This window comes from Oratosquilla oratoria, chromosome 21, assembly GCF_046742065.1.
Source record: "Oratosquilla oratoria isolate Oo_2021 chromosome 21, ASM4674206v1, whole genome shotgun sequence".
Lineage (NCBI taxonomy): Eukaryota > Metazoa > Arthropoda > Malacostraca > Stomatopoda > Squillidae > Oratosquilla > Oratosquilla oratoria.
In genome coordinates this window covers 18,497,541-18,617,540 of record NC_134797.1, presented here as the reverse complement: position 1 = coordinate 18,617,540, position 120,000 = coordinate 18,497,541, and the positions used below count along the sequence as shown (strand labels likewise).

The window sequence follows — 120,000 nt, the reverse complement described above, 5'->3', positions numbered from 1 at the left end:
AATTGGACGAGGCAACTGTATGTGCAAAAACCATGCGAGAATTTAAGAACAAACTAGATGCTGAAAGATACAAAGACGGGTCACTACGAGCATAGCTCCCTTCCCGTATAGTACAACTAGGTAAACACACACACACACACACACACACACACAGGTGTGGAATGTTATATGAACTTTGCGGATAATGCGAAACTACTAAAGAGAGTACGTATAGAGGAAGACTGCAAATCTTTTCAAGAAGACCTAGACAAAGAAATGGAGTTAGAAGTGCATAATGGAATTTGGAAAAAGCAAAAAATAGAATATAATGTCAATATAAAATTGGTACAAAGGAAGTAAAAAAGTAAACTCGGAAAGGGACCTAGGAGTAACCATCTCAAATGACATGACACCAGACAAACACGTCAACAAATTAATAAGATCAACGAAAGTAGCCTTTGAGTACATGAATGAAGAAATGGTAAAGAAAATACTAGTTACACTGATAAGTAAAAAATTAGAATACATTGCGACACTATGGACACCTAGTTAAAGAAAAAAAAAATATAGAAAGAATTCAAAGAGCAACGGCAAAGATAGCGCCAACACTCTCCAATTTGACATACGAACAAAGATTAGATAAACTGAATCTACCAACCCTGGAACTAAGAAGAGAAAGAAGTGATTTGCTAACCATCAACAGAATTATGAAAGGGATGGTAGTTCTTGATAGAGATGACTTACTACAGTGGGACAGATAGGGTTGCCAACCGTCCTTTATTTCAAAGGACAGTCCTTTATTCAGCTCGATTTGTCCTTGTCCTTTATTAAGATTAGAAATGACGCTATTTGTCCTTAATTTTGAAATCGTTTTGAATGGTAGTTCAATTTCCTACTCTCAAGATGTGATGATTGCAAAAGCATTTACTTCTTGTAAGAGTGCAGACTCTGTCAACTCTGCATTCTGCACAATACCAGATGCACAGAGCGGCAGACCGCAGACCAGTGTAAAATCAGCCTCATTTTATGTATAACTCAATTTTCCATTGAAAAAGACACTCATTTTGGGAAAACCAGAAAATCGTAAACTATGTTACTAAATATGAGAACCATCACCAAGAAAAAAGAAAAACAATAGAGGAAGAAAGGAGGTGCCGTTGGATGTTTGGAAATGCAATACTACCGCCTATCAACTGAACTCACGAGGAGCCAAAATAAACATGGCGTAATGATGAGACCCTTTACAAAAATCGAGCCATAATTTGTTATAGATAACAGAAGAACAGTGAAATCTATGTGAGACAACTTGTAATAGTAGTGCCAATATTTCGTGTTATTAACAAATATTTGGAAAACAGAATAATTTCCATGAAATTCAACATTCGGCAAATTATCAAATCTAAGCTTCGTAGACCATTCATTTTCCAAAGTTTCACAAATTTGTACAAGTAGTAGAACATTTCCAGCTAGAAGGAAAGTTTAAATTAAAGATGGATGAACTTTTGGATGAAGCAGTATTAATTCAAAGAAACTTCGACACTCAAAAGCTCTGAACTCTTCATAAGCTCAAAAACAACAACCAGAAAGTGGTATTTTATTTTGAAATCTATTGACTTCAAATGTTTCAATGTTTTCAAAATAGTTTCTTTTGTACAATCAATTCCTGGAACATCATCTTATTGTGAGAGAGTTTTTAGTTTAATGTAATCTAAATGGCGACATGAAAGGAACTGATGCTCTGTTGAATTAATAAAAAATGCAATTCTCATACATTTTTACATAAACGATAGTTATTTGGAATTCGCTAAAAACAGCAAAGATGATAAAATTTTTCTGAAGGCAGCAAAAAGCCAGGGCAAATATTGTTTTAAAGAGAGTCACGGGTCTCGTTCCGATTTTATTCCTGTCTTCTCATTCTTGTTTTTGTATTTTCATTTAGGTAATAGAAATGTAATTTTCAACTGCATTTAATATTGACATCTATTATGATCTATAACCACTTAGATAAATATCAATAAAGTTTTATGTCCTTTATTGTAGCTTAACAGAGCTGGCAGCCCGAGGGGCAGAAGAAAAAGAAGAGGACACGAGAAGAAACTTAAGAAGGACAGTTACAGAAGAGATCTGAAAAAGAATAGCTTCCCACACAGAGTGATAGATATCTAGAACAAACTGAATGAGGAAACAGTGAGTGCTAAAACTATACATAACTTTAAGAATAAACTGGATGCAGAAAGATACATGAGCGGGTCACTACGAGCATAGCTCTCTTCCCGTAAAATGAAACTAGGTAAATACACACACACACGACTCGGTGGCGCGGTTGGTAGAGTCCTCGACTGCCCAGGGCTGAAATAATTTCAGTATCGCTGCGCTTCGAGTCGTTACTCCAACTCTCGTCATACGAGCTCTGAGCTCTCTTCCGGAAGGGAAAGAGCTGTCGATCACGAGTCCAACACGTGATTCAAAAGACCAAGGTGAACACCCCCCATATATATATATATATATATATATATATATATATATGTGTGTGTGTGTGTGTGTGTGTGTGTGTGTGTGTGTGTATGAGAGAGAGAGAAAAATAGGTGTGGAAGGGCAAACGAAGATGTGCTGGGAATAGAGTTTATTGCCCTAACGTTTCGACCAACTTGGTCTTCTTTAGAGGACATGTATTACAATTAGACCACAAGTCTTATACTCGCTGCGAGAGGGAACCCGGCCAGCTGTGAACGGATGTGTCAGGTCTTCTCTTTGGCTAATGATTTAATTATTAAGACACTTGCTGTTTTTGAAAGCCATTTAAATCCGTCTCTGTTGTTGTTGTTTTCCCTGGTGGCGATATGTGCAGCTTCCACAGTTTTTCTCATTTTCTTTTCAAGTCCCTCGTGTAGAATTTCCACGCGGCTCCAGTCAGGTAGGTTTCCGCATTTGTCTAGATAACGGTGGTAATTAACACATGGTATATTATACACTTTGCTTTCTTTGTTGATGACCTGACCTGACCTGATCTCACCTTTATGACCGACCAAGTCTCCAATCTTCTGTCCTGATGCGACGGGAATGTTCATTCCTGTAAAGGTAAAAATTTGTTTATGCTGTTGGCTGTTTTCGAATTCGGAAATACTAGACTTTTTGTTGCATCTTTGTTCGTATTTCCGTTCCTGTCATTTGTTCGTCTCATTATTTCTTTCGCTTTGCGTTTTAACTTTAGTAGTAAGCCTCTTGTGGAACTCAGTTTCATGAAGAAATCGATAATGTATTTATTCTCGTCTTGTAAATGTTCCTGTCTGCAAATTCTTAATGTCCTCAAGAAGAATCCTATTACTACACCTGATTTTGTCCTATCATTGTATGCAGAGATAGTGTATGTAATCATCCTTGCTCGTAGGTTTTCTGTATACAGTAAACTTTGGACTTTCGTCATTTCTCCATATCATCGTATTTAGAAATGGTAATTTTCTTCCTTCTTTTTTTTTCTACCGTTAATTGTATACTTTCATGCACGTTGTTTAGTCTTCGTAGTATGTTATCTATATTCGTCCCTCTTGGGCAAATGGAAATCACATCGTCAACGTAACGGCACCAGGTAGCGTTTCTTCCCATTATTTTGATATATTCATCCCTTTCTAATAATTCCATAAATAAAGAAGCCATTACTGCAGTGAGTGGGGAGCTCATTGCTAGTCCCTGATGTTGTCGATATCCTTTCCCATTGGATGTAAATGTATCAAGACTAACACACAATGAAATGAGCTTAATGTAATCAGACTTGGACACTGGTAGTTCGTTCTCACTAATCATGTCCACTGCCTCTTTTACTGCTTTTATAGCTCCTTCTTTTGGTACGCTGGTGAATAAGGCCTTGACATCAAAGCTTGCTATTTCTTTAGCTTTGAAATCAACGTTATTTAATCTATTTATTAAGTCTGTGGAGTTTTTCAGATGAGCTTAACTGATTCTATACGTACATACATACATACATATATATACATACACACACACACACACACACACACACACACACACACACACACACACACACACACACATATATATATATATATATATATATATATATATATATATATATATGTATATATATATATATATATATATATATATATATATATATGATAATGGCGGAGAAGACAGTGAGTTGTAGTGGGAAGCGCTGAGAAAATGACCGTGATTATGGAGGAAAATGGAGAAGAAATAAGGAATGATGAAGTGAAGGCAGCTGTTAAGATGATGAGAGCAGGTAAGGCACCTGGGTTGGATGGACGTGTGAAAAAAGGAAGTACGGTGATGGTGGACTGGCTGGTGAGGTTATTTAATGTTTGTTTAAGAGGGGTTAGAGTGCCGGAGGACTGGAGAAGTGCCTGTATAGTTCCACTTTACAAGGGAAAAGGGGACAAGTGTGAGTGTAGTAGTTTCAGAGGGATCAGCTTATTAAGTGTAGTTGGGAAGGGTTATGGGAAGGTCTTGGCTGAACGGATTAGGAGAGGAACAGAGGGAGTAATTGGTGAGGAACTGTGTGGGTTTAGGACAGGTAGGGGGTCATTACTTTGGTTTTACTCGTATTCATTTCTAAACCTACTTTGAGACTTTCTTTGTTCACATCACTCAGCATATCTTGCAAGTCTTTTGATCTTTCTAAAATGAGAATAATATCCACAATTCTTACGGGGTTTGAATATTCGCCATTAATCTTCAAACCTTTCTCTTCCCAACCCAACCTTCTGTAAATCTCTTCCAAGCAAGCTGTAAATAATTTGGGTGAAATTGTATCGCCTTGCCGTACTCCTTTCTCGAACTTGACCTTTTCTGTATCTTTATATAGTCGAATTATAGTGGTACCATTCGCATAAATCTTTTCTAAAACCCTTACGATCTGTTCATTTGTACTTTGCTTGTTATTTGTTACTTGTTCTACCGAGTCAAAGGCCTTCTCGTAATTTACAAAAGCTAAACATAGAGATATATTTCATTCTGTCTTATTCTCGATTATTTGGTTCATCGCCTGCAAGTGATCTAGAGTCGAAAATCCGCTTCTAAAACCTGCCTGTTCTCTCGGTTGGTTTCCATCTACAACTCGACTTAGTTTACTTGTAAGGATCTTTGAGAATATCTTATATACATTTAATGACAAGTTAATTGGTCGGTAGTTACTAAGGTCCTTCTGCTCCCCTTTTTTATGAAGCAAAATCACTATGGCATTGCACCACGATTCAGGAACGCTTTCTTGACGTAACCACTGGGTGTACAACTGAGCTTACTTGATATGAACTTCTTTCCCTGCATCTTTTAAGAGAGCTATCGATATACCACCTTCCCCAGGTGTTTTTCCTTGTTTCATATTTTTAGAGCAAATTCTACTTCTTCCTTTGTAATCTCTGGTACACTACTAACGTCTACAGATGAATTTACTGATCCATCTATGGTCTTCGACGGGTAAAGCTCTTAGTAAAATTCTACTACCCTTTTTGCCATTCTGTCTCAACATTTAATGATTTCTCCATTTCTATCTTTCAAACATATTATTTGCTGTCTTCCTAAAGCATGTCTGCGCTCGGTCCCTTTCATAATTTTACCTTTCCGAATAGTTTTCTCTATTTCATTCATGTTTCTCTTTCTTTTCTCTGATCTCTCCCTTTTGTTGATAAGCTTGTTTAGTCTTTCTATTTCGACTCTCCTGCTTTTAATCTGTATGGTCTTCTTCTTTTAATTAGGTCATTTGTAGCTTTGGAGTATTTGTTTTCTATAATACTTTCTGTACTTCCTACTTTCTCTGCCTACTCACTGATGATATTCACCAAATTCAAATTCATATCTTCGACGATGTCCTCGTTAGTTCTTAGGGCTTCGAATCTATTTTTAATTTCTAACTGAAATTTCTTATCAAAACTTAACCTTTGCAAGATTTATTTTCTTTCTTAAAACTAGTTTATTTCTCTTGGCTCTGAAATTTAATTTAGCTGTGCAATCTATGGTCACTACCTATATTGACTTTATGACCGTAACATCGTTAACGCTCTTACATCTCCTAATATGAAGTTTACTTTGTTCTTTGTTGTTCCATTTGGACTTCTCCAGGTCTATTTACGACCTACACGCTTTTGGATTTTTTTCCCCATTATCCTCATGTTGTAGTTCTCTGCAAAATTGACTAACATCTCGTATTTGTCATTTCTTTTACCTACTCCAAACTCCCCAACACACGACTCATCTCCCATCTTCTTCCCCACTTTAGCATTAAAGTCGCCATTTACCAACGTGTACTTAATTTTTTCTTGGCCCATTACCTGACTTAAATCGTCATAGAAGGACTCAATTTCATCATCTGAACTCTGTGAAGTTGGTACATAAAGCTGAACAATTTTTAGAGTGTACCTTTTACACAGCCTAATCACAATCCAAACTACCCCTTCTGATAAACTACTGAATTTGACTACGTTACCAGCAACCTCTCGGTTGATCAAGAATCCTACTCCACTAGATCTTTCTTTTCCCTTGCCTCTGTAGTAGAACAGGTGGTGACCATCTTGTAATTGTATCAGCTTTTCCTCCTCTCTTCGGACTTCGCTCAGTCCTACGATGTCTCACTTGATGTTGTCTAGTTCTTCCATTAAACTCTCCAGCCTGTGGTCTTCTGAGAGAGTTCTTACGTTGTAATTATAGATCTTCATTTTCTTCATGCTGTTTAATGTTCTTACATTCGGTGGCACACTGCCCGTAAGTACACGAGGCAATGCGGTTGGACCTTTAGGAGACGATGATCTAACAGGAACGCCTGGTTTCGTTTTGGTTGTACTATTCATGGTTGCTATGAAGGGATTTTGGAAGTAATCTCACCTCCCTGCCAACTGGCTTCTTGTGAGATATTTCTCTTGTGTCACCTTATTCACTGTATTCGGTGAAGCCCTATATATCTATAGGGTGCCCAATGGTCCACGCCGTCATTATTACGGTACCCTATATATCTATAAGGAATTACCCTATTCGCCATCAGGGACGTGCCAGTTAGCAGTGGGTCCTGCGACTGTGTGTGAGAGCTGCTCTTTGTCTGATCTTTCTTACAAAACCTGTTCGATATGGGTGACCCTGCAGAGATTTCCTCTCTATCGACATAGCTTTTGTAATCATTAAGAGTCCCAAGCCTATCCACCACGTCAAGGTGCCAACTCTCGGATAGGTCAAATCAGATAGTTCAGTTGAATTGGTTCTCCGCGCCAGGAGGAGCCATCCGTCCTGGCCTGGGTAGAGGACCACAGAGACGTGTTCCCGGCCGCAAATGAGGAGGGGCCGGGATCAGTGCGACCACAACACTGGACATCACTCAGCGTCTAGGCCAGCGTTGTTTCTCAACCAGGGTTTCCCCGGAACCCCAAGGTTCCGCAAAAGTTCCCTAAGGGATCCACGAGAACAAGTGAGATAAGCTAATCCACTTTTTATCTTTTATTGATTTTCATATACGTAATATAATTAAACACGCACGACATATTCTTGGTTATTATAATAATGTAATATAGACACCATCATATCTAACCTATTATTACGATGAAAATAAAATGATAAAGATATGGTATATATATATATATATATATATATATATATATATATATATATACATATATATATATATATATATATATATATATATATATATATATATATATATATATATTTTTTTTTTGCGCAGGGGTTCCTTGAGACATGCACTTTATTTTAATGGTTACGCAAGGGTAAAAAGGTTGAGAAACGCTGCCCTAGGCTAAGATTTCTGTCTCCATGCCCTACTAGGATACCCCGCACGACAAACACGTGGGTTAGTCAATCCTAATGAGGTCAATTAACGAGAGGGTCATGGATGTGAAGAAATACAGTATTATCCAAGTTCTGAGGTTGACGGCTACTCAAATTTGCACCTTGCCTTGTCTTTCTTTAACGTTATTTAATGCAGGTGGTGTCTTTACATTCTCTCTTTACAGTGATCCCAAAGATAACAAGTTTCCGTTGGTCTGGTCGTCCACATTCTATTGTGTTGTCACCCACGCTAGCCCTCCTAGGGGCTATCACACTGGGCTGTTTTTCCTACAACCCCCGATTAATCGACGGTGCCACCCACATCCATACCTTTTGCCACCGTGAAATCACTATCGCAGCCCGGAGGGATTCTCCCTGTCTTCTCTTTTGTGCATCAGGAGACGAAGGGTGGGGGGGTGGGGGGCGCCGATTAAATGAAGCAGCTATACTGTGGATGTACTGTGTCTTGCTGCATTGCTTCTAACCCAAGGCGGCGGGTGGGATACAGGGATGACCCGTCATCCACGAGGAGCTAAGATGAGAGAGAGGAAAGGGTGGTGGATAGGAGTGAAATGGATGGGAGCAGGCTAGATAGAATGTCATTTGATATGTTCAAGGATAATTGTTTTCTTCTAGCATATCAGATTCCTTCACAAAAGCTGCTGTGGGTTGCAAATCTACTCCAGTAGTCGGAGGAAAAATAGCCCAGTGTGATAACGCCACTAGGCTTCTTTCATCTCCAACCCCTCCCTCATTGTAGTTTTGTATGAATTTATTGATTCGGTTTTACGTCACGAACTCCCTTGCGTCTAGAGGACAGTACCTAACCAAAGGATGTTTGTTTTGCATCAATTGATCGGGACCTGTGTGTTATGAAGATTCGAATCCATACAGCTTTTCAATTAATTTTGTTTGTTTATTTATTTTTTATCTATCTATATCTCTATATGTCCATTTACCTATTTATTCATATATTTATCTATTAATCTATATTAATATATGAATTTATTAACCTATTTATTCACATATTTAACTATTTATCCATTTATTCTTTTATTTATATATCTATGTTTTATTTGTTCATTTAATTATGCCTCGCAGTAGAGTTGTTTTCCATCTCGCTGCGCAGTTGGACCTTACGTAATTTTGTCACTTTGCTACTTGTCTCAGCCTTCCCTTCAGAAATGGAGTTTGCTTGTCCAGTCTTGCACTTCTTTGGAACCAACTTTTGAAACAAATGCCACTCGATTCGTTCAAAAATTGTTCGACGCTTTGCTCACAATAGAATTTTTGTATTTCACCATTGTACATTTAGACCAATAAATTAGGCTAATATCGTCTTTCCTTCACACCCGTGTCTATGTGATGTATACATCTCTTGTTTTTTTTTCCCGGGAACTATACAGTGGATGTTGATCATATTGGGCAAGGCTGACGGTGTATGCGTTTTTCGGTGAGTGGTGGCGACGTCTCTTATCTGCTCCACATATGTTGACGTAATGACGCAGAAGAGGGCCAAGAAAATACAGCTGTTACGAAACGAATTGCATTATTATCCAACGCAAAATAATAATAATGATAATAATAATATTGATAATAATGATGATAATAATAATAATAATAATAATAATAATAATAATAATAATAATAATAATAAAAAATAATGATAATAATAATAATGATAATAATAACAATAATAATAACAATAATAATAATAATAATAATAATAATTATTATTATCATTATTATTGTTATTATTATTATTACTATTATTATTATTACCCCGTCTGGGGTATTGGTCACCGTCTGGGGTATTGGCCCCCGTCTGGGGTATTGGCTGCTTGTTATTGTGGCAAAGTAGCATGCAGTCGATACTTTAGGGTCTATATGGGGCGCCCCTACGGACCAGAGCCACACATCATTTTGTCTATGATAGAAGAAATTCTGTTCATAGAGAAATGATGACACTTTTATGCTACGACTGTCCCTCCGTTATGCTGTCCCCCAACCCCTTGTTGCTGTCCTGTACCATTTCTCTGAGTATTCTCTTTCTGTGATGGGGGAATTCCCTGTGGTGGGGGAAAAGAATACTGCCACCAAGTATTCCCACTTGGATCGTAAGAGGCGAGAAGAAAGGGACGGGGAGAGGGACTAGGCATCCTTCTCCCTGTAGCCCCAAGGGGCAGATTCCTAAAACGAAAAGGAAAGGCATAAGGGGTGCTGGAGGGCCTCGGGCCAGCACCCTAAGGTTTGGGTCTTTTAATGTGCGTGGATGTGGTACAGATGAGAGTAAAAGGGAAGAAATAGGTAGTATGTTTGTGAGAAGAAAGATGGATGTGTTGGCTTTGAGTGAAACTAAGTTGAAAGGGAAGGGTGAGTGTAAGTTTGGGAGTGTAAGTGGGAGGTTATCAGGAGTGAAGAGAGGGCGAGGGAGGGAAGGGGTGGCTATTCTAGTAAGTGAGGAGATAGGTAAACGTGTAGTGGAGTGGAAGGAGGTTTCCTCAAGGATAATGTGGATGAAGGTGAAACTGGGAAAGGAGATGGGGGTCTTTGTAAGTGCATATGGGCCTGGCAGTGAGAAGAGCATGGAAGAAAGGGAGGCCTTTTGGATAGATTTAAATGAGTGCATAGAGGGTTTAGGAAGAAATGTCAATGTAATAGTACTGGGAGACCTTAATGCTAGGGTGGGAAATGGTCCAATCGATGGAGTGGTTGGGAAGTGTGGAGTTCCAGGAAAGAATCGTAGTGGAGAGTTGATGGTGGAAATGTGTCTAGAAAGAGAGTTGATGATAGCAAATACAGTGTTTCGGAAGAAAGTCAAGCATAAGTACACATGGGAGAGGGTGGTGGAGGGAAGGGTGGTAGATAGAGCGCTAATGGATTATGTAGTGGTAAATAGGATTATGATAGGAAGAGTTAAGGATGTACATGTGCTAAGGGGAGAGGGTGGGGGAATATCAGATCATTTTTTGGTGGAAGGTAAGCTGAGAGTGGAGGATAGATGGAGAAGGAGGAAAGGGACAAAAGGTAGGGAGGTTCTTAGAGTGAACTCCTTGAATGAAAAGGAAAAGGAGAAGGAGTACGAAAAGAAGCTGAAGGAGGAGTGGGAAGGAGTAAAGGATAGAGCAGAGATGGGGGTGGAGGAGGAATGGGGATGGTTCAAGGAGGGAGTCTTAAAGTGTGCAAGGATGGTGTGTGGAACAAGAAGGACAGGGGGAAATAGAAGAAAGGGTAGTGAATGGTGGGATGAGGAAACAAAGAAGGTTGTAGAAGAGAAGAAGCGAGCTTTCACAGATTGGTTACAAAAGAGGACAGGGGAGTCATATGAGACGTACAAAGAAAAGAAAAGAGAAGTAAAGCAAAAGGTAAAGGAGGCAAAGAGGAGAGCAGATGTGAAATGGGGTAGGAGTATGACAGAAAATTTTGAAAGTAATAAAAAGATGTTTTGGAAAGAAATTAAGAGAGGAAGAGGAGGCGAATCAAATAGGGAAGAAAAGGTAAAAGGTACAGATGGAGAGATGATAATGGAAGAGATGGCAGTGAGGGGAAGATGGGCAGAATATTTTAGGGAGTTGCTGAATGTGAAGGAAGATAGGGAAGGAAAGATAGCTGCAGTGGGAAATGCGAAGAAAATGAGTGATGAGTGAGGAGAATGGAGGAGAAATAAGGAAGGATGAGGTGAAGGCAGTTGTAAAGATGATGAAAGCAGGTAAGGCACCTGGTCTGGATGGATGTCATGCAGAATGTCTGAAAAAGGGAGGTTCAGTGATGGTGGACTGGTTGGTGAGGTTATTTAATGTTTGCTGGAGAGAGGGTAAAGTACCGGAGGACTGGAGTAGTGCCTGTATAGTTCCTCTTTACAAGGGAAAAGGGGACAAGTGTGAATGTAGTAATTTCAGAGGGATTAGCCTGTTGAGTGTAGTAGGGAAGGCTTATGGGAGGATCTTAATTGAGAGGATTAGGAGAGGAACAGAAGGAGTAATTGGTGAGGAACAGTGTGGATTTAGGACGGGTAGAGGTTGTGTAGATCAGATCTTTGTGGTAAGACAGATATGTGAGAAAGCTATAGGAAAGGGGAAGGATGTTTTTGGGCTTTTATGGATCTGGAAAAGGCTTATGATAGGGTAGACAGAAAGGCACTGTGGGAGGTTATGCAGATTTATGGGATAGGAGGAAAGCTTTTGGGAGCTGTCAAGAGTTTTTATGAGAGTAGTAGAGCATGTGTTAGGATTAGAAATGGAGAGAGTGAGTGGTTTGAAGTAAAGGTGGGACTTCGTCAAGGATGAGTTATGTCGCCCTGGCTGTTCAACTTATACATGGATGGAGTGGTGCGAGAGGTGAATGCTAGGGTAGTGAGTCAGGGATTGGAGATGGTTAAAGAAAATGGAGAAAAGTGGGAGGTGAGTCAGCTGTTGTTTGCGGACGACACTGCGCTTGTGGCAGGGTCAGAGGAGGGATTGAGGAAGCTGGTGGCAGAGTTTGGGAGAGTATGTGATAGAAGAAAGCTGAAGATAAATGTGGGTAAATGTAAGGTGATGAGATGTACAAGGGGTGAAAGTGGCAGTTGACTGGAAGTGAACATTAAGGGAGAGCGACTGGAGGAAGTGGATAGTTTTAGATACTTGGGTGCAAGTGTAGCAGGAAAAGGTGGAGTGAAGGTGGAGGTAGAATGTAGATTGAGAGAAGCGAGTAAATGCCTTGGTGGTTTAAAGAGTGTAATGAGGAATAGACATTTGGGAATGGATGCGAAGAGGAGACTGTATGAAGGAGTGATTGTGCCAACAGCACTGTATGGGGCAGAAACGTGGAACATAAGAGAAGAAGAGAGAAGGAGTTTGAATGTGTTTGAGATGAGGTGTCTGAGAAGTATGGTGGGGGTTACTAGGCTAGATAGAGTGAGAAATGAGGAGGTGAGGAGGAGAACAGGGGTAAAAAAGGATTTGGGAGATAGGGTTGATGAAAGAATATTAGGATGGTTTGGACACATGGAAAGAATGAGTGAAAAAAGAGTAGTAAAAGAGGTATGGAAGGCAGATGTGGAGGGAGTGAACATGAGGGGACGTCCTAGGATGAGGTGGATGGATGGGGTGAAGGGGGCTTTGGGGAAGAGGGGAATGTCTGTTGAGGAAGGAAGGGAGAGGACGGAAGACAGAGGTGAGTGGAGAATGGTTGTATATGGATAATGTTGTGACTGCATGAGGAGGAATGGGCGGGGGGGTGGAGGGTGGGGTAGTATGTGTGAGTAAATTTTGACGCAGCCCGAAGGGATTTCTCCCCGTCCTCGCCTTATATGCAAAGGGGGACGGAGAGGGGGGGTCGCCGATTAAATGAAGCGGCCTTGCTGTGGATGTACTGTGTCTTGCGACACTGCTTCTGACCCAGGGCGGTGGGCAGGGTGCAGGGATGACCCGTCATCCAGGAGGTGCTCAGATGAGAGGAAGGGTGGGAGGGGTGTGGAGGGTATTTAGGGATGAAATGGGTGGGAGTGTTTTTATGCCTTTCCCTTTTTGGCTACCTCCCTTGTAAGGGGGAAAAAACCTTGGTATATGTATGTATGTATTATTATTATTATTATTGTTGTTGTTGTTGTTGTTGTTGTTATTATTATTATTATTATTATTATTATTATTATTATTATTATTATCATTATTATGATAAGTACGTTCAATATCGAATGGAGATATTGGGGTCATATAATCAAGAAGAAGAAAAATTTAAAGTAGAATTTGAGGTTACGAAAGTTACATGGAAATATTGGAAATGAACGGATGGCGAGGAGCTTAGACACACCATAAGAAATAATTTCACAGTGGAAGGGATAAATATAATTTCGAAACTTAGGAAATTAATGAAAATCCTTTAGTCTCATTAGTACAAACGACAATATTACACTCGAAACGTAAGTAATGTTCAAATGAATAACTATAACGGCTTTACAGAATATTTACGCGATAAGGTCTGCTGTAATTCGACTACATAAAGATGCAGAACAAATCAAGAGCAAAACAGCAGTAAAGCATGGCGATAAAAATTCACACAGATTGCCTCGTTTTGAATATGCGTGTGGCTTTCGCCTCGATCATTATCTAAACTATAAAACTATACCAGTTCACGCATCTATTTAGAAAACTGTTTCTTGACATTCTTAAGACTTTTTTTTTCCATGATCTCGTGAACCTCTTGTCAATTTGATTCCTTCTGTCATTTTGATCTATTCATTTTCATGACCTGAACCCTACCATCAAAGCACTACTTTCTTCACTTTCATTAACGATGGTTGTGTTGTTAATTTTTCTTCATGCGAGGTCCATTGTCCGAGCAGGTGTTCTTGGGCGTTGTCTAGAAAACCTAGTCCTCTGGTCACTGGGGACAATAAAATGTCCCTTGGGAGAATCTGAGACAATGGAGAATATCCCTCTCAAGAGTAAGCTAGAAGATGTTGGAATACTGCTCACTCCATATGCGTGAGTGCGCGCGTGTGCTCGTAGGTTTCCTCAGATAAATCAGATTGAATTACTTCAGCAGCTAATATGTTTTTCTTATCTAGTCTGGATGTTAAAATGCTTATTTTGCCCCTGTCGTCTGTGATGTTTCTTTGTGTTATCTATGTTTCAACCTTAGAGAGGAAAATGCGTACAGTAATGTTCCTGCCGTTAAAGAGAGGCAATGCTCTCTCATCCTTGACTACGGTGATAAGGTTTTGTGTTGTCATGGTGTTTTGAGTAGGAGGTGAATGTTCTGAAGAGTTACTAATAGAAGGAGGGGACATATTTGTTGTATTGGAATTGAGGGTAGAGCGGTTTCGTGTACAGGGTCGGTATGTCGAGCCAGAGAGGGGTTTGGACACGTTCATGCATTAATTGATAAGAAAAAGGGGGCAGTGACTGTCTTGCTCCTAGGTGATAATGAGAATGGAAAAATATCTACTTAACCAAGATGATGTCATAGTATGCAGGGATGGTGATGCAGTGGGGCGAATCGGTGGTAAGATGCACTGCTGGAAACAGGGGAGGAATTAGTACAGTGTATTGGCTGGTGAGTTAAAAATATAGGTAACAAAAATGTGCATATACAAAATGAGAAAATAAGAGAAAGGAAGATGGATATCTTGCGAAGCTAGATGCTGGGAGTGGGGGAGCGTTGGGGCGTTGGCTCATAGAGATGATCGTTGGAGCGTTGTAGTGTTGGCTCGTAGAAATGATCGTTGGAGCGTTGTAGTGTTGGCTCGTAGCGATGATCGTTGGAATGTTGGCTCGTAGATGATCGTTGGAATGTTGGCTCGTAGATGATCGTTGGAGCGTTGTAGTGTTGGTTCGTAGAGATGATCGTTGGAGCGTTGTCTCGTAGAAGATGATCGTTGGACCCAAGATCTAAGAATATAAGGTCTAACCACTTCCGACCGAATTTCGAGGGAGTTGGCGCAGCGGGCCCGTGAACGTCACCTGGCTGTCAGTTGAAGCTGGTCCGTCGTTGGAAAATGACGTTGCCTTCGCTCGTATCGCTCCACGCAATTAGTTATATTCTGACAAATATTATATAAAATATATATATAAATATATATAAAATATTATAGTTCCTGTCTATATATATGAATATATAATATATATGATATATGATATATATGATATATAATATATATGATATATAATATATATATATGATATATAAAATATTATAGTTCCTGTCTTCCTTGGCGTTTCACAGTTTTCTTCAGTGTATCACAAAGAGAAAATGGACTCAGCCAAATGACGTCAGAAGCTGCGCAGAAGATTTCAAACGGTCTGACCTGTATATTTAGACCTTGGTTGGACCGTTGTGCAACTCGGTATTGGCGTGGAGGCGGCGGGCGTCGTGGATGCTGGAGGATGCAGCGAAGAGAGGTTGCCTCGCAGTAGATGCTGGACGATGCAGCGAAGAGGGTTTGCCTCGTAGTAGATGATGGAAGATGCAGCGAAGCAATGCAGTGTGTTTCGTAGTAGGATGCCGAGTGAAGAGGGATTTGGTCGTAGTGCTTGTGCGGTGGAGTGAAATATCTCTGATGTATGTTCTCAACACGTGGCATTCCTAATTCGTAGCCGCTGTCGTAGAGTTGTTGCGTCGGAGGAATTAGTGTTGACGTGGCGTATCATCCCTCACTGCCGACTAGAATGTAGATTTGTAGTTGCGTATCCGGGTTAGACAAACGAGGAGAGTTGTCTTTACTTTAATCTTCCAGCCTTCTCTGGTTTACAAGTGCATGCAACCTCCGAGGAAGACTCTTGGAGTTGCCAGATTCTATATTTTATAGATATATACAAGGGTTGCCATATTCACAATTAGGTATATAGAAAAAAAAAAGTGTGGCATCGGTTGGGCGACGATGACCGGAGACGCGTCTATTGTAGTCGGAAAGCGCGAGGTCCATTGTCCGAGCAAGTGTTCTTGGGCGTTCTTTGGAAAGCTTAGTCCTCTGGTCACTGGGGACAATAAAATGTCCCTTGGGAGAATCCGAGACAATGGAGAATATCCCTCAAGAGTAGACTTGAAGACTTTGGAGTACTTCTCACTCCATATGCGTGCGTACGCGCGTGTGCACGATGGACATTGAAGGGGTAGACAACAGTATAATGTAGATTGAGAGAAGTGAGTAAATGCCTTGGGGGATTAAAAAGGGTAAAGAGTAATAAACATTTGGGTTGAATGCAAGAGGAGATTATATGAAGAAGTGATTGTGCCGACAGCACTGTATAGGGGCAGAAACATGGCACATAAAAGAGGAAGAGTTTAAATGTGTTTGGGATGAAATGCATGAGAAGTATGGTAGGGGTTACTAGGCTGGATGGAGTGAGGAATGAGGAGGTGAGGAGAAGAACGGGGGTGGAAAGGGAATTGGGAGATAGGGTTGATGAAAGAGTATTGGGGTGGTTTGAACATATGGAAAAAAACGAGTGAAGAAAGATTAGTAAAATAGGTGCGGAAGGCAGATGTGGATGGAGTGAATATGAGAAGGCGACCAAGGATATGGATGGATGGAGTAAAAGGGGCACTGGGAAAGAAGGGGATATCTGTTGAGGAAGGAAGGAAGAAGACAGAAAATAGGGGTGAGTGGAGAATGGTTGTATATGGATGATGCTGTGATGCATGGAATGGAGTTGGTGGGGGGGATGGGGGTGAGGGAGTATATGTGAATATTTTGACGCAGCCCGAAGGGATTTCTCCTCGTCCTTTTTTTTCTGCATGAGGGGACAGAGAGGGAACTTCACCGCTTAAATGAAGTGGCCTTGTTGTGGATGTGCTATGTCTTGCTACATTGCTTCTGACCCAGGGCAGTGGGCGAGATGCAGGGATGACCTGTCATCCAGGAGGAGCCAAGAAACAGGGAGAGGAAGGGGTGGTGAACGGGGGTGGAGTAGGTAGGGATGGAATGGATGGGAGTGGATTTACGCCTTTGAATTTGGCTACCTCCCTGTAAGTGGGGAAAAAGCCGTTGGTATACGTATTTATATATTTATATCCGTAATACCTGGTTATTGAAAGCTTCATTTTATCGGCCAATGGCAAGAGTCTCCATTCATAATATGGAAGTCAAGATTAGGTGAAAAAGAAATGAAGATTTGGCAAATATTTCAACACACTGAGAAGATTCATGTTTGCATCAAAGGAAATCGTCCTGAATTAATCTAATCCAAAATGGCTTGACATAGAAACACGGGTGAATCATTGTGAAAAAGAAGCAGGCTTGCAGGAATTCCAAGCGTGTTCAAGTCCCATTTTGATCAGTCACACGATAACTCATATAGGATAAATTCACAATTAGAATTTAATTGTATATATATATATATATATATATATATATATATATATATATATATAAATATATCATATGTGTGTGTGTGTTTGTGTATATGTATATATATATATATATATATATATATATATATGTGTGTGTGTGTGTGTGTGTGTGTGTGTACAACACTGAATGGGTCCCAGTGATTAGAGATAATTTTAACAGCCACAATGCACTTTAATTCTAAGCCATCAAAGGGCAGTATGCTGAAATTGAAATGTGGCACTGCCCAGGACTCGAACCCGGCATCCTCATGACAAGTGCGACAGTGACTTACCAACTAGGCTATCAAGAGATATATAAGTTCGGTGCATTTTTTCTTATATATTTGTATGTTCGAGTTACATACACATATATGAAATTTTGCGTTCAACCCATCTCCACTATGATAGTACAATTGGAAGTATACGAACGCGGGAAAGTATTTGTACAACACTGAATGCGTCCCAGTGATTAGAGATACATTTTAACAACCACAATGCACTTTGATTCTAAGCCATCAAATGCCAGTATGCTGAAATTGAAATGTGGTACTGCCCAGGACTCGAACCCGGCATCCTCATGACAAGTGCGACAGTGACTTACCAACTAGGCTATCGAGATATATAAGTTCAGTGCATTTTTCTTATATATTTGTATGCTCGAGTTACATACACATATATGAAAATTTGTGTTCAACCCATCTCCACTATGATAGTACAATTGGAAGTATACGAACGCGGGAAAGTATTTGTACAACACTGAATGCGTCCCAGTGATTAGAGATACATTTTAACAACCACAATGCACTTTAATTCTAAGCCATCAAAGGATAGTATGCTGAAATTGAAATGTGGTACTGCCCAGGACTCGAACCGGCATCCTCATGACAAGTGCGACAGTGACTTACCAACTAGGCTATCAAGAGATATATAAGTTCAGTGCATTTTTTCTTATATATTTGTATGCTCGAGTTACATACACATATATGAAAATTTGTGTTCAACCCATCTCCACTGTGATAGTACAATTGGAAGCATACGAACGCGGGAAAGTATTTGTACAACACTGAATGGGTCCCAGTGATTAGAGATACATTTTAACAACCACAATGCACTTTGATTCTAAGCCATCAAATGCCAGTATGCTGAAATTGAAATGTGGTACTGCCCAGGACTCGAACCCGGCATACTCATGACAAGTGCGACAGTGACTTACCAACTAGGCTATCAAGAGATATATAAGTTCAGCGCATTTTTCTTATATATTTGTATGCTCGAGTTACATAGACATATATGAAATTTTGCGTTCAACCCATCCTCACTATGATAGTACATTTTTATCAACCACAATACACTTTAACTCTAAGCCATCAACATCGGAAAAACCGTGGAGGCACATGCAGAAATTGAAACGTGGTCACGTGCTTGCCGCCGTTGGTTCGAGTCCTCGGGCATACCACGTTTCAATTTCTGCATGTGCCTCCACGGTTCTTCCGATGTTGATGGCTTAGAATTAAAGTGCATTTTGTTTGATAAAAATGTATCTCTAGTCACTGGGACCCATTCAGTGTTGTACATATGTATGTATATATATATATATATATATATATATATATATATATATATATATATGTATATATATATGTATATATTTACAATAAAACCAGGTGACGACAACAACCAGAATAGAAAAAGAAAAGTATGCCTTAACAGCGCCGATGGGGTGAAATCAGGGAAGCGGGTGAAAGCATGAGAAAGAGAGAGAGAGAGAGAGAGAGAGAGAGAGAGAGAGAGAGAGAGAGAGAGAGAGAGAGAGAGAGAGAGAGAGAGAGAGAGAGTGAGAGTGAGAGAGAGAGATTCTCGAAATTGATTGCCAAGTTCAGCAAAGTCATTGCCACGAAGAGGCCGAGGAAATCCATTCGTGTTGACAGGAATAGGTAAAAGACTGAGTAGTAGAATTTGAATGAATATCCGACGGGACAGAGCGAGAAAAGTATTTTGCCAGCAATAACCAGCGCTTCTGTCTTTGGGGACAATATCGCACTGAAGAGATGTAGTCGCAGAAGTATTAAATTCGATTTAAGGAGGGCAACAGGTATGAGGAATTGTATACGTTTTTTCTGTTGTTGTCCAGTTTTAATCTACTCATAAATCTTTACAGGCTTGCCCTCTGGATGTAAGACTATTGGTTAACCTCTTCGCTACAGAAGTAGTTTTCTTCGCATTGAAGTCAGTCAAGCTCCCCTTGTCCTACTTCACGCCAAGAAAAAGTACACTTTGAAATATTGCATGATATATATATATATATATATATATATATATATATAAAATATGAGGTTTTACAACATATATTAATCTTTCATATTCATTGTCATCTTATTATCCTCAGTGATTGTTGCATATGTGATATAAATCTACTGCCGACCAGTGACAAATTTCAATTTCTTACTTGTCTAACTTTTAAAAGATGTAACTGTTTAAAAGGAACTAATTTACAAAACAAATTGCCAGGAAAGAATAACGGCAGCGTTGTTGAACTTTGGAATTGTCAAGAAGTTTACATCTATAGACGCGTTTATCGTTGGGTCGACCAACCGTTCTGAGGTGAGGAAGATAAACGACTTACTCGCCTCTGTTCCTCGGCTCGTGGGTGACCTTGTGATTATTTGGGCCTCCTGCAAGACTAACGATGGTTGTCTTATATCCCGTTTCGACCTAGCCTGTCTGCGTTGATTATCAGTTCCTTCATTTACGGCACTTGACTCCACCCCTCATACGACTCAGTCACTGGCAAAGAGATCGCTCTTATTTTTACTCAAGCATGGATGCTTTCAGCAAATTACGTTGAGGCCCTGCTACCCTTTTCATACACTTTTTATTTCAGGTACACATGCAACCATTCTCTCATGTGTTTTCTTTTCCACTAAACCAATAGTTCATAATATGTTTGCCCTGTTACATTTACATATTATTCAGGAGAGACAAAAAACATGGAAGACATAATATGGTATGGGGAAAGAAGAAATTATGTTGTAAAATTTCAGTTTCTTAATTTAGTCCCTGAATGTTGAATACAAAAGAGAGGAAAATGATGTATTTGTACGTGTTACTAATGACTGTTCCTCTCCTTTTATAGTTCTCTCTATTACAACATGGAAATGTAATGATGACAAACGGGGATTATTATATGTTCTTAGTTTCTGTGTGTGGTTATAGATTATTTATTAGTTTAGAGCCAACATTTGAAATATTTAAATCAAATTTGTTTCCTCGTGTTTTTTATAGGGGCTTACTAAGGTGAAGTAATGCACTTGTACTCTTTGAGTCAATTATTTTACGAAAATATTAATCAGTTATAATGATGTACACTGACATTGTCTGTGAATTTAAAATATACTGTAATCAATTTTGTTCCAATCTCTACTCCTCCAAGCTACGTCTGAATTCTGGTTTCCATATATTCTTGTAGTCTTCTGTCACCTATCTTATGCGTCTTAAAGTGCAACATTGATTTTAGCAATCCGTACGTTTTGTAACATATTGTTATTATAATGTACTTTTTATCTAAGGAATAATGTTGAGCACTTTTTCCAACATTTAAGTCAACGTGAGCAAATCCCAGCCAGTCCTCACCCATCACTCACCTCTATCAGGGATGACACTAGTGTTATATCTCTGCGAAGTTTGATTTGGAATAAAAAGATACTAACATATTAAATCAATATCTCACTTATCTAGCTGCAGTAGCTAGGCCCATTGTGCACATGTTATTTAACTTATTTTAGGGTCTTTGCGTCAACAAAACATGAATATGAACAATGTAGGATTTATTCATAAAATCGAAATGGTAATAATAGATGAAATGGCACCATCAGACTGGTAGGCTACCCAAGAGTCCATGCTGACGTTTAGGATACCCGCCAAGGCTGTCATTATAATAATATACCTGTCAAGTCTTACGTTTTTTTTTTCGTAAGTGTTATGGCAGGAGTTGAAAATCTTGCGCTTTTTCTCCGCATGCCATGTGTTTTAAATAATTTGAAACAAATTCACCTACAGCTCTGCCTCACTGATGGTCTTTGTTGTACTGTTGTTGTACACAATGTAAACACATGACACAGTATGAGCACCACATAATGAAAAACAGAACTGTTTACCAGAACCTTTGTAAACAGTACTGTTTTCCATTATGTGGTGTTCATACTGTGTCATGTGTTTACATTGTGTTTTCATTCTCCATCTGTCTTGAAACAAACAAATATTGAATGACAAAAAATATGTTTTTCTTATGGTTTAGTTACCGTTTTATACACAAACTTGTGGTCTCTAACGCAAAACCAGGCAAGACACCACAGTAGCTTGACAGGTATGTAATAATTTCATATCATTAGTAAACACATATTTCAACCCTCTGCTTCTATCAAATCAGCCTTCCTTTCCTGTATCATTCTAATTTCATTTCGTTCCCAACTCTTAATATCATTCTCGGAAGATGATTCATATTTTAGCTATAGTGTGCCCGAAATCCAGCCTCTACAGCGTGGGCTTTTATTTTTCGTGATTTGCGGGGCTGGTACCCGCGCCCAGATCATCTTGCAGGTAGTGCAGAACAGTTCAGACATGTGCGTCAGTGTTTACGGTAGTGCTGGGCAAATACCGCTAATTTCAATACCGGAATTACCGGTAAACAACAATGCTGTTACCGGAATTACCGGTAATTTACCGGTAAAAGATTCGTGAGGTAGTAGTGACGTCCCAAGTTCGAGTCGCCTGTATGACTTAAATCTAAACAAATTTCATCCTACTATGGTGTGTAGTCACAAGTTTTGTAACGTCGTCACTATAGAAATCCTGCGCTCCGAGTCGTTACTCCAACTCTCGTGGGCGGGGAGTAGGGAGGGGTGCGTGTAAGGTCACAGCATTACCTCCTCTCCCTCAGTGCATAGGCCTACGCACCAATCCCCCCCTCCCCCTCTCACACTCCACTTCCGTCTCTATGTAAGTGCAATTTCATACAAAGAATATATTTTTCACATAGAAACACAATTTCATAAAAGAAAAATAATTACATGCATCATTTTTACACATTACACATAAAAATTCATTTCCAAAATCACCCATTTTTCATTTAGTCAGGACAGTTTTTTGTACAATTGAGGTTTTAAAGGTTTTGTGCGAGATGAATTGACATATGTAGGTCATTTTCATAATGTTTTTTTTTTACCAAGTTCCTCTTATATTAGGCTCAGGAACACAATCTCAACCCTTTGAATTTCTGTCAAAGTTTTTTTCAATTGTTCATAGTTGTCATTTCTTATATTGGAATTACGTTAATTTTGTATTAGCAGGACTCTACGATCCCTATATTTATATTATAGTACCTTTAAATGGACAAAAAACACACGCATATATTTTATTTTAATTTTTTATTCTGTGTATCCATTTGGATACATGCCCACCGGAATCGCCAGCGCGCGCCACCTCCACCAATCTAGGGTAAGGCTCGCAAATATTAGTTACTGACTACGCGAATAATAATTACATGCGTATCACTAACAAAATATGATTTTTGAATAACACGTTACCTTGCGTCGTCGTAGAGGCCACTTCAATGGGCAGTGTTAATCCACCAGAATCTTTGATCGTCTCTGCCCGCTTTTTCTTCTCTCTGCTTTCCGTGAGTCTGTTGTGGAACTTGTGGTATACTGTATTCCCTGCCCCAACCCATAGCTTAACCTTGTCAGTCATCACTCGTGCGAGTCTGATAAGTGTATTTGTGAACTTGTTTGTGATTAACTCCAATACAAGTACAGTACAAATAGATTGTAACATGCAGATGGTCTTTCATGAGCAACTGCGTACATTTATGTAAATATGCATATATTAATAAACATTAAATATAAAGTTAAATATGAAGATCTGGTAAGTGTGGAAACAGTGTCTCTCCAATCTCCCCGTTCTGTGAGCTTTCATGTCCGTTCTACAAACTTTACAACGTGCCTTATTTCCATCCTCTTTCACTTCCGCTAACCATTTTTTAAACAGGCAGACTGAAAAGTTTTCGAGTAGTTTGACCACCTCTTCATTTCTAGATCACATAGGCTGACTAATCGAATAACATTTTGCACTGAACCTCTGCGGGCCGAGATGCGAACAAAACGAACTAGCACGTTGAATACGTTCCTGTTAATTTTCATATTCGAATACGTACATTTCGTACTGTGCATCTGTGGGCCGAGAAGGGAGCAGGACGATCTAGCACGTTGAATACGTACCTGTTATTTTCATCCTACGTAGGGCCGTCAGTACTGTCACTCAGTACCACCAAGCCGATACGTGCTTACCGCTCTCTGAGTATTATGGGATAGCTTATCGGTTAACGGAGCCTAAACGGTAGCAGATTTTTTGCTGGTAAGCTACCGTCAAGGTTGTTACCGATAAAACCCATGACTACCGGCAGCTGCCCACCACTACCGTCACTCAGTGCCACCAAGCCGAGATGTGCTTACCGCTCCCCGACTGTTTGGTATAGCTTATCGGTTAACGGAACCTTAACGGTAGCAGAATTATTGCCGGTAAGCTACCGTCAAGGCTGTTACCGATAAAACCGGTAACTCTACCGGTATTTGCCCAGCACTAGTTTACGGTATGCCACTGAAGATGCCACGTCTACCCGTACCGTGGTCAGGATTCGCACAATCGCCCGAAATACCCACACGATTATTAGGTGCACGTTACTGACACACCACTACTAATTACTTATTCACTATTTCGTTCCCACCCTCTATCGAGTTCCTTGGATTCCTTTTCTAACTTCCCGATCTATCAAAATCCATCCCCATATTTCGGGATTCCACAATCCAGAATCACAATTCACACCTTCATCACCTTCTTCATCTCACGCGTCTATCAGAGCAGTACGTAAGTATCATGGGCAACTTGTATGAATTCATTTATCTATTCTTTTATTTATTCTTTTGTTTATTTATTTATCTATTTATTTGTTTGTTATCATTAATATTTCAGACGCGTTGGCGAAACTTTCTACTTGCTCCTATGTTTACTCTACATCCCAACATCTTGAGATCATTATTTCTCGTCCGGCTTATAAAGTTTGAAAATATTATTAGGCATGATGTTGTCAATGCCTTTTAAAATCATAAAGTCCCTTGGGTGACTCTTTCTCTCTCTCTCTCTCTTTTATTTGATCAATTTGGTTGATTTTTGCTACTCGCTGATGTCCTTTCCAATATATTAATGTCTGATAAGACTTAGTGACCAAATATAAACATATAGTGTGGGCGGAACATGTGATTGGTCGCCAACAGCTATTTCTTCATCCAAGTAATTAAACAAATTAGTACATCTGAACAGAAGACTTGGTATTTTTAAATGCATTTTCTCGTCTAGTTCCTTTCCGTGTCCTCTTGTTGTTCTGTTCAATACCATGAATTATTCCTTGTCAGTAATGTCCTGAAGAGAGTAATCGCGGTTCTTCTTTCCCCCAGTGTTGGCAGTTCCAGTTAATATTTTCTTCCCTAATATAATCTGCCAGCTTGGTTGGGAATATTTTATCTGCTGCTCCTTTATTACTCTCTGATTTGTTTGTATCTGTTTATGTATACGGACCACGTCACCTTGTGTGTGTGTTTACCTAGTTGTATTTTACGGGAAGGGGAGCAATGCTCGTGGTATCGCGTCTTCATATCTCGATAAAAAATAAGTACTCACCTATTGGAAGTACTGATAAAATTAATTGTAATAAAATGTGACTTACATGAGTGCGTGTATTCACTTGGTCTTTTGGATCACTTGTTCGACTCGTGATCGACAGCTATTTCCCTCCTGGAAGAGAGCTCAGAGCTCGTAGGTCCGATCTATGGGTAATGCTATGACCTTTCACACACACACACACCCAACTCCCCGCCCACGAGAGTCAGAGTAACGACCCGAAGCGCAGCTGTACCGAAATTAATTTCGGCCCTGGGCAGGATTCGAACCAAGCACTACGCGCACCACCATGCTAGTAGTACATCGTTCTACCAACTACCCAAGAGGTTGCCTCAGGGGTTCGTTCCCCCGTGGAAAGGTTGTAAGGGTATCTAAAAGCATTACTTCCTTTCCCTCCACCTCTCAACCCTTCCCTCTTTCCCTCCAACTTGCCTTCCTCTTCCAGGATCTTTACCTTTACTCTCACCTTCGCCCTCACCCTCACTCTCAACCTCATCCTCAACCTCAACCTCACTCTCACCATTACCATCACCCTCAACCTCATCCTCAACCTCAACATCAACACCAACCTCAACCTCACCCTCACTATTGCCATCACCCTCAACTTCACCCTCAACCTCAACCTTACTCTCACTCTCACTCTCGCCGTTACCATCACCCTCAACTTCATCCTCAACCTCAACCTCACCCTCACTATTACCATCACCCTCAACTTCATCCTCAACCTCAACCTTACTCTCACTCTCACTCTCACCATTACCATTACCCTCAACCTCAGCCTCAACATCAAACTCAACCTCACCCTTACTATTACTATCACCCTCAACCTCATCCTCAACCTCAACCTCAACTTCACCCTCACTATTACCATCACCTTCACTCTCACCCTCAACCTCATCCTCAGTCTCAACCTCAACCTCAACCTCACCCTCACTCTCACTCTCACTCTTACTCTCACTCTCTCACTTTCACTCTCACCCTCACCATTACTATTATCTTCAACCTCATCCTCAACCTCAACCTCAACCTCAACCTCACCCTCACCCTCACCCACACCTGTGTGTATTTACCTAGTTGTATTTACCTAGTTGTATATTACGGGAAGGGGAGCTATGCTCGTGGGGTCCCGTCTTCATTTCTCATTTTATCTAAACTATTTTTAAATTCATGTATTGTTTTTGCACACACCACTTTCTCATCTAACTTGTTCCAACTGTCTATTACTCTGTGAGGAAAGCTGTTCTTTTTCAAATCTCTTCTATAGCTGTCTTTTTTTATTTTCTTTCCGTGTCCTCTTGTATTTCTGTCATCCCATTTTATCAGATTCTCTCTATCAGTAATTTCTATGCCTTTCATGATTCTGTAAATAGCTATCAAATCTCCTCTCTCTCTTCTTTGCTCTAGTGTCTGTAGTTTAAGTTTTTGTAGTCTCTCTTCATATGATAGTTTTGAGAGTGTTGGTGCCAATTTTGTAATTGCTCTTTGTATTCTTTCAAGTTTTTTTATACATTTTTTTGTACTTGGTGACCATATCGTTGCTGCATATTCCAATCTTGGTCTTATCAGGGTGATTAGGATTTTCCTCACCATTTCTTCATCCAGGTATGTAAATGCCACTTTGATTGTTCTTATTAAATTATAAGTTTCTCCAAAAATCTTATTTATATGTTTCTCAGGTGACATATTATTCATAACAATGACTCCCAGGTCCTTCTCATTTTCTACTTTTTTTATTCCTTCTTCTCCCAAATTATATGATCCTGTTATTCTGTTTTTGCTTTTTCCAAATTCCATTATACTACACTTTTTTGTATTGAACTCCATCTCCCACTTCCTACTCCATTCCCATACTTTATTTAGATCTCTCTGTAGTGATTCACAATCTTCTTCAGTTTTCACTCTTTTCAGTAGTTTTGCATCATCTGCAAAGAAGCTCATATAGCTTTCAATTCCTTCATCCATATCATTAATATATATAGCAAACATTATTGGGGCCAGAACTGTTCCCTGCGGGACACCGCTTATTACTTCATTCCATTTTGAGTGCTGATCTCTTATCACTACTCTCATTTTTCTTTCTTGCAAAAAGTCTTCCATCCAATTTAGCAATTTACCTTGTATTCCTCCTTCATATTCTAATTTCTTAAGCAACTTCTTATGTGGTACTTTGTCAAAAGCTTTTTTTAGGTCTAGAAATGCACAATCAGCCCATCCATCTCTTTCTTGTATTATATCTATTAGCCTTGAATAGAAACATATTAAATTGGTGACGCATGATCGTCCTTGTCTGAATCCAAATTGCCTTGGATTTAGTACGTTGTTTTTTTTCCAAGTATTTTACCCATCTACTTTTGATAATTCTTTCACAAATTTTTGCTATTGTACTTGTTAGAGAGACTGGTCTATAGTTGGTAGGTTCTTCTTTATTTCCTCCTTTATATATAGGTACTATATTTGCTTTTTTCCAATCTTCTGGAACTTTTCCTTCTTTTAAGGAACTGCTTATTATGCTATGTATTTTGTCTGCCAGTTCATTCCTGCATTCTTTCAGAATCCAGTTTGCTATTTCATCTGGCCCATGCGATTTTCTGACATCAAAATTACCCAAGTGTGTCAATATTTCATTCTTTGTTACTTCTATTTCTTCCATAGGGGGGACTTTTTCTTTCCACTCAATCTCTTCAGGTTGTATATTTTCCCTTGTAAACACCGATTTAAAATGTTTGTTCATAATTTCTGCCATTTCCATTTCCTCAGTGTATTCAACTCCTCCTTGTCTTAATTTCTCCAAGTCTTGTTTGTTTTTCAGTTTATTGTTTACAAATCTGTAGAATAGTTTTGGTTGATCTTTACACTTTTCTATAACATCTTTTTCATATTTTCTTTTTTCCTCTCTGCACTTTTGTACATATTCATTTCTATAACCAGTATATATTTTCCATTTTTCAGGTCTTCTGTCTTTTTTCCATCTGGTCCAGGCTTTGTCTCTTTTGTCTTTTAACTCCCTACAACTTTTGTTGTACCAGCATTTTACATATTCTTTTTCTTGTTTTTGTCTTGGGACATACTTTTCCACTCCTTTTTTGTAAATTTTTGTCAAAATATTCCATTTCTCTTCCACTGATGTTTCTTCTTTGTATATTTCTTCCCAGTTTTCTTGTTGGAAGAATTCTCTTATTTTATCAAAGTTTGTTTTTTCATACATCATTCTTCCTTTTCTATATTGTTCATTTCTTTTCATATATTTTTCTTCATTAAGTTCCAGTTCAATCAATATGTGGTCACTTTTACCTATTGGTGTTTTATATTCAATCTTGTCCACTATTCTAGGTTCAGATGTAATTATTAAGTCTAGCCTCGATGGTTCTTCTTCATTTCTATACCTAGTGTTCTCTTGTATCCATTGTGTCATTGAATGGTCAGTAATCATCTCAAGTAGAGCATTTCCCCATGAGTCATCACCACTCTTTACTGTCATTTCTTCCCAGCAGATTTCTTTGCAATTAAAGTCGCCCATCATAACTATTCTTCCTCCGTCTTCCATTATTTTAGTTAATGCTATCTTTGTGTCCTCTAACATACTTTTATGTTCACTCTCCTCCCATGAGGCTGTTTTCGGAGGCACATAATTGATCACAAATTTTCTGCTCTTCTTATCTCTGTCTTCCACTTCTATCATAATCATCTCTACTGTATTCTTTCCATATATGACACCCTTCACGTTTATATCCTTCTTAGTCAGGAACATAACTCCACCCCCTTGTTTTTTCTCTCTGTTTCTAATCCAATAATTGTATGCATCATGTCCTACACTGTTGGGTGGTAGTGGGCCTTTTAATTTTGTTTCTACAATTCCCATTATGTCCGGTTCTTTTTCTTTCAAATAATCATTCAGTTCATTCAATCCTGTTATCAATCCATCTATATTTGTGTAAGACGCTCTTAGTTTTCTGCCACTTCCATGGTGTTCTCTGTTTCCCTTATGTTTTTCTTTAGTATGTCGAACTGCTTTATTTTCATGTTCACTACTCTCCAATAGAATCTCTCTTTCTCTGACTCCGTTCTTTCCTCGTTTTTTGCCTTAGCTTCAATTCTTTTCTGCTTTTCTGCCTCTCTTTCCTCCTTATTCATTTCTCTTTTTATCCATACCTTTTTATATTGATCATTTGTTGCTAGTTTCCCTGTTTTGGATAGAATTTTCTCTGCCGTTGTTTGTGACCTGAATTTAATCTTAATTGGTCTGGTCTTATCTGTACTATATTTTCCGAGTCTGAATTTTTCCTCAATTTCCTTTATAATTTCTGGTTCATCTTCCTGGACTAATTTTAATAAACTGCTTACTCTTTCATTTTCCTCCTTGATTCTTGCGGTTCTATCTGGGTTATGTTTCTCTTCCATTCCTAATATAATTATACATTTCTTTTTGTCAGCTAATTCTCTTACTATATTCTCCTTCTGTCTCATCACTTTAATAACTGAGTCTTCATTATGTTCTTTCAATTGCTGTTTGACTATGTCAGTGAATGAAACCTTATTCCCTTCTTGGGTTGTTCTCCAATTTTTAGCTTCTTTAGCTATTTTCTCTCTGTTTTCATTACTATTCTTCTTCAATTTCTCATTCTCCTCCTTTACATTTCCTAACTGTCTTTTTATGTCCTCTATTTCTTCAGTTAAGTTTCTGTTAGCCTTCTCTAGTTGTTCCAACCTTTCAATTCTCTGGAAAATGGAGTCAACATTACCTAACTTACGTTCCAAGTCCTCGATCACCTTATCAACTCTCTCCTCTAGTCTTATCAGTCGGGGGGGAGGGGTTGTGTCCCCCCCACCCTCTTTAAATCCCTGGAACATATTCTCGTCACTTTCTACTGTATTGCTCCTCTCTATACTTCTAATCTTTACATTTTTATTAGACATTTCATCCTCACTCAGCCTTTTGTTTACCTTTCGCTTGTCTGGCTGGGCCAAGTCTACTCCCTCCTCATTTCCTTCCATTTCCCTCAGTAATCCCTCCCCTTTTCCTCTTTCCCTACTTTCCCACTACTCCACGAGCAATTTCCCCCCCACCCTGTAAAAACACTAGGCACTTCTCTTTGCGTTGGGATCCACAGACTTCAGTTTTCTTCAGAACGTCATCCAAGCCGTCCATTCGCTGAAGTGTGTGTGTGCGTGTGTGTGCGTGTGTTTGGCCCAAATATAATATACAATGACAACGCTAAAGCTACTGCTATTGTTTTGCCGGAGTAGCTGGAGGTCCTCAATGGAGCCCTGGAGCCGTTGCGCAAAGAGGCGAGACCACATAATGGGGACTCCAGTATCTTGGACCAATTATGGTCCAGGCGTTGAGTGGCATACTGATTGGTAGTTTTATGTCTGCTTGTGCGTGTGTCAAAGGCAATAAGGTTGTGGAAAGATTCACGTACTTGTGTAGTGAAATACATAACTGTGGTGGGTTATATCAGGAAATTATATGATATATTGGCATTACCCATGGTGTTATGGTAGAGGTGTCAACTATCTTAGTGGTGCACACCTACGCGATATAACATTAGAAAATTAAATATTAATTGTGTAGATTATAATACATGAACGTAGTATGCGATTTTCTTGGCGGAAATAAATAACAAAAAACCCTGCTACAAGCAAATCTACTAACGAACTAAGCCGCTAGGATACAGTCCAGACGCCATACTGTCGTCTGTCCAGTCCAGCCACTGTCAATTAGACGATGGCTTTCACGTTGTGGACCGGGTGTTCTTCGCGTTGTAGACCGGGTGTTCTCCAATTCCAGGTGACGTTAATAAGCGCTGTTACAAAGACAATCAGGCTCTCTTTGACTTTATGAGAGAACACGGGGGTCTGCTGTCGTCTGTTAATTGCCCGAGGTACAATAATAATCAAACCGTCAGCATTCGTGACGACGAGCTGGATGATCTTTAGAATTTGAGGTACCGAATTACTAGATATAGGTTAGGTTAGGTGGGTAGGTTAGGTTAGGTTAGAATAGACGATTTTATCATCCTTTTATTTCTTCGACCTCGGCATCTATCAAAACAAACATGGCGTATCATTCAACTGCCGCGACTTCGTTCGTTAGTAGATTTTAACAACTATTTTGTTATTGATATCCGCCATGAAAATAGCATATTACGTTGATGTATTATAATTAACGAAATTAATAGTTTATTTTCTGTTGCTATATCGCGTAGGTGTGCACAACTAAAATTATTTTTTTTTATATTAATTATTATTGTTGGTGTTATTATTATTATCATTATTATTATTTCATTTTATGTATTTTAATTTATTTATCTTTAACTTTTATGGCCCTCGAGACCATAATGAAGTGCATATTTGGCCCTCGGAAAGATTTGAGTTTGACACCCCTGTTATAGACTCTCAACCAGAACATGCGGCGTTGTCGATTTTTATATTGGATGACTAAGGTCCAAATTTTCAAGTCGTTTGTGGGACATAAAGGGTGAATTCTGACTGCAACTAGACGTCTTTGGTACCGAGTGTCTTTGGTGAGCTTTAGGGATGTCGTTGGAGGGACACTATTGAGCCAACGACTGCTCCGTGACACTCAGTCAAGGCCTGTTACCAACATAATTCATGAAGGTCAAACACAGGAAAATGGGGTTCTTTGATTTTGATCTTCACACGGGTCAACCTCTGGAGGAAGAAACGACAATTAAGTTCGACAAACTGATCCCTCTGAAACTACTTCATTCATTTGTATAGCGGAACTATATAAATAAACACTATTCCAGTCGTAAGCCAAATAACCTGACGAGCCAATCCACCACCTAGGTTCCTTCCCCTTGATCAGACACTCAGCATGACTTCCATCCAACCTTGGTGCCTTTGAAGTGGATGGGAAGAGAGAGAGAGAGAGAAAAAACAAACAGGAGTTTTAATCCGATTTTTATTCTTAACTAGTTTCGCTACAAGCTTTTTCTTTTTGAAAAAGCTTGTAGCGAAACTAATCAAGAATAAAAATCTGATTAAAATTTGTCATTCCGCTTCGCTTCCATTTAAATTTGTCAGAATGTCTATGTATAATTTTTTATGTCTGAACTTCTTCAGGCGTAGAAAAATTTATCTTACCGAATGTTATATGAGACATATATTTGATGTATCTCGAAATGTTCACCCCCAGAGAAACGATAAAATATTTTCGTCTACCCGTTTCCCGCCAGTGTAGCTTTCAAGTTATAAGAGTAGGCGTGTTGTTCATCTAGGTGTGTCTCGTAAGTTGTACCATTTTGATTGTACATAATGAGAAGTCAGAGAAAGAAGGCAACAGAAAACGAGGAGGAGGAAGAGCCATCACAGTGCAAACAGAGCGTAATATGTATGAGAGGTGAGTTGTGATTTTGGATAGTTACTCGCACTACCAAAGATTTCTGATGGGTATCCCACTATCCATGATTGCCTCCTATTTGACAGGAATATTTGTTACTTTTTTAAGTCAACGTAAATTTGCATACGGACATATTCATTCCCGTCAGGGTATAGGAGTGGACACTGCCATTGTTGGTACGCGTATATACTTGCTAAAGCATAAATTAAAGCTAAGGTTAAAGGTAGGGCAGACCCAAAACTTATCAAAACAAAACAATTTTACAGATAGTGATAGTCTGACAGTGTTAGTACAACACCATGACTACAATATTGTTACATTGAACATAGGCATACATCAGAAAGCTAGATTATAGTAGATAGTTGCTTGACACTAGTGAGAACAAAATCTTAATAAAAGAATCAGTTACTTGACATTCACAAATCTAAAAAGCACCATTGTTTAATTGAATGGCACATATTGCTGAACAAAAAACTCACCACACAAGGTTTCAAATAATCTCAGAGTCTCAGACAGTCTTCTGAAAGTCAGGAAGAGGCTGTACAGCCTATGACAACAGCTCTCCATCAATCATCCAAGCTGGACTGGTGCTATCCATGAGCAGTGGACATTATTTGGGCTTAACATAAGAATGAAGGAGACTGCAAGAGACCATAAGGCCTACACTAGGCAGCTACATATCCATCACCACCTGTCATCCCCATCCATAAAGTTGTCTGACTGTTTCTTAAAACAACTGATAGTTTCAGTGCTTACTACATGGTTACTAAGTCTGTGAACTGGATCTTGATTCTTCCAATGTTTGTTGAAATTTGACTCAAGTTTCTGAATTGTGTCTGAGCTTATAACCCATTCAGGCATATCTTGAAGGAAATACATATTCTCAGTCATGATCTGGAGTTGAAAATCTTGAGGCATGTTATATTCTGCCTATCCATAAAATTCTGTGTATTTGAGCATGCTTTCTTGTGGCTTGTCATTATTTCTGCTTTTTTCACTAAGCTGGGGAAAGGGGGATGTAGGTTTGTAACTGTTACTAAGTAATTTTGTGCTGTTCTGGTTTGATATTCACCATAGTATATACTTTATTGCACCATTTAAATGTAAAAATGCAAAAGCACACAAGAAATCCATGGCCATGCTCATAGACATAGTATGTCACTCAGTGTCCAACTACCCAAGTACTTCACAACATAAAGAAAAATATTTATGAAGACCATACTCTCAAGACCAAGTAATTTGTACTAAATCAAGTACTAAAGATATAATCCCAAAAGAAGAAAATATCTTAAGGCACAAGAATAATTGCTAGCTTGCTGAAATTCAGGTCACCAAACACTAAAATAATACCAATACAAAATAAGTCTGAAAATAGACATCATATGCCCTAAATGAATTAATGGCTAATACACATCGTACAGACAACAATACAAAGTTTTGGTAAATTAAGGTGTTGCTCCAAATGTAATTTATTGTATAGCATTCCCAATGCCTCTGTAGAAAACACAGCTACAGCATGTGTTTTGCCCAATAGTTTAGGTGTTGATTCTCCAGTATCTTGTTAGTCTCTGGGGGCTTCAGTTGCTCTTATGTCAACTACTTGCTCATCTGTTCCCCTGTTGGGAAGATTCTAAGGTTCCAGTGTGCCATTTATTTAGTAGTTGATGATGCTCTATCAGTGTGATGAGAAAAGGTGGCATCTCAGGTCATTGTGCCCTTAGCAATAATTTGTTGTTGAGTGTTTAATTATACCCTTTTTGGAAGATTTTCTCTGTCTTTAACCACTTCAGTATGAGTCAAATTCTCATGCACAGCATCAGCTGCCACATGTATGATTCATCACACTACTCTCATTATAAAATGTAGTCACTGCTGTATTACTCATTCTCTTTTACTCTGAGTAATAATAAACACACAAAATGTGATCAAACCAGTTCACAGAATCTGAGGTAACTTGTGTACATCTAATATAAAAATTTTTAATGGTTGCTTACGCCGTTCGGTGGTAATTCGGTCACACACAGGTGGTGGTTGGGAAGGATGGCCGGGGATTCGTCAAAGTTAAAGATGCAACGGTATCGTCACTTCTGGAGTTGGGTGACGAAGGAAAAGAAGTTCAGTAAAGGAGAGTTAATGAAGAATAGGAAATTGAACCAAGCGCTAAAAAGTGAACATGAGAAGGTGTTTCCTCACCTTTACGAACAGACCAAGGGGTTACAAGTAAGGGAGTCGATAAAGATGTTTCAGCGAAAGCTACTAACGTTTAACAAGATGCTAAAGGAGAAGAAAAACTGCGTCTATATCGACGATTTGTTGGATTCCTTGGAAGTTTACGTTGGAGAAATTCCTGAAGAACCCCCAGGCGAAGCCTGGCCGGCGAAGCCGGTGGGCTTTCTACAAAAAAAATATAATCAAGACGCAGACGATGGCATCCTCGAGTACCTACTCACACCATTAACATGTCCATCTGCTCCCTTGAGAGTATCTACTCTTGGAAACCAGAGTATTCCCCATGGAGCAGCACTTGAGGATGATGGGTGCAGTTCTACACAAAAGCCTTCAAACCTTCTCACCCCTCACAATGCATCAGACAACATAGCAATGTAAAAACAACCCTAGCAACATTCTACTCAAACGCACAAAATAGCCAACCCCCAATATCTCAACATGCCTATACTAAAACATACAACACTCAGTTCACAAAAGAAGCACTCCACAGAAGAATCCTGCAGGAGAGGCATAAAGTAATAGATTGGTATAGCATCTTGCTGAAGGGATTAAAACAAATGTTCACTGTCAGAAAACACTGAATTTTCCAGTGTACATCCAGTCACTGAATGATTTATAGGCCAAACTGGGGATGCGGGTTTACTTCAGGAGAACTGGGATGACTAATTGCTTGATTGACACAATATAGCTTCAAGAATGTATCTTCAGTAAGGTCTGTGGTTCCAGCTGGTAATTGTAACCAAATTTTTAGGTGCTGTGGAGTTCCTTTCACAGCGACAACAAAATTATGAAGGACAAGTTAAATTTTGTTTTTATTTTGTGTTTATTTTTATTCCATTTTTATTTTATATGTACAATGTTGTAAATTTCTTCATGGGGACTACAAAGGATATAGTTTAATGTAGTAGAATATTATTTTATTAGAGTTTAATTTTTCAAAATGTGCTGTAGGGATATTGAGTGAAGAGGTTGTGATTGAACAATAATTTTTTTATATACAGATGACTTACTTCAAGGAAGTGGGGCGCAAGTTATCAAGTTGAGACACCCCCGTACACAGATGGGTGCATCCTATCTCATTGATAGTGACAGCACTAAGCTCTTGGAGTTGATTAGTTTCCAGGAAACAAATAGGTAATGTATTTTATGCCATATAAATTTGTATTTCTATTTGTATAAAAAATAGTGTTAGAAATAATGTGTTTGATGACAGTAGACTTTACAGTTGTAATGTGTAAATGCAGGTTTGTGGGTAATTTAGTAGAGGGTACAGAGTAGTTAGCCTTGATCCACCAGTGACTCCTACTAGAGGATGTCATTATGGGGATAGGAAGCCATCTTTGGTTTGTAGTTAGTCCCTGCCTATGTTGACATTGAGCTATGGCACTCTCAAACTTGTCAAAGGTTGTTGGCTGCACTGGATCTGGTGGTAACATGTTCCACTCTTCAATCATAGAGGTACGAGTCAGTGCCCTTCTTTATTGTTTCAGTCTTCTCGTCAGGATTCTCGTCATGACCCTTGGGGCAGAGCAGAGCCCAAACCCTAGTCTGGTTAAGCAATAAGTTCTACCTTTGTATTTCACTAGTTGGTATTTCCATAGTTCCTTTGTCACATGAATTTGTAAGTGAGCCGCCTGCAGGTCTCAAATCGTGGATGCCCCCCTCATTTGGTGCCATCTGCATAGGGTCTCACTCAGGGCTGTGGAGTCAGAACACAAAACTTCCGACTCCAACTCCTCTATTTTTGGCACCACCGACTCCGACTCTGACTCCTCTATTTTTGGCACCTCTGACTCCGACTCCGACTCCTCTTCATGTAATTAACTGATTATGGCCTACATATTTTATAAAGCCTATACAACACACATATGCTCCAATCTTGAGTAGACATATCATTATAACTGGTTTATATAAAAGAATAAAGATATATGTTATAGTGTAGCTTTCCTATGTTTGACCTCTTCATTAATACTTTATTACTGAAGTAGAGATTTTTTGAAAGGATATTGAAGAAAATTCAGTAAAATAAAGATTCTATAATATACCTCTTGATTTAACTACATACTGGTACTGCTATGCGATTATTGCGATGGAGATTACTCTGGTTCTGGAACCGATCTTATCGATATGAGTACAATACAAGATACAGCTGAACATGTTTGAAACGAAACTTTTTTTCAACTTTAAATATCCTTATTTCAATAATTCAATGTTAAAAAGTATAGAGGGGACAAAGAAGGGGAAAGGAGAGAAGAGATAGTATTATTGCGTTAGTCTACAGTTGAAATCATAATTATCCTACTGTTTGGCAACACAGCAGTGGGAGAAACCACCAAACTGATGGAGTGATGGAAACGACGCATATGGAACTTGACAGGAATATTACAGCTCCCGTGACTGTGTGTCAACAGAAGGTGTAAAATGGAGGTATTTATCTAATTTATTCAAGCAATACTTTGGATGTTTATCACTCTATATATAAATTTGAAAGTCAGCATTGTACAAGGACGTTTTGGGGGTTTAGTGGAATGACCATGAAGATAAGATGATGAGATTTATTACATTTTATAAAATGATTTTTTTTTACATAATCTACTTACAAGGAGTGTGCACTGCATAACTCTATAGACTAAACGAAGGCATTATAAAGTGTAAATTTAACTGGAGTCGGAGTCGGTATATTTTTACCAACTTCGACTCCAGTGACACCGTAATTGCTTCCAATTCGGACTCCAACTCCAGTGACCGTAATTGCTTCCGACTCCGACTCCGACTCTGACTCCATAGCCCTGGTCTCACTACATATGTCTACAAAATCATTGGCAGTATGACCCCTCACAAACTGGTTCATTTCTCGGAAATCCAACACTGGTTGTACTTTGTTCTTGGTTGGCTGTACCACTGCCATCTTGGACAAGATTCCACCCTCCACTGGTTCCTCCCAAGGACTCAAAATTCTCTCATCAATCCACTGCTCCATTTCAAGTTCAAAGTTGTGCCTCACCCCCTCTCCGAGAGTCTGTTTGTAGCAATCAACTTTGTTCTTCAAAAGAGGTGAGCCTTCTTTCGGGTACCACTCTTCTTCCCACTTCTGACCATCAAATTCCACCAGGAAGTCTTTGTCCTCAATTGTGCAAGATGCCACCCTCTTGACAGGGTCGAGGTTTGTGGTGGCAGTGCCCTCCATGGCCCTCATTGCCATTCCTACATCCACTTCCGGCCTCAGTCGGGTCTTCGTCCTCCTTTCTGAGTCATGTATCACTCCTATCCTCACTTGTCTGACGATAAATGTGACTTCTCTGAGCTGGGCAATTGTATCCATTTCCAGCACCACGTCAATTCCCTCTAGAACCGATCTAATGATGAGCACTCTTAGTCGTATCAGAATGCCCTTGACCAAAACCCTCCCATAAGCCTTCCCAACTACACTCAACAAACTGATCCCTTTGAAACTAATAGTTACACTTGTCCCCTTTTTACTTGTAAAGCAGAACTATACATGCACTCCTCCAGTCCTGTGGCACTCTACCCTCTTTTAGACAAACATTAAACAATCTCACCAGCCAGAACACTGTCACTGTACCTCCCTTTTTTAGACACTCCACATGACACCCATCTAACCCAGGTGCCTTACTGACTGTCATCATTTTGATAATTGCTTTCACCTCATCTTTTCTTATTTTTCCTCCACTTTCCTCATTCATCACTGTCATTTTCTTAGTGCTTCCCAGTGCAAGTACCTTGCCCTCCATTCCTTCCTTCACATTTGACAACTCCCTAAAATACTCTACTCATCTTCCTCTCACAGCATCTCTTCCATTATCATCTCTCCATCAGCACTTTTTACCTTTTTTCTACCTGATTTGCCTCCCTTAATTTCCTTCCAAAACATCTTTTTATTACTTTCGAAATTTGTCATACTCTTACCCCATTTCACATCAGCTCTCCTCTTTGCCTCCTTTATCTTATACTTTAATTTTCTTTGTACCTCTCCTGTGATTCTCTTGTCCTATTTTGCAACCAATCTGTAAATGGTTGTTTCTTCACTTCTTCAATCTTTGCCTCATCATCCCACCACTCACAACCCTTCCTTCTATTTCCTCCCATCCTCCTTGTTCCACACACCATCTTTGCTCACCTTGTGACCCCCTCCTTGAAACAATCCCCATTCCTCCACTTCTAGTTCACTTATAGCCTTCACTCTTCTCTCAGCTTCTTGTACTCCTTTTCTTTCTCATTTAAGCAGTTTACTCTAAGCACCTGTCTGCTTTCTTTCCTTTTCCTCTTTCTCCATCTATCCTCCACTCTCAGTTTACCTCCCACCAAAAATAATCTGATATTCCCCCACATGTACATCCTTAACTCTTCCTTCTCTTCTCATGGTTACCACTCTATTGTCCATTAAAGCCCTGTCTACCACCCTTCCATCCATCACCCTCTCCCATGTATACTATTGCTTGACTTTCTTCATAAACTGTATTTGCTATTATCAGCTGTCTTTTTATACACATCACCATCAACTCTCCACAATTATTTTTTCCTGGAACTCCATACTTCCCAACCACCCTGTCTATTGGTTCATCTACCAGCATTGAGATCTCCCAATACCACCACATTGACATTTCTCCCTAAAACCTTTATGCACTAGTTTAAATTGATCCAATCTTCTCACTACCAAGCCCATATGCATTGACATTGACCCACATCTCTCTTCCCAGTTTCACCTTCATCCACATTAACCTTGAAGAAACCTCCTTCCTCTCTTCCACTTACTAGTATAGCCACCCTTCCTTGCTCTTGTCCTCTTCATTCCTAACACCCTCCCAACTACACTCCCAAACTCAAATTTTCCCCTCCCTTTCAACTTAGTTTCACTCACTGCCAACAAATAATTTTTTTTCTTCTTCTTCTTTTAAGGAATGTCCCCTTTGGGGTTACAGGAGTAGGATGTCTAGTCCTATTCCCATGTTATTTTGGTCATCTTTGTGACTCAAGTGGGAACACGTATTATTTTTCCCGTACCACAGGGTTCAGTGAAAAAGGAAATGTATATTCAGAGAAGTTGTACAGTATAGTATTTAGAGTGGGGAACAGCATATTGGAGGGACAGTTGCAGTATAATATAGTGCATAATTTCTCTCTAAATAGAGATTTCCTCTATCACAGACAAGATGATGTGTGGTTTTGGACTGTAGGGGCACCCCATGTAAACCTTAAATTATCAGTTGCATGCTACTGAGCAATTTTAACCTCAAATTAACATTCAGCCAATACCCCAGATAGGTGTGTGTGTGTGTGTTTATATACATACACTGTAAAGAAATCCTTACTTTAGCATACTTAGCTGCAATTTGTTGTTCATGGCATTGATCGGCTTTGAATAGTTCTAAACAGATACTCATTAGTCCCACAAGTTGAAATGTTGATTGTGTGAGAGTGATGAATAACATAAAGATTAACAAGGTTTTAGTCTCATTTTCTAAAGTGCATTTAATGAGGTTTCACTGTAATTGTGTAAAATGCTGTTTTCATTTACAGGTCCTGGTTCATTGGTGAAAATGTTCAATCCGATGGAAGACTTTTCTTAACCACCCCAGTTGATGTTACCTTTCTTATTTTACCCTACCTCATGAAGGTTAGTAATACTTGAACTTTCTTTAGGTCTGACAAGGACACAAAGACTGATATTTTTCTAGGTTTAGGATTTTCACAATTTTTTTTTTAATGAAGTTGTTTTAATGAAGTTGTTTTTACTTGGGGTGAAGGGGGCTTTGGGGAAGAGGGGAATGTCTGTTGAGGAAGGACGGGAGAGGACAGAAGACAGGGGTGAATGGAGAATGGTTGTATATGGATGATGTTGTGATTGCATGAGGTGGAATGGGCGGGTGGATGGGGTGAGGTAGTATGTGTGAGCAAAATTTGACGCAGCCCGAAGGGATTTCTCCCCGTCCTCTCATTTTATGCAATGGGGGGACGGAGAGGGGTGGTCACCGATTTAATGAAGCGGCCTTGCTGTGGATGTGCTGTGTCTTGCGACACTGCTTCTGACCCAGGGCAGTGGACAAGGTGCAGGGATGACCCGTCATTCAGGAGGTGCTAAGATAAGAGGGAGGGTGGAGGGGTGTGGAGTGTATTCAGGGATGGAATGGGTGGGAATGATTTTATGCCTTTTTCTTTTTGGCTACCCCCCTTGTAAGGGGGAAAAAGCCTTGGTATATGTATGTATGTATGTATGTTTTTACTTGCAGGCAACACAGAATGTTCCCCTTGAACAGCTTCTAGAGGATGAAGACTTCCCTGGTGTGTCAAAACTTGCAAGCATTTCAGCTAAAAAAAACTTGTCTCACGTTGCAGATAGAAAAGGTGAACTCATATTAAGAAGTGGTGTTTCAGAGAGTCATTCATTTCAGCAGAATCACTTTGCCTTGTGTAGTATAAAATTTTATATCTGAGAAGAGGCTAAAGAAAGTTTTAAAACCTTGTGAGCAGTTCAATTACTCAATCTGTTCTAGTAGAAATCTTGCTGGAGACCATTTGACCCCATAGATTCCATCCACAGCTAGGTCAATCCATATGTCATTCAGAGAATTTTTGTTCTATTTATGTATTACAAAGTGTAATAAGAAAAGACATTTGGGAATGGATGCTAAGAGGAGATTCTATGAAGGAGTGATTGTGTCTACAGCACTGTATGGAGCAGAAACATGGAATATAAGAGAGGAAGAGTTTAAATGAGTTTGAGATGAAATGCCTGAGAAGTATGATAGGGCTTACTAGGCTGGATAGTATATTACATGTTCTGAGTCTTCTGTCTGGTGAATGCATCTAGGATTTTGGTGAATTTTGCTTGGCTAGTTCTGTTTTAGAATGGTTTTAGTGTTGAGTGATACCCTGATAGCACTGTTATATAACAGGGGTGATAATCTTTGCGGATCTGAGATTTTCTGCGGATTTTTGGCTCAGAGGACCATTTTTGAGATCGACATAAATTCAAGGAGAATTTTTTTTTGGGGGGGGGGGGTATAGGATCTTATCGACCGTCCATAGCTGGAGTGGGACCATGTGTAGATTGTTCCGCATTTGGATCTTTTCCATTTTATGGCATACAGAATGTTTTCACCAAATTTTTGCCAGTACAGTACTACCTCTCATTAACAGACTAAAAGGGGGGTAATGGTGTCCGTTGATGTGAATAATCCGTTGATTTGGAGTGTTTTTTGGGTGGCATAGTGATTGCACGCACTAAACAATAGCACCAAAAGCACAGTGAAAACACCGTAAACACAGCTAATTAACGTCTGTTAATGAGAGGTAGTATACTGTCATACAGATTTTGGTGCTGAATACAAATATAACATTTATTTTGTGGAGAAATGAAAGGAAGTTGAAAAAATGGAAATTTAATGTGCACTAGTTTGTGAAGCACAATTACTTACATGCTAGGCGACTCCCTAGTGAAGTTGGGCGTTACGTGGCAGTATGTGAAGAAACTGTGGAGAGGATGGATGTTGTTTTCAAATACCTAACCTAACCTAACTAAATCTAACCTAACCTAACCAAACCTAACCTAACCAAATCTAACCTAACCAGACCTAACCTAACCTAACTTACTAACCTAACCAAACCAAACCTAACCAAATCTAACCTAACCAAATCTAACCTAACCTAACCTAACCAAACCTATCTGCGCCTTGTCCATCAAGTGTGCCTAAAGATAAAGTGGACATGCAATGGTATTCACAGGGGATAGGATTTATTGTGATCATGGTGTTTCAAAAGTAGTTCATATCTACTTCAGAATGGCTTCAAAATTGCTTGGAAAATGCTAAAATCCAGGAGCTTTATATATATATATATATTATTTTTTTCTTTCTTCTCAGAACTGTATACACTACAAATGAAGATTCTTATGCCTTAAGTATGATTAATTTGAAGGTAAATTGAATTTAAGTTTGAAACTATATTGGTTACAGGGCAAGAAGAATTGTGTGTCTGGCGTTATAATGAACAAAATACCTTGAGTTGGCTGGATTCGAAAACAAGAAAATTAGCAGCAACTCTTATGGAGAAGAAAGTCCCGACTTCCTCAGCCCAGGCTCTCACATATGTCAAAGCAATGGGACTTGGTCAGACACAAGGTAATTCCCAGTTAGTTGTAAGTTAGAGTTTGAGGAATACGGGTAGAGATTGAATAGTATATAGTGATGTATACTTTGACTCCCAGTATTTGGATAAGGCATGTTTGGAGGAAATGAACGTGGTTATGTGGAGGCAGTGGTGAAAGTGTGTAACTGGTTTTGAGTATGTTACTCTTGTTATATACCAAGAGGCTTCTTCCTCCTAATAAGGGAAGTAGCCATCCAGGGTATATATTTTAACTCTAGAAAGACATTAAGTTGAAACCAGTCAAGCATTGTGTTACCTCACAGAGGATCTTCTGTTTATATACTATTGTACTTTTTGACCTGAAAAAGCAAAAAATCACATCCATTTTTATCTATGATATATGAAAGTATTGCTGCATGGAAGCTGAAGTTTTTTGCTATCTTACCAAAAGGGCCATTTTTGAGGCATTTCTAAACATATTTTGTGGTATAATTTTTTATCTACATAAGATAGAGCAACAAATTAGGTATCAAATGAATGAGCAGGATTTACTCTATATAAATCAAATGTTAGAATTTATGAATTTTCCACAAGACAATTTTTTTTTTTTTCCCTAACCTTAAGACATGTTTTTTGCATGGAGCAAGATAGAGCAACAAAATAGTTATCAAATTAAAACATTTAATGCTGTTTTTAATGTGTACAATTTAATTAACATTGTACAAAAAATGGCATGTTATAATATTTACAGAAAAATAACAAAATTCCATACATTTGACATATACAAAGTGGAAAATGTAATTTTGCAACAAGTCAAATCATCAACTGAAACTACCAAAATAATCATATGTATCAAAATGATGTTACAGTCATTTGTTAACTGCTTCAGTATGACTCAAATTCTTGCGCCAAGCATCGGCTGCCAAACATGTGATTCATCACACCACTGCTATTATTGAATATAAAGTCACTGCCGCTGTATTACTCATTCTATTTTACTCTGAGTAATAATAAACACAGAAAACATGATCAAACCAGTTCACAGAATCTGGGGGGTAACTCATGTACAACTGCAAAAAAATACATAATGAAAATGCTGATGCCGGCAGTCTCGTGTACCCACTTGGACCTCATGACATGTATGTGGGCATCATTGTACTGAAGTGGTTAAGCGTTTGCTTCTTGAAGCTTTAGAAGTGCCATCTGTTGTATTCCACAGCATGGAGGAGATATTCCCTGTGCTTGGGATCTGTGGTGATGACATTTGCAAAATCACTCATCTTGACTGCGCTTAGCGATGTCATTCACTACTCTGAGGTTTCTCACATATTCCAAGGCTTTCTTGTAGGTACTCCCCCTTCTCTGGCCATGATTCAACCCAATCCAGGAGCCAGTCAGGTCCAATGCTAAGGATGTCTAACAGGACTCTGGACTAATGAGGTATTGTGTGGTCTTGGCTGTCACCTTCTGAAGCTGTTTAGCTTCTGAGTGGCATGCAGCTGAGCAGTAATGTCCTGTTACTGCTTGTCACTCAGCCTGCTGCTGAAGAGCGCGAATGGCATGGCCTTCTGTGTCAAGTACCACTTGTGATTTTCCATCTTCTGAAGAACTGCTTCAGCAACCTCTGGGTCTGATCTCTTGTACCTCAACATGTCCTGGATGAGCTGAAGATCATTCACAGGAGCATCCGCAGCAGATGTTGACATCATCCACATTGGTGTGTAGAACAGTGCCAGGAAGATGTTGAGTCATTCCAGCTTTGCAACAGTCTTTTCATCATACTCAAAGTAGTCACAAAACATCAGCATCTTAATGGAATACAAGTTCCTGGCCATCCATCTGGCCTGGTGAATGGTCCCTGGTCGACTGCAGTGAATCCCATGGGGAAGTGTGTCTCCAAGAATAATCACTAAGCTCAGCCATTTCCTTTTAGTCAGCTCTCGATGGCTTCTCAGATGTGAGGATGTCAAGAAGTATTTCCACACAATATCTCTCTCTCTCTCTCTCTTTTTCTTCTTCTTCTTTTTCTTCTTCTTCTTCTTCTTCTTCTTCTTCTTTTTCTGAGCATGTACATACATATAATAAAGGCTCTTTCCCCTTGCAATGGAGGTAGCCAAAACCCAAGGTATAAAATCCACTCCCACCCATTCCATTCCACATAGTCCACTTCCATTCACCCCCCTCACTCCCTCTTATCTTGGCTTCTCCTGGATGACAGGTTATCTCTGCATCTTGCCCACTGCCCCCCTGGGTCAGAAGCAGTGTCGCAAGACACAGCACATCCACAGCAAGGCTGATTCATTAAATTGGCGGACTCCCCCATCCCCTCATGTAGAAAAAGAGAAAATGTGGAGAAATCCCTTTGGGCTGCATCATATTATTTTTTCACACATACTCCTGCACCCCCATCCCCCACCCACTCCCCCTCATGCATCACAGCATCATCCATGCACAACCATTCTCCATTCACCCCAGTCCTCCAGGGTCACTTGCTTGTCCTTTGATCTTCATCAGTACTCTGTGTTTGTCTTGGAGTTTCATGAAGAGCTTCATGCAGTTCAGTGTGGTCATCATCGTGACCCCAGCTATCTGACAGAATGGGATGATAGCTTCAACCATTTCATAGGCATGGTCTTGAACCATGGGTTTCCCTGTATTTTCTGGTAAACTTTGGAGATAAATGAAATACTGGAATGTTTGTCTGTTGTTGGAATCTGGGAACCACAGATGCAGGCTGAAGGGTATCCATCCAGGAACATTTCAGTGAGAGATCTGGTGGACTGTCGACTTGATGTTTGCTTGTGGACTGCAAGTGGAGGTTCTGAGACATTAACTGTGCGTCCTTCTAGCTCCTTGCTTAATGCCGTTGTAAAGTATCTTGTGGATATTTTTCTGGATTTGGATTGAGTTTCTGTGCTGGCTTTGCTTTTGTACTGTTCATTATTGCCCAATATCAATAACAGGTTTCTGTAAATATGAAATATGAAATTAAATGCTGAAATTATGGATGAATTTTGATCTTAATTCACTTAGAATTCAAACACCCATACTAAAACCATGTCTCTAGGTTAACCAAAATCTGGATTTTCAACAATTACATGTCTTTTAAATGGGGAAAGTTCATCTATTCTAATGTTTGCTATATGTAGAGTAGATTCTGTTCTTTCATTTGATACCTAATTTATTGCCCTATCTTGGATAGAAAAAAATATATACCACAAAATATATTTAGAAATGCCTCAAAATTGGCCCTTTTGGTAAAATAGCAAAAAACTTCAGCTTCCATGTGGCAATGCTTTCATACATCCTAGATAAAAATTGATGTGATTTTTGGCTTTTTCAGGTCAAAAAGCATGAGAATAAGTACAGTAACATGAAAATATGATTTTTTTTTTTTTTTTTAACAGGTCTATACTAGTGTGTTAATGGAATTAATGAAATTTGTTTTTAATTTTTATTTCCAGAGGATTATTTGATACTTGCTCATGGTATCCTTGCTGAATATATAACCACTGAACTCTCCGTGCTCCTTCGTAACCATCTTGGATTGCCAGACCCATCCTTGAAGAAGAAATCTGATGGTAACCTTATTTCTCCACCACCTTCAAAGAAGATGAAGACTGAAGGACCATTAGAGGATTATTCTATAAAAACCACACCTGTTGAAAAGGTAGGCTATGATTGTTATTCTTATTTTCATTGCTGTCTCTTGCTATATTGCCGAGCTCTGGGCGGGGACAGGGATGGCCCTTCATCCACAAGGAGCTAGGATAGGAGGGACAACAAATAGGATTTTGGGTGGATATGGGATGAGTGAAGGGATATATCAGGGCTGAAGGTGATATTAGGAGAGGAAGTAATCAATCCATTGCCCCAGATCTCCTTTGCTGGAGATCTCCAGCTTCCAGGTAACCAGAAATGGCTATCAGAATGGACCACAAGTCACTTTAAAGTAGAAATTATGTATTGTTGTTGGGGTATTGTAAGATAAGATATTCAATGTCCTCTATGTGATGGCTGCATCTAAGGCAGTTTATTTCTTTGGCCAGGTCTATTATGTGTTGGTATTGTGTGGACTGTTGTCATGCCTGTGTGATTCTTGCATTTTTTGGGGGGAAAAATGGTGGGACTTTAGAAGGGGTTTGATGGAATAAAGTGTTTGGTAGTTGGTCTTGTACTTGTTTTGTGATGTGAATGTGTTTTTGTATTGGGGAAATTCATTAGTCTTGTAGGCTCTCATCAGTGTGTCTGTGACCTTTTTTCCATGTGTTGTATGTGTCTCTGGGTTACCAAAATTGAATGGGTTAACTTTTCTGTCCCTTGCTTTCCTGTTAAATTATGCAATGTAGGTTTTATTTCTAAAATTGATTGCATGATTAACATACAGGCTACATACATGTTCAAGATGGATTGTAAATATTGGGTATTCTGGTTGGGAATTGATTGTGAATCGCAGTATAGTCCAGATTTATATCCTTGTCATGTGTTACAGCATTAACTTACTTTATTTATTTCAGGCAAAACCTGTTCTAACTGCAAAAGCAAAAGCATTGGCTAAAGCTGCATCTGGAACAAAGAGTATAACATCGTTTTTTACCAAAAAATAACTATATTAATGATCTGCATTTGTGTTAACATTTCATATGTTTATTCATTTATTTTGACTGAATAAATTATAATAATCAGTGTATTTCATTTAACCAGTTACTGTACAATGATTGCTCCGAGCAGCACACTGGCACATGCCCTCTCACATCTACAAGTTGGCAGCACAGAAATAAACCCAGATCATATTTACACCCAAAATACACAACAGCCATCACTCGTGCACACATATCCTACAAATGCAATGGCTAATATTTGTGGGCTCATAATGCATGACAACCACCAACACCAGATGGACCTGCTGCCTACATAAAACTGTCTTCATGAAAAATACCCCAACACAAAAGAAGCTAATTCTATACATACATACATATATATATGAATACATGAAGTAATGCATCCCATATTTGAACTAATTGGATCATGGGCTTTTCAGATTTGGGGAGTATTCATGAGGTGGTGGTGGTGGTGGGGGGATTTGGTCTCTACATCACTCCCGTGCTAAGTTTTCAGTCCTGAAGGAATAAAAGTTGTATATAGTACATATAAATCATGTTCAGATATGGGAGGGACTATTATACATATGCTAAAAGGCCCTTTCCCTCTTATTAGGGATGGTGTGACCAAGTCATCCATTTCAAGAATATCATCTATTTTCCCTCCTACTCTAACTCGTTGTGGATGAAAGCATTGTCCTTTGCCCACAGCTGGGTCAGAGGGAATGGAACAAGAGACAGCACCTCCACAGCAGGGCCTTATAACCAATAACCATCCAGCATTAAAACAGTATTGACCTGTCCACAGAGTCAAAATGTTCCAAATGCAACCACTACACAGAAGACACTGAACTTGTCCTTCAGTGCCCCACACTAACAATCCTGAGACAGTAATGCAATATCTCTTCATTGGATTGAGTTATGATCCCATCCAGAGAGAGAAAGAAAAAAAAGAAAGAAAAAATTACCTCCAAACCTGACCCGTTGACGCTGTGGGGGAACTTAGGTGACGACAACCAAAGGGTGATGTCACTGGTGACCTCGCTTCTCGACTGCTGGCACAACAAATTGTAGTCTGACCTATTTCTTCTATTTCATTCATCCCTTCTTCATCTTTTGGTTTGTTGATGGCTTTGGCTTGTCTTGAACTTTGGAATTGATTACTCAATATCTTGATGCATTCACCCCCTGGCAGGCCCCTCGGGGTGCAGACTTCTGTGTGTCAAGAGTCAGGTCCCGGGGATCCAGTTACAAGTCCCCTGTATTTGTGGGTAATGGGGGGCGCCAGCCCCGGGGCTGATGGTGGGAGGGTCTTTACCTCTATTGATCAGTGCTCACCTTAAGGGAGGCGGCCCTTCCTTAGCAGAAGACTGGTCCTCACAGGTACTCTTTCCTGTGCTGAGTCGCACAGGATAGGAGGACTGCAATCCTCCAAAATGGGTACACTATTTTAGACTTGCTGCCACTACAACTTTTCTTGATGGAGCAGGGACTCCAAAAACCCTATTGTTGATAACCTTGAAAAGGAAAAGGACCTGGAAAATGTTTTATTATTAGGGATTGAGGAAGTTGGTGACAGAGTTTGGGAGAGTGTGTGATAGAAGAAAGCTGAAGATAAATGTGGGTAAAAGTAAGGTGATGGGATGTACAAGGGGTGAAAGTGGCAGTAGTCTGGAAGTGAGCAATAAAGGAGAGCGACTGGAGGAAGTGGATAGTTTTAGATACTTGGGTGTAAATGTGGCAGGAAAAGAAGTGAGTAAATGCCTTGGTGGATTAAAAAGTGTAATGAGGAATGGATGCTTAGAGTGAATATGCTATATGAAGGAGTGATTGTGCCAACAGCACTGTATGAGGCAGAAACATGGAACATAAGAGAGGAAGAGAGAAGGAGTTTGAATGTGTTTGAGATGAGGTGTCTGAGAAGTATGATGGGGGTTACTAGGCTGAATAGAGTGAGAAATGAGGAGGTGAGGAGGAGAACAGGGGTGGAAAGGGGGTTGGGAGATAGGGTTGATGAAAGAGTATTAGGATGGTTTGGGCACATGGAAAGAATGAGTGAAGAAAGACTAGTAAAAGAGGTATGGAAGGCAGATGTGGAGGGAGTGAACATGAAGAGAGATCCTAGGATGAGGTGGATAGATGGGGTGAAGGGGGCTTTGGGGAAGAGGGAAATGTCTGTTGAGGAAGGACAGAAGACAGGGATGAATGGAGAATGGTTGTATATGGATGATGTGATGCATGAGGTTGAATGGGTGGGGGGGATGGGGGGGTGAGGTAGTATGTGTGAGCAAATTTTGATGCAGCCCAAAGGGATTTCTCCCCATCTTCTCCTTTATGCATGGGTGGTTGCCGATTTAATGAAGTGGCCTTGCTGTGGATGTGCTGTGTCTTGCGACACTGCTTCTGACCCAGGGCTGTGGACAAGGTGCAGGGATGACCCGTCATCCAGGAGGTGCTAAGATAAGAGGGAAGGTGGAGGGGTGTGGAGTGTATTCAGGGATGGAATGGGTGGGAATGATTTTATGCCTTTTCCTTTTTGGCTACCTCCCTTGTAAGGGGGAAAAAGCCTTGGTATATGTATGTAATAACTGGAACCATACACAGCGGATTTTAACCCCTTTGATACGATGATGCCTATGTAGGCGTCATGAGGAACAAGTGGATACGCGGGGATGCTGTTGTTGGCGTCTTGATTATATATATTGTAGTTGTACCTGCGTGACCCCCATACTCTAAACTGGCTTCATCATATTTTCTATGGTTATCAAAATTCACGGGTGAAAGAGAGCGAGCAATACAGTGGTAACTTTATTTTTTATCATGCGAGTATTATGACGCAACATCGCACGTCTGGCGGCTAATGCCGCCAGCGAGATTTTGGCCTGGAGTGAAGGGGTTAATGAAAATTCTAAATTATTTGATTGGTAAAGAAGGTTCCATTGAATTTGAGATTTGATATTATTTATGGAGAATTTGTTAAGTTTGGAGCAATAAAAGAAGTTAGAAATAGACTGGAGAGAGAAATAGGTATTTTGAAACATGGATAATCTTTTCAAATGCCAAAAATGCTATGAAAGCTTTCAAAGAGTTTACACCCAGAAATATGGAAGTGCAGTGCTCGCTGGTAGACTCTCATCCTATGTATCTGGACATATACAAACCTCCTGACCAAAATGAAGACCCCTCAAAAAAATACCAATCTATCAAGATCACCCGATCCACCTAGGTGGGTGATCATAACAACTCAGTGATTGTGGAAATCTCAGACTGAAGAAATTTAAACCAAAAACTTGGTCATATGAAAAGACCAGGCATAAAACGCTTTGGAGGAAATAGTTTTCTTGTGCACACAAAATCTGATGTACATGCAACAATGCTACGAAATATAAAGGACAGAGAGGACATAATGAAAAAAGTAAAGCCTCGCTATACTTTTATATGCTAAGGGAGTGATCTTTAACCACTTCAGTATGAGTCAAAATCCTGTGCTCAGCATCGGCTGCCATGTGTACTCTGCATCACACTACTCACATTATTGAATATAAAGTCACTGCTGTATTACTCATTCTCTTTTACTCTGAGTAACATTAAATGCAGAAAATATGATAAAACCAGTCCACAGAATCTGGGGGTAACTCGTGTACATCTTACTTGGGTGTTTATCTAAATAAATCTTAAAGCTTTGAACTGGATTACATTGCCTCTGCAGGAAGTTTATTCCATTCATTAACTACAAAGTTGGTGAAGTTGTTTCTACCCACTTCCAAATTAAGTCTATTTCCTGACAGTTTGAGATCATCACTTCATGTCTGATTCAGTGTAAAGATTTTGTCACTTTTGATGTCAGTTCCCTATAGAATCTTAAAGATATGTATCAAGTCACCTCTGAGTCTATGTTTTTTTTAGGAAAAATAGATTCATATATTTTAGTCAATTTTTGTATGATTTTTGATATTTGGAATTGCTGTTTTATTTTTTCCAATGTGTCAATGTCTTTAATGAGGTATGGTGACCATATGGAAACAGCATATTCCAAATGTAAATGAACTAATAATTTATATAGCTTGTTAATAAGAGATGGACTTTTTAAGTCAAAAGATCAAACAATTTGTCCTAGAATCTTATTTGCTTTCTCAGAGGTTGAAATACACTGCTTAGATGATTTGAGATCATTGTTGATAATAGTGAGATCCTTTTCACTATCCATGTTTGTTAATGAATTTCCAAATAACTTGTAATCATACATACATACATATACCAAGGTTTTTTCCCCCTTACAAGGGAGGTAGCCAAAAAGGAAAAGGCATAAAATCATTTCCACCCATTCATCCCTGAATACACTCCACACCACCCCACCCTCCCTCTTATCTTAGCCATAATCATACTTACTATTATTTTTACCTATATGCATAACCTTGCATTTACTTGTGTTGCATAAGCCACTTTTCAGACCATTGCTGTAGTTTATCTAAATCTTAAATATCTAACTGGTTTAAGTGATCATTTGCCATTCTGCACATTTTTGTATCAGCAAATTTGGAGACAATAGATTTCAGTGTGTGGTCTATATCATTTATATATACAGTCGAACCTTGAAAGCCCGGACTAATTGGGGGGAAGGGTCGTCTGGTCATGCCAAATGTCCGGTCATCGAAAATATCGCCCTAACACCCGTAGATTTTCATAGCGGTATACGTATAGGTAATGTATGATATGGCATAGAAACACATAAGAATAATACTCTAACACTGTAATAATAACAATACTGTAATAATGATGGTATAATATTAATAATTCTGTAATAACTGTAATACAGGCATGTAAATGTACTGTATATACAGTGTACTGTACTGTATTTTTTATTACGTACACTGTAAATATCGGAAGGTATGCACGCGGGACAGTGGTGGCGGCTAGGGTTGCCGTGTTTTCTACACTGCCGTGTAGAATGGGAGTGTTGCCATACCGGGGCACACATTTTTCTCGGGCGTGTGCAGACTTTCATAGCAAGATATACTTGTCAAACTTTGACAAAATGTTGGTTCTAGTTTTTTTTATTCTTGAATGTATATAAGGCCCCCATGCCCTAACATATTCAGTAAGATATAAAATAATTTTTTTTTTAATATTATTATCGCTAAAAGAAAGCTGACACTTTAGCGTAGAATTTTTTCTACACGGTAAAAACGTATCTTTTGGGGTATAATATTTTATAAGTAACACAATTACCAATAAAAGTCATATCTTGATGTACCATTTATTATTTGATAACTAGTTCTATGATTTTTAAACAAAAGTTTGAGTTTTTGAACGTTTTTAACAGCCCACTGATATGTAGAAAAAATTTCCTCATGTCCTTGTGCAGTTGCCACATGCCACTATTTTACTACGTTTTGGTACAAAATTCTACGAAACGGCAGCCCTGGTGGCGGATTGACTGGACCGGGTTTGAGTACACGTGTACGGCCGTCGCTGCCACCTACCGGACAAATAGGGAACTTTGCTTGAAAAGTCCGCCCTTTGTTCATTTTGACTGGTCATACGAGGGTCCGGGCATTCGGGGTCCGGGCTTTCGAGGTTCGACTGTACTATGAATAGAAGTGGCCCAAGAATGGAACCTTGAGGAACTCCACTCGTGACATTTTTCCATCTAGAAGTTTTGTCATTTATAATAACTCTGTTTTTGATAATTTAACCAATTACTAGTCTAGTCCAACTTAATAGACTACCACTTATTCCATGTAAAACTAATTTAGTAAATAGTCTTTTGTTGGGGACAGTTCCAAAAGCTTTTGCAAAGTCTAGATATATTAAATCTATATTGTTTATCATTTTATATTTATTGAATTGTTGAGATGTAAGAAGCATTTATAATTTGAAATTCTATAAGTACCAAGGGCTTCTTCCCTCTTATAAGGGAGGTAGCCAAGTCAGAGGCATACACCCACTCCCACCCATTCCACACCATTTTAAATAATGTGGTAAATAGCACAACAGTAGTTATTGCAAAATTTATTCAGGTTAAATGGAAACCAGAACAGTGTTCACTGTTTCCATGACAACAAAGTTATGACTATTGAATTTATATTGACTAATGAAATGCTTTTGACAAAATCACAACATTGGTGACATGATGTCACTAGATATTTTGTTAGAAAAAAAAAAGTAACATATAGATGTGAATCTGTATTTGATGATTGTTACAATGTTACATATACCAAAGGCTTTTTCCCCCTTACAAGGGAGGTAGCCAAAAAACATACATATACCAAAGGCTTTCCCCCTTACAAGGGAGGCAGCCAATAAACAAATGCATAAAATTCACTCCCACCCATTCCATCTCCACGTACTCTACTTCCATTCCCGTTCAACCCCCTCCTTCCCTCTTATCTTGGCTCCTCCTGGATGATGGATCATCCCTGCATCTTGCCCACTGCCTTGGGTTAGAAGTGGTGTTGCAGGACACAGCACATCCACATCAAACCACTTTAATTAAATGGTGACACCCCCCCCGGGCTTCATCAAATTATTTTTCACACATCCCTCTTTCATCCCCCCATCGCCCACCCACTCCCTTTCATGCATCACAGCATCATCCATACACAACCATTCACCATATCTTCTGTCTTCTCCTGTCCTTTCTCAACAGACATTTCCCTCTTTCCCCAGTGCCCCTTTTACCCCATCCATCCACCTCATCCTTGGTCGTCCCCTCATGTTCACTTCTTCCACCTGTCTTCCACACCTTTTTTACTAATCTTTCTTCACTCATTCTTTCCATGTGTCCAAATCATCCCAAAACTCTTTCATCAACCCTATCTCTCAACTCCATTTCCACCCCTGTTCTCCTGACCTTGTTTCACACTCTATCCAGCCTAGTAACCCCTATCATACACCTCATCTCAAACACATTCAAACTCCTCTTTTCCTCTCTTATGTTCCATGTTTCTGCTCCATACAGTGCTGTCGGCACAATCACCCCTTTGTACAATCTCCTCTTAGCATCCATTCCCAAATGTCTATTTCTCGTTGCACTTTTTAATCCTTCAATGCATTTACTTGTTTCTCTCAATCTATATTCTACCTCCACCTCCACTCCTCCCTTTCCCACCACATTCACACCCAAGTACGGTATCTAAAACTATCCACTTTCTCCAGTCTCCCTCCTTTAATGCTCACTTCCAGTCTGCTGCCACTTTCTCCCCTTGTACATCTCATCACCTTCTTTCACTTTTTGTTACTTAATTACTTTTTGATTGTTACTTAATTATAATAAACAGGAGATGAATGACACTCTTGGGGTACTGTCTTTTTCTCCAACTATCATACCTAATTTGGAATTCATTTGATTTTAATTTGGCTTATATTATGTAAGCTGTTCCAGTAGTTGATACATCTTTATAGATTTTTTTTTTTTTTACATATTTCAGACATGTGGTCTTCTTTAATTGTCCCATGACTTTGTGATATTCCTGTCCTAAACAGAGATCTTTGTTTTATCAATTCCCATTAATGACATAAACACTTTTATTATGTTACCTCTTCTTTTTTTTTTCAATTATGGTAGGTCTAGTGCTCTTAATCTCATATATTTTCTCTGCAATTATGGGAACAAATTTTGTTACTGTTATTTGTATTTTCTTGATAATTTTTATATTCTCCACTTTGTGCAGAGATTACTGTATTTACCTAATTGTAATATACAGAAAAGGAGCAACACTTATTGGGCCCCCTCTCCTATTCTCTAATTTTCTAACATACCTAAACCTTCAAATTCATGTATGGTTCCAACTTAATTTATATCTTTGATTTCCAGTTATCATATTTAGATTTAAACTCATGTATTGTTCGAGCTTGGGCTATATCTATCTATTCCACTTATACATCTATATGGAAAACTATTTCTTTGCATCCTTTCTACATGTGGTCTTTCATAATTTACTTCCATGACCTCATAAAGCCTTCCCATCTTTAATCAGGAGATCTCTTCTATCAATGCAATTTATCCCCTTTAATGACCTGAACACCATAATCATGTCACCTCTTTCTTTGATCTTTAATAGTTGGCAGACCCAGTACTTTTAGCCTTTCCTCATATGGTTTATCTGCCAGGCTGGGGACCAGTTTGGTTGCTGCCCTTTGTATTCTCTCTATATTGCTTATATCCTTTGCTCTGTGTGGGGACCATACTACTGATGCATATTCCAGTCTTGGATGTATCAGGGTTTCGATTATTTTTTTCACCATATTTTCATCCATATAATGGAATGCCATTTTAATCATGTGCAGTAGTCCATATATCTCCCCCACAATCTTGCTGATATGTCTGTCAGGTGACAGGTTGTCTTTTATCAACACTCCCAAATCTTTCTCCTCTGTTGCATTTATAGTAAATATTGTGTATACTACTATATTCCAATCTAGGGTGGATCAGGCATTGTATGCAGTGAAATGGTTTGTAAATAGTTTGTACATTTCACCCACGATTTTACTGAAATATCAGATGACAAAATATCCATGACCAACACTTAAAGATCCTTCTCTTCCTTTGCTTTTGTGACACTCGTTTCCCATAGAGTAATCTATTGATGATCTTTTTCAGTTTTTATCCATTTCCAGTACTTGTGTGTGTATGCATGCATATATACTAACATCATCTTGGTCAATGTTGGGGGAGAAGGGGAAAAAATTGCCAGCCTATTTGTAAGATCTAAACAATCTGGCTTCACAGGCTTTAATGGAGACACGAGGCAGTGCTACTATAGCATGAGGTCTACTGCCATATGTCACCTACCCAGGTGCAGCCTGAGGTCTATCGCGTGACCCGTGTTCCTCTGGGATGCTCCCTACTCCTGTCCATCAAACATGTGACCTGCCCAAATACATAAAAAAATGTGACCTGTCCATGTGACCTGACCTAACCTAATGTAACCTAACCTATGTGTGCCATTCTTAGATGTATAAAGTGTGTATCACTAAAATAAATGTATGGAAATATATGATATATATTTGATAACATGTTTATCTTTACCTTTCTTCCTTTAATATGAATGTAATTAGAAACCCAGTTATCTATCTAAGTCATTCCTAGGATATTCACAAATTATATGTTTATCACAAAAATAATGTATGGAAATGGTAGACCTCACGCTATAGTACAAACAGGAGGTAGATATGCTATAGTGTGGTAGACCTCACGCTATAGTAGCACCCATAAGGCACTATGTGACAGCACTGAAATATACAACTAAATATACAGTTTTAATGTACGTTTATCTGTAGAATATACATCACCCACATGTAAAGTTGTAAATACTCTTATAATTACTCTGTGCCAAATATTAAAAATTTAAACTTTGTTTTGTTCTTCCTGGGGTTGGGGGCACATTATGCTTGGTCTTCTGGTGTTGCCCCAACCCATAAAAGTTGGAGATGTAGGGAAGAAACGAGTCCAATACCATCTGAAAAAGAAGGAAACAAACTACTGTATCTTGAAAATGACACCTTTTCATGGATGGATATATCTTTCTCTCTCTCCCCCTGCCTCCCTCTCTCTCTCCCTCCCTCTCCATTCCTCTCTCCCTCTCTTTCTCTCTTCCTCTCTATCTTTCCCTCCCTCTCCCCCTCTCTTACCCCCCCCCTCTCTCTCCCTCCCTCCCTCCCCACAGGGGTCAATATTAGAACTGGTAATGTTCTTGGTGTATGATAATGACATGATGGGTAATTTGACCTGTTATGCTTATTTATTGATTGTGGTGATCTGGGCTTTATATAACATTGTTTTGTCCACATATAACTAATTGTACTTGTTAACCTGATTAAAATGGGTATGTTTTCTTATATTGTTTTTTGTTTTGTTTTCAGACTGTATTGATGTTTTGTTGGTTGAATAAAGCCTAAAGAAAGGTTCTGAGTATTCTTTGAGAATACCTCATTGATTATTCAAAAGTCATGAGGAAAGGATTGTAGGCTGCTATAAGAAGATCTGGATGGTATATGAATGGAGCCAGAATGAGAAATAATTATCAGTATGAAGAAATGCAAGATATTGGATATGAGTGTAACAATAGGCCATCACTGCTCTATAGAATGGGTAATGATCTCGTTACAAAAGTATAAGCAGAAAGAGACTTAGGAATGATGATGATGGAAAATTGATCAGAAACACATGAAAAGGATTAGTGGGGAAAACATAAGAGTATGATTGCACTACATAATTAAAAACCTGATCCACCCTAGACTGGAATATGCTGCAGTGGTGTGTTTACCACTTAAAAAGAAAAATATAAACAACATAGAGAAAATTCGGAGAGCAGCATCTAAAATGGTCCCAAGTCTTGATAAATCATATAAAGAGACTGAATATTCTAGGGTTGCTTTCATCATCACAGTCATTGTCATCATGATGATCATCATAACTTCACAGTACACCATTTCTCTTAGTGATCTATGGTCCAATCCATTGGTTGTTGCAGGATTCCTTGGAGCTGCAAGTCTCCAATCAAAGAGAACTCGGACAACAGACTGGTTGTTTGAAAACTAGATGAATACACTTACCTCTTGACAAAGTGCATTCCAAAGGGGAGGTTATAACATGAAGCATCACATGTAGCTGATGAAGGAACACTGCCTGCACTTTGAAACTGTTCTCTCCACTGAATGAGTCCTCTCTCCTGGTCAGTACCTATTGATATTATGTTAGGTTAAAAATCACTTGGACAAAGAGAACACAAGGTGTTAAATAGTGAATATAGGCATAAGTATGAAATTGTGTTAGATAGGGTTGACTAAAGTATACTGGGATGGGTTGGACATATGGAAAAAATGAGTAAAAAAAAAAAAAGACTAGCAAGTCTTATGTAATCAATATTACATATGGAAGAAGACCACCAGTGCAGTCAATATTAGTGACTGAGGAGGAAACTGGAGGGACTCTGGTCATACATGCCAACAGTGCACTGAACCACATATGTTTATCCCTGCATAACCCACTTTGAAAAAGAATGATAACTCCAAGAGGAAAGGTGGTCCCATTCTTGATGTTATCTTATCCTTATTGTAAAATACACATACACCTTTCATCAAAACTGAAGTTCCTACCTGGTACAGTGTTGTCTAAAATAAAGCCAAATAATCCCCCAACAAACATGGATGTCTTCAGAAGTACAAGGAGGACTTGGTTGACAAGGAGACTGCCTGTGTCCACTACTGTGTCATTACCAGGTGTGTTGAACCACTGCAAATAGAAAAAGTCTTCAAACCTTGGGACAATTAATCCATCCATTGCCCTAGATTTCTCTTCCAGGAGACCTATGGATCCCAAGTAACCAGCAACAGCTGCCGGATTGGTTCTTAAGTCACTCATGGGAGAAATATTGTGTTGTCTGGATATGTGGCAGTATAGGATGAAGTGTTCACTGTTTTCTTTGTGATGGTTGCATTTAGGGTAGTTTGTCTCTGTGGCCAGGCCTATCCCGTATTGCTTTTGTTGTTGTTGTTGTCATTCCCTAGACTGTCTGTCCGAGCAGTCCCGTCTCCCCAAGCAATGCCACAGCCGAAACTTGGTTTTCCCACAAATCCTTTATAGAGCGTATGTTGTGTTGTTTGCGTGCATGATTGTGTATAATGCAGTCTTCCATTATGTGTTGTATGGTATGGGGTGAAGTGTTACATCCTGGGCAGCTGTTCACAATGCGGTCATCCAGCCTCTTCTGGTAGCTTAGAAGTGCTGGATGGTGGCCACACCAAAGTCTGGCCAGGTGGACTCTGTCCTTTCGTGGGAGAGAGGATTCAGAATGATGGATATCAGGGGGTCTGGCATGCAGCAATGTGTTGTCTTTCAGTGTGTTAATGGAGCGGTGAGTGATATGATTATGAATATGTTTCTGGAGGCTGGTATTTGGTGGTTGTGGAGGAAGAGAAGAGAATATCTGTGTGTGATACAGGTCTTTGGGTGTTGTTTTAATGTTTCTTGGTGTGTGTGGGTGTTCTGCTATGTAGTGTAGCGGGTGTGATGTGTTTGTGATGGCTGCGGGTTTTGTTTTAGTGGTTGGTGACCTTAGCTCAGTCATGCTAGTGTGTTTGTTGTCTCTCTTGGAAGGGATTTTTCTGTGGGGTAAATGTCTGAAGGGATTTGATGGAGTAGAGCATTTCATGGCTGGATTTGAAGTGCTTATTTTGTGATCTGAGTGTGAATGTGTTTTTGTATGGAAGTGTGCGGTGCAAGTGGTAGGTTATTGTTAATGTTTGAGGAGCATGCTGCAGATGTAGTTTTTTGTTGTGTGCATTTGGTTGTGCTCATGTGATGTAATGAGATGGGTGAGTATGATTTAGGGTTCCTGCATAGAACTGTTTACCTATCATTTTCATACATTAAAAAAATTAGTGTCTGTATCCAGTGTTTTAGATGGCAACCCTCCTTTTTCATCCCCTTATGCAAACATAGAGAAGACAGAGATATTTCTTTGGTCCACATGAATTTATAGCACATTCAAGTCATTCTCCACTCACACCTATCTTTTTCCATTTTTCTCCCCTGGTAAACAGACATGTCCCTTTTAATCAAGGCCACCTTCACCCTATCTGTCCATCTCATCCTTGGTCCTCACCTCAAGTTCACAACATCCATCTCTGCCTTCCACACACCTGGGTGCTGTGGATCTCATGCAAGAGAGATCTAGGGCAACAGATTGATTGATTTGGTCTTTGGATCATCTGCAATCATGTTAGTGTGACTTGTTACAGTTTCTGTCATGTAATTTATATCACTCTCCAATAAATCCATTGCCCCAGGTTTTTTCTTTTAGAAGACCCATGGCTTTCAATTAATTAGCAACATATTTCACTCAAGGATGAAAATTTGTGTCATTGTCTGAGAAGAGTTAGTGCAGAGCAATGTAGGATGATCTTCGTAAAGATTTTGTAAGCAGAAGTGAAGTGAATGTGATGGTTTTATTTAAATTAGCTCCACATACTAAGGGTTTAAAGGTATGTTTGTGGTGTAGTAATTAAAGTTTCATGTGTGTAACCAAATTCTAATTAAGTCCCAGAAAATCCAAGTCCAACATTATTAAAAAAGTAATTTCTGAAATATCTTTCCCAATATCTAAGAAAATGTATCAGATTTCATTTGATGTCAACCAGTATTACAATTATTTCATGAGGAATAAAACCAAAACAACTCACCATAGGTATGGCCAGGCCGAAGAACATTGAGAATCCAAGCACAAATAGGTTCCTGGAAGAATTGAGTTCCACAAATTGAAGACTTGATAGCCCCACTGCAGCGATCATGGCAAAGACAATGCAGAAAATCCCACCAACAATAGGTTCTGGGATAGTGATGAAAAATGCCCCAACCTTGCCAATTATTCCAAATAATATCATAATGGCAGCACTATACTGAATCACCCGGCGGCTTCCAACCTGAAAAATTATTACAGTTATGGTGGATTACAATGACAAAGCATAAAGGAAACTTACTGGTCTATAATAAACTTGGATGCAAAAACTATTGATGATGATATGGTTTAACATCACAAACTAATAGAAATAAGGTAAAAATCAAATAAAAATAAAACTAAAATAAAAAGAGTAAATCAACACACAAAGAGGTAAATTATAATAATAGTTATTGCCTTAGGTTTTATTGACTGAAACCCTGCAGCCCCACTGTGGCTGTTAGTGGTCCCTGGGTCTTCTCAGAGGTCTCTGCAAAGATACTCTGGACTACTATCTTTGTTGTATTGAATTGGGACTGTGTCTCTGTGTCACCATCTGAAAGTAGGAGGAGGTTGGGGGCAGTCACTAGCTGTCAGATTTTCATTTGTGGAAAGGTGGAGGAAGTACAGCCAAAGTTATTTTGTGAGGTACAGGTGGTATGTTCTTGTAAATGTTTGAGTTGTATTCTGCTGGTGTTTTTATTTATTTATTTATTCATTTATTTATATTTTTTTCCTCATTTGATTGTGTTTATGTTATACAATGGGAGAGATGGGTAGGATTGAAGGCTCTTGTGTGGACTATGCACTTATAATTTCCATGTGCTGCTCTTTGGGGGAGATTCTTGTAGACTTTTTCATGGGATAATAATAATAATTTTATTTGGCAATGAATCAAATACATGAAATACAGATAATGAAAAGAACACCTAGTTTGAAATTACAGTTACAATTGCCGAGGGTAACACAAAAAAGCATGTAAGCTTATTTTCATTGTGGTCCTCATTAGATTGTTTTTCTACACTAAGTTACACAGACAACGTACGTAGGGGTTAAGGGGACCAGAAACAGTCATGAGTAATACCAATCAGTACACATTACACATAAATATTATTATAGATTTGCTAATACTACTAAAATGTTTGTAACACGTAGGATTGAGACCAAGATTTGAGCACCATCATAATAAAGGAACATTGGATTATGCTTCAGGAACAATGAAATATTACTAAAAGGTACCAAAACAGTATGAGTGAGTACCAGATCAGTCTAGTACCATTAATGATACCCTACATTATTCTACTGCTATAGCAGCAAATGTAGGACAATAAAGGGGGTCCATCCCAGGGTATGAGTAAATATCAATTACCACTGGATAGATGGTAGCAGGCCATCAACAATATCAACATGTTATAGTGAATGCTACATGGCAGCTTGGGTCACCTATTAATTCCAAAATGTACCTGTACCTCTGGATGGAGTGGGCAATTACACATTAGTTTGAGCACCAGGAAGTAGTACATAATCTGAGACATCAGAAGTGTAAAGGGGACCAGTACTCATATGAGTAGAACAACAAGGAGCTGGAGGGAAAGGTCCAATTACCTTGTTGCCTGGTACCCTGATTCACCAAGCTTGTATTATGATCAGATCATAACTGTTCTCAGACCATACCTGCATCCAGTTATTATTCTTAATGTTTTGCTTTGTGTTCTTTTTAGGATGTCTGTTTTCTTGATTGTTAGGAACCATGCTGTAATGGCATGGTCAAATGAAGTTCTTATAAACTATATACTGAGATTAGTGTTTCTTGTGTGGGCCCACTTCTAACACAAACATCCCTCACATTATTTGTGCATATAAGGAACTCTGAGCACTGTATTAATTAGGAAGGTTAGAAAGAAACTGTTGTCCTACTCAAATAGGAACAAAATAGAATCCAGTGTGATCAAATATACATTTTTCATAACTTAAATTTAATCCATAGGTTGTATAAATTGGATAAGTTTATTATGAAGAAAATTGTGGCCCAAACATCCAATACACAGCAACAGGAATTACAGAAAATCAGATGGGCCCAAGAGAGATCTCATACTGACTGTGATTTTTGTATGTAGACTATGTATGTATGTACTGTATATACTTAATTGTAGTATACAGGAAAGGAGTGATGTATGTTGGGTTCCATCTTCTACTCTAAAATTTATCATACCTAGACTCAAATTCATGTACAGTTCCAACTTAGTATATATCTTTGATTTTCAATTATCTTATTTAGATTTGAATTCATGTATTGTTCAAGCTTGGGTTATATCACCTAAGGTCCTAAGCTATTCCAAATATGTATGCATCCATATAGAAAATGTATTTCTTCACATCCTTTGTTCTTATGACCTTTTGAAGCCCTGTATGTATGCATGTACATACATACAGGGCTCCACAAAAAAGCTTTGATAGTACCATATATTTAGCTAGAAAAATTAAATAACATGACATACCAAAACAGGATTATAATTAAACAAGCATCTGAGTGTTCATATTCTTACCTTAGTGACACCAATGGCACCAATGTTCTGTGAATAGGAAGTGGTACCATTACCAGAGCCCCAGATACCAGCCAGGATGCACCCGATACCCTCAATAGCAATTCCTCGGTTGACAGCATGCACTGGCGGAGGTGGAGCACCTGTGACGAGAAGAGGGTAGGTGAAAACAATGGGTAATATTTGTATTGTATAAAGAAGAAAATTAGGGTTGTCTTTTTTTTTCTTCTTCTTTCTTTTTGTTTCATGAGTCTGTAACTGATTGCCACTACTGTCACTGTAGTCAGCTGCTTATTTCTCTTACTGCTTTTCCATGTTCTCTTCATTCTGTTCCTAATCTTGATGATGATTCAGTTTACCATCACAAAGTCCTCCTATCAGGAGGCTAGGATGGTTCCCCTTTCATGGGTTTATGTAGCCTGGAACTTAGTTAACCATACCCTAGGTCCAACTTGCTGATGGCGAGGTTTGAATTGCTGTCATCTCAACCTCTTTTTTTTTTTTTTTTTTTTTTTTTTTTTTTTTGTCCTCTGCTCTTCATTCCTTTTCTTCATATCCTATCTCTTCTCCCATTCTTCCATTTCTTTGTCCTCATCCTATGCCTGTCCTCATCCTATGCCATTGGGACCAATGACAGGTACTTGCAAGTGGTTGTCCTTTGCAAAAGACATCAGAAAACCATCTTGCTGCTTCTCATCTTCAAAACTTGTCAACATCCTCACCTCCTCCAGGAGGTAAGCTGATACTTGGTCTCTGGAGAAGGTTTGTGATCTTTCTCTGTCAACTTCAACTCCATTTCTTCCACCTTTTCACTTCAGGAGAGCTGATAGGTGGCAATTGCTTCCCTCCTCTTGCTGCTACAAGCTGGTGACACAGAAATATTAGCACACTATTACAAAATAGACATTAGTCCATAAATTCTTTTTAGAGATATCCATAAGAAGGCCTGAGGATTGTTGCCAGCTGCTGTGGGGCTGTCGGTTTCCATCCAGTGATTGGCATTGGTTATTATTATCCTTTTGTGTTTGCACCCCCTCTAGGCTGTAGTTTTTTCCAAGTCTATTCCTTTCACTTGAATAAAATCATCTAGCTTAATTTTCAAGATAATCTACAGAGTATGTCACCAGACATGCAGATATTTCTTATTTGTGGATTTTAAAAATTGCAATAGAACTGTTAAACTTACCAGCAAGGCGAGCACATGCATAGTAGTCCCCAATACTCTCAACAATGGAGACCCAGACACCTGCCATCATCCCAATGACACCAGCCAGAGTAACAGTAGGCAGCCCCCATTGGACTGAGGAGGGAAAGATAAGAAAGTTATAAGTTTTTGCAACATACAAGTGGATAACAGTAACAGAAAGAAAGGCTGCAACTGATGCAATGGAAAAGGAGCAGATAGGTATGTGGGTCATTAGAAAAAAAAATTGTGGTTCCAATTTATTTATAAAAGGCTACCAGGGGGAATATACGTAGGACTGAACCTAACAACTCTCAAAATAAAACAAGCATGTAACAACAAATATCTGCTTATATCAGAAGTGAGTACAGCCAACTTCAAAGGCTTTCCTTGTCCTATCTATTGTATATATCAAAAGGCTTCTTCCTTCTAATAAGGGAGGTAGCCAGGCAGAGCATAAACCCACCTCCTACCTATCCCACACCTATCCATCCAACACCCATTTGTTTGTTTTATCTTAGCTCCTCATGGATGAAGGGCCATCCCTGCTCCCCACCCAGTGCCTGGGTCAGAAGCAATGCAGCAAGATACAGCACATCCAAGGCAGGGTTCAACATCTGAAGCTGGCCCACCTCCACCATTCCATTTACATGGTGACCCTCCCTTCTTGTTCATTCATGTCATAAGTAACTAGAGAAGATGAGGAGAAATCCATAATGCATTCATAATCATTCTCCATTCACCTATCTCTTGCCTTCTCCCTTCCCTGCTCAATAGACATTCACTTTTACCCAAGGCCTCCTTCACTCCATTTATCCAACTCATTCTCAGTCTTCCTCTCAAGTTCAATTTATCCACCTTGGGCCTCAACACTTTTTGCAAGTCTTTCTTCTTGCATTTTTTACATAAACCAAAACCATCCCAGTATCCTTTGATCAGTTCTATCTGCCAGCTCCCTTTCCATCCCTGCTCTCTGCCTCACCTCCTCATTTCATACTCTGTCCATCACCTTTTCCTACCCCACATTGAGAAGGTTGGGGTTGCAGCCTTGGGGATGCAATCCCCAGACCAGGCCTGTGAACCTAAGGTAAACACTGGTCCAACTAGTGGTTTCTATATGCTTCCCATGTGGAGACTTGACATTTGAAATGTGTCTAGAGAGTTGATGATAGCAAATACAGTGTTTAGGAAGAAAGTCAAACATAAGTACACATGGGAAAGGGTGGTGGATGGAAGGGCATTAATGGACTGTTGTTAGGGCATTAATGGACTGTATAGTGGTAACCAGGAGAATAGTAGGAAGAGTTAAGGACATACTTGTTCTAAGAGGAGAGAGTGGGGGAATATCAGATAACTTTTTGGTGGAAGGTAAGTTGAGAGTGGAGGATAGATGGAGAAAGAGGAAAAAGACAGAAGGTAGAGAGGTGCTTAACCACTTCACTCCGGGCCAAAATCTCGCGGGGCAGCATTAGCTGCCAGACGTACGATGTTGCGTCATAATACTCGCATCATAAAAAATAGTCACTGCTTATATCGATCGTTCTCTCTTTCACCCATGAATTTTGATAACCATAGAAAATGTGATGAAGCCAGTTTAGAGAGTATGTCAGTTACGCAGGGACAACTACAATAAATATAATCAAGACGCCGATATGGCAGCCTCACGTATCCACTTGCTCCCCATGCCGCCTACGTAGGCGGCACCGTATGGAAGGGGTTAAAGTAAACTGCTTAAATGAGAAAGAAAAGGAGAAGGAGTACAAGAAGAAGCTGAGAGAGGAGTGGGAAGGAGTGAAGGATAGAGTAGAGCTAGGAATGGAGGAGGAATGGGGATGGTTCAAGGAGGGAGTCACAAGGTGTGCAAAGATGGTGTGTGGAACAAGGAGGATGGGAGGTAATAGAAGGAAGGGTAACGAGTGTTGGGATGAGGAAGCAAAGAAGGTTGCAGAAGAGAAAATGCAAGCATACACAGATTGGTTACAAAATAGGACAAAAGAATCATAAGAGAGGTACAAAAAGAAGAGAAGTAAAGCATAAGATAAAGGAGGCAAAGAGGAGAGTGTGAAATGGGGTAAGAGTGTGACAGAAAATTTTGAAAGTAATAAAAAGATGTTTTGGAAAGAAATTAAGAGAGGAAGAGGTGGCGAATCAAGTAGAGAAGAAAAGGTAAAAAGTGCAGATGGAGAGATGATAATGGAAGAGAAGGCAATAAGAGGAAGATGGGCAGAGTATTTTAGGGAGTTGCTAAATGTGAAGGAGGATAGGGAGGGAAAGGTAGTTGCAGTAGGAAGCGCTAAGAAAATGATAGTGATGAGTGAGGAAAATGGAGGAGAAATAAGGAAAGATGAGGTGAAAGCAGCTGTTAAGATGATGAGAGCAGGTAAGGCAACTGGGTTGTTGTTGTTGTTGTCGTTCCCTAGACTGTCTGTCCGAGCAGTCCCGTCTCCCCAAGGAATGCCACAGCCGAAACTGGGTTTTCCCACAAATCCTTTATAGAGTGTATATTGTGTTGTTTGCGTGCATGATTGTGTATAATGCAGTCTTCCATTATGTGTTGTATGGTATGGGGTGAAGTGTTACATCCTGGGCAGCTATTCACAATGCGGTCATCCAGCCTCTTCTGGTAGCTTAGAAGTGCTGGGTGGTGGCCGCACTGCAGTCTGGCCAGGTGGACTCTGTCCTTTCGTGGGAGAGAGGATTCAGAAGGGTGGATATCAGGGGGTCTGGCATGCAGCAGTGTGTTGTCTTTCAGTGTATTAAGGTCTTGGAGCCGCAGCGTCTACGTCGTGGGACCACCCCCCAACCCCAAGAGTTGGGGGCCAAACGGCGGCAACCAGCCCTGGCCACCGGCTCTACGCAGGTGGCACCAATCCCCAAGGCAACTGGGTTGGATGGGTGTCATGCAGAATGCCTGAAAAAAGGGGGTACAATGATGGTGGACTAGTTGGTGAGGTTATTTAATGTTTGCTAAGGAGAGGGTAGAGTGCCAGAGGACTGGAGGAGTGCCTGTATAGTTCCACTTTACAAGGGAAAAGGGGACAAGTGTGAGTGTGGTAGTTTCAGAGGGATCAACTTGTTAAGTGTAGTTGGGAAGGCTTATAGGAGGGTCTTGACTGAGAGGATTTGGAGAGGAATAGAGGGAGTAATTGGTGAGGAACAGTGAAGGTTTAGGACAGGTAGGGATTGCATAGATCAAGTTTTTGTGGTAACACATATATGTAAGAAAGTTTTAGGGAAAGGTAATGATGTTTTTTTGGGCCTTTCTGGATTTGGAAAAGGTTTATGATAGGGTAGACAGGAAGGCACTGTGGGAGGTACTGCAGATATATGGGATAGGAGGAAAGCTGTTAAGAGCAGTCAAGAGTTTTTACGAGAGTAGTAGAGCTTGTGTTAGGATTAGAAATAGAGAGAGTGAATGGTTTGAGGTAAAGGTGGGACTTCATCAGGGATGTGTTATGTCACCCTGGCTGTTCAATCTTTACATGGATGGGGTGGTGCGAGAGGTGAATGCAAGGGTAGTGGGTCAAGGGTTGGAGATGATTAAAGAAAGTGGAGAAAAGTAGGAGGTGAGCCAGTTGTTGTTTGCTGACAACACTGCACTTGTGGTAGGATCAGAAGAGGGATTGAGGAAGTTAGTGACAGAGTTTCGGAAGTTGTGTGAAAGAAGGAAGTTGAAGGTAAATGTGGGTAAAAGTAAGGTGATGAGATGTACAAGGGGAGAAAGTGGCAACAGATTGGATGTATTATGGAGAGACTGGAGGAAGTGGATAGTTTTAGATATGTGGGTGCAAATGTGGGAAAGGGAGGAGTGGAGGTAGAATGTAGATTGAAAGAAACAAGTAAATACCTTGGGGGATTAAAAAATCTAATGAGGAATATACATTTGGGAATGGATGCTAGGAGGAGATTGTATGAAGGAGTGATTGTGCCGACAGCACTGTATGGGGCAGAAACATTGAACATAAGAGAGGAAGAAAGGAGAAGTTTGAATGCATTTGAGATGAGGTGTCTGAGAAGTATGATAGGGGTTACTAGGCTGGATAGAGTGAGAAACAAGGAGGTGAGGAAGGAAGAGAATGGGGGTGGAAAGGGAGTTGGGAGATAGGGTTGATAAAAGAGTATTGAGATGGTTTGGACACATAGAAAGAATGAGTGAAGAAAGATTAGTAAAAGAGGTGTGGAATACAGTGGTAAAAAGAGTGAACATGAGGGGGCAACGTAAGATGAAATGGATGGATGGTGTAAAAGGGGTACTGGGGAAAGAGGGGAATGTCTGTTGAGGAAGGATGGGAGAGGACAGAAGATGGGGATGAATGGAGAATGGTTGTGTATGGATGATGCTGTGATGCATGAAAGGGAGTGGGTGGGGGATGGGGAGTGAGGGAGTATGTGTGAAAAATAATTTGATGCAGCCCGAAGGGATTTCTCTCCATCTTCTCTTTTTCTGCATGAGGGGATGGAGAGGGGGGGGGGGTCACCCATTAAATGAAGCAGCTTTGCTGTCGATGTGGTGTGTCTTGTGACACTGCTTCTGATCCAGGGCAGTGGGAAAGAGGCAGGGATGCCCCATCATCCAGGAGGAGCCAAGATAAAGAGGGAGGAAGGGTAGTGAATTGGAGTGGAGTGTGTAGGAATGGAATGGGTGAGAGTGGATTTTATGCCTTTGTTTTTTGGCTACCTCCCTTATAAGGGGGAAAAAACATTTGGTATACATATATATGTATGTATGTGGTGCACAGTTCTTATGAAGGGGAGTTTGAGCCCACCAATTAAATATTAATTACATAAGGCCAGGAAATGGAATTGCCATTTTCTGTAACAACTCACAGGGGTAGGGGAAGTAGAACCATGGGGCTTCTATCAAAATGTTTTGTCTGATGTCAGTTCTTGCCTCTGAGTCCTCAGACAAAGCCCCACTGTAGGTCAGGATGACACATAAGAGCCATGACATCATGATGGCAAGCAGAACCTGCCAAGGGAAATTTGTGAGTCACTTGTTTTCCTGAAATTGTTTGAGTAAAACCATAGTCTCAGCATCCAACAATTGAAAAGCTAAAACAATGGACTGTTAAGTGCATTGTATGACTGGTGTTGTTTCTCACCAACTAGTAATTGTAGGAGGAAAGCATTCATTAATTTTCATGTTTCATTAAAAAAAAATGTTAGAAGGCAAATAATAAGTCAGAGAATGAGAATTTGGGCTTGGTACAGAGATCAAAGTCATCTTCTTAGGGGCCACACTTCCAGGTGGAAATGAAGGCATTGGTGGATTTTGGAGATGGGTGGTGGGGAAATAATTCAAAGATCTGTCCCATAGAACCACTTTGTGCACACAGTTGTCATTAGTTTCCATTAATTATATAGCTACTGATGGGAGAGAAATATTTCCAAACTTGCAATATGATTTTTTAGCTGTACTGATTTTCTGTCTGACTTTAGTACCCTAATTACATTTACATGACTGGTATAGCTATGATCAGCTTGAGGTCTTAAAAAAATGCAAATACAATTTATGAGACGAGCTATAGCTTACTGATCTCAACATTTTGGGAATGATATGTTGGTTATGTTTTCCAAATGGAGATCACTAAGCACTTGCTTAGAGTATAGTCAAACATGGCAGAGTTTTAGATGATACTCTAATTTACCACAGTTAGTCTATAAAATGTATACTTCTGCCATGTTTAATGTGGTCTCAGGGCAACATATCACTTACCTTGTCAACATAATTTTTTGCTTCTTTGATGATGAAGACTTTTCTAGCTAGAGTCTCTTTCACGCATATTGCCTATCAATCCTACCTTGGCCATAATTTTCATCCTCATTATTTATGGGATGGTTTGGACACATGGAAAGAATGAGTGAAGAAAGACTAGTAAAAGAGGTGTGGAAGGCAGAGGTGGAAGGAGTGAATGTGAGGGGTTGACCTAAGATGAGATGGGTGGATGGGGTTAAAAGGAGCTTTGGGAAAGAGGGGAATGTCTGTTGAGGAAGGATGGGAGAGGATAGAAGACAGGGGTGAATGGAGAATGGTTGTATATGGATGATGCTGTGATGCATGAGGTGAAATAGGTGGGGGATGGGGGTGAGGGAGTATGTGTGAGAAATAATTTGACGCAGCCCGAAGGGATTTCTCCCCACCTTCTCCTTTTCTGCATAAGGGGGTGGAGAGGGGGGGTCACCAATTTAATGAAGCAGCCTTGCTGTGGATGTGCTGTGTCGTGTGACACTGCTTCTGACGCAGGGCAGTGGGCGAAATGCAGCGATGACCCATCATCCAGGAGGTGCCAAGATAAGAGTGAGGGAAGAGGGTGGAGGGGAGTGGAGTGTGATAGGGATGGAATGGGTAGGAGTGGTTTTTATGCCTTTGTTTTTTGGCTACCTCCCTTATAAGGGGGAAAAAGCCTATGGTATATGCATGTATGCATTATTTATGATAAAAATTCGTCTAGGAAGTCAGTGAATAATAATCACACATATTGACACTTAAAGAAGCCATCTTATACATAAACATGTTTTGTTGCCATTCCCCTTCTATGCATGTAATAACTCCCTTTCCTTCTCCCCCTTCTCGTCAGTGCCCAATGCTTACACCTCTGCCCCCGACTACCACCTCATAACAAAAACTGTGTCTGAACCCTATCACTGTGACTTAAATTCTTCTTTTTCTTTTTCTCTTTTTTAACTCCGCATTTTCACTATATTCAGAAACCTTATCTTGCATTTTCTATAACCCCTATATATATATATATATATATATATATATATATATATATATATATATATATATATATATATATATATATGTATATATATTCAGGCTAATCTGTAATTGTCAAAAACTGGGCACGGAGTGTACACACAAAGGAGAAGTCAGAGTCACACATTTTGATCAAGAAGCAGCTGGGACTTTTTGCAGGCATTTGGCTGCACGGCATACCCAAATCTAATGTGCCATTGCTACTCAGGGTTTGCTCTGGGTAGGTTGGTGTGCTCCATCCTCTTTTCCCCCCAGCCTTGAAATACTATCCCTTTGGAAATATAAGAGTGGTAAATAATTTAGTAGATTTGCCAAGTGAATACATAATTGCCATTGCTACTCAGGACTCACTTTTGGCAGGTTGATGGTAAGCCAATTAAGTGTCCATCTGTCATAATTGAACATACATAAAGTGTCCATATTCAGGGTAACGTATAAATTATTATAGGCACAGAGAATATTAAGGGTTGGTCTAGACACAGTGTGGCCTTAAGTTGCCCTCTGTTTTGTCTGAGTATTTAAAGATAGAATTGTAGTTTTAAGTCCTAGGTGAATCCTCTCGATGGTAATCAAGTTGTGATTAGTGAAAAAAAAAAAAATTATTGTGTGCTTAATGATTGTCTTACACATAATATAAATGTGAGTTTCTGTTATAAGGAGAGGGGGAATGGGCAGAGGATTAGTCAAAGTAAGGGTACAGTTACATTAATTGACTAAAAGCTTGCATTTCAGCTTTTGCATTCATTCATCCTATAATAAGTGGTTACATGCAAGTCCAGCCTTACCGTGTAGAGAAATTCCCACCAATCATGTAAAAGTCACTACAGCAAGCCCCACCCTCTATCCAGAATGAGGAATTCTCATTGGCAGAGCCAATGCCTATGCCACTTCCTCAAATATTTTATCCAAAATAACTTTGAATGACTCGCAATCTCTATAAAATGGATATTTGACAATCTTTGCATATATCATACACACACATGCTTCCCACACATAGTGGTGGATATCTGGAATAAATTAGATAAGGCAACAGTGATGACTCATGGGGAAATGCTCTACTTGAGATGATTACTGACCATTCAATGACACAATGGATACAAGAGAACACTAGGTATAGAAATGAAGAAGAACCATCGAGGCTAGACTTAATAATTACATCTGAACCTAGAATAGTGGACAAGATTGAATATAAAACACCAATAGGTAAAAGTGACCACATATTGATTGAACTGGAACTTAATGAAGAAAAATATATGAAAAGAAATGAACAATATAGAAAAGGAAGAATGATGTATGAAAAAACAAACTTTGATAAAATAAGAGAATTCTTCCAACAAGAAAACTGGGAAGAAATATACAAAGAAGAAACATCAGTGGAAGAGAAATGGAATATTTTGACAAAAATTTACAAAAAAGGAGTGGAAAAGTATGTCCCAAGACAAAAACAAGAAAAAGAATATGTAAAATGCTGGTACAACAAAAGTTGTAGGGAGTTAAAAGACAAAAGAGACAAAGCCTGGACCAGATGGAAAAAAGACAGAAGACCTGAAAAATGGAAAATATATACTGGTTATAGAAATGAATATGTACAAAAGTGCAGAGAGGAAAAAAGAAAATATGAAAAAGATATCATAGAAAAGTGTAAAGATCAACCAAAACTATTCTACAGATTTGTAAACAATAAACTGAAAAACAAACAAGACTTGGAGAAATTAAGACAAGGAGGAGTTGAATACACTGAGGAAATGGAAATGGCAGAAATTATGAACAAACATTTTAAATCAGTGTTTACAAGGGAAAATATACAACCTGAAGAGATTGAGTGGAAGGAAAAAGTCCCCCCTATGGAAGAAATAGAAGTAACAAAGAATGAAATATTGACACACTTGGGTAATTTTGATGTCAGAAAATCGCATGGGCCAGATGAAATAGCAAACTGGATTCTGAAAGAATGCAGGAATGAACTGGCAGACAAAATACATAGCATAATAAGCAGTTCCTTAAAAGAAGGAAAAGTTCCAGAAGATTGGAAAAAAGCAAATATAGTACCTATATATAAAGGAGGAAATAAAGAAGAACCTACCAACTATAGACCAGTCTCTCTAACAAGTACAATAGCAAAAATATGTGAAAGAATTATCAAAAGTAGATGGGTAAAATACTTGGAAAAAAACAACGTACTAAATCCAAGGCAATTTGGATTCAGACAAGGACGATCATGCGTCACCAATTTAATATGTTTCTATTCAAGGCTAATAGATATAATACAAGAAAGAGATGGATGGGCTGATTGTGCATTTCTAGACCTAAAGAAAGCTTTTGACAAAGTACCACATAAGAAGTTGCTTAAGAAATTAGAATATGAAGGAGGAATACAAGGTAAATTGCTAAATTGGATGGAAGACTTTTTGCAAGAAAGAAAAATGAGAGTAGTGATAAGAGATCAGCACTCAAAATGGAATGAAGTAATAAGCGGTGTTCCGCAGGGAACAGTTCTGGCCCCAATAATGTTTGCTATATATATTAATGATATGGATGAAGGAATTGAAAGCTATATGAGCTTCTTTGCAGATGATGCAAAACTACTGAAAAGAGTGGAAACTGAAGAAGATTGTGAATCACTACAGAGAGATCTAAATAAAGTACAAGAATGGAGTAGGAAGTGGGAGATGGAGTTCAATACAAAAAAGTGTAGTATAATGGAATTTGGAAAAAGCAAAAACAGAATAACAGGATCATATAATTTGGGAGAAGAAGGAATAAAAAGAGTAGAAAATGAGAAGGACCTGGGAGTCATTGTTATGAATAATATGTCACCTGAGAAACATATAAATAAGATTTTTGGAGAAACTTATAATTTAATAAGAACAATCAAAGTGGCATTTACATACCTGGATGAAGAAATGGTGAGGAAAATCCTAATCACCCTGATAAGACCAAGATTGGAATATGCAGCAACGATATGGTCACCAAGTACAAAAAAATGTATAAAAAAACTTGAAAGAATACAAAGAGCAATTACAAAACTGGCACCAACATTCTCAAAACTATCATATGAAGAGAGACTACAAAAACTTAAACTACAGACACTAGAGCAAAGAAGAGAGAGAGGAGATTTGATAGCTATTTACAGAATCATGAAAGGCATAGAAATTACTGATAGAGAGAATCTGATAAAATGGGATGACAGAAATACAAGAGGACACGGAAAGAAAATAAAAAAAGACAACTATAGAAGAGACTTGAAAAAGAACAGCTTTCCTCACAGAGCAATAGACAGTTGGAACAAGTTAGATGAGAAAGTGGTGTGTGCAAAAACAATACATGAATTTAAAAATAGTTTAGATAAAATGAGATATGAAGACGGGACCCCACGAGCATAGCTCCCCTTCCCGTAAAATACAACTAGGTAAATACAACTAGGTAAATACACACACACAAGACTTGATGGCACAGTGGTAGCATTCACAGCTGCCACTACGGTGGTCTGGGTTTGAATCCCACCCAGGGCTGAAATTTCAGTATTGCTGTGCTGCAAGTCATTACTCCAACTCTCGTGGGCAGGGAGTTGGGTGTGTGTGTGCATGTAAGGTCACAACATTACCCATAGATCGGTCATATATGAATTCTGAGCTCTCTTCCAGGAGGGAAATAGCTGTTGATCACAAGTCCAACATGTGATCCAAGACCATGGTGGTGAATCACACAAACACAGATTATTGAGCACAAAGCAGAAGATATTTGTCATCCATAGAAGATGGTAATTGAAGGGCTGACTCAGTAAGAGAGATCATATTATCTTTATTTCTTAATATAGTAGGGATGCCTCACCTTAAAATATCCAATTATGCCCTCCAAAGATATCGTTTCACTTTGGCCAGTTTACTGTAACCTTTCATTTTCTTTGTCAAACAGCTTGAGATTTCATAAGAATAAATATAAGTATAGAAGTTAACCATATTTCAATTATAGTATCAATATTGTATTTAGAAATCATTTATGTTTCATTAAAGGAAAACCAACATTAAAGTATTTGTGATAAATATGATAAATAATAATAAACAGAGTTTTCTTTCTTTAGGTGAACCCCCCCCCCCCAGCACCACATATACCAAAAGGCTTGTTCCCCCTTGTAAAGGTACAATTACACTAGTCAATGGATGGGTTAGATTCTGATTCTAGAGAAGGATTTTGTCCAACACTGGAGGATTTGGGTTGGAATCCAAGCCTAGGGATGCCCAACACAATACTGTTGTATTTCACATCTCAGAAGAGATCCAAGGGAAAGAAACTGAAGATATATGTTAATAGTATTTATATTTATGACATATTTAAAATATATGTATATGACTTATTCATTAATAAGAGATACATTATTTAACAGTATGAAATTATCTTGAAATAGAAAATAAAATTTATGGAATGTATACTGTGGCAATCAATAATCAAACAGTCATTTGAAATAGAAAATAAAATTTATGGAATGTATATTGTGGCAATAATCAGTCGTTTGAATACTGTATGACTCGGTGGCGTGGTTGGTAGAGTCCCTGCCTGTCACTACAGCGGTCCAGGTTCGAATCCTGCCCAGGGCTAAAATAATTTCAGTATCGCTGCACTTCGAGTCAATACTCCAATTCTCATGGGCGGGAGTTGGGTGTGTGTGTAAGTGATCGGTCATATAAGCTCTGAGCTCTCTTCTGGGAGGGAAATAGCTGTCGGTCACGAGTCCAACATGTGTTCCAAAGACCAAGGTGCAGCATGTAAACATTGGTCATTTTTCTTACGTGCAAAAACTCTTCTCACCATTTAGTTGATACCAACACTTTTTGCTGTGATGGAGCAGAATACTGAAGTTATCCATATTTTGATGGGGAACATATGACCACAAGAGGTGCTTTGGGATTTGAGGTATCCTGACTATATTAAGAAATAATTATAGTATAATCTCTCACTGAGTCAGTCCTTCAGTTATCATTTTCTATGGATGACAAATATCTTCTGCCTAGTGTTCGATAATCTATGTGTATCTACCTAGTTGTATCTTATGGGAAAGGGGTGTAACCTAGTTGCATTTTACAGGAAGGGGAGCCATGATTGTGGTGTCTCGCATTTGTATCTCACAGTGTCTAGTTTGCTTTTAAATTCATGAATGGTTTTTGCACACACTATTTTTTCATCCAGGTTGTTCTAAGTGTCCACCACTCTATGTGGAAAACTGTTCTTCAGATCTCTTCTATAACTATGTTTTTTTAGTTTCTTTCCATGTCCTCTTGTGTTTCTCTTGTCCCAGTTTAACAAGTCCTCTCTATCGAGTATTTCTGTGCCCTTCATGATTCTATAGATGGTCAGTAGGTCGCCTCTCTCTTTTCTTTGCTCCAGAGTTGGTAAATCCAGTTTAGCCAGTCTCTCCTCATATGACAAGTTTGAAAGTGCAGGAGCCATTTTTGTGGTTGCTCTCTGGATTCTTTCAATTTTCTTTAAATTCTTTTTGGTACTGGGTGACCACAATGTCGCCACATTTTCTAGTCTAGGCCTTATCAGTGTGACTAATAATTTTTTAAATAATTTCTTTGTCCAAATATGTAAATGCCACTTTTATTGATCTTAGCAAGTTATACAATATTCTGACAATTTTGTCTATGCCTTTCATGATTCTGTAAATAGCTATCAAATCTCCTCTCTCCCTTCTTTGCTCTAGTGTCTGTAGTTCAAGTTTTTCTAGTCTCTCTTCATATGATAGTTTTGAGAGTGTTGGTGCCAATTTTGTAATTGCTCTTTGTATTCTTTCAAGTTTTTTTTATACATTTTTTTGTACTTGGTGACCATATCGTTGCTGCATATTCCAATCTTGGTCTTATCAGGGTGATTAGAATTTTCTTCACCATTTCTTCATCCAGGTATGTAAATGCCACTTTAATTGTTCTTATTAAATTATAAGTTTCTCCAAAAATCTTATTTATATATTATTCATAACAATGACTCCCAGGTCCTTGTATTTACCTAGTTGTATTTTACGGGAAGGGGAGCTATGCTCGTGGGGTCCCGTCTTCATATCTCATTTTATCTAAACTATTTTTAAATTCATGTATTGTTTTTGCACACACCACTTTCTCATCTAATTTGTTCCAACTGTTTATTAATCTGTGAGGAAAGCTGTTCTTTTTCAAGTCTCTTCTATAGCTATCTTTTTTTATTTTCTTTCCATGTCCTCTTGTATTTCTGTTATCCCATTTTATCAGATTCTCTCTATCAGTAATTTCTATGCCTTTCATGATTCTGTAAATAGCTATCAAATCTCCTCTCTCTCTTCTTTGCTCTAGTGTCTGTAGTTCAAGTTTTTCTAGTCTCTCTTCATATGATAGTTTTGAGAGTGTTGGTGCCAATTTTGTAATTGCTCTTTGTATTCTTTCAAGTTTTTTTATACATTTTTTTGTACTTGGTGACCATATCATTGCTGCATATTCCAATCTTGGTCTTATCAGGGTGATTAGGATTTTCTTCACCATTTCTTCATCCAGGTATGTAAATGCAACTTTGATTGTTCTTATTAGATTATAAGTTTCTCCAAAAATCTTATTTATATGTTTCTCAGGTGACATATTATTCATAACAATGACTCCCAGGTCCTTCTCATTTTCTACTTTTTTTAGTCCTTCTTCTCCCAATTTATATGCTCCTGTTATTCTGTTTTTGCTTTTTCCAAATTCCATTATACTACACTTTTTTGTATTGAACTCCATCTCCCACTTCCTACTCCATTCCTTTACTATATTTAGATCTCTCTGTAGTGATTCACAATCTTCTTCAGTTTCCACTCTTTTCAGTAGTTTTGCATCATCTGCAAAGAAGCTCATATAGCTTTCTATTCCTTCATCCATATCATTAATATATATAGCAAACATTATTGGGGCCAGTACTGTTCCCTGCGGAACACCGCTTATTACTTCATCCCATTTTGAGTGCTGGTTTCTTATCACTACTCTCATTTTTCTTTCTTGCAAAAAGTCTTCCATCCAATTTAGTAGTTTTCCCTGTATTCCTCCTTGAGTTTCTAATTTCTTAAGCAACTTCTTATGTGGTACTTTGTCAAAAGCTTTCTTTAGGTCTAGAAATGCACAGTCCGCCCATCCATCTCTTTCTTGTATTATATCTATTAGCCTTGAATAGAAACATATTAAATTGGTGACGCATGATCGTCCTTGTCTGAATCCAAATTGCCTTGGATTTAACACTTTGTTTTTTTCTAAATATTTTACCCATCTACTTTTGATAATTCTTTCACAAATTTTTGCTATTGTACTTGTTAGGGAGACTGGTCTATAGTTTGTAGGTTCTTCTTTATTTCCTCCTTTATATATAGGTACTATATTTGCTTTTTTCCAATCTTCTGGAACTTTTCCTTCTTTCAAGGAACTGTTTAGTATGCTATGTATTTTGTCTGCCAGTTCATTCCTGCATTCTTTCAGAATCCAGTTTGCTATATCATCTGGTCCATGCGATTTTCTGACATCAAGATTACTCAAGTGTGTCAATATTTCATTCTTTGTTACTTCTATTTCTTCCATAGGGGGGACTTTCTCTTTCCATTCAATCTCTTCAGGTTGTATGTTCTCCCTTGTAAACACTGATTTAAAATGTTTGTTCATAATTTCCGCCATTTCCATTTCCTCAGTGTATTCAACTCCCTCCTGTCTTAATTTCTCTAAGTCTTGTTTGTTTTTCAGTTTATTGTTTACAAATCTGTAGAATAGTTTTGGTCGATCTTTACACTTTTCTATGACATCTTTTTCATATTTTCTCTTTTCCTCTCTGCACATTTGTACATATTCATTTCTATAACCGGTATATATTTTCCATTTTTCAGGTCTTCTGTCTTTTTTCCATCTGGTCCAGGCTTTGTCTCTTTTGTCTTTTAGCTCCCTACAACTTTTGTTGTACCAGCATTTTACATATTCTTTTTCTTGTTTTTGTCTTGGGACATACTTTTCCACTCCTTTTTTGTAAATTTTTGTCAAAATATTCCATTTCTCTTCCACTGTTGTTTCTTCTTTGTATATTTCTTCCCAGTTTTCTTGTTGAAAGAATTCTCTTATTTTATCAAAGTTTGTTTTTTCATACATCATTCTTCCTTTTCTATATTGCTCATTTCTTTTCCTATATTTTTCTTCATTAAGTTCCAGTTCAATCAATATGTGGTCACTTTTACTTATTGGTGTTTTATATTCAATCTTGTCCACTATTCTAGGTTCCGATGTAATTATTAAGTCTAGTCTCGATGGTTCTTCTTCATTTCTATACCTGGTGTTCTCCTGTATCCATTGTGTCATTGTATGGTCAGTAATCATCTCAAGTAGAGCGTTTCCCCATGAGCCGTCTCCACCCTTTACTGTCATTTCTTCCCAGCAGATTTCTTTGCAATTAAAGTCGCCCATTATAACTATTCTTCCTCCATCTTCCATTATTTTATTTAATGTTATCTTTGTGTCCTCTAACATACTTTTATGTTCACTCTCCTCCCATGAGGCTGTTTTCGGTGGCACATAATTGATCACAAATTTTCTGCTCTTCTTATCTCTGTCTTCCACTTCTATCATAATCATCTCTACTGTATTCTTTCCATATATGACACTCTTCACGTTTATATCCTTCTTAGTCAGGAACATAACTCCACCCCCTTGCTTTTTCTCTCTGTTTTTAATCCAATGATTATATGCATCATGTCCTACACTGTTGGGTGGTATTGGGCCTTTTAATTTTGTTTCTACAATTCCCATTATGTCCGGTTCTTTTTCTTTCAAATAATCATTCAGCTCATTCAATCCTGTTATTAATCCATCTATATTTGTGTAAGACACTCTTAGTTTTCTGTCACTTCCATTGTGTTCTCTGTTTCCCTTTTGTTTTTCTCTTGTATGTCGAACTGCCTTAGTTTCATATTCACTACTCTCCAATAGAATCTCTCTTTCTCTGACTCCGTTCTGTTCTCGTTTTTTGTCTTAGCTTCAAGTCTTTTCTGCTTTTCTTCCTCTCTTTCCTCTTTATTCATTTCCCTTTTTATCCATACTTTTTTATATTGTTCACTTGTTGCTAGTTTCCCTGTTTTGGATAAGATATTCTCTGCCGTCGTTTGTGACCTGAATTTAATCTTAATTGGTCTGGTCTTATCTTTACTATACTTTCCGAGCCTGAATTTTTCCTCAATTTCCTTCATAATTTCTGGTTCATCTTCCTGAACTAATTTTAGTAAACTGCTTACTTTTTCATTTTCCTCATTGGTTCTTGAGGTTCTATCTGGGTTATGTTTCTCTTCCATTCCTAATATAATTATACATTTCTTTTTGTCAGCTAAGTCTCTTACTATATTCTCCTTCTGTCTCATTACTTTAATAACTGAGTCTTCAGTTTGTTCTCTCATTTGCTGTTTAATTATATCAGTAAATGCAACTTTACTGTTTTCTTTTATCGACTTCCATCCCTCTCTGTTTTCTTTACTATTCTTCTTCAATTCCTCATTCTCCACCTTTACTTCTTTTAACTGTCTTTTCAGGTTTTCTATTTCATCAGTTAAGTTTTTGTTCGCCTTCTCTAGTTCTTCCAATTTTTCAACCCGCCTTATAATATTGTTAACATGACCGAACCTACGCTCCAAGTCCTCGATCATCTTATCGACCTTCTCTTCTAGTCTTGTCAGTCGGGGGGGGTTTGTGTCCCCCCCACCCTCTTTAAATCCCTGGAAAATATTCTCATCACTTTCTACTGTATTGCTCTTATCTATACTTCTAATCTTTACATTTTTATTAGACATTTCATCGTCGTCGGGGGGTCTTTTGTTTACCTTTCGCCTGTCTGTCTGGGCCAAGTCTACTCCTTCCTCATTTCCTTCCATTTCCCTCAGTAATCCCTCCCCTTCTCCTCTTTCCCTACTTTCCTACTACCTCACGAGCAATGTCCCCCCCACCCTGTAAATACAATAGGCACTTCTCTTTGCATTGGGATCCACAATACTTCAATTTTCTTCAGAACGTCTTCTAAGCCGTCCGTTCGTTGAAGTGTATTTACCTAGTTGTATTTTACGGGAAGGGGAGCTATGCTCGTGGGGTCCCGTCTTCATATCTCATTTTATCTAAACTATTTTTAAATTCATGTATTGTTTTTGCACACACCACTTTCTCATCTAACTTGTTCCAACTGTCTATTACTCTGTGAGGAAAGCTGTTCTTTTTCAAATCTCTTCTATAGCTGTCTTTTTCTATTTTCTTTCCGTGTCCTCTAGTATTTCTGTCATCCCATTTTATCAGATTCTCTCTGTCAGTAATTTCTATGCCTTTCATGATTCTGTAAATAGCTATCAAATCTCCTCTCTCTCTTCTTTGCTCTAGTGTCTGTAGTTCAAGTTTTTCTAGTCTCTCTTCATATGATAGTTTTGAGAGTGTTGGTGCCAATTTTGTAATTGCTCTTTGTATTCTTTCAAGTTTTTTTTATACATTTTTTTGTACTTGGTGACCATATCATTGCTGCGTATTCCAATCTTGGTCTTATCAGGGTGATTAGGATTTTCTTCACCATTTCTTCATCCAGGTATGTAAATGCAACTTTGATTGTTCTTATTAGATTATAAGTTTCTCCAAAAATCTTATTTATATGTTTCTCAGGTGACATATTATTCATAACAATGACTCCCAGGTCCTTCTCATTTTCTACTTTTTTTAGTCCTTCTTCTCCCAATTTATATGCTCCTGTTATTCTGTTTTTGCTTTTTCCAAATTCCATTATACTACACTTTTTTGTATTGAACTCCATCTCCCACTTCCTACTCCATTCTTGTACTTTATTTAGATCTCTCTGTAGTGATTCACAATCTTCTTCAGTTTTCACTCTTTTCAGTAGTTTTGCATCATCTGCAAAGAAGCTCATATAGCTTTCTATTCCTTCATCCATATCATTAATATATATAGCAAACATTATTGGGGCCAGAACTGTTCCCTGCGGAACACCGCTTATTACTTCATCCCATTTTGAGTGCTGGTTTCTTATCACTACTCTCATTTTTCTTTCTTGCAAAAAGTCCTCCATCCAATTTAGTAGTTTGCCCTGTATTCCTCCTTCAGTTTTTAATTTCTTAAGCAACTTCTTATGTGGTACTTTGTCAAAAGCTTTCTTTAGATCTAAAAATGCACAGTCCGCCCATCCATCTCTTTCTTGTATTATATCTATTAGCCTTGAATAGAAACATATTAAATTGGTGACACATGATCGTCCTTGTCTGAATCCAACTTGCCTTGGATTTAACACTTTGTTTTTTTTCTAAATATTTGACCCATCTACTTTTGATAATTCTTTCACAAATTTTTGCTATTGCACTTGTTAGAGAGACTGGTCTATAGTTGGTAGGTTCTTCTTTATTTCCTCCTTTATATATAGGTACTATATTTGCTTTTTTCCAATCTTCTGGAACTTTTCCTTCTTTCAAGGAACTATTTAGTATGCTATGTATTTTGTCTGCCAGTTCATTCCTGCATTCTTTCAGTATCCAGTTTGCTATTTCATCTGGTCCATGCGATTTTCTGACATCAAGATTACTCAAGTGTGTTAATATTTCATTCTTTATAACTTCTATTTCTTCCATAGGGGGGACTTTCTCTTTCCATTCGTTCTCTTCAGGTTGTATGTTCTCCCTTGTAAACACTGATTTAAAATGTTTGTTCATAATTTCCGCCATTTCCATTTCCTCAGTGTATTCAACTCCCTCCTGTCTTAATTTCTCCAAGTCTTGTTTGTTTTTCAGTTTATTGTTTACAAATCTGTAGAATAGTTTTGGTTGATCTTTACACTTTTCTATGATATCTTTTTCATATTTTCTCTTTTCCTCTCTGCACATTTGTACATATTCATTTCTATAACAGGTATATATTTTCCATTTTTCAGGTCTTCTGTCTTTTTTCCATCTGGTCCAGGCTTTGTCTCTTTTGTCTTTTAACTCCCTACAGCTTTTGTTGTACCAGCATTTTACATATTCTTTTTCTTGTTTTTGTCTTGGGACATACTTTTCCACTCCTTTTTTGTAAATTTTTGTCAAAATAGTCCATTTCTCTTCTACTGTTGTTTCTTCTTTGTATATTTCTTCACAGATTTCCTTTTGAAAGAATTCTCTTATTTTATCAAAGTTTGTTTTTTCATATATCATTCTTCCTTTTCTGTATTGTTCATTTCTTTTCATATATTTTTCTTCATTAAGTTCCAGTTCAATCAATATGTGGTCACTTTTACTTATTGGTGTTTTATATTCAATTTTGTCCACTATTCTAGGTTCGGATGTAATTACTAGGTCTAGTCTCGATGGTTCTTCTTCATTTCTATACCTAGTGTTCTCCTGTATCCATTGTGTCATTGTATGGTCAGTAACCATCTCAAGTAGAGCGTTTCCCCATGAGCCGTCTCCACCCTTTACTGTCATTTCTTCCCAGCAGATTTCTTTGCAATTAAAGTCGCCCATCATAACTATTTTTCCTCCCTCTTCCATTATCTTGTTTAATGTTATCTTTGTGTCCTCTAACATACTTTTATGTTCACTCTCTTCCCATGAGGCTGTTTTCGGGGGCACATAATTTATCACAAACTTTCTGCTCTTCTTATCTCTGTCTTCTATTTCCATCATTATCATCTCTACTGTATTCTTTCCATATGTGACACACCTCACGTTTATATCCTTCTTAGTCAGGAACATAACTCCACCCCCTTGCTTTTTCAGTCTGTTTCTAATCCAATAATTATATGCATCATGTCCTACACTGTTGGGTGGTAGTGGACCTTTTAATTTTGTTTCTACAATTCCCATTATGTCCGGTTCTTTTTCTTTCAAATAATCATTCAGCTCATTCAATCCTGTTATTAATCCATCTATATTTGTGTAAGACACTCTTAGTTTTCTGTCACTTCCATTGTGTTCTCTGTTTCCCTTTTGTTTTTCTCTTGTATGTCGACTTTCTTTAGTTTCATATTCACTACTCTCCAATAGAATCTCTCTTTTTCTGACTCCGTTCTTATCTCGTTATTTTCCTTTGCTTCAAGTCTTTTCTGTTTTTCTTCCTCTCTTTCCTCTTTATTCATATCCCTTTTTATCCATACCTTTTTATATTGTTCACTTGTTGCTAGTTTCCCTGTTTTGGATAAGATATTCTCAGCCGTAGTTTGTGACCTGAATTTAATCTTAATTGGTCTGGTCTTGTCTGTACTATATTTCCCTAGCCTGAATTTCTCTTCGATTTGTTTCATTATTTCTGGTTCATCTTCCTGAACTAATTCTAGTAAATTTCTTACTTTTTCATTTTCCTCTTTGATTCTTGTGGTTCTATCTGGGTTATGTTTCTCTTCCATTCCTAATATAATTATACATTTCTTTTTGTCTGCTAAGTCTCTTACTATATTCTCCTTCTGTCTCATCACTTTAATAACTGAGTTTTCAGTTTGTTCATTCATTTGCTGTCTGATTATGTCAGTGAATGCAACTTTGCTATTTTCTTGAATTTTTTTCCAACCCTCCTTGTTCTCCTTATTATTCTCCTTTAAGACTTTATTCTCATCTTTTACTTCTTTTAACTGTTTTTTTAATTCTTCAATTTCCTTAGTTAAGTTTTTGTTCGCCTTCTCTAGTTCTTCCAATTTTTCAACTCTCCGTATAATATTGTTAATATGACCGAACCTACGCTCCAAGTCCTCGATCATCTTATCGACCTTCTCTTCTAGTCTTGTCAGTCGGGGGGGGTTTGTGTCCCCCCCACCCTCTTTAAATCCCTGGAAAATATTCTCATCACTTTCTACTGTATTGCTCTTATCTATACTTCTAATCTTTACATTTTTATTAGACATTTCATCGTCGTCGGGGGGTCTTTTGTTTACCTTTCGCCTGTCTGTCTGGGCCAAGTCTACTCCTTCCTCATTTCCTTCCATTTCCCTCAGTAATCCCTCCCCTTCTCCTCTTTCCCTACTTTCCTACTACCTCACGAGCAATGTCCCCCCCACCCTGTAAATACAATAGGCACTTCTCTTTGCATTGGGATCCACAATACTTCAATTTTCTTCAGAACGTCTTCTAAGCCGTCCGTTCATTGAAGTGTGTGTGTGTGTGTGTGTATAAGATATGCAAAGATCATCAAATATGCATTTTAGAGAGATCGGGAGTCATTCAAAGTTATTTGGAATAAAATATTTGAGAAGGTGGGATAGGCACTGGCTCTGCCAATGAAAGTTCCTCATTCTGGATAGAAGGTGCGGCTTACTCTAGCTCCTTTTACGTGAAACCACATATAGGATGAACAAATACAGATGTTGGACTGCAAGCTTATCATTGAATAGTGCAACCCTACTTTAAGGGAGGTAGTCAGCCAAGGTATGCACCCACACCTTCATCCAGACCACACTCATCCAACACCCATTTGTCTTCCTTTTTATTTTAGCTCCTTGTGGATGAAGGGTCATTCCTGCCCTCTCCCCACTACCTGGATCAGAAGTAATGCAACAAGACACAGCACCTCCAGCAGAAAGTCCAACAGCTAAAGGTGGCTGACCTCTACTGATTCATTAATTTGTTGGTCCAAGTTTCACAAAGTGGAAAACTTGCAGCCCCATAGTGGCTGATAGTGGTCTATAGGCTCTCAGATCTCAGAAGAAATTTGACTCTTGTCTGTGTTGTATTCATTTGGACATTTTTTTGTGTCACTGGCTGAAAGTGGTAGGGGAAGGAGAGCAGTTACTGGTTGTCAGCTCTCCATGTATGGAAAATGTAGGAAATATAGTTGAAGTTGGTAGATTTTGGGCCCTGTCTGGAGACCAAGTATCAGCCCCTCAGGGCTGTACCTCCTGACAGAGGTGAGGGGGTTGACAGGTTTTGATAATGGGAAGCACCTTTGGCCATCCATCTTGCAGGGACACTACATGGACATTCCTGTCATGGTCCCTTAGGCCTGATTTCTTGTGAATAGGATTATGTAAGTCCAGTGTAGAATATTTTAAAGAATTAGACTATTATTATTTTTTTCTATTTTTAAATAAAATTAGTGCTTGTATAATGAATACAAACTAGTATAACATGCATGGATCTTAATATTGGTACCTCTAAGCCCACTTTCTAGCAGGGTAAAGTTGCACAACCACCAGTCCTTACATGCCTAAGTGCTGCCCCGGGGCAAAATGCTGCCCCAGGGCAAAGTTCCGCCCCGGGGCAAAGTTCTCTCATTGACGCCTTCCTCCCCATCACCACCTTCCCATCTCCACTTCCATCCCTTACAGCCTTTTTTACTATCGGCTTGCGAAATAATTAAACGGATTTTAAAATATATATGTAATGTCCCTATTGCAGAAAGGATAAGGGAAAAATATTTCACATTCTGTTGATTCTAACACAAAATTCGTATGTTATGGTAACTTATTCAGGGCTCCTCTGAACTTTTTTTTTATCATAATTATTTTGTCAGCCTTGTGGGCGGCATGTCCAGAATAGAATTGCCGCCCTAGGGCATATGCCCCCCCCCTCCCCCATGTGAGGGCCCTGACAACCACAATACCAAAGAACTTTGGTTCTTGTAAATACCAGGTGGGATATCCTTGTTTACTCTGACTAACCGGGAAGAGCTTGAAGATATAGATTCGCGTGCTGTGGAATCCAGCATCTTTTGAGTACGTGATAAACGGGACGGTCACTTCACTAAGGTATTGTGAGAAGATCACTAGGGATACCATAGTCCTGCAATGAATTAAAAAGAAAATGTGGTTGATGATGAAGTGGCCACAAGGAATGTAAAAACCCATGCCATATGCCCCCCGAAAAATACCATCAGAAGACACCTACATCAATTTCAGCACTTCTAAACAGCCCATACCATAAAAAAACAAACCATAATCAACATTAAATAATTGTTAGAGGTAAGGTAAAGGTTCTAACAATTTGTAGTGATCTTAAACATGACTTTCACTGATACATCCAATACATTGTAAAATACGTATATTAAGTGTAAAATGTTCGTCGACTTATGATCTATGCAATTTATAACCACTTTAACTTTGTCATTATTCATACAGTAGGCAATATAAAATTGTGTAATAGTATTTGAATTCAGTCTGTTTGGCGCGGCGAGATAACGTGCCCACTCTCACAGAAGCATCTGCAGTCCCGTGCGTATATCTCGTCAGTGATATACATTGAAACATGCAAAGCATGATTATGCGAAATCGTGATGCAGTACAAATAAATGGTAAAATTATTAACGGGAAATTAATTTCAAGTTGTACGTATTCGAGTAAGTTTATTTATAGCTGTTGGTATTTTGACACGGTCAGGTCTAGATTCATTACTCGCTAGTAGATGACGTCACAGGATCATATGCAAGGATGTATACGTCATCAGTTCCTGTGCAAGTAAAATGAGGGAACACCTTGTAGTATGTCTTGAAAAGGGAGATTTCACCATGTTTCCACATAAAAAACTCAATAAAGCTAGACTGCCACAAAATGAGAGGTATGAAACTATCACCAAATATTGTGTCATGTCTATCGTCCTGGAAAACTGATGATAGACTGCAGCTCTTGTAAATAATGGTATCACAACAACTGTGTAAATCTGTCTGTGCATGATGTCAAGGAAATGTGCACAGATGACACTTACACTTGCCCTCAATGTGCTGCAAATAAAAATAAAGTGTTTTTACCAGTAGAGATTTTCCACCTACATGTATACTACATGCATTTTAATTGTGCTGCTGTAAATAAGAATAAGTGATTTTCCTCATACATGTATTTTAATATTGAGATTTTCCACATACATGTATTTTAATATTGTTCTGCTGTAAATAAAAATAAGACTATTTTTATAAAAAAAAAATTCAAGTCTCTTGTCTTTTCCTAGCAGTTCAAACTTTTTAATGAAAAAAACGTCCACCCAGTAATAGTAATATATTTATATATTATATAATTCATCTTTCCACATGAAAAAATGTTATAAAGTTTTGATATTTTTATTTTCTTCCATAAAAGAAGCTTGAAGTCTAATATTGCGTTTTATTTGGGCCTCTGAATGTCACATCGGACTTCGGAAACTTCCGAAAATACCCGACATTGCCCGAAGTGATAACAACACTAAAACGTGACGTCATCTACTAGCGAGTATGGAATCTAGACCTGACCATTTTGACACCCACTCCGGTCGGCACTCGGCATTTCGCCATGCTACCTGTCCGAGTTCAAACATCTCGGCAATTGCGAGGGAAGGGATCATCTGGCACCAAAATTTGATAAGGAAAACAGTTTCGAAGATATTTTGCAAGAAATCCTGACAATGACTAATTTAGAAATCTTCAGTAGAATGTTATTGTACTTACAAAACGGCGATACCCCAGTGGGAGGATGCCTTGTCTGTCGCCACAGGGTAAAGGGAAAGGCCGATCAGCGCTATGGTTGGGGTGATGGCTAAAGGTGTCAGGAACCTTAGCAACTGACCGATGATACCTGCAATAAAAATTCTCAGGAGTTATGTAGGCCTGTGATTTATAAATCATCACGTTACTGTTAAAGATACATTACAGATATTTAATTTACATTTATTACAATACCAACACAGAACAAGCCTGGCCACAGACTCAAAATTACCGTGATGCAACAGTCACACATAAGACACAGGATACTTCACCCTACACTGCTCTACACTTGTTTTTTTTTTTCCAGAAAGTAACACAAAATCTCTTCACTGGGTGACTTATGGGCGGAACTGGTGACCGTGGCTGGTTTCCTGGGAGGCGCGAGTCTATCATGGCCAAGGGGACGTCACTGGGGGAAGAGTAGGGTCCACCAGCAGCTGAATAAAATCGGCATATGTATTTATGGGAACAAGAATGTACATCACGTCCGTCACTGTGTGTTGGCAGCCCTCACTCTCCATACTCCACACAGAGGAGAGTAAAGTAGCTTGGTGACAGTCATAAGAAAAGGCTGAAGAAGTTACCGCTGGAATGAAAGTACCTGGGGTTTGAGAGTTACTGGTGCCGCTGTAATAAAAGTACCTGGTAGCAGTCAGAAGAAAGAAGCGAATGTCCTTCAGCATTAAAGTGGGCGGAGTTAAAGAGTTGCTGGTTTATGCTGTTAAGGTGTACCTGTGAAACCAACGACCACTTGGAATATGGCGGAGACGCAGATGGCGCCCTGCACCTCTCGCATCCGGATTTGCCACACTTCCTGGCGTTCTTCGGATGTCATGGCGTCCAGCTCGGCGTCGGACGGGCACGGCCGGAGGGCCAGTATGGCGATAGTGGGTACCAGGAAGCCGTGTGTGCCACCCTGCACGATGGGCAGTCTGTGGGCAAGATGGGAAGTGGATGTGACACCAGATTAGCATCCGTGAGGTTGAAACGTGCAGTGGTAGTTCCTAAGGGTATGAAATGGGGAGACTGCAAACAGGCAGCACGGCGCCAAAACGCACAACAATCCCCATACTGTATTTATTTTCCAGAGTATTAGTTCTTACCCAAGGGTACCTGTAATTCTAGGGTACATGAGACACTATCTAGCTTCAAGAACTTAATAAATCTAGTTTCTCAGCGAGTTTTGTATTACTGATCTGTCATTTTTTATGGTAATACTTTTGATAACGGGACACTGGAAGATTTCATACCATACGGACACTATAAAAGTTTAAGACTTATTGTTACAGATACATAGGCTGTAGGTCACTGAAATGGTGTACGTGTTGAAACTGTGTCATATTTATTTGCAGACCCCTCCTCCTATTTCATACCACCTCAAATGGCCACTGAAAATGCGGTTGCAGTGTTCACCTACTTATAGATTTATTACTGTGGTGATTTTCATGAATTATGTTATCGATTCGTCAGGTCATATAAAGGCGACATCCTCCACACCATCCCCCCGAGCAATTGTTAGGAAGGGCATTAGGGCGAGTGTGAGAATATTTTACCTTATATTAGATAAGAAATTAAGAAAAACTACGGGAAAATAATACAACACCGAATTAAGGTGTGGATGGGGGAACTTTCTTTGTGGGCACTGGAGGGGAAATTGTTGAGTCGGTCATTGAAAGTGTAATGCCTGTGGCCAAAACGTAGGACTGCAGGAGACCTACCTGACACCCAAGGTGGTCTGCATGAGGGTGACCAGACCTGAGACGAATATGATAGTGGAGGCAATGGAGCTGCGAGCAGGATCATTCGTGGCCATGCACATCAGCGGCGTCAGGAGGTACGGAATGGAGACAGCGGATTCCACCATCATGAGGTAATGCTGAGGAAGGCAATTACAGTAAAAAATAATTATAGAAAATTTAGCGCAAATGCATTGTGTTGAAGAGGTTTGTTGTTTTGTCTGAGATGTAACACTGGCGGAGATGGTGAAGGTTGTTGATAAACTAGAAAATGGAAATCTCGAGTGAGTAGAGATTTATGTATATATATTTCCTGAAGTATGAGATTTGTGGACGTCTTGAAGACTGTTAACAAAGTGGAACACGAACATTTCAAGTGTGCGAATAAAAACTGGTATCTCATGAAGGTAGCATTACAGTCAATACTCAGTGATTTGAATGAAATTCATATGGACTAGAGTAATGCAGCATTGGGTGCCTCTACAATATGCGATCTACAGCGCTGTATCTATTTCAGTTTGGGATCTACGAGAAAAAATCTCTTACAATATGCGGTCTACAATGTTATTCCCTCATCTAATACCTTCAACATTTTGCTCCTTCATTAGGGAGGATTGATATATGCGGGAACACATGACGGGTAGACCGCACCCGCCAGATCAGTAGACCTCCAAACCATGTAGACCGCAAAGTGAAGCAGCGTTCCTTTATGATTAAAGAATACTCTGTTATGAAAAACACTAATCTATAAACTTTTGCTATCACTACTTTGTATTGCCGTCTATAAACCTCTTCTTTATCACTTTTATGACTTCACTTGTTTATCGCCAACAAAATACTACTACTACTACATAGGAAAAAAAGAAAAAAAAATATACACACACACACACACACACACACACACACACACACACACACACACATATATATATATATATATATATATATATATATGTGTGTGTGTGTGTGTATATATATACATATACCAAGGCTTTTCCCCCCTTACAAGGGAGGTAGCCAAAAAGGAAAGGCATAAAATCATTCCCACCCATACCATCTCTGAATACACTCCACACCCCTTCACCCTCCCTCTTATCTTAACACCTCCCGGATGACGGGTCATCCCTGCACCCTGTCCACTGCCCTGGGTCAGAAGCAGTGTCGCAAGACACAGCACATCCACAGCAAGGCCGCTTCATTAAATCGGCGACCCCCCCTCTCCGTCCCCCCATGCATAAAAGGAGAAGACGGGGAGAAATCCCTTCGGGCTGCGTCAAATTTTGCTCACACATACTACCTCACCCCCATCCCCCCGCCCATTCCACCTCATGCATCACATCATCATCCACATACAACCATTCTCCATTCACCCCTGTCTTCTGTCCTCTCCCGTCTTCCTCAACAGACATTCCCCTCTTCCCCAAAACCCCCTTCACCCCATCCATCCACCTCATCCTAGGACGTCCCCTCATGTTCACTCCCTCCACATCTGCCTTCCATACCTCTTTTACTAGTCTTTCTTCACTCATTCTTTCCATGTGTCCAAACCATCCTAATACTCTTTCATCAACCCTATCTCCGAACCCCTTTTCCACCCCCGTTCTCCTCCTCACCTCCTCATTTCTCACTCTATCTAGCCTAGTAACCCCCATCATACTTCTCAGACACCTCATCTCAAACACATTCAAACTCCTCCTCTCTTCTTCTCTTATGTTCCATGTTTCTGCCCCATACAGTGCTGTTGGCACAATCACTCCTTCATACAGTGTCCTCTTAGCATCCATTCCCAAATGTCTATTCCTCATTACACTCTTTAATCCACCAAGGCATTTACTCGCTTCTATCAATCTACATTCTACCTCCACCTTCACTCCACCTTTTCCTGCCACATTTACACCCAAGTATCTAAAACTATCCACTTCCTCCAGTCGCTCTCCCTTAATGCTCACTTCCAGTCTACTGCCACTTTCACCCCTTGTACATCTCATCACCTTACTTTTACCCACATTTATCTTTAGCTTTCTTCTATCACATACTCTCCAAACTCTGTCACCAACTTCATCCCTCCTCCGATCCTGCCACAAGCGCAGTGTCGTCCGCAAACAACTCTCTTGTGCTCATATGTGACCTGAGGGCCCACCGAACATCAAACGCCTTGGTGGTTCATGCGGAGAAATATGGACATTTACCTAACTGGGACGGAGTGGAAATATTAAAACAAGGGTTAGACAAGAAAAAACGAAACATACTCGAGGCAGCTTTCATAATATCCCAGCCCTCCTGTAACCATCGGGATGGTTTTATTCAGCTGTCCAAAACGTGCGGCTGGATGGTCCTACAGGAGTTGAAGGGTACGAGAGGGAGGGATGGGGTGGGTTAAGGAAGGAACGCGGAATGATGTGAGGTATAAAATTTTTGATTTCCTGACCATGTTTATACACTCTGAAGAAGCTCTGTTAAGAGCGAAACGTCAGCAAATAAAAACTTCAACGATTCTCGTTATTTATCTCACCACCCTACCACTCACTTACACACACACACACACACACACACACACACACACACACACACACACACACACACACACGGCCCGGTGGCGGATTGGTAACACGGCCCGGTGGCGGATTGGTAAGGCACTGGCCTCACAAGCCGGAGAACCGGGGTTCGATTCCCCGGCCGGGCGGAGACAAGTTGGGTTTGTCTCCTTTCACGTGTAGCCCCTGTTCACCTAGCAGCGAGTAGGTACGGGACGTTAGTCAAGGAGTTGTGACCTTGCATTCCCGGTGTGTGGGGTGTGAGTGGTCTCAGACCTACCCAGAGATCTGCTAATAATGAGCTCTGAGCTCACTGCGGTAGGGTGGTGTCTGGCTGTCTCGCAAAGAGGCTGCAGCAGATCCGAGGTGAATACACACACACACACACATATATATATATATATGTGTGTGTGTGTGTGTGTGTGTATACTGTACACACACACACACACACACACACACACACTTTCAACGAACGGACGGCTTGACGAACGCTCTGAAGAAAAGTGCAGATTGTGGATACCAACGCAAAGAGAAGTGCCTTTTTGTGTTTGCAGGGGGGGGGGAAATTGCTCGTGAGGCAGTAGGTAAGTAGGAAAAGAGGAGAAGGGGAGGGATTGCTGGGGAAATGGAAGGAAATGAGGATGTGGAGGACTTGGCCCAGGCAGACGGGCGTAAGGTCAACATGAAACGACCACCGGATGACGAAATGGCAAATAAAAATGTAAAGATTAGAAGTATAGAGAGGAGAAATACAGTAGAAAGTGACGAGAATATGTTCCAGGGATTTAAAGAGGGTGGGGGGGACACAACCCCCCCCCCGACTGATAAGACTAGAGGAGAGAGTTGATAAGGTGATCGAGGACTTGGAACGTAAGTTAGGTAAGGTAGACTCCATCTTCCAGAGAATTGAAAGATTGGAACAACTAGAGAAGGCTAACAGAAACTTAACTGAAGAAGTAGAGGACCTAAAAAGACAGTTAGGAAATGTAAAGGAGGAGAACGAGAAATTGAAGAAGAATAGTAATGAAAACAGTGAGAAAATAGCTACAGAAGCTAAAAATTGGAGAATAACTCAAGAAGGGAATAAGGTTTCATTCACTGACATAGTCAAACAGCAATTGAAAGAACATAATGAAGACTCAGTTATTAAAGTGATGAGACAGAAGGAGAATATAGTAAGAGAATTAGCTGACAAAAAGAAATGTATAATTATATTAGGAATGGAAGAGAAACATAACCCAGATAGAACCGCAAGAATCAAGGAGGAAAATGAAAGGGTAAGCAGTTTATTAAAATTAGTCCAGGAAGATGAACCAGAAATTATAAAGGAAATTGAGGAAAAATTCAGACTCGGAAAATATAGTACAGATAAGACCAGACCAATTAAGATTAAATTCAGGTCACAAACAACGGCAGAGAAAATTCTATCCAAGACAGGGAAACTAGCAACAAATGATCAATATAAAAAGGTATGGATAAAAAGAGAAATGAATAAGGAGGAAAGAGAGGCAGAAAAGCAGAAAAGAATTGAAGCTAAGGCAAAAAACGAGGAAAGAACGGAGTCAGAGAAAGAGAGATTCTATTGGAGAGTAGTGAACATGAAAATAAAGCAGTTCGACATACTAAAGAAAAACATAAGGGAAACAGAGAACACAATGGAAGTGGCAGAAAACTAAGAGTGTCTTACACAAATATAGATGGATTGATAACAGGATTGAATGAACTGAATGATTATTTGAAAGAAAAAGAACCGGACATAATGGGAATTGTAGAAACAAAATTAAAAGGCCCACTACCACCCAACAGTGTAGGACATGATACATACAATTATTGGATTAGAAACAGAGAGAAAAAACAAGGGGGTGGAGTTATGTTCCTGACAAAAAAGGATATAAACGTGAAAGGTGTCATATATGGAAAGAATACAGTAGAGATGATTATGATAGAAGTGGAAGACCGAGATAAGAAGAGCAGAAAATTTGTGATCAATTATGTGCCTCCGAAAACAGCCTCATGGGAGGAGAGTGAACATAAAAGTATGTTAGAGGACACAAAGATAGCATTAACTAAAATAATGGAAGACGGAGGAAGAATAGTTATGATGGGCGACTTTAATTGCAAAGAAATCTGCTGGGAAGAAATGACAGTAAAGAGTGGTGATGACTCATGGGGAAATGCTCTACTTGAGATGATTACTGACCATTCAATGACACAATGGATACAAGAGAACACTAGGTATAGAAATGAAGAAGAACCATCGAGGCTTGACTTAATAATTACATCTGAACCTAGAATAGTGGACAAGATTGAATATAAAACACCAATAGGTAAAAGTGACCACATATTGATTGAACTGGAACTTAATGAAGAAAAATATATGAAAAGAAATGAACAATATAGAAAAGGAAGAATGATGTATGAAAAAACAAACTTTGATAAAATAAGAGAATTCTTCCAACAAGAAAACTGGGAAGAAATATACAAAGAAGAAACATCAGTGGAAGAGAAATGGAATATTTTGACAAAAATTTACAAAGAAGGAGTGGAAAAGTATGTCCCAAGACAAAAACAAGAAAAAGAATATGTAAAATGCTGGTACAACAAAAGTTGTAGGGAGTTAAAAGACAAAAGAGACAAAGCCTGGACCGGATGGAAAAAAGACAGACCTGAAAAATGGAAAATATATACTGGTTATAGAAATGAATATGTACAAAAGTGCAGAGAGGAAAAAAGAAAATATGAAAAAGATGTTATAGAAAAGTGTAAAGATCAACCAAAACTATTCTACAGATTTGTAAACAATAAACTGAAAAACAAACAAGACCTGGAGAAATTAAGACAAGGAGGAGTTGAATACACTGAGGAAATGGAAATGGCAGAAATTATGAACAAACATTTTAAATCAGTGTTTACAAGGGAAAATATACAACCTGAAGAGATTGAGTGGAAGGAAAAAGTCCCCCCTATGGAAGAAATAGAAGTAACGAAGAATGAAATATTGACACACTTGGGTAATTTTGATGTCAGAAAATCGCATGGGCCAGATGAAATAGCAAACTGGATTCTGAAAGAATGTAGGAATGAACTGGCAGACAAAATACATAGCATAATAAGCAGTTCCTTAAAAGAAGGAAAAGTTCCAGAAGATTGGAAAAAAGCAAATATAGTACCTATATATAAAGGAGGAAATAAAGAAGAACCTACCAACTATAGACCAGTCTCTCTAACAAGTACAATAGCAAAAATATGTGAAAGAATTATCAAAAGTAGATGGGTAAAATACTTGGAAAAAAACAACGTACTAAATCCAAGGCAATTTGGATTCAGACAAGGACGATCATGCGTCACCAATTTAATATGTTTCTATTCAAGACTAATAGATATAATACAAGAAAGAGATGGATGGGCTGATTGTGCATTTCTAGACCTAAAAAAAGCTTTTGACAAAGTACCACATAAGAAGTTGCTTAAGAAATTAGAATATGAAGGAGGAATACAAGGTAAATTGCTAAATTGGATGGAAGACTTTTTGCAAGAAAGAAAAATGAGAGTAGTGATAAGAGATCAGCACTCAAAATGGAATGAAGTAATAAGCGGTGTCCCGCAGGGAACAGTTCTGGCCCCAATAATGTTTGCTATATATATTAATGATATGGATGAAGGAATCGAAAGCTATATGAGCTTCTTTGCAGATGATGCAAAATTACTGAAAAGAGTGAAAACTGAAGAGGATTGTGAATCACTACAGAGAGATCTAAATAAAGTACAAGAATGGAGTAGGAAGTGGGAGATGGAGTTCAATACAAAAAAGTGTAGTATAATGGAATTTGGAAAAAGCAAAAACAGAATAACAGGATCATATAATTTGGGAGAAGAAGGAATAAAAAGAGTAGAAAATGAGAGGGACCTGGGAGTCATTGTTATGAATAATATGTCACCTGAGAAACATATAAATAAGATTTTTGGAGAAACTTATAATTTAATAAGAACAATCAAAGTGGCATTTACATACCTGGATGAAGAAATGGTGAGGAAAATCCTAATCACCCTGATAAGACCAAGATTGGAATATGCAGCAACGATATGGTCACCAAGTACAAAAAAATGTATAAAAAAACTTGAAAGAATACAAAGAGCAATTACTAAACTGGCACCAACACTCTCAAAACTATCATATGAAGAGAGACTACAAAAACTTAAACTACAGACACTAGAGCAAAGAAGAGAGAGAGGAGATTTGATAGCTATTTACAGAATCATGAAAGGCATAGAAATTACTGATAGAGAGAATCTGATAAAATGGGATGACAGAAATACAAGAGGACACGGAAAGAAAATAAAAAAAGACAACTATAGAAGAGATTTGAAAAAGAACAGCTTTCCTCACAGAGCAATAGACAGTTGGAACAAGTTAGATGAGAAAGTGGTGTGTGCAAAAACAATACATGAATTTAAAAATAGTTTAGATAAAATGAGATATGAAGACGGGACCTCACGAGCATAGCTCCCCTTCCCGTAAAATACAACTAGGTAAATACAACTAGGTAAATACATATATATATATATATATATATATATATATATATATATATATATATGTATATATATATATATATATATACATATATGAGTGGAAGGTGACAAGGGGGCGCAGGATGATGCAGGAGTGAATATTCTCTTAAGCAGGCCCTAGACGATCAAGCTGATTGATCAAAAGCTGGGCGCAATTGCTTGAAGAAAGCATGCTTGACCGTCTAAGAGCTGTTTTGACGATTGACTCAAGCGTTGACGGTGATTGATAGAAAGTTTGAATGACTCAAGCTCAATCACTGATGCTTGATCGTCTAGGGCAACTTTGATCAAGCATTGCGTCAGTCATTCGTAGGCAGCTATGGAAGAAGAACATGTGACAGAGCGTGAGTTCACAAGCCTCCTAATTGAATTATATAGGGATAACCCTGAACTTTTGAGAGTGAAAAGTAAAGATTACTTTAATCGAAATAAAAAAATTGCAGCACTACTAAAAATAACGCGTGCTTTGCACACGTTGAAGCCAAACTTTACTGTTGAAGAACTAAAGAAAAAAAAATGTTTTAAGAACAAATTATAATCGGGAATACAAAGCGATCGAGAACAAAAAGAAGTCTGGAGCATCAACGGATGATATTCCCGAACCTTCTCTGTGGTACTACAAGGATCTCTCTTTTATACAAGACAACTAGAGTCAAAGCAAGAAAAGCCACATCTGTATTGGAAACCATTACGCAACACTTTATGAAAGACCTGCCTACTCAAACACTCAACTAAGACTGGTTTTTGATAAAACAGATTGAAGGTTTGCTTGATCGTCTAGGGCCTGCTGTACGCTTGAGTCAACCGATTGACAGCAGAGCTTGATCAATCAGCTTGATCGTCTAGGGCCTGCTTTAGACGGTCAAGCATGCTTTCTTCAAGCAATTGCGTCCAGCTTTTGATCAATCAGCTTGATCGTCTAGGGCCTGCTTTACGTTTCGACGGATGTCTTCCTTAGAGAGACTACGTAGTCTCTCTGAGGAAGACATCCGTCGAAACGTAAGAGAATATTCACTCCTGCATCATCGTGCTCCCCCTTGCCACCTTCCACTCATGTCTCCACTTTATACTACAATATATATATATATATATATATATATATATATATATATATATATATATATATATATATATATTGTGATGTCCCACCATTCTCCGTGTATTTAAAATGTCTGTTTATGTACAATATTCTGTATAAATATGTATGTACTGTAAATTGTTAATACACGTGTGGTTTTCCTACTCTCCTCCCCTTCCATCCCCTCCTAAGTATTTGTTTTACCTTGATCGGGACCAACAGGTCGATACTCTACATTTCTTTTTCCCCTTTACTTTTTCCTTCTCACCCCCCCCCCCTTTATGGAGATATTGGAAATAACAGAATGAGAGTAGTTTGAATCAATGTGATTTTATATACGAGTATATATATGTATATGGATATATTTGGAGAAGTAGGGACGTCATTAAAGGCCATCAGGATCAACAGGAATTAACCGTTTATCTAAGAGATTAGTTCAATGAAGATACATTAATTAAAAGGAACTAGCGCAGTGTGGCCAATGTTGCTCACTGCAAGCTGGGTCAGAACTTTGAGATAGGGAAAGAGATTAAAGCAGAGTCGCCCATCCGTTCTTAGTACTATCTTGATACAACGCATGGGTTATGTGTATGTGATTTCGTTTTCTTTGTGTTACGGCCGGAGGATACCGATGTAGGTAATCCCAAGGGTGTATATAGATCTTGGGTAATCCACTCGCCTTGCCGAAGATTAAAATCCATGTGCCTAAATTATGTGTTCACGCTACCATAGTTTCTAAGTGTATTAAATCAATCGGACCCTAGTCCGAGACCCTTATCATCTTATGGCCATTGTAGTTGTATTCAACTGTACTAGGTTAAGTACATGAAAGAGAATGATTTGAAAATTCAAATAAAGATTCCAAAAGCATCATACACAGTACAGTACAGACCTCCTCCCAATCCACCCCCCCCACCCAACTTTACCCCAATTTAAGTATTCTTCCCTATGGCTACTTTCTTGAGGGCTCGACCTCCCGTGTCACGGGCCCGTGCACTGGTCGATTTTCTGTGGGTGCCTTCCCTTCCCTTGTCCCTGCTTGGCTGACTTCTCAGTCAGGCGAGGTAAGAGTAATATTAGTTCCTTATTCTGGAGCTGCCCTAATTGCATTTATCCATTTGTTTATTTATTTTATCTAATTAAGTTTATTCGTTTAATCTCTCTTGTCTAATTTATTGTATTTATTTTATTTATTCCATTTGTTTTATTTGCTCTAATTATTTTACTTTTTTATTTTATTTATTCTATTTATTTCATTCTATTTTCGTCACTCCCCAAATTTTGTAAAACAACAATGAATTTAAAAACAGAATATTTACCTGCATACCGAGGAAGATGCAGTGGTACCACGGAGGTGAATCTTCGACGGTGTAGAGGAGTCGATTGGGATTGGGGTCGACCAAAGCTTCACAGCTCTTCGCCACAGTTTTCTTGGTCACGCGTCGTTCTCCTTCCATCTCCCCCTCGGGAGAAATGACCTTTTCGAGGAAGATTTGCAGAGTTATTGGTGAAGAGTAAATCATGGGTATGATGATGGGAGGCAATGTCACATTGGTGATAATTTGGAGTAGGAAATGATCACAGGGTTGGCAATGAAATGCAGTTGGGATGGATTCAAATTTTTCGTCACTGTCTGGCGTGCAGTTTTGATATCTGGAAATAAATAAATCGAAAACTGTCGTAGGGTAATGAGAAACTGAAGTCATGCTTTTACTTCATTTGCCAAGTCTCATTGACAGGATCTTTCTTGAATCATGTGAAACCCTTTTGATATCAGTGCATTTTATCAAAATAACGAATAATGCATTACCCCAAATGTACTTCATGAGGGATGAACATGGGATAATGTAACGGATTTAAGGATATTCAGAACGTGATGGGTCTTGGATATGAAACATTACACGTTGAAACTGTGGTCCCCTGAGACGAATTTGTCGGAGATGCATTCGAATCGGGTAAATAGCGTAGATGACTGTCTCTTGGTGAAAGGGGAGATAAGCAGGAAATTCCGAAGATTTTTTTATAGTTAACAGAATCTGAGAAAAATAAACCAAATATTAAAAAGTTGTGTGGTGTTAAGCACCGAATGCGTTTAAGGAGTTTGTTCTGGATGACTCCATACATTTTTATTCTGCATGGATGACCGATGGGTCATACAGATTTGATCAGATATCTCAGTGATTATATATCTCGATTCTGTAACATATTTTGCAATTCTAGTACCTCTAAAGATTTTGTTTCAGTTGATGCCAAGGAATATTATTTAGCTTATCTGTAAGCCTAGATACCGCGCTAGCTTATGACTGTAAAGTTCGGGGGAAAGATTTTGTGGCAAGATTTACATCCTAATCATGCATCCGTGACAACTAATTTATGTGAGAAAATCGTGAAGGATGGATTAAATATCTAAAGGCGTCGGAAATTTTAGTAGACAACAATATTGGGTTCAGAAATGGAAGACCAGGTGTCTCAAATCTATTAAGTTTTTACTCAAAGGCAGTCAGTGTGATGCAAAAGAGACAGATGGGTGGACTGTGTGTAAATAGATGAGATAAAGCTTTTATCAAAGTTCCACACAAACAACTGCTGTGGAAGACGTGTTGGAAGACTTAAGGTAAATCTCCTGCGATGGATAAGGGATTTCCTGAAAGACTGATACATGAGAACATTGATAAGAGACAGGATGTCAAGATGGAGGGAAGTAACAAGGGCAATCCCGTAATATTCTTGACTTATGTGGTATCATGAAAGAAACAACAGACTACATTATTTGCAGACGACACAAAATCATGAGGAGAGTAGAAGACGAAGATAGCAAATCGAATTTTTAATTGGAGTCAAGTGTGAACAATGGATTTCATCTCTAAGAACTACAAAATAATGCAGACGGTTAAAACTACAAAGGTCATCCATAATTTTCAAGAAGGAACTTCAACAATTGCAAGAGCAAATGAGGACCTGAGTGTGTTGATCATAGAAGTTCTAACCTAATAAACTGTAGTATAATTTGTGGTACGAATATGGGTGTGCAGTTGCATGGGGTCAAAGGTCACCACCATGTGGAAGAGAGGGCGAATGGGGCGTTGGCTGATGCGTATGGCAGTGCGGATTTCGGGCGAACGGTGAAAAGGTGCGCGAGTGATGAAAGTGCAGTGGGAGGAAAATACAAACCATAGCTAGAGTAGGACTGATAGGTGATACGAGTGAAAGAGGAACTAGTGAGAAAGGGGTCTTCGTTAGCGAAGAAACAGGAATCAGAAGGACCAGGAAATAACGCGGATAGGTGGTAAGTCGCCCCGTGAACGCATAAACAGATAACTAGATTTTTCGCTGAGACACAAACTGTTGATAAATATGAAGTGGCGTTGTATTTCATAGACGGAGATAGGCTGGCAAAATATATAAGAGGCCCTGATCCATCCTAGATGCAGATATGCAGTAATGATATATATATATATATATATATATATATATATATATATATATATATATATATATATATATATATATATATATACCTAAATAGAAAAGCCAATGACGGCGATGTCAATCACACAATTCCGACGAATGTCCCCGGATTCGAACTCATAGCTTGTAAAATAGCAAGTCTATGCTTCCACCACTCACGCTATCGAGTCTTCATTTAACCTAGGGGTTAATCTACTCCGACAGGATTTGAGTTGACTGCTAACTGCCGTCCTAATCTCAATTTCACGAAGGACCAAGCCGACCTACAGGTAGTGGTGAAGCAGGAACGCCTTGATGGACTTTCGTCGTTGCTATACCTGAATAGAATCGCCAATGACGACGATGTCAATCACATAATTCCGACAGTTGTCCTGGGTTCGAGTATATATGTATATATATATATATATATATATGTATATATATATATACATATATATATATATATATATATACATATAAATGCATATATCTATATCTATCTATATATATATGTGTGTGTGTGCTAATAAGAACACAGGTACGTGTGTTCACTTATGCAAAGTAGACCACTTGGAAAAAAGAAACTAACGAAGCAGAGCGCTTTCGTATATTACATCTTCAGTGCAACAAGTACATAGTGATAGGAATGCATAGAAAATATATACATGATACAAAGGAACAAGGACAGTTTGAATAAGCGTAGCGACCAATTACCCCCTGGAGAGCGGAAGGTCATTGTCAATTATCTTAAGATGGTGGGGCGACATCAGGTCACAGTCGCCAGGGTCACTGTTTCTACTAATGATATAGGGCGACATTAGGTCAATTCGTTGGGTTACATTTTACCTGATATTATCTTACTAATTTCTTGACAAATGAAATTATCAAGTTTGTACAAGCCTTTATGTAGGTTGGTATTTTGATTACTGGTGGTATGAATCAAACTGCGCTCTATTAAATTTCTTGCTATTATGTAGTTGATATAATAGATTGCCTGGGCATTACCCCAATCAACTGGATGATTGAATTAAATAATCATCCAGTTGATTGGGGTAATGCCCAGGCAATCTATTATACCAACACCATAATAGCAAGAAATTTAATAGAGTGTAGTTTGATTCATACCACCAGTAATCAAAATACCAACCTACATAAAGGCTTGTACAAACTCGATAATTTCATTTGTCAAGAAATTAGTAAGATAATATCAGGTAAAATGTAACCCAACGAATTGACCTAATGTCGCCCTATATCATTAGTAGAAACAGTGACCCTGGCGACTGTGACCTGATGTCGCCCCACCATCTTAAGATAATTGACAATGACCTTCCGCTCTCCAGGGGGTAATTGGTCGCTACGCTTATTCAAACTGTCCTTGTTCCTTTGTATCATGTATATGTTTTCTATGCATTCCTATCACTATGTACTTGTTGCACTGAAGATGTAATATACGAAAGCGCTCTGCTTCGTTAGTTTCTTTTTTCCAAGTGGTCTACTTTGCATATATATATATATATATATATATATATATATATATATATATATATATATATATAAATATATATATATATATATATACATATATATATATATATATATATATATATATATATATATAGATATGTAAGATCGAGGGATTCCAAAGAACAGCAACCGAAATTGTTCACAGCCGAGCAGACAGACTGGATAAGAGAATATTAGAAAAACTGAGTCTCTCATATTGAAGTTACTATGTCGAAAACAATGAAATGAGTATTGTCAGGGAAGATCTCGTTGCACGGGAATGAAGAATGATAGAACTCCTGAATGATACAGAGATATATTTTTCACACAGTTGCATAACCTTTTGGAACAATATAAAAAAGGAAATAAAGGGCAAGGAGGTTGGGCAGTTGTTCCACTAGGTCAACATAACCCGGCGGACGTACGGAATCCTACGCAGGGTAGTCATTACAATTCTATGGAATCTGACAGGCCTAACAAGCAAGAAAACAAATTGACAACGTAAATTTTCTTTACTTGTGAAGAAACACATCATACTGTTGAGCTTCGGAATGGGAATGAGGTACAGCAACAATTAAAAGGCCATGATGTCCTGTCAGACGTCTGATATAGTATGTGAACTATTGAACTCATAACTTGTCATCATTGCAGTTCTTATCACAGCTAGGCAGTTGTGCCTCCCTCACTCCATCCCTCCCTTCCTCATTCACGAATCATTAAAACGATATCTTGCACGTTTTGAAGAACAGGTACTTATTTCTAGAATCTGTAGCCAATAGTCACCCCATGTCTACGTTCTCTTTGTTGTTTCATTGAACTGAACGCATGTATACCATGTCCTTTTTGCTCCAAACTGTGGTATAGTGTATCATGCATAGGACCAATGTGAACCAGTGCAAGGGTGATGTAATGCGTGCCCGACACCCAGACGCCTCCCATTGCAAAGACCCCTTTCATACTTACAAGCCTATGTGTGCTTACAACACCCTCGCCCAAGCCCCATTCATACTTACAACAAACCTTCCTTTATGTAGGCCTATGCGTGCTTACAATACCTAGTGCCCTCGCCCAAGATTCATACTTACAACAAACCTTCCTAAATTCTATGTAGGTCTATGTGTGCTTACAGGACCTAGCGCCTTCGCCCACGTCCCAGTTGCTCTGTAGGCTTCTTGGGTATTTGACGTGCCCTCTCTGTACGCATAACCTACCGATTAACAAACCCACGAACCACACAACCTGTTTCACTGCCGCCCTTGCAACATGCTAGCAAATACAAACCATATTGTCCTGTACGTTATTCCATTAATTTATAAATATCTTGTAAACTTTTGTAAACTAGTAACAGATAAAAAAAAAGTATGTTTATTCTGTCATACTCATTACTTGTTATTGGTGCCGCGGTTTAGTATGTGGCCTACGAATTTTTTTCTTTGGTATAGTATGTAGCCTACCTTTTCAAAATCCTTTGAAAACGGACTTTTATTTAGCATATAGTATTTCCTGAGGTATGACACATTCAAATAGGGTAGGCCACATACTATCCCACTTTCAAAGAGACAGGCCACATACTAAACAATTTTCAAAGAGGTAGGCCACATACTAAACCAGTTTCAAAAAGGTAGGCCACATACTAAACCGACACCATTCATTATTATCTACTATTCACCTATTTGTATATTTAACTATACCTGTCCATTTATTTATTTTCTATTATTATTCACACACAAATAAATTTTACAATAAACTCCACGCAACCATGCGGATAATATCAGGGGCCATTAAACCAACACCACTCATTTGGCTGCCAACGATGAGTGGCATAGCACCACCAAATATACGACGCGAGGATGCCATACAAAAACAACACCAACGCATAGACAACCTTCCAGCAGATATACCCCTCAAACAAATAATGGAGGAGGCCCCAATAATAACGAGGCTAAAATCAAGAAAACCTTTCTTTAAAACACAAAACGAAAATTTCAACCTAAGAGAAGCCTGGCAAGAAGAATGGACAAGGAAACTACCCATTAGGGGAAACTTAGTAACAGACCCAACCGAAATACTACCTGGATTTTCCAACCTAACCAGAAGAGAATGGACACAAGCCAACAGGCTGACATCACAACAAGGCAAAACAGCCGTTAACCTGCATCGCTGGGGTTACAAAGACTCCCCAATGTCCATCTTGTCATAACTCACCCCAAGATACAGACCATCTCGTACTGCACTGCCCAATCACAGCAGTGCCTGGGGGTTACCAGACTATCTATGAAGCAAATCAAACATTCATAGACTGGCTAGCAAATACAAAGTTGGAGGTGTAAGAAAGCCATACGATACTACTACATTATTCATATTATAAATTCTCCATTAATTTTTTTTCATAATCTTTATTTATCTTTTTCTCCGCATCCGACTTAGTTAAGGACCAAAAGGTCTCCTGTCGGCATGCTCCGCCTTTGTAATCCGTTGTATTAGGAAAATTCGGTTATGCAATCGGGTTGAGCGACGCGTCTCTCTACCCCCCCCCCACCCCTCAGTCATCCTTCCCGCATCACCTTCGCTTCCCAACCCTTTGTTGTTCCGTTGTACGTTTACAAAGGATTACAAACGCGGAGCATGCCGACCGGAGACCTTTTGGTCTATATCTAGGTCGGATACGAAATAATGATAATAATAATAATAAATTAATAGATAAAAACTATAATAATATAAATAACAAATAGAATACATAAACAAATGCATAGGTATAGTTAAACAATAAGCAAACAGGTAAACAGTTAATAATAATAAATTGCCATATAACTAATATAATAATAAAGTGACACATATTGTTTTCCTTTGCGTTTCTTATCCAGCTATATATTTACCAAAATATAGTCTACAGAAAAGGAGCTGCGCTTATAGTGACTTGTCTCTTCTTCTCCACCAACCATCTATTTATTGTCTGTTTGCTTCTCCTTACACCCTTTCCATTCCCATCGACTACCCATCGTTTCCCTCTCTCTTAGCTCCTCGTGGACAAAGGGTCATCTCCGTCTCCTGCCCAGTGTCCTGGGCCAAAAGCAATGAACCAAGACACAATGCATCCACAGCAACGATTTACTATCATTTATCATGACTAGTTTTAAGCTTGTTTACGGTATCAGCTGGGGCTATAGCATCCTGTAGGCTATCCCAGGTTTTATACGGAAAACTCCGTTACTTGACATTCCTCAGACATGTCTGTGTAAATACATGCGTCACTGTTTCTGAAAAAAGTCCCTTCGATGAACTCTAGCAGCTGCTCAACAAGGGCAAAGAGCGAACAGTGCTTGAAGTTCTTCATTACAGGCCAATTCCTCCCATAAACCCTCAGTAACCCTGAAAATAAGTGACTTCCTGGTAGAGCTTCGAATGTCACATGTGGGACTAACAATGGGGATATGTTTGTGTCCTGGTCCTGTGAGACGGACATCGGAAGTAGTAGTACGGGGCAGGATAGGTAAGATAGGGGAGAGGGGGGGAGGGAGATTTGGAGGGTTAGTGTAAGGAAAGAATGAAATAGAAGGAAGTTAGATTTATGATAGGCGTGGGGCAGACCCACTTCCTCGGTGCATTTCCCCCTACCTACCAATATATCCTCATTTGAGGTGCAGACCCAGGGGTCTGTCTCTCGATCCTCAGACGGTCCAGAATTTTTCTGTTATATAAAGAAAACTGAGAACTGGCAACTGCTTCCTCGCCTTCCCCTCCCCTACCTTCCACTATAGGATCTTGATTGCATAACTTTTATTCGGTCAATATTTTAAAAGGCTCAAGGACACCCCTATAGGTCAGAGTCACGCATAATTCTATTATAATTGGAGACTCATCTCCACAAAAAAAATCTAATAACTTTTAACTTATAATATCCTTTTATTCTGCAATCCTCCTCAGATCTCCTCTTTAATAACCCCACAACCTAGGCACGATGAATAGGAGCGTTGGTTATCGGGGACGCAGTACTACACAAACAAATCCTCTGATCCAGCAAAATATTCATATCTCATCAGTGACGTTTCTAATGACGCCAGGTCGTCTTGAATTAAATTTTTACTTGTGCAATGCCTTGCAGGATGGAAATCTGATCGATGTAAAACAGAAGTTGGCATTTCATAGTACAAGGTCGTGAATTACATTATACTTCCTGGAATGCGTCACTGCATATTGTGATAAAGCGACCCGCTACAAAAACAAGTCAGAGTCTTATTGTTCAATTTTGCAAGTCGCGACATATTTCGTGGATCGAGGTACGCATGTAATAAGACGACACATTGCAAATGTAAGTGACCACGGGTGGAATAAATTGCCTATTCGAAGGGCGGGCGGGCGGGCATGCAATTCTCCATGGTCTCATGCACCACACATGCTCATATGCTTCATACAAAATCCGACAACAAATGAAAACGGAAAAAAATTATAATATCCTTACCTCCACTGTTGTCAGATGCATCGCGGTAGATGTGTAGTACCGAACTTAGGCAGTAGATGGGTACCGTGGGTTTTCTTGACCTGTTTGTTGTAAAATCAGGCAGGGGTCCTCGGTGTAGAGATTTGTGCTTGAGAAAGGAATGATTTAGACGAGGCTTACATTACAGGCGCTTTCTCAGTGATGCAGCACAAGTGGGGATTGAATTCAGTGTCGATTATTTCAGATAATTGCGAAGGAAAGAATGTCGCCGAAAGTATAATTACGTATTGATAGAAGCCACGGTTGGATAAATCACGTCTGTAGTATGAACACAGGTGTAAAAAATATGGCAGTTGTGCCAGTGTTGGAAGGCTGCCGTGAGACCAACTACAACAAAGTAGGAAGCTGTGGAGCGACAATGGTGTGGATAAAATCGAGGGTCGTAGATCGAGGAAGATGGAGCTTCTTTTCAGTAATAAATAAGTTCGTGGCACACACCAAGGAGTGTGTTTCAATAAGAAAACAAAAATCAAAAGAATCTTTGAGTACGTCAAAAAGACAAACGTACAAATATACTCTGTATACTGGGACAGGCAGCCGGTTTCTTTTTGATGACAAAATCTGAGGACTGAACTTGCTGACAATTCACAGGAGGTTCTTGCTACCTTCACAGTGTATGTCCAGGTAGACAAAATAATTTGTGATCAATCTTGAATGTTATATTGTCTGGAGGAAATTAAATGACCAGGTAATAGTGATACAACTGAGGGACTGTCTCGTATCGACAGGGTGGGTTTCTGCTCCGATTGCATCGACTATTTTAAACAATTATTTGAAGAAAACGGAATTCTGGTGAGGGTTGATATTTTGGTTTTGGGTTATCGAGGGTAGACGTAGAAACGTGAATTAAGCTGCAGAAGTCGCAGGTTGATAACTGGGGCTACTGGAAGAAATAGTAGAGAAGTGGTATCAGCGGAATGCTCGAGTTTGGCAGCAGAGCATCGGTGGTAGCACGATGGGGTCTGGAAGGTGCTTTAGAATGGACAACGGGGGCCCAGCAAATGACGGATAGCAGGGGCGAGATGAGGCTTCAGTATCGTGGTGGTGGCCTATAAGACAACGAAGTCAGAGTTCGACGGTGTGAGACAAAGTTATCCAGGAACTATCTGGACATAGAGCCGAAGTGCACTGTTCCTCTGTCCTGCAGTTCTCGATCTCGGTGCAGTTGTGGCGAACTCGTCCTGGAAACTCGGAAGCCGTACGATGATCCAAGACGTGGTGCCAACCAACACCTTACCTGCAACCCCCCGGTCTTGACACTGCGACGACTCCGACTCTTTGCCGGGAGACACAAGAGGCTTGGAGCCTCGGATCGTGATGGACGTACGCACGTACGCACACACACACACGCACGACAAGCTGTACACACGCACAAACACACACACACACACACACACACACACACACACACACACACACACACACACACACACACACACACACACACACACACACACACACACACACACACTCGGTGGCGCGGTTGGTAGAGCGCTGGACTGCCTGCACGGTGGTGCTCGCAGTACCTGGTTCGAATCCTGCCCAGGGCCGAAATTATTTCGGTATCGCTGCGCTTCGGGTCATTACTCTGACTCTCGTGGGCGGGGAGTTGGGGTGTGTGTGTGTGTAAGGTCATAGCATTACCCATAGATCGGTCATACGAGCTCTGAGCTCTCTTCCGGGAGGGAGATTGCTGTCGATCACGAGTCCAACACGTGATCCAAAAAGACCAAGGTGAATACACACACACACACACACACACACACACACACACACACACACACACACACACACACACACACACACACACACACACACACACACACACACACACACACACACACACACACTCTCACACTCGGTGGCGCGGTTGGTAGAGCGCTGGACTGCCTGCACGGTGGTACTCGCAGTACCTGGTTCGAATCCTGCCCAGGGCCGAAATTATTTCGGTATCGCTGCGCTTCGGGTCATTACTCTGACTCTCGTGGGCGGGGAGTTGGGGTGTGTGTGTGTGTAAGGTCATAGCATTACCCATAGATCGGTCATACGAGCTCTGAGCTCTCTTCCGGGAGGGAGATTGCTGTCGATCACGAGTCCAACACGTGATCCAAAAAGACCAAGGTGAATACACACACACACACACACACACACACACACACACACACACACACACACACACACACACACACACACACACACATACACACAGGTGCACCAGGCGCGGATCCAGGAATGTTATTTGGAGGGGGGGGGGGCGAACCGATCACCGATACTAGAAACACGCCGATATTTTAACCCCAAGAATAATGTTGTTGGCTTGGAGATTGGTCCAGAAACCTAAGTCTGTTTTGCTCGTAATTGTATGTAAAATCATATATAATTCACAAATATAATTCAAATAATAAATTCGCACGAGAAAGTGTTTATCCAAGGAGAATCAAACTCGAGATGAGTGAAAAAAATATATTATTATTAATGAAAATAACATTAGATCGCGCTCTGCAAAACATAAATGTGTGCTCACTACTCAATTACCGTCATATAATACAACACCACATTGTTAATAATGGTGTTTTGGTACCATAATACAACAGTAATACACCATTGACACCAATATACAACAACACAACGCAACAGCACATCAAGTGAAAAGTAAACGGCGGTTCTTTTCCAAGAATTTGTTCAGGATTTGCTCCACGGAAATGGGAATGGTATTATGCACTGAGAGCAATGCAAGACCATTCATACGTTCCTGCCCAACTGTGCTTCTAAGATATGTTTTCAGTCTTTTAAGTGCTGAAAAAGACCTCTCAGCTTGAGCATTTGACACCGGTTGCATTAACACAACTTTCAAAAGGCATGATAATCATGTTGGGAACTAAGTTCGCACTCGCGTGCACTTGCGCGTCCATCAGAGAACTGAACGTCGGGGGGACGTATTGTCCAACGTTCTATTTCTGCTTTTACAAGAGGCAGATTCAATATATGTTTGATACAACTCTGCAGCTTGTAGAACAGCTGCTGCGTTTGTGTCAGGACCTTTGAGGAGTTCCTTTACCTGAAGTGTTACAGCCACGCTGTTTTCGCCTAAACGATATCTTAATGCAGACAGCACGTAATCTACGAACGGAATGTACACCGACCCAAGATCTAACCACTTCCGACCGAATTTCGAGGGAGTTGGCGCAGCGGGCCCGTGAACGTCACCTGGCTGTTCAAAGTGGGGTTGGCGGGTCCTATAGCTGTCAGTTGAAGCTGGTGCGTCGTTTGGGAAAGACGTTCCCTTCGCTCGCACCGCTCCACGCAATTAGTTATATTCTGACAAATATTATATAAAATATATATATAGATATATATAAAATATTATAGTTCCTGTCTATATATATGAATATATAATATATATGATATATAATATATATATATATATATAATATAAAATATTATAGTTCCTGTCTTCCTTGGCGTTTCACAGTTTTCTTCAGTGTTTCACAAAGAGAAAATGGACTCAGCCTAATGACGTCAGAAGCTGCGCAGAAGAATTCAAACGGTCTGACCTGTATATTTAGACCTTGCACCGACCTGCGTTAATAATCTTCCGAGCTCTGATGAGGAGCGTTGGGGGGGGGGGGGCTGGGCCCCCCTCTTGTATCTGAGGTGCACACATACGCACAAACGCACGTGATCTCTCATCATGCGCATAGATTTGATATAGACACGTACATTATACTGTGAATGCACATGCATGTAGGTAGTGCATCTTCTTCCACTCTTCTCATGCACTGTGTAATGAGGTGCACACTTCAGTCAGATGATTAAGAAATATAACGCGCGCGCGCACGCACACACACACACACACACACACACACACACACACACACACACACACACACACACACACACACACACACTTCAACGAATGGACGGCTTAGAAGACGTTCTGAAGAAAAGTGAAGTCTGTGGATCCCAACGCAAAGAGAAGTGCCTAGTGTTTTTGCAGGGTGGGGGGGAAATTGCTCGTGGAGTAGTGGGAACGTAGGGAAAGAGGAAAAGGGGAGGGATTACTGAGGGAAATGGAAGGAAATGAGGAGGGAGTAGACTTTGACCAGCCAGACAAGCGGAAGGTAAACAAAAGACTTAGCGAGGATCAAATGTCTAATAAAAATGTAAAGATTAGAAGTATAGAGAGGAGCAATACAGAAGAAAGTGACGAGAATATGTTCCAGGGATTTAAAGAGGGTGGGGGGGACACAACCCCCCCCCCCCGACTGATAAGACTAGAGGAGAGAGTTGATAAGGTGATCGAGGACTTGGAGCGTAAGTTAGGTAACGTAGACTCCATTTTTCAAAGAATTGAAAGGTTGGAACAACTAGAGAAGGCTAACAGAAACTTAACTGAAGAAATAGAGGACCTAAAAAGACAGTTAGGAAATGTAAAGGAGGAGAATGAGAAATTGAAGAAGAATAGTAATGAAAACAGAGAGAAACTAGCTACAGAAGCTAAAAATTGGAGAATAACTCAAGAAGGGAATAAGGTTTCATTCACTGACATAGTCAAACAGCAATTGAAAGAACATAATGAAGACTCAGTTATTAAAGTGATGAGACAGAAGGAGAATATAGTAAGAGAATTAGCTGACAAAAAGAAATGTATAATTATATTAGGAATGGAAGAGAAACATAACCCAGATAGAACTGCAAGAATCAAGGAGGAAAATGAAAGAGTAAGCAGTTTATTAAAATTAGTCCAGGAAGATGAACCAGAAATTATAAAGGAAATTGAGGAAAAATTCAGACTCGGAAAATATAGTACAGATAAGACCAGACCAATTAAGATTAAATTCAGGTCACAAACAACAGCAGAGAAAATTCTATCCAAGACAGGGAAACTAGCAACAAATGATCAATATAAAAAGGTATGGATAAAAAGAGAAATGAATAAGGAGGAAAGAGAGGCAGAAAAGCAGAAAAGAATTGAAGCTAAGGCAAAAAACGAGGAAAGAACGGAGTCAGAGAAAGAGAGATTCTATTGGAGAGTAGTGAACATGAAAATAAAGCAGTTCGACATACTAAAGAAAAACATAAGGGAAACAGAGAATACAATGGAAGTGGCAGAAAACTAAGAGTGTCTTACACAAATATAGATGGATTGATAACAGGATTGAATGAACTGAATGATTATTTGAAAGAAAAAGAACCGGACATAATGGGAATTGTAGAAACAAAATTAAAAGGACCACTACCACCCAACAGTGTAGGACATGATACATACAATTATTGGATTAGAAACAGAGAGAAAAAACAAGGGGGTGGAGTTATGTTCCTGACTAAGAAGGATATAAACGTGAAAGGGGTCATATATGGAAAGAATACAGTAGAGATGATTATGATAGAAGTGGAAGACCGAGATAAGAAGAGCAGAAAATTTGTGATCAATTATGTGCCTCCGAAAACAGCCTCATGGGAGGAGAGTGAACATAAAAGTATGTTAGAGGACACAAAGATAGCATTAACTAAAATAATGGAAGACGGAGGAAGAATAGTTATGATGGGCGACTTTAATTGCAAAGAAATCTGCTGGGAAGAAATGACAGTAAAGAGTGGTGATGACTCATGGGGAAATGCTCTACTTGAGATGATTACTGACCATTCAATGACACAATGGATACAAGAGAACACTAGGTATAGAAATGAAGAAGAACCATCGAGGCTAGACTTAATAATTACATCTGAACCTAGAATAGTGGACAAGATTGAATATAAAACACCAATAGGTAAAAGTGACCACATATTGATTGAACTGGAACTTAATGAAGAAAAATATATGAAAAGAAATGAACAATATAGAAAAGGAAGAATGATGTATGAAAAAACAAACTTTGATAAAATAAGAGAATTCTTCCAACAAGAAAACTGGGAAGAAATATACAAAGAAGAAACAACAGTGGAAGAGAAATGGAATATTTTGACAAAAATTTACAAAAAAGGAGTGGAAAAGTATGTCCCAAGACAAAAACAAGAAAAAGAATATGTAAAATGCTGGTACAACAAAAGTTGTAGGGAGTTAAAGGACAAAAGAGACAAAGCCTGGAACAGATGGAAAAAAGACAGAAGACCTGAAAAATGGAAAATATATACTGGTTATAGAAATGAATATGTACAAAAGTGCAGAGAGAAAAAAAGAAAATATGAAAAAGATGTTATAGAAAAGTGTAAAGATCAACCAAAACTATTCTACAGATTTGTAAACAATAAACTGAAAAACAAACAAGACTTGGAGAAATTAAGACAAGGAGGAGTTGAATACACTGAGGAAATGGAAATGGCAGAAATTATGAACAAACATTTTAAATCAGTGTTTACAAGGGAAAATATACAACCTGAAGAGATTGAGTGGAAGGAAAAAGTCCCCCCTATGGAAGAAATAGAAGTAACAAAGAATGAAATATTGACACACTTGGGTAATTTTGATGTCAGAAAATCGCATGGGCCAGATGAAATAGCAAACTGGATTCTGAAAGAATGCAGGAATGAACTGGCAGACAAAATACATAGCATAATAAGCAGTTCCTTAAAAGAAGGAAAAGTTCCAGAAGATTGGAAAAAAGCAAATATAGTACCTATATATAAAGGAGGAAATAAAGAAGAACCTACCAACTATAGACCAGTCTCTCTAACAAGTACAATAGCAAAAATATGTGAAAGAATTATCAAAAGTAGATGGGTAAAATACTTGGAAAAAAACAACGTACTAAATCCAAGGCAATTTGGATTCAGACAAGGACGATCATGCGTCACTAATTTAATATGTTTCTATTCAAGGCTAATAGATATAATACAAGAAAGAGATGGATGGGCTGATTGTGCATTTCTAGACCTAAAAAAAGCTTTTGACAAAGTACCACATAAGAAGTTGCTTAAGAAATTAGAATATGAAGGAGGAATACAAGGTAAATTGCTAAATTGGATGGAAGACTTTTTGCAAGAAAGAAAAATGAGAGTAGTGATAAGAGATCAGCACTCAAAATGGAATGAAGTAATAAGCGGTGTCCCGCAGGGAACAGTTCTGGCCCCAATAATGTTTGCTATATATATTAATGATATGGATGAAGGAATTGAAAGCTATATGAGCTTCTTTGCAGATGATGCAAAATTACTGAAAAGAGTGAAAACTGAAGAAGATTGTGAATCACTACAGAGAGATCTAAATAAAGTACAAGAATGGAGTAGGAAGTGGGAGATGGAGTTCAATACAAAAAAGTGTAGTATAATGGAATTTGGAAAAAGCAAAAACAGAATAACAGGATCATATAATTTGGGAAAAGAAGGAATAAAAAAAGTAGAAAATGAGAAGGACCTGGGAGTCATTGTTATGAATAATATGTCACCTGAGAAACATATAAATAAGATTTTTGGAGAAACTTATAATTTAATAAGAACAATCAAAGTGGCATTTACATACCTGGATGAAGAAATGGTGAGGAAAATCCTAATCACCCTGATAAGACCAAGATTGGAATATGCAGCAACGATATGGTCACCAAGTACAAAAAAATGTATAAAAAAACTTGAAAGAATACAAAGAGCAATTACAAAACTGGCACCAACACTCTCAAAACTATCATATGAAGAGAGACTACAAAAACTTAAACTACAGACACTAGAGCAAAGAAGAGAGAGAGGAGATTTGATAGCTATTTACAGAATCATGAAAGGCATAGAAATTACTGATAGAGAGAATCTGATAAAATGGGATGACAGAAATACAAGAGGACACGGAAAGAAAATAAAAAAAGACAGCTATAGAAGAGATTTTAAAAAGAACAGCTTTCCTCACAGAGCAATAGACAGTTGGAACAAGTTAGATGAGAAAGTGGTGTGTGCAAAAACAATACATGAATTTAAAAATAGTTTAGATAAAATGAGATATGAAGACGGGACCCCACGAGCATAGCTCCCCTTCCCGTAAAATACAACTAGGTAAATACAACTAGGTAAATACACACACACACACACACACACGATCCCATGGCGCAGTGGTAGAGATAGCAGCCGCCTCTACGGCGGTCCGGGTTCGAATTCTGCCCAGGTCTGAAATAATTTCAGTACCGCTGCGCTGGAAGTCGTTACTCCAACTCTCGTGAGTGGGGAGTTGGGTGTATATGTGCATGTAAGGTCACAGCATTACCCATAGATCGGCCATATATGAGCTCTGAGCTCTCTTCCGGGAGGGAAATAGCTGACGATCACGTGATCCAAGACCATGGTGGTGAATCACACACACACACACATACACATGCATGCACACACACACACACACACACACACACACACACACACACACACACACACACACACACACACACACACACACACACACACACACACACACGCATATATATATATATATATATATATATATATATATATATATATATATATATATATATATATATATATATCAAGGACTACTGTTACACAGGACGTGCACATCAAGATTCCTGGCTCCGCTAGCGGAGGCCATTGCTTTCTTTGTAACATAACATTTTATATTGGACAAATATATCAAAACTAGAAACCTAACATTGTATATAGGACAAATATATCAGCTATTGACTTATTCAATGCAGTATAAGTTAACATAAACTTTCACAGTGAAATAAGAAACTATTTTTAAGGCACTGTTATGTTTTGAAATGCCAATTTTAGCCGGACTTAACGTGTATTATTGAATGAGGTTAGTGGACAACAGGGTTGGCGATTTTTTTTTTTTTTTTATAGATTTTTAATATTGTGGGATTGCTATCTGATATGCGATCTGATTGCTAAATGACATTTTCAGCATATCAATATAAGGAGCAGTGTTATATAGACTTGCCACAAGTATACAAGGAACGATATAAACCTATATGTAGTATATATCACTGTACAGCCCACAACAGGTTTCAACAAGATTCTTGTTGAAACTTGTTCTGGGTAAGCAGCTTCTCACTGAGTCAGTTGCTGCTTTGGAATCAACCAGGAAGGATGTCTTCTGGATCTGGCAGAGTAGTTCCTCCAGGCAGAAAAAATTATCCTTTCTGGAATTATTTTGAAAAACTACCAACAACTTCTGGCAAAGGGTACCGAGCTAAATGCAAAGACTGCAGCCAGGAACTACAGGACATTGTGTCAAGATTAAAATCTCACAGAGATAAATGCCAAGGTTAGTCACAGCATACAGAAGAAATTGATGACCCATATGACTTATATTGTGTGCATTTCTCTCTTTTCATACGCAACTATATAAATTTGGTGAACAATGGAGAGCATGTGCAATAAAAATGTGAAGGCCTTAAGAGATGATACTTCAACTTCATTACTTCTAAATTTGGGTAATGACTATCACTATAATATACTGTATCCACTCAATTTTGGGGCCTAGATGATTGTTATTCATTTCATTCAACATTGTGTAATATGTTTCATAGGTTCCATTGGAATTTAACCCACATGGGATTCAGCCCAAAGGGATTTAGTCTAACCTAACCCAACTAACCCATTATTTTTAGTGAATTTAAAAGTGGACTGAATCCAGTGTGGGCTGAATTCCAAGCCCATCTATTTCATATCCTGTTAATTATTTCAAAATAATTTAGTGGCTTGTGTGAATATGATCATTATCTAAAAAAATAACTACTGTACTCAAAAGTAGCCTAAATCACACTGTATTCATTCATTTATTTATTCATTTATAAATTATGCAATATGCTAAAATTTTCCGTTTCTATTTCAGGATCTGTATCAACAGCTTCAATCCCTTTATCATTGGCTCCACTTGAATTATCTGCAAACCTGACTCCACCATTAAAAAGGTCACTATCAGACTCCTCCACAGGCGCCACTTCTGCTAAATCATTTTCATCTAAAAGAAAGTCATCAACATCTCTGGACAGATTTATCATAAAAACTTCAGCCTCTCAAAAGGAAAATCTCGACAAAGAAGTTGCAAGAATGATATTTGCTACAAATTCACCATTTCGTCTTGTTCAGCATCCTCAGTTTCTCAAGATGGTTCAGTGATTGGATCTCGTGTTTGAAAAGGAATATAAAAAGTGTGCAGATGACCTGAATAATGAAACTGTAGGTCTTTCAATTGATGGGTGGTCTAACGTCTATAATGAGCCCATAATATGTGTCACTTTAACAACATCCACTGGTCAGATTTATTTAGTTGACACAATAGACACATCAGGGAAACCTCACACTACTGAATATCTTCTACAACTTGTACAAAATTCGATCAAGAAGGCTGAACATGATTTTGGTTGTCACATTGGAAGTGTTGTGACAGACAATGCAACAAATGTCACCAAGATGAGAAAACTCTTGGAGGAATCGAATGAACCCCACAAGATGCGATGCTCGCACGTGACCCCGATTCCTACGTGAGGTCGGAGTTAGCGGGCGTCGTGTCGCATCTCATTGCAAATATATATATATATATATATATATATATATATATATATATATATATTTTATATATATATATATATATCATTATATATATATATATATGTATATGTATATATGTATATGTATGTATGTATGTGTGTATATATGTATATATGTGTGTATATATGTATATATGTGTGTATATGTGTATGTGTGTATCATACTAACATGTAACAAAAATAGATAAATAAAATAAAAATAATTCTTTCCTTATAAGAAGAGCATTTCCCCATAAGCTTTGCTTCACGCTCTCCCTTTTCAACAAGTAATTTTGTAAAAAAAAAAAATTGTATATATGTATATATAAATTGTATTTTATTTTGTTGAATAAACCTCAACTAACTAACCTGAGCATACCGTCATCACATACGGATGTGCAGCACACCTACTAAATCTACTGGCTCATGACATTGAGATCGATAATGTAAACAACATGTGGTCCGTGTAGTTAAATATTTTAGAAATAATCGTTATGCTGCTTCAAGGTATCGGCAGGAAGGTGGTCAATGTCTAGCCATGCCCCAGGACACAAGGTGGAACACAATGTCAGACTGTCTCAAGGCCTATATAAATAACTGGCCAATTCTAATGAAGATCTGTGAAGTCAACAGGGAAGCTATTGATACTGAAGTAAGAAACAAAGTATCAAATTTAGGCCTAAAACGTTCGGCTGATATAAACTACATGTGATAAATACTACATGTAGGTTTATACAGTTCATTGTACACATGTGGCAAGTCTATAAATTGCTAAAAATGTCCTTTAGCAATCAGATCGCATATCAGATAGCAATCCCACAATATTTAAAATCTATAAAAAATCGATTTAAATAAAATAAATCTTATTTAAATAAAAAAAGTAGATTTTTTAAATTCTTTTAACAAGATAAAAAAAATCGCCAGCCCTGGTGTCCACTAACCTCATACAATAATACACGTTAAGTCCGGCTAAAATTGGTATTTCAAAGCATAACAGTGCCTTAAGAATAGTTTCTTATTTCATTATAAAAGTATATATTAACTTATACTGCATTGAATAAGTCAATAGTTGATATATTTGTCCTATATACAATGTTAGGTTTCTAGTTTTGATATATTTGTCCAATATCAAATGTTTGGTTACAAAGAAAGCAATGGCCTCCGCTAGCGGAGCCAGGAATCTGGGTGTGCACGTCCTGAGTAATAGTAGTCCTTGATATATATATATATATATATATATATATATACATATATATATATATATATATATATATATACATATATAGAAATTGTTTGAGACAAATGAGAATGATAGGTGGGGAAGGATAAACGAAGATGGGCTTCAGAATACGCTTATTGTCCTAACGTTTCGGTCTCTATGACCTTCTTCAGAGGACTCGCTATAATACATCATGGTCACAAAATTTATA

The 120,000-nt window shown here is 38.9% G+C and overlaps 2 protein-coding genes across 3 annotated transcripts; one reads left to right on the top strand and one right to left on the bottom strand.

Moving 5' to 3' along the window:
* The first annotated feature begins 32,524 nt into the window (after positions 1 to 32,524).
* Positions 32,525 to 47,703, top strand: LOC143036728 (ribonuclease H2 subunit B). Its single transcript, XM_076204381.1, has 7 exons — positions 32,525 to 32,683; positions 35,914 to 36,046; positions 40,451 to 40,547; positions 41,161 to 41,275; positions 42,886 to 43,050; positions 46,483 to 46,688; positions 47,536 to 47,703. Exons 1-7 carry the CDS (start codon positions 32,599 to 32,601, stop codon positions 47,623 to 47,625), a joined length of 891 nt encoding a protein of 296 aa, XP_076060496.1. The 5' UTR covers positions 32,525 to 32,598; the 3' UTR covers positions 47,626 to 47,703.
* Positions 47,704 to 53,618: 5,915 nt separating this feature from the next.
* LOC143036727 (solute carrier family 23 member 1-like) lies at positions 53,619 to 109,370 on the bottom strand. Of its 2 annotated transcripts, none has more exons than XM_076204379.1 (13): positions 108,063 to 109,370; positions 99,973 to 100,131; positions 90,452 to 90,609; positions 89,466 to 89,665; positions 88,698 to 88,824; positions 86,947 to 87,067; positions 69,393 to 69,534; positions 64,569 to 64,682; positions 63,386 to 63,525; positions 60,805 to 61,044; positions 58,720 to 58,855; positions 58,177 to 58,303; positions 53,619 to 57,080 (listed from the first exon to the last, which is right to left on the bottom strand). In XM_076204379.1, exons 1-13 carry the CDS (start codon positions 108,081 to 108,083, stop codon positions 56,969 to 56,971), a joined length of 1,797 nt encoding a protein of 598 aa, XP_076060494.1. In that variant the 5' UTR covers positions 108,084 to 109,370; the 3' UTR covers positions 53,619 to 56,968. The 2 variants fall into 2 exon arrangements, with proteins under 2 accessions (XP_076060494.1, XP_076060495.1); XM_076204380.1 differs by lacking the exon at positions 108,063 to 109,370 and adding an exon at positions 101,144 to 101,217.
* Positions 109,371 to 120,000: the final 10,630 nt, after the last annotated feature.

Bases quoted from the DNA above. Each gene is read 5' to 3' on its own strand.
- LOC143036728 (XM_076204381.1), top strand. From the start codon at position 32,599: ATGAGAAGTCAGAGAAAGAAGGCAACAGAAAACGAGGAGGAGGAAGAG. The intron at 32,684-35,913 runs GTGAGTTGTGAT...TTTTATATACAG, and splicing joins GAGCGTAATATGTATGAGAG to ATGACTTACTTCAAGGAAGT. The intron at 36,047-40,450 runs GTAATGTATTTT...TTTCATTTACAG, and splicing joins AGTTTCCAGGAAACAAATAG to GTCCTGGTTCATTGGTGAAA.
- LOC143036727 (XM_076204379.1), bottom strand. From the start codon at position 108,083: ATGCATCTGACAACAGTGGAG. The intron at 89,666-90,451 runs GTAGGTCTCCTG...TCTTGCCCACAG, and splicing joins CAGACCACCTTGGGTGTCAG to ACTGCCCATCGTGCAGGGTG. The intron at 57,081-58,176 runs GTAAGTGTATTC...CTTCTTTTTCAG, and splicing joins GGAATGCACTTTGTCAAGAG to ATGGTATTGGACTCGTTTCT.